At 56.1% G+C, this 127500-nt stretch overlaps 3 protein-coding genes across 7 annotated transcripts; 2 read left to right on the plus strand and 1 right to left on the minus strand.

Moving 5' to 3' along the window:
- Positions 1 to 20265: 20265 nt before the first annotated feature.
- Positions 20266 to 24492, plus strand: LOC144934986 (uncharacterized). The gene is made up of 3 exons (XM_078861252.1): positions 20266 to 20383; positions 20519 to 20654; positions 21532 to 24492. Exons 1-3 carry the CDS (start codon positions 20266 to 20268, stop codon positions 23531 to 23533), a joined length of 2256 nt encoding a protein of 751 aa, XP_078717378.1. The 3' UTR covers positions 23534 to 24492.
- Positions 24493 to 27549: 3057 nt separating this feature from the next.
- LOC144935005 (C-terminal-binding protein 1-like) lies at positions 27550 to 76189 on the minus strand. Of its 5 annotated transcripts, none has more exons than XM_078861289.1 (10): positions 75880 to 76189; positions 67277 to 67461; positions 47936 to 48090; positions 47464 to 47608; positions 35713 to 35919; positions 33435 to 33649; positions 32943 to 33073; positions 32627 to 32754; positions 30212 to 30332; positions 27550 to 29785 (listed from the first exon to the last, which is right to left on the minus strand). In XM_078861289.1, the coding sequence occupies exons 2-10, from the start codon at positions 67323 to 67325 to the stop codon at positions 29578 to 29580; spliced, it is 1359 nt and encodes a 452-aa protein (XP_078717415.1). In that variant the 5' UTR covers positions 67326 to 67461; positions 75880 to 76189; the 3' UTR covers positions 27550 to 29577. The 5 variants fall into 5 exon arrangements, with proteins under 5 accessions (XP_078717415.1, XP_078717419.1, XP_078717417.1 ...); XM_078861293.1 differs by lacking the exon at positions 75880 to 76189 and adding an exon at positions 71855 to 72042; XM_078861291.1 differs by lacking the exon at positions 75880 to 76189 and adding an exon at positions 71851 to 72042.
- Positions 76190 to 84632: 8443 nt separating this feature from the next.
- Positions 84633 to 99923, plus strand: UVSSA (UV stimulated scaffold protein A). Its single transcript, XM_078861281.1, has 14 exons — positions 84633 to 84838; positions 85426 to 85554; positions 86387 to 86717; positions 87837 to 87957; positions 88225 to 88363; positions 88487 to 88629; positions 88749 to 88925; positions 89249 to 89358; positions 89980 to 90114; positions 91004 to 91091; positions 92902 to 93053; positions 93453 to 93567; positions 94886 to 95069; positions 99208 to 99923. The coding sequence occupies exons 2-14, from the start codon at positions 85445 to 85447 to the stop codon at positions 99299 to 99301; spliced, it is 1899 nt and encodes a 632-aa protein (XP_078717407.1). The 5' UTR covers positions 84633 to 84838; positions 85426 to 85444; the 3' UTR covers positions 99302 to 99923.
- The last annotated feature ends 27577 nt before the right edge of the window (positions 99924 to 127500 follow it).

A 127500-nucleotide genomic window follows, 5' to 3' on the forward strand; every position in this document is an offset into this window, starting at 1 on the left:
TGAGGCACCGCAGCCTCGGCTGGGTCATCCCCACTTTTGTCCCACGTTGTTATCCAGGTTGAGGGATGTCCCCTCCCCCAGGACCTCACAGAAATGCTCAGCAAATCTGAAAACCTGTTCCTGGGGGTCGGAGATTGGATCACCGTTCTTTCCCCTAATGATGGTAATAGGTGTGGTGCTGCAGCTAACTTTTTAGATGGAATTAACGAACGATTTGTGATCGCAGTCCATTGAGGCAGACTCCATCTCCTCAGCAACCCGTGATCACCACCCATCCTTGCAGCGCCTCACGGCTCTCTGAACCTCCGAGCGTAGGCTGCAGTAAGCCTCCTCATTCTCTGACGTGCGATGCTGCAGCCGATTAGAGTGGGCCTGTCGCTTTTTCTCAGCCAGCTTGAACACCTCCTCTGTCAGCCAGGGTCTCTGGGGAGGTCTGGACCGTGTACCCAAAGCAGCCATTGCAGCTACATGAGCCACAGTCCTAAACCTCGCCCATATCCCCTCGACATCAGGAGGAGTGGGGGACGATGCCAACCCCAGCCGCAAAGCGATAATTAAATTCTCGCTTGCAACTTTCATCAGCTAGCTGAGACCATGTCACTAAGGGTTTGAATGGGGTCCTGGGTGTACATCCACCACTGGAGTGGAAGAATGGCAGGCGCATCTTACAGATGACAAGTCGATGGTCAGTGGGCAGATCAGCTCCACGGTAGGTCCTGTTGTCAAGGACATGGGCCCGCATCCGCTGTTCGTCACGATGTAGTCCAGCATATGCTCTTGCTTGGACCCGGCATGCATGTATAATGTTGTGTGGATGTGCCGATGCTGGAACAGCGTGTTGGTAATTGCAAGCCCATGGGCTGCACACAAATATAGCAGCCTCCTGCCGTTGTTATTGAGCTGATCTGGCCCATGCCTTCCAATCACTCCAGACCAGGTGCCAGCATCATGACCAAGTCGGGCATTGAAGTTACCCAACAAGATGACTCTATCCCTAGGGGCCACTTTAGCTAGAACCTGTGACAGGTTATAGAAGGCATCTGACTCATCAGACTTGCCTGCATCCCTCCACGGATGTTCGTCTTCAGTGGGGGCATAAGTAACCACGACCACCACTCTTCGCCTCTGGTTGATGGGAAGGCGAGCCCAAAGTAGCCTGGGGCTTACAGCTTCCCACACCTCACCGCCACGCTCCCACGCCCCCTTCATTATTTTGTTCAGAAGAGCCACTCCCTGTTGTCTGGCAGTCTCCTGCCCTGAGAAGAGGACTGTCCACCCCTTATGGTGGCAGGAGCCAGAGCCGGTCCACCGGACCTCCTGAATACCAGAGATCCAGGCGGTACCGGTCCAGTTCTCGACAGAGGAGTGGCAGCCTCTCCTCCGCTGTGAGCGTTCGTACATTCCACGTGGCCACATGTAGTGTTTTTTTGTTGTTTCTGGAGGAGCCCCGAGGGTAAGGATTCAGTTTCCTGGCTCCGCCAAATGGGGTTTGGCCAGAAGTTGTCATAGACGCCTGTCCCCCCGGGGCCTCCGGCACAAGCTTATAAATAAAAAAAATTCCATCGTGGTTTAACGGTAATCAATTGAAGGTGGAGGGATTGCCAGTCCCTCGCACCCATCCAGAGCCCCCTTTTGGCCGCTGTGGTGGTCACAATCGCCATAAGAGGAAAGGCCAATCGGAATTGCCTCTCCCCCCACAGCACTGCCCACGACAGCGTTACCCGTCCGGCACAACGAGGAGGTAGGGGGTTGTTTGCCGGACAATCAGAGACACGCACATATATACATACACATAGATATATACACACCACATAGAGATACATAGAGATAACATAACATAACCGTTGTTCACCACTAAATGGTGACGTTTCCACGGCGTTTGTGCTATGGTAGGTGCATTTTGAGGTTACGTGAAGTGTCGAAGGCCCGCTGGCAAGAGGTCACAGAACAGACCAAGGCGCCATGGGTTGACCGACTGAGATGACTGGCAGATGCACCAACTGTGCTCCCCACTGCGCCAACTCTGTGCGCTTTAGCCACCCGGCGCTCTGCTCGTTGTTGTGAGCATCGCTACTCTGCCCTCCGTTGTCACTGGAGGGCGACTGCCTCCAACTCTTCCGCAGCATCCTTCACGATCCTCCTCCACAGAGGCCGACTGCTGGTACCAGTCATCGGCAAGTCCAAACAGCTCCACATCCTTCTGTACCACATCACTCCATCTCTTTTCTAGCCTGTGCCGCGCCCGTTTAGCCCCCTCTATCCGGCCGAACAGAAGCTGCTTGGGCATGGGGTGGCTGGGTATGCGGGCTACACACTCACACAGAGAGCACACACAGAGATACTCACAGACATGCACACACACTTACACACCAATACACGCGCTGCGCCCACCCACCGGGACCCCCTCATCCGCTCCCCCTCCACCAGCCTAACAATGCCCCCTTGTGAGCGAACACTCGTACCGTGCCCCTCCGAGTGACCGTCTCCGGGGCCCAAATAAAGCAGCCACATCGCTCCCCCGCCCCCTTCAAATCCCTTCACTCACCACCCCCGCGCCTCCCACGCCGCCACTGAACTCAGCGCCGGCGTACAGGGCCCCTCTGCTTTAGGGACCCAGGGTCCCCTCCTCCGGGTGGGCGAGACACCCTTCTCTGGGCTTCCCCCCCCCGTCCATCCGTCACAGCTAAGGCTGGCAATACGCAGCGTTGTTGGCATTTCTGGGCAATAGACTTGCGTTAAAAAGTGCTCGTATATCTCCGCAAGGTCGCAGGGTCGTAATGAGGAGGGGAGACGCAACGCTCATTCATCTTGGCGACCGGAGCAGAGCTGCGGGAACGCACTGGAGGGGAATGAGAAGCGAGTAGCTCGTGGATTCCAGAGCCACGAAGCACATCACCATCATCACCATCAGCAGCATCATCACCATCATATTACCACCATCACCATCATCACCATCATCACCATCATTACCATCAGCATCATCACCATCAGCATCATCACCATCATCACCATCATCACCATCATTACCATCATCACCATCATTACCATCAGCATCATCACCATCATCACCATCAGCATCATCACCATCATTACCATCATCATCACCATCAGCATCATCACCATCATTACCATCAGCATCATTACCACCATCATCATCATCAGCGTCATTACCATCATCACCATCAGCATAATTATCATCAACATCATCATCACCATCAGGATTACCATTTTCACCAGCGGCATCATCACCATCAGCAGTATCATTACCATCTGAATCAGCTACATCACCATCATCAGCATCACCATCATCAGCAGCAAGCAGCAACTCCAGAATCACCAACAGCAGCGGCATTGTCACCATTGGCATCATAAGCAGCAGCAGCGCTCGCCGTTCTGTCTGCCCCTGTCAGGGAGGAGCTCAGAGGCTCCGAAATCTGCAAGTGGGTAGAAGGTAACGAATCCGGGGTGGGGGGGGCATTTACTCGCAAGAGTAGGAGCAGGGGCATTGTGTGCCCGTGTCATCTGGAACATATCAAACGCCAGCGTCCGAGCGGCGCGTGCGACACGAGCCGCCCTCCCCCCCCCGTCTCTGTTTCCCACGTCCGCTGTGCAGCACGCGGCGTGGGCTCTCAGCACCACGTGGTCTGTCAGGGGAGCCGCTCGAGTCTCGATGGCCTCTCACCCGTTGGACACGGAGCCCGTGTCCCCCTCGTGAGGTCTGGGCAGCGTGGTCTCGGCCGAGAGAGCACACGGAGAGAGATTACGAGTTACAGTGCCGACTGGTTATCATCAGCCTTGATTCATCCACTGCTGGATGAATGCCTCTCCACGCCGTCGCCATCTCTCACAATCCTGCGTGCGCCAATCCGCCTGGCGCCTGCACACGGAACTGATTTCATGGCTCCATCTCCTCGAGGGATATTCTCTCGCACGTGTGGTTGGAGTTTTTTTTTTATCTCGAGTTCGCGTCTCTGGTGCCGAGGACAACATTCTAACCGAGCAGAGATCGTGCAGAGGGAGGGGATGAGGACGGGGAGCCCGCGGCCGGGACTCCAGCGAGCGGTAACCCCAAGCCAAGTGGCCTCCACCCCGCATTGGCCTCCTCCTCTGCGAGCCATGCGCCCGAGTCGTCGCCTCTCGGTATCCGATCCACGGTTTGAGTCGCTTCGGCCGATCCTTTCCAAGCCACATCTACAACACTATCAGCCATCATCGCCATCATCCACATCGTCCACATCGTTCATCTCATCCGTATCATCATCCACATCATCGTTCGGAGCGCCGGCAGGGACTTCGCACGGGGAGGAATCACCGGGAACCGATCTGGATACAGCAATCGATCCGTGTGGTGACGACGCCGCGACGAATCGCGGCCACGGCGAATTCCCGCGGCGCCGCGACGCCCCCTGGCGGGCGGCGCTCCGTGCAGGGCGGCCCCTGGGCCCCGGGGCCCCGCGGTGAGGCCCCGGGCCCCGCGGTGAGGCCCCGGGCCCCGCGGTGAGGCCCCGGGCCCCGCGGTGAGGCCCCGGGCCCCGCCGGTGAGGCCCCGGGCACCCGCGATGAGGCCCGGGCCCCGCGTGTGAGGCCCCGGGGCCCGCGGTGAGGCCCGGGGACCCGCGGTGAGGCCCGGGGGCAGCGGCGTGAAGGCGGAGTCGGTGTTGGGTCTCGGAGACCGGACCCAGGCCTCGAGGACATTGTCTCAGCTCTGGGGCCTTCACCTGGCGCTCGGTCCCACGATTTGGCCTCGAGGCACCGGCCTTGACACCCCCCCCCCCCTAAGTGGGCCTCTGCCTTTCGACGTCGGCCTTGAATTCGTGGCCGCCAGGAGACTCGGGAGTCGCGCGCGAGCCGCAGCGACTTCCATCCTCCGGCACGCCACATCCAGTATGCATCTCGCCATGGCCACGACTTGCCGCCACCGACTCCAGACTACCAGCCACCCGTGGATTTGCCCCCAATGTTCAGCGCAGTGAGCCCGAGGCACCGCCGAATATTTGCAGTGGGGAGGACCAATTTGGCGGCGGGCAGCTCAGGGGAGCAGGGAGGTGTTTGATCTCGACACGCCTGGACCCCGCGGCATCAGGGGGGTGGGGAGAGGGACGGGGAGAGAGTAGCAGGGGGGGAGGCTGTGGGAGAGAGAGAATCAGAAGAGGATGCAGGGCAGCATGGATGGAGACAGGGGGGCAGGGGGAGAGGACTGCGGGGAGGGAAAGAGGGAGGTAGGGAGGACGAGAAGCAACGAGGAGAGAGAGAGAGGAGGGGGGCAATGAGGGAGACAGCCATGTAGGGAGGGAAATATTCAGGAGGAGAGAGGAAAAGAGAGAGAGCGCTGAGGATGGAGGCAGTGGAGTGGGGAGGGAGAGAGGCGGGAGTGTGTGGGGGGGGGGCTGCCCGCGTGTGCGGTCACCGTCCTCGCGCGCCCCCGCCCCCCGCCCCCCCGCCTCCCCCAGGACGCGGCGCTAATTGAATGGGGGATGATCGCGGCTCCTCCACGCGCCGGGCAGCGACTCCTCCTCGCCGCTCATCGTTATCGAGCCGCGCTCAGCTCCGCTCCACGTCAATGCCTCGCTCTCTCGCGGTGGGGTACATCGTGGGAACCCCCCTCCCTGCCCCTCCCTTCACCTCCCTCCCTCCCCCACACTCCCCCTCCCCACACTCCGCGCGGCGCGGGGCGGGGTGCGAGCGAGCGAGGGGGGTAAACGTCCCCGATAAGCGGCGACCCCGGCCGCGGGGGTTGACCTCCCGAGAGCCGCGGCGCTGATGACTCGAGATGAGTCGAGATGAGTCGATAATCCCCGAGCTGCCGCTGCCCCTCAGGGAGCTGCTCCCCCCCACCTCCACGATCCCCCACCGCCCCACCCCCTCCCGCTCTTGAACCCGGCCCTGTAATTGGCTTCAGCTCGGCGCGTCAAATCCGCGACGTCTGCGCGGGCATCATCGAGCTGCGCCGCCTCCTCCCCCGCCGCGTTAGTAGTAGTACTAGTAGTGTAGTAGTAGTACTAGTAGTGTAGTAGTAGTACTAGTAGTGTAGTAGTAGTACTAGTAGTGTAGTAGTAGTACTAGTAGTGTAGTAGTAGTATTAGTAGTGTAGTAGTAGTGTAGTAGTAGTACTAGTAGTGTAGTAGTAGTACTAGTAGTGTAGTAGTAGTACTAGTAGTGTAGTAGTAGTACTAGTAGTGTAGTAGTAGTACTAGTAGTGTAGTAGTAGTATTAGTAGTGTAGTAGTAGTAGTGTAGTAGTAGTACTAGTAGTGTAGTAGTAGTATTAGTAGTGTAGTAGTAGTGTAGTAGTAGTACTAGTAGTGTAGTAGTAGTATTAGTAGTGTAGTAGTAGTAGTAGTGTAGTAGTAGTACTAGTAGTGTAGTAGTAGTATTGTTAGTAGTGTTAGTTTTAGTAGTGTTAGTAGTAGTAGTGTTAGTAATAGTGGTAGTAGTAGTACTAGTAGTGTAGTAGTAGTACTAGTAGTGTAGTAGTAGTATTAGTAGTATTAGTAGTGTTAGTAGTAGTGGTAGTAGTGTTAGTAGTAGTGGTAGTAGTGTTAGTAGTAGTGTTAGTAGTAGTGTTAGTAGTAGTACTAGTAGTGTAGTAGTAGTACTAGTAGTGTAGTAGTAGTAGTATTGTTAGTAGTGTTAGTAGTAGTGTTAGTAGTAGTAGTGTAGTAGTAGTGTTAGTAGTAGTGGTAGTAGTAGTGGTAGTGTGTTAGTAGTAGTGGTAGTAGTAGTGTTAGTAGTAGTGGTAGTAGTGTTAGTAGTAGTGTTAGTAGTAGTACTAGTAGTGTAGTAGTAGTGTAGTAGTAGTACTAGTAGTGTAGTAGTAGTAGTGTTAGTAGTGTTAGTAGTAGTGTTAGTAGTAGTAGTGTAGTAGTAGTGTTAGTAGTAGTGGTAGTAGTGTTAGTAGTAGTGTTAGTAGTAGTGTTAGTAGTAGTGGTAGTAGTGTTAGTAGTAGTGTTAAGTAGTAGTGGTAGTAGTGTTAGTAGTAGTGTTAGTAGTAGTACTAGTAGTGTAGTAGTAGTACTAGTAGTGTAGTAGTAGTATTGTTAGTAGTGTTAGTAGTAGTAGTGTTAGTAGTAGTGTTAGTAGTAGTAGTGTTAGTAGTAGTAGTGTAGTAGTAGTGTTAGTAGTAGTGTTAGTAGTAGTGTTAGTAGTAGTAGTAGTGTTAGTAGTAGTAGTGTTAGTAGTAGTAGTGTTAGTAGTAGTAGTGTAGTAGTAGTAGTGTAGTAGTAGTGTTAGTAGTAGTAGTAGTGTTAGTAGTAGTAGTGTTAGTAGTAGTAGTGTAGTAGTAGTGTTAGTAGTAGTAGTGTTAGTAGTAGTAGTGTAGTAGTAGTGTTAGTAGTAGTGGTAGTAGTGTTAGTAGTAGTGTTAGTAGTAGTGTTAGTAGTAGTGGTAGTAGTGTTAGTAGTAGTGTTAGTAGTAGTGTTAGTAGTAGTGGTAGTAGTGTTAGTAGTAGTGTTAGTAGTAGTACTAGTAGTGTAGTAGTAGTACTAGTAGTGTAGTAGTAGTATTGTTAGTAGTGTTAGTAGTAGTGTTAGTAGTAGTAGTGTTAGTAGTAGTAGTGTAGTAGTAGTGTTAGTAGTAGTGTTAGTAGTAGTAGTAGTGTTAGTAGTAGTAGTGTTAGTAGTAGTAGTGTTAGTAGTAGTAGTGTAGTAGTAGTAGTGTAGTAGTAGTGTTAGTAGTAGTAGTAGTGTTAGTAGTAGTAGTGTTAGTAGTAGTAGTGTAGTAGTAGTGTTAGTAGTAGTAGTGTTAGTAGTAGTAGTGTAGTAGTAGTGTTAGTAGTAGTAGTGTTAGTAGTAGTAGTGTTAGTTGTAGTACTGGTATTGTTAGTAGTGTTAGTAGTAGTGGTAGTAGTGTTAGTAGTAGTGTTAGTAGTAGTAGTGTTAGTAGTAGTAGTGTTAGTAGTAGTATTAGTAGTGTAGTAGTAGTACTAGTGTAGTAGTAGTAGTATTGTTAGTAGTAGTGTTAGTAGTAGTAGTGTTAGTAGTAGTAGTAGTGTAGCAGTAGTAGTGTAGTAGTAGTGTTAGTAGTAGTAGTGTTAGTAGTGTTAGTAGTAGTGTTAGTAGTAGTAGTGTAGTAGTAGTGTAGTAGTAGTAGTGTTAGTAGTAGTAGTGTTAGTAGTGTTAGTAGTAGTGTTAGTAGTAGTAGTGTTAGTAGTGTTAGGAGTAGTAGTGTTAGTAGTAGTAGTGTAGTAGTAGTGTTAGTTGTAGTAGTGTTAGTAGTAGTAGTATTAGTAGTGTAGTAGTAGTGATAGTAGTAGTAGTGTTAGTAGTAGTAGTGTTAGTAGTGTTAGTAGTAGTAGTAGTGTTAGTAGTAGTAGTGTTAGTAGTAGTAGTGATAGTAGTAGTAGTGTTAGTAGTAGTAGTGTTAGTAGTAGTAGTGTTAGTAGTAGTAGTGTTAGTAGTAGTAGTAGTGTTAGTGTTAGTAGTAATAGTGTTAGTAGTAGTAGTGTTAGTAGTAGTAGTGTTAGTAGTAGTAGTGTTAGTAGTAGTAGTGTTAGTAGTAGTGATAGTAGTATTAGTGTTAGTGGTAGTAGTGTTAGTAGTGATAGTATTAGTAGTAGTGTTAGTAGTAGTAGTAGTGTTAGTAGTAGTGTTAGTAGTAGTAGTGTTAGTAGTAGTGTTAGTAGTAGTAGTGTCAGTAGTAGTAGTGTTAGTGGTAGTAGTGTTAGTAGTAGTGTTACTAGTAGTAGTAGTGTTAGTAGTAGTGTTAGTAGTAGTAGTGTCAGTAGTAGTAGTGTTAGTGGTAGTAGTGTTAGTAGTAGTAGTGTTAGTAGTAGTAGTGTTAGTAGTAGTGTTAGTAGTAGTATTAGTGGTAGTAGTGTTAGTAGTAGTGTTAGTAGTAGTAGTGTTAGTAGTAGTGTTAGTAGTAGTATTAGTGGTAGTAGTGTTAGTAGTAGTGTTAGTAGTAGTATTAGTGGTAGTAGTGTTAGTAGTAGTGTTAGTAGTAGTAGTGTTAGTAGTAGTAGTGTTAGTAGTAGTGATAGTAGTAGTAGTGTTAGTAGTAGTAGTGTTAGTAGTAGTAGTGTTAGTAGTAGTGATAGTAGTAGTGTTAGTAGTAGTAGTGTTAGTAGTAGTAGTGTTAGTAGTAGTGATAGTAGTAGTAGTGTTAGTAGTAGTGATAGTAGTAGTAGTGTTAGTAGTAGTGTTAGTAGTAGTGTTAGTAGTAGTAGTGTTAGTAGTAGTAGTGTTAGTAGTAGTAGTGTTAGTAGTGATAGTAGTGTTAGTAGTAGTAGTATTAGTGGTAGTAGTGTTAGTAGTAGTAGTGTTAGTAGTAGTGATAGTAGTAGTAGTGTTAGTGGTAGTAGTGTTAGTAGTAGTAGTGTTAGTAGTAGTAGTGTTAGTAGTAGTAGTGTAGTAGTAGTGTTAGTAGTAGTAGTGTTAGTAGTAGTAGTGTTAGTATCTACACCTTGCTTGCGAAGGAACAGCTTAGATGGACTGGCCACGTGACCAGAATGCCCTACGCGAGACTTCCAAAACAAGTCTTCTTTGGCGAGCTGAGGAATGGCAAGCGAGCACAAGGTGGCCCCAAAAAGCGCTACAAGGACACCCTGAAAGCTTCCTTGAAGAGCTTTGGATTCGACCTTAAAAGCTGGGAATCCCTAGCACAGGACCGACCTGCCTGGAGACGAAAAGTACAGGACGGTGTAGTCCTCTGTGAGAGTAGGAGACGCTCCTGTGCCATCTTGAAGAGGCAGCAGCGCAAATCTACCAAGGAAGGACGTGTGGCTGCACCTCAGAGCTCTGCATCCTCCCTGACCTGCTGTCCAGTGTGCCACAGGGAATTCCGGGCTCGGATTGGCCTCTTCAGCCATTTGCGCACTCATCAAAACCCAACATAATGACAAACGTGCCTTGGTCATCATCAACTTTGATGGACGAACAAGAAGAAGAAGTGTTAGTAGTAGTAGTGTTAGTAGTAGTAGTGTTAGTAGTAGTAGTGTTAGTAGTAGTGTTAGTAGTGATAGTAGTGTTAGTAGTAGTACTGGTGTTAGTAGTAGTAGTGTTAGTAGTGCTAGTAGTAGAATTGTTAGTAGTAGTAGTCTTAGTAGTGGTAGTGTTAGTAGTAGTAGTGTTAGTAGTGATAGTAGTAGTAGTGTTAGTAGTAGTAGTGTTAGTAGTAGTAGTGATAGTAGTAGTAGTGTTAGTAGTAGTAGTGGTGTTAGTAGTAGTGTTAGTAGTAGTAGTGTTAGTAGTAGTATTGTTAGTAGTGATAGTAGTAGTAGTGTTAGTAGTAGTAGTGGTATTAGTAGTAGTAGTGTTAGTAGTAGTAGTGTTAGTAGTGATAGTAGTAGTAGTAGTGTTAGTAGTAGTAGTGTTAGTAGTAGTGTTAGTAGTAGTACTAGTAGTGTAGTAGTAGTGTTAGTAGTAGTAGTGTTAGTAGTAGTAGTGTTAGTAGTGATAGTAGTAGTAGTGTTAGTAGTAGTGCTAGCAGTGATAGTAGTCGTAGTAATTTGGTCGCAGAGATCAGCTCAGCGCCGCCAACTCGGGTGGGAGGGGGGCTACGGGGGGGGGCGGTGGTTGCGGGGGGGGCTGCGGGGGCGGCTGATTGCTTCTATTCCTCACGAGCCCAGCGGCAGGGAGGCCCAGCCGCTTAATGTGTTAATGGAGCATCCGTGAAGCGATTAGAGCCGCGGCGAGCCCCGCTCACCCCCCCAGCCCCCCAGTCCCCCCTCCCCCGCCTTCCCCAGCCCCCCCCCCGTACGCACCGCCCCCCCGCGGAGCCCATCTCGGTTCATCAGCGCCACCACTCGACGCCGCCATCGCTCACCCGCGAGGGTTTCTCTCTGGTGGGTTTTTTTCTCCCCTCGCTCTCTCTGATTTTTTCCGCTTCGAGCACGCGGCCTCCCCTCCTCCTCCCTCCCTCCCCTGCCGTGTTATCCCAAACACCGCAGCCGACCGCAGCGCGCTCGGGCACGCATTCCCCTCCCTCCGTCTCTCCATCTCCACCGCCGCCAGCCACCCCCTCCATCTCCCCCCTCCTCCATCTCCCCCCTCCTCCATCTCCCCGCTGCTGCTGCCGCCGCCGCCGACTCCTAAATCTGTCGCTAATCACCGCGCCGCGCCACCCGCCCGCACGCGCCGCGTGGAGCGATCGCGCGCGTCAAGGCCCGGCGCGGACACGCGGACACGCACGCGGACACACACCCACCGACATACACACACACTCCATACACACTGGAATTCATACACACACACATACACACACTCTTATACACACACACATACACACACTCATATACACACACATACACACTGACACACACTCATATACACACACACAGACATACACCCTCACACACTCATACACACACTGACACACACTCATACACACACACACTGACACACACACTGATAAACACACACACACTCCATACACACACATACACACACTGACATACACACTCATATACACACACTCACACACACTCACACACTCACACACTGACACACACACTGACACACACACTCATACACACTGCGACACACTCATACACACACACTGACACACACACTCATACACACCGACATACACACACACACCGACATACACACACACTGACATACACACTCATACACACACACACTGACATACACACTCATACATACACACACACACTGACATATACACAGACATACACACACACAATCCATACACACATAATCCATACACACACACACTCCATACACACACACTCATACACACATACACTGACACACACTCATACACACACACTGACACACACACTGACACACACACTGACACACACACTCATACACACACACCAACATACACACACACATACACACACTGACATACACACTCATACACACACTGACATACACACTCATACACACACACACACTGACACACACACTAACACACACACTAACATACACACACACACTCCATACACACACACTTATACACACACACTGACATACACACACTGACACACACACTGACACACACACTGACACACACACACACTCATACACACACACTCATACACAATGACACACACCGACATACACACACACACCGACATACACACACACTGACATACACACACACTGACATACACACTCATACACACACACTGACATACACACTCATACACACACACACTGACATACACACTCATACACACACACTGACACACACTGACACACACACTCCATACACACACATACACTCATACACACACACTGACACACTCACACACTCATACACACACACTGACACACACACTGACACACACGGCGAGTGACACGCAGCGGCTGCAGACTGACCGAGCGACTTACAGACACAGCAACACACAGAGCGACATTATCGCGAAAATTCACAGTCACATATACACATATAGTCAAATTTACATATATAGTCAAATATACACATAGAATACAAACGTATCGTCTTCCAAAGATTGTTGGGGCAGGTGTTGTTTGCGAACACCTATGAAGGGCGGCATACGAGGGGGTGGGTGGGTGGCCAGCACAACGCCCGGCCGCCTTTGTCTCCCGAGAGGTGACGTTTACACACCGCACCAGGCACTCATTTGAGACTCACTCAAAATAGGGGGTGGTGGAGGGGCATAACCGGTTCAAATATTTCGCCACTGTGTTTTGTCGTGAGCAGGAATCGAATTCTGGTCTCAGTGAACTAAACCATACACAGGGCACGTATGCACACACCCTTCCCATAGACACCCACCATAGACACACACCCTTCACATATACACCCAACACACACACACCCTTTACATAGACGCCCAACATACACACACACCCTTCACTTAGACACCCAACATACACACACACACCCTTCACATATACACCCAACACACACACACCCTTCACATGTACACCCAACATACACACACACCCTTCACATAGACACCCAAACTACACACACACACCCTTCACATAGACACCCAACATACACACACCCTTCACATGTACACCCAGCACACACACCCTTCACATATACACCCAACACACACACCCCTTCACATAGACACCCAACATACACACACACACCCCTTCACATAGACACCCAACACACACACACACACCCTTCACATATACACCCAACACACACACACCCTTCACATAGACACCCAACATACACACACCCTTCACATAGACACCCAGCACACACACCCTTCACATATACACCCAACACACACACACCCTTCACATATACACCCAACACACACACACACTCTTCACATAGACACCCAACATACACACACACCCCTTCACATAGACACCCACCATACACACACACACCCTTCACATAGACACCCAACATACACACCCTTCACATAGACACCCAACATACACACACCGTCACATAGACACCCAACACACACACCCTTCACATAGACACCCAACATACACACACACACCCCTTCACATAGACACCCAACATACACACACACCCTTCACATAGACACCCAACATACACACACACACCCTTCACATAGACACCCAACATACACACACACCCTTCACATGTACATCCAACATACACACACACCCTTCACATAGACACCCAACATACACACCCTTCACATAGACACCCAACATACACACACCCGTCACATAGACACCCAACATACACACACACCCTTCACATATACACCCAACATACACACACCCTTCACATAGACACCCAACATACACACACACCCTTCACATATACACCCAACACACACACACACACCCTTCACATAGACACCCAACACACACACACCCTTCACATAGACACCCAACATACACACACACCCTTCACATAGACACCCAACATACACACACCCTTCACATGCACACCCAACATACACACACACCCTTCACATGTACACCCAATATACACACACACACACACCCTTCACATAGACACCCAACACACACACACCCTTCACATAGACACCCAACATACACACACACCCTTCACATAGACACCCAACATACACACACACACACACTCTTCACATAGACACCCAACATACACACACACCCTTCACATAGACACCCAACATACACACCCTTCACATAGACACCCAACATACACACCCTTCACATAGACACCCAACATACACACACACACCCTTCACATGTACACCCAGCACACACACACAGACCATTCACATAGACACCCAACATACACACACACACCCTACACATATATACCCACCATACACACACACACCCTTCACATATACACCCAGCATACACACACACACTCCCTTCACATAGACACCCAGCATACACACACACACACACCCTTCACATAGACACCCAACATACACACACACACCCTATACATATACACCCAACATACACACACACACCCTTCACATATACACCCAACATACACACACACACACCCTTCACATAGAAACCCAGCATACACACACACACCCTTCACATAGACACCCAACATACACACAAACCCTTCACATGTACACCCAACATACACACACACACACCCTTCACATAGACACCCAACATACACACACCCTTCACACAGACACCCAACATACACACACACCCTACACATATACACCCAACATACACACACACACCCTTCACATAGACACCCCACATACACACATACACACCCTTCACATAGACACCCAACATACACATACCCTTCACATAGACACCCAACATACACACACACCCTACACATATACACCCAACATACACACTCACACCCTTCACATATACACCCAACATACACACACCCTTCACATAGACACCCAACATACACACACACCCTTCACATAGACATCCAACAAACACACACCCTTCACATATACACCCAACATACACACCCTTCACATAGACACCCAACATACACACACCCTTCACATAGACACCCAACATACACACACACCCTTCACATGTACACCCAGCACACACACACACCCTTTACATGTACACCCAACATACACACACCCTTCACATAGACACCCAACATACACACACACACCCTTCACATAGACACCCAACAAACACACACCCTTCACATATACACCCAACATACACACCCTTCACATGTACACCCAACATACACACACACCCTTCACATGTACACCCAACATACACACACCCTTCACATAGACACCCAACATACACACACACCCTTCACATAGACACCCAACATTCACACACACCCTTCACATAGACACCCAACATACACACACCCTTCACATAGACACCCAACATACACACACACACCCCTTCACATAGACACCCAACATACACACACACACACACACCCTTCACATAGACACCCAACACACACACACACCCTTCACATAGACACCCAACATACACACACCCTTCACATAGACACCCAACATACACACACACACCCTACACATATACACCCAACATACACACACACCCTTCACATAGACACCCAACATACACACACCCTTCACATAGAAACCCAACATACACACACACACCCTTCACATAGACACCCAACACACACACACACCCTTCACATAGACACCCAACATACACACACCCTTCACATAGACACCCAACATACACACACACACACCCTACACATATACACCCAACATACACCCTTCACATATACACTCAACATACACACACCCTTCACATAGACACCCAACACACACACACACCCTTCACATAGACACCCAGCATACACAAGTGTGGTGGGGTGAGGTGCGGTGGGGTGAGATGAAGTGGGGTGAGGTGAGGTGTGGTGAGGTGTGGTGGGGTGAGGTGTGGTGGGGTGAGGTGTGGTGGGGTGAGGTGTGGTGGGGTGAGGTGTGGTGTGGTGGGGGGTGGTGGGGTGAGGTGGGGTGAGGTGTGGTGAGGTGTGGTGGGGTGATGTGTAGTGGGTTGATGTGTGGGGGGTGAAGTGCGGTGGGGTGAGGTGAGGTGGGGTGTGGTGGGGTGGGGTGTGGTGGGGAGTGGTGTGGTGGGTGGGGTGTGGTGTGGTGTTGTGGGGAGTGGTGAGGTGAGGTGGGGTGTGGTGAGGTGTGATGGGTCCGCTGATCTCTTCCACGACGTCTCGTGAGCTCTGCAGTGGAGGCCCTTCTGTTAGCAGTGGCGTGAAAGGAGCAGATGCAGGGCTGCGCCTTTTATCTTTAATACACACAGGCATGAACAAAGACAAAACGTCTCCCCTCCCATGTAACCTCTGTAGGCCGCTGGGGCAAGTGCTGTTGCATGCATCTATAAAGGCCGCAATGCCACGCGACGGGATGGTGTGGCCAGCACGATGCCCGGCCGCTTTTGAACGTCTTCTTCCCAATGCCACACATCGCTCGTTTTAGGCCGAGTTAACCTAGGGGAGGCACGGGGCATGCTCGTATCACTCGCTACCGATACCACGCACAGACACTCGTAAAACAAAGATCGTATGTCGAGACAATGTACACTTCCGGGTTAATTGCCGTTAGCAAGCGCCTATTAAGGTGGTAGGCAAAGAGCAGTGTGGCGAGTAAGAGTTCCCGCCCGCCTTTGTATCCATACATTCTTAAGGGTTCATTTCAGGCCGAGTCGACCTGGGGCACATTCAGACTCGACATGGCTCTGCTGTTACCCCCGTGTGGGAATCCAAACACGGGCGTCATCAGGATGGAGGCGTCCGCGCGTGTACATCCAACACAAACACGACACGCATACAACAACACTCACACTGCAGGCACATTCACCAGAACACGACACGCATACAACAACAACACTCACACACACTCACTCACACTGCAGGCACATTCACCATAACACGACACGCATACAACAACAACACTCACACACACTCACTCACACTGCAGGCACATTCACCATAACACGACACGCATACAACAACAACACTCACACACACTCACACTGCAGGCACATTCACCAGAACACGACGCGTTCACACTCACACACAAAGCGAGACACACGCCACGCACACGGAACAACACCACAAACGCACCCCCAGGGCGCGTACAGACAACGCACAGGCAGAACGCAGTCGCATCAACTACTGTACAGACAACACGCCTTGTTGTCCTGCTCGACACACACAACGCACAATGCCGTGAGCTCGAATACACGGAGTGCACACACACACAGTACACACACACGTAGTGCACACACACACGCAGTGCACACACACAGTACACACACACACGCAGTGCACACACACACGCAGTGCACACACACAGTACACACACACACGTAGTGCACACACACACGCAGTGCACACACACACGTAGTGCACACACACACGCAGTGCACACACACACGTAGTGCACACACACACAGTACACACACACACAGTACACACACACACACGCAGTGCACACACACGTAGTGCACACACACGCAGTGCACACACACACGCAGTGCACACACACAGTACACACACACACGCAGTGCACACACACACGCAGTGCACACACACAGTACACACACACACGTAGTGCACACACACACGCAGTGCACACACACACGTAGTGCACACACACACGCAGTGCACACACACACGTAGTGCACACACACACAGTACACACACACACAGTACACACACACACACGCAGTGCACACACACGTAGTGCACACACACGCAGTGCACACACACACGTAGTGCACACACACACAGTACACACACACACACGTAGTGCACACAAACGTAGTGCACACACACAGTACACACACACGTAGTGCACACACACACAGTACACACACACACGTAGTGCACACACACGTAGTGCACACACACACAGTACACACACACACGTAGTGCACACACACACAGTACACACACACAGTACACACACGTAGTGCACACACACGTAGTGCACACACACGTAGTGCACACACACACACGTAGTGCACACACACACAGTACACACACACAGTACACACACGTAGTGCACACACACAGTACACACACACGTAGTGCACACACACACAGTACACACACACACGTAGTGCACACACGTAGTGCACACACACAGTACACACACGCACAGTACACACACACGCACGTAGTGCACACACACGTAGTGCACACACGGACAACACACGACACGCACACACACGCAGATTACACGCACAGGCCACGCCACAACCTCAAACCACACACACAGACACACAGACAGCACGGGCTACACACACAGCACGGGCTACACACACACAGACAGCACGGGCTACGCACACACATACAGCACGGGCTACGCACACACAGACAGCATGGGCTACACACAGACAGCACGGGCTACACACACAGCACGGGCTACACACACACAGACAGCACGGGCTACACACACACATACAGCACGGGCTACGCACACACATACAGCATGGGCTACACACAGACAGCACGGGCTACACACACACAACACGGGCTACACACACAGACAGCACGGGCTACACACACACAGACAGCACGGGCTACGCACACACATACAGCACGGGCTACGCACACACAGACAGCATGGGCTACACACAGACAGCACGGGCTTCACACACACAACACGGGCTACACACACACACAGCACGGGCTACACACACACAGACAGCATGGGCTACACACAGACAGCACGGGCTTCACACACACAACACGGGCTACACACACACACAGCACGGGCTACACACACACAGACAGCACGGGCTACGCACACACACACAGCACGGGCTACGCACACACAGACAGCATGGGCTACACACAGACAGCACGGGCTTCACACACACAACACGGGCTACACACACACACAGCACGGGCTACACACACACAGACAGCACGGGCTACACACAGACAGCACGGGCTACACACAGACAGCACGGGCTACACACACACAACACGGGCTACACACACAGACAGCACGGGCTACACACACACACACACACAGCACGGGCTACACACACACACAGCACGGGCTACACACACAGACAGCACGGGCTACACACACAGCACGGGCTACACACACAGACAGCACGGGCTACACACACACACACACAGCACGGGCTACACACACACACAGCACGGGCTACACACACACAGCACGGGTTACACACACACAGCACGGGCTACACACACAGACAGCACGGGCTACACACACACAGCACGGGCTACACACACACAGCACGGACTACACACACACACAGCACGGGCTACACACACACAGCACGGGCTACACACACACAGCACGGGCTACACACACACAGCACGGGTTACACACACACAGCACGGGCTACACACACACATACAGCACGGGCTACACACACACACACACAGCACGGGCTACACACACAGCACGGGTTACACACACACACAGCACGGGTTACACACACACATACAGCACGGGCTACACACACACACAGCACGGGTTACACACACACAGCACGGGCTACACACACACATACAGCACGGGCTACACACACACACACAGCACGGGCTACACACACACAGCACGGGCTACACACACACACACAGCACGGGCTACACACACACACACAGCACGGGCTACACACACACATACAGCACGGGCTACACACACACACACAGCACGGGCTACACACACACATACAGCACGGGCTACACACACACACACAGCACGGGCTACACACACACACAGCACGGGTTACACACACACAGCACGGGTTACACACACACACAGCACGGGCTACACACACACACACAGCACGGGCTACACACACACAGCACGGGCTACACACACACAGACAGCACGGGCTACACACACACACACAGCACGGGTTACACACACACAGCACGGGCTACACACACACAGACAGCACGGGCTACACACACACACAGCACGGGCTACACACACACACAGCACGGGTTACACACACACAGCACGGGCTACACACACACAGACAGCACGGGCTACACACACACACACACAGCACGGGCTACACACATAGACAGCACGGGTTACACACACACAGCACGGGCTACACACACACAGACAGCACGGGCTACACACATCCACAACACACGGACGCGCTCACGTAACGCACACGACGCACGGGGAGGGAGCGGCAGGGGAGAGGGGGGGGCGTGAGTGAGTGGATGGGAGGAGTGGGGGAGGGAGAGGAGACAGAGGGAGGAGGGGGGGGAGGCGGTGTGGGTGGTGCGCTTGAGTGAGTGGATGGGAGGGAGGAAGAGAGAGGGGAGGGAGGGAGGGGAGGGAGCTCCGGGGAGGGTTCGCGGCGCACCGGAGGGGGTACGGGCGGGGACGGGCGATGGGGGTGGGGGGGGCGCGGCGATGGGGGTGGGGGCCCCCCGAGCAATCCGCGGGACAGGGGAGCGCGGCAGGGCCCGGCGGGGGGCCCCTCGTCGTGAAATGGCGCTGAGTGTGCGGCACGGGCTGGCGGCGCGGGGCGGCATCCATCAGCGCTAAACGAGTGTGTAAACAAAGCGATGTCCCCTCCGCTCATTAGGGCTGACAGGCGGCGCGCATGCGCGCTCCACATTAAGCTCGTCCCGAGGCGGATCATGTCTGCGGTGCGGGCACTCAGATCCTGAGGTTTGGCTCCATCTCCGCGGCGCGGCTCGGCGGCGGCGCGGGGACCCCGGGACACCCCGCGACCCTCCTCCTCCTCGCCGCGTCTCCTCCCGCGCCTCCCCGGGGCGGCGGCGGCGGCGGCGCGTCCGGTGCGGGAGCTCGGAGCTCGACTTCGGGTTTCGTGGCCAAGAAATAAAAAAATAAAATTTGTAAAAAAAAGAGAGGAGAGGTGGGGGGAGAGAGAGAGAAGGGAGCAGCAGCAGGAGAGAGGAGGAGGATGATGGGGAGGGAGAAGAGAGAGATGGTGGTGGTGGTGGGGGGGGGCGCGCGGGGGCTGTGGGGGGCCATGATTAATTGGCTGCGAACCCCCCTATTGACACGGCGAGCGGCGCGGTTGACGCGGCTCACGCGGCGGTGTAAATTAGCCCGGGGGGGGGAGGCGCCTCCACCTGCCCCGAGCCCCCCTCGGGCGACCCGGGACGCCGCGATTTTTTCTCTCTCCGCTTCCTCCTCTCGCCGTCGCCGCTGCTGCCCGCGCGCGCACGGGGCTCATCGTCCCATCGAGTTCCCCCGCGCCTCCTCCTCCTCTTCCCTGGGACCGGGGGGGAGGGAGGTGGTGGTGGGGGCGCATCCCGGGCGGGCGGGAGGGAGGCAGTAGGCCCAGGCCTCTCGCCATTAGCAGCAGACATGGGGTGCGCGCCCCGGGCCGCCGCCGCCGCCTCCTCCTCCTCCTCGCCCCCGCTTTGTTGTTGTTGTCGTTGTCGTCTCTGTCGCCGCGCGCTCCGCGCCGCCGCCGCGGGGACCGGCGCCCACCGCCCCTACTAAGCCGGGGGCCCCGCGCGGGGCCACACCTGTGGCGCGGAGATCGGGGCCGCGGGGCTTGATCAATAGACGGATCGGTAACGGGCCCCCCCCCCCCGCATCTCTCTCTCCCCGCTCTCAACTCTCTCCTCTCTCAATATCCTCACCGGCTCGCGCCGCCCCCGCTCTCCCCTCTCCCCCCCGCGCTCTCCTCCCTCCCTGCAGGCGGCGGCGGCGGGGTGTCTTGAATTTGGCAGGGGCCCGGGTGAGTGATATGGAAACACACTACTCGGAGCTCACCCCCTTCCTGCCCGACATGCTCCCGTGGGGCAGCCAGCTGTGGGAACAACGGGCCGCTCCGTGGGACCACCTGAGCGGCCACCACCACCACCATCACCACCACCACCCGGGGCTGGCGGCCGCGGGGACCCACGCCGTGTGGGAGCCCAGCCAGCGGGGGCCCTGGGACGTGAACGCGCGGCACGTGGCCGGCCTCCCGTGGGGCAGCCCCCTGTGGGACCACCCGAGACAGCCCTGGAAAATCAATAGCCAGGCGGACAGCTTCCCCGCCACGGTGGTGAGCGAGGGGGAGGGCGGCAGCGAGAAGACGTACACAATCCTGGAAATGGTGCGTGAAAACGCGAGCGGCGGGGCCAGGCGACCCCAGATTAGTAATGGCTCGACGCCTGGGGGAGTCGTGCAGGCGAGGCGGCCAGATCCCTCCTCCGCCTCCTCCTCCGCCGCCTCCTCCTCGCAGGCGACCAACGGGGGAGTCGCGGCCGCCGCCGCCGCGGGCATGAGCGGCCCCCACGGCCTGTGCCAGCTGTGCGGCGAGGCGCTGCCCGCAGACTTCGTGGCGCTGCGCAACCACGCCAAGCGCCACATGGACAAGCAGTCGCTCATGTGCATGAGCTGCAGCGCGCAGTGCAAGAGCTCCTCGTCCCTCACCGTGCACGTGCTGCGCCACATGGGCATCTACCTGTTCGCGTGCGACACGTGCGGGAAGCGCTACCCCACCAAGTGGCATCTGGACGAGCACAGGCGTGCGCACGAGCAGCAGCAGCAACAGCAGCAGCAACAGCAGCAGCAGCTGCACCAACAGCAGCTGCTGCACCACGCGGCCGTCAGCGCAAACAGCATCGGCATCAGCATCGGCGGAGGTGTCGGAAGCAGCAGCAACGGCGGTGGCCACAGCATGAAGCAGCAGCAGCAGCAGCAGCAGCTGGAAAGGAGCCAGGAGGAGAACAATCTGCTGTCGAGTTGGCTGGACGCGCAGTACGAGTACGGGGACTACTTCGGGCACCTGGCGGCGAGGGCGGCCGCGGCCGCGGCCCCGGGCCACGCGCTCTGCCACCACCACCACCAGCTCCCGCAGGCCGGGGTGCAGGTGCAGGTCGCGGCCGCCGCGGCGGCGGCCGCAGCCGCGGCGGCCGCAGCGGGTGGACACCCGGCCCCGCTGCACCATCACCTGCACCATCATCATCACCAACCTGTGCAGCAACTGCAGCAACTGCAGCAACAGCAGCAACATCAGCTTCAACAGCAGCAGCTTCAACAGCAGCAGCTTCAGCAGCAACAACAGCAACAACAGCAACAACAACAGCAGCAGCAGCCCACCCGGCTGTCCAGAGCGGCTGTTTGCGCTGACCTCTCGCCACGGCGGGAGAACGGAGCAGCCTCCGTCGCGGCGGCCCCGGGGGCCGTGCCCGCGCCCTTGCCCGCGGGGCCGCCCGTGCCGGCGTCGGCACCGCCACCCCCCGCCCCCCCACGCGAAGGCGGCGGCGGTGGTGGCGGCGGCGCGACCTCCTCCTCGACCTCGACGCCCTCCTCGTCCTCGTCGGGGGCGCGCGCCGCATGCCAGATCTGCGGCAAGGAGCTGCTGGCCGAGTTTGCGTGCGTGCGTGAGCACGCCAAGCGGCACCACGTGGACAAGAGCAGCCTCACGTGCACGTGCTGCGGCCTGCGCTGCAAGACCTCCTCGGCGCTCACCATCCACGTGCTCAAGCACGTGGGCGTGCTGCTGTTCGCGTGCGACGTCTGCGGGAAGCGCTACACCACCAAGTGGTATCTGCAGGACCACCGGCGCGCGCACGAACGCGCCGGGGAGGTGCACGGGGCCACGCCGCCCGTGCACCACCAGCAGCAGCAGCAGCACCATCACCCGCACCTCGTCGGCGCGCAGGAGGCGCGATGTGCGGCGGGCCAGAGGGGTCTCCCTTCCATCTAGACCCTAACACCCCCCACCACTCTCCCTGTCACCCTCACCCCTCCCCGCATCTCCCCCCCCCCGTCCCTCTGCCGTCTCACACCACTTCACCGTGCGCTGCATAAAGTTTACACGGCTACACACGCCACGACGCAGCCACACGGACCCTGATGGTGGTGATGGTGTTGATGGTGGTGGTGGTGATGGCGGTGATGATATCAGCTCAGCGACGCTGCTCGGGGGCCGTGTAGTGACTCCACTGCGGCCCGCCCGTGAACCCTTGGTCCAACATTTATACACGACGCTAGCGGTTACTTATATCCTGCAGTGTTTGACATGATTGTCACCAACACTTGTATACGATGTAACGTCTTATCATTATTCTTATATTATTATATCCTGTATCGTATCCGCGCTTGGCTTTAAGACGCGCGTGGGGAGGCAGTGGCTTAGCCCCTTATTCCGCTGACCCGAGGATTGACGGGGCCACGGTCAAGTTCCTTCACCTTAACATTTGACCCTGGAACCACGCAGGGTCATCACCAAGAAGCCTCCTCGAGTTCCGTCCGGTGCTGGTGGAGGGGAGGCTGCCGTAACCCCCCTCGTCGCGGGGTAATTGCCGGGGCGCGTGACTCCTCCTCGAGCTGTAATTACTCATTAAGTCATTAGCGAGGGGGGCGACCCCCCTCCTCCCCACGAGCGCCCGCGGCTCCACGCGCCGCCCCCCCCCCGCCTCGCGGGCGATGCCTGAACCCTCGACCCGCGCGCGGTACTCGGGGGGGGACACGCTCGGGGGATGCACGGAGATCGACGCATAGAGAAAGGCGCACGTGTCCCATGGAGACACAGGCACATAGACACATCGAGGACTAGGGATGAGCAAGACAACACGACGCATTGGCACGGGCGCACACGGCGAGAACACGGACACGCGGCAACCCACGGATACAGAACCACCAACACAGACGCAGACATACAAATACACAGGCGCAGCTACACGCACTACAGCTGCACGCACAAAGATACATACACAGATACACACACACAGATACACACACGAGCACTCGTACCCACCCAGATATACACGGGCACACACACAGTGAGGCCATCAAACAGCCGCACACAACCACATAGATGCTGTGTGCAGACACGCCACACAAAGACGCACACGACCGCAGAGACACACGTGCTGTACACACACTCCTGATAACCTTAGGCTATATCAGAGTTGCGCGTTCAGAAAGATACTTGCACAAAGACACGCAGACATACAGAGAACCACAGACGCACGCTGTTCACAGAGACATGTGATGTACACACAGAGACACACACGGACACTTACGCGCGTGTGAGGAGTTGAGGTCGGGGCAGCTGTGGTCGATGTTGGTTTCGAGGCCCCTTTTGTATCCCCGACTTGCAAAATAGCAATAATGCCGGCAGCACCTCCCACACAGCTGCAGCACTGCGCGAATCCCTCACCGGCTACCAAAGGCGTTCACGTGCCCCCCACCCCTTCTCCACCCCTCCACCGACGTACCGTGTCAAGTGGCGGCCGCACGCGCGTAGTTCAGGTGGCCCCACCACCTGCAGGGCGCAGGTGAGCGCGCACGCGTTGCGTGTCGTGCCGCGAGTGACCGCGCGCGCCTGCACGTTCGGGGCTGACCGCGCGTGGTCGATGCGGGTGACCGCGCGTGCGGTTTCAGTGACCGCGAGCCTCGGGTGCGATCACACGGCGTGTAGAGCGCGCACTCCCTCCCCCCCACTCTCCTCCCCCCCACTCTCCTCCCCCACTCTCCTCCCCTCACTCTCCTCCCCCCACTCCTCTCCCCACTCTCCTATCTCTCGCTCCCGGTGCGGTGCTAAGTAGAGCCGCGTCCCCTCCTCCCCCGCGCTCGCTCCCGCGTCCAGCTGCCTTCCCCGTGTCGCGTCGCGGGGGGTCTCAAAGTCGCGTTGCTCCCGAGGGCGCAGAGGGGGGTAAAGCGGCGTGCCCCGCGTGTCCCCCGGGGGCAGCGTGGACACGGCGTGGACACGGCGTGGACACGAGAGTGCAGAATAAGCTATAAGCGTGTAATGAGACACCACCGGTGTATAAACGGCACTCATAACTTTTGACACTCGCATTGCAAAGCTTTTGGAGTTGCGCATCCTCGTCACGCACCTTGACACAGACGGTCACTCAGCTGATTCTCGTTACGCCGGACCTGATGTTAGCTGTTAATTTAAGGAACAAGGGGCGCTTTTAAATGATTAGTTGAAGCGTAGCAGTACTTTCCGAGATCGTGTAACCATTTACATCTTCTGTTCATGTATCCATGTTATCAGCAAGCATAGCTAAATGATTTGGAATCCGACATCTTATATATTTATGGTACATATTCATGGCATTTCGAGACTGTTGGATAATTTGTGTTTAATAAAAAGAGTTCCATAATTATTAATTGGCGTCTCTTGTGAATGCGCCGCGTGAACTCTGGGAACATGGGCGTCAGAATTCTATGGGGACGGGGACCAAGGGGGGTGGGGACCAAAGGGGATACAGACCAAGGGGGATGGGAACCTATGGCGACGGGTACCAAGTGGGATGAGGAACATGGGGGATGGGGACCAAGGGAAACGGGGACCAAGGGACATTCCAATTGGGATCAGTGCAAGGGTGGACCTCACACTTGGCCCTCAAAGGCATCTCACGCACACAGGGACCTCATATGGTCTCACTCACTCACTCGGAGACCTAAGACCCCCGAATAGCCTTTTAGCAGACTGCTGGGGCAAGTGCTTGACATACAAGGGGGTGGGTGGCTAACAGTCGGCCTGGTCGCCTTTGTCTCCCCAGGGTTCATGTTTACACCCTGCGGCGGGTTTTCATTTAAGGCTGCATTGACCTACAGGAGTTGTGGGCCCGGTTCAAATACACGCCACCGTTATCGGTCGCGAGTGGGAATTAAAATCCGGGTCGCCGGGTCAAGCAGTGCAGTGCGCCTCGCCGCGACACCATCGCTGTCCACGGCACCGTGTGACCTGACACAGGGGATGTTGCTCTCGTTCATAAAGGGATCCCACCAGGGCCCCACACACGGTCCTCCTGCATTGGTGTCCGCTCACTGGACTTGCCGCTTGAGGAGATGCACTCCAATCTTGATTTGAAGCTTTCGTGCCAGCAGGAATCCATACTTTGGTTCTTTCGGTAAAGTCACGTAGTTAGAAAGAAAATAAATCACGACGTTTCGATTGCAACGCAAGCTCTCCCACTTCAGCAATTTTTTCTTGCTGTGGTTTTCCCACCCGATGACGATTGCTTGTGTTGCAATCGAAACGTCGTGATTTGTTTTACTTTATTTCTAACTACGTGACTTTACCGAAAAAAACAAAGAGTAGAGATGCACTCCGTCCTCCTCCCGGGCTCGTCATCCCCACCAGGCAGCATGGAGTGGGCTGCGGAGTCGGTCGCGGGGTGGGATGGAGCTGTGGCACGAGTTTCTCTGGAACCGTCGTATTATATGCTGGGATTGTCCGTGGTGGAGGTGTGTGGTGTGGGTGCGTGTGGGCGGCACCGCGAGCAGGCGACACACTGGACAGGCAACGCACTCCACATTGCGCGATTCACCTAAGGTCGACGGCGCCCCTGGACAGGTGACCCAGCCGGGATTGGGCGGCACAGCCAAGGACGGGCGACGCCACAGCGCAAGCCTCGCTTATAAAAACCAGCAACAATGCGGGGGGCTTTTTTAATAATTTTTTTTTTAATTTCCTTTAAAGGTAATATACAAGTCACAGTGATTTAGGGAACTTCCCTACAGCTATAAAGTCCACAAAATGCGTAAAACACATGACTAATAACCTTAATTGTTAAAACTAACACAACTAGTACAAAGTTCACAACCTCACGGCCCAATAATAATCATGATGATGATGGCGATGATGGTGGTGGTGGTGATGGTGATGAGACAGCTACGCAGGCGGCGCGAGGAGCTGCTGGGCTTTCCGGCCCCACGAGCGTTAAGTGGAGTCTGGGACCCCTCTAACCCCCCCCCCCCCCCCGAGGAGCCCCCCCACTCTTAGAAGCTAGAGGGCGTACAATCCCCTTCCCCCATCACCCTGAGGAGGGTGTGGGGGAAAGGGAACAGAGAAGATCTTGTTACGCACGGTCCGTGACACCGGCTCAGACTTAACCAAGGAATGAAAGGTGGGTGGGGTCATCCCACCCCAAGTACACTGGGGTTGGAGGGGGCCCCCCCCACACCAGTTTGATTTGTGAAAAGACAAGGTGACCTCCGTTGACCCCCACTGCTGCAAAGGAATGATCTCCGGGAGTCCCGCATGCACATGGGGGTTTGGTGCGCTGAACGTCCGTGCCTGTGCAGTGATTAGCATTCCCTGGAAGGACGAGCTTTGAAACTTTCCCCACACCGGGAGAAAACCCAGCCCAGGGGTTGTAGGGGGGAAAAGGTCGGGGGGTCCTAAACTCCTCACCCCTTTGTTTCGACACGGAGAACCCCGTAGACACCGTAGCCCGCTTGTGGAAGAAAACGAATAAAAAAAATACAAACAGCTATGCTAATGCGTTACATAATCAACGTTTAACATTGTACGCTTTAACCCATTGCGTCTAATAAATATCAGGAATAAATCCGCATTTTCTGCCCCGCGTGCTCACTCTTCCCACTCGCCGATCCCATCCGACGCGGAACCTGGTGGCCGATCAGGGTCAAGGTCAGGGCTCTGGGTCATGGCATGACTAAATGGGCATTTGAACGCTGCCCAAACTGAGAGGACGTCTGAGCACTCGCAGCTGTGGCCTCTCTCTCGGTGCCCTCGGGTGGCGCCCGCAACTCTCTGCCCTCGCCAAGTGTGGATGCCTCCCCCCCCAACTCCACTCACGGCCACCGTTCGAAGTTGTGCACCCTTGTCGCTCCGCGTTTAAAATGGGATTCGGCCTCGACCACCTTTTTTTTGTCACCACGGACTTGGCTTCACCGAGCAAAATGTGACCCCCACCCCCATGTCTCAATCCACCCTCCCACGTTCACCACAGTTGTGCGCTCATCGCTCTTTCCATCTCTACCGCAGGAGGGGAATTCTATTTGCGCCCAGAGGCGTGGCGTCATGCCCCTCCAGGGGGCATATGACCCGGAAGGGCACCCTGGCCAGACTTACCCCAAAACCCACCTGCCTACCACCCTCGACACAATGGGCATCACCGGCACCAGCAGCAGCCAAAGGCGGCAGAGCTTATGTTGTTTAAGAGTTCACGCCACGAGGCCAATTTTGGAAAATTACCATCGTTAGCGCCGCCCACTGCTCCCGGCGCAAGTTCAGGAGCCTCCCGCGTCCCACGGGGTCGCGGGAGAGGTCGGGCCTGATTATGGATCGTTTGACATCACGATGTCCACTTATCACCCACGGTATATAATTTGTAACTGGTTCCGAACCCTCGCCGGGCAATCACGATAACGTCTGTCAAAAAGAAGCACATTCAAACACGAGAAATGTATAAAGTGTTTTTTTTATAAACGTCCTCGTGTTGTTTGACTGGTTTACACATCAGCGCTGTTCTGTTGCCGGGGAAACCCAGAGCCGAGGGCCTCGCGCCTCAACAAGCGGCAGTAAACAACACGGCCTCTCTACTCCGGCACACGCGGGGATTCGGAGAGAGCGCGCCGCCGCCTCCGCCGTCTCCTCGATTGTTCTGTGATGAAACGAGGACAGGACGCGGTTCCATCTACGTTTAGCCAAACGTGGACATTCATCACGCCATGCCGGCTCTGCGTGGCCAGCGGAAGGGTTAAAACGGACGCACGGGACGTGACGTGCATTACTGCGCGCTCTCTCGACGGGCACGGATACGCACGCGCACACACACACACGCGCGCACACACACACGGACGCGCGCGCGCACGCCGGGACGCGTCCGGCTCTGCTCACGGCCCCCCCCTCACTCACACGCATGCACCCACTGCCCCCCCCCGGCCAGCCCTACACCCCCTTCCTCCCACCCGTGGCACCACCTTGTTGGGCAGCAGAGGGAGGGGACCCCCGGCCGACTAGGGGAGTGGAGGGCGGGGGGGCTATTTCCCCCGGCCGTCGTCTGCGCCGTCGCGGCCCATGGGGTTGTGGGCTCCGCCGCCGCCCCCCATCCCGTCTCTCTCCGCCTCAGTCTTCCCAAGGCCGGGCGAGGGGGTGTGCGGAGGGTGCGCCACCACGGGCGCCAGCCCGTGCGTGATGGGCATCATTCCATCCACACCGCCGGGCATGCCCACCATGCTACCCGGAAACCTGCGCGAGATGGGGGGGGGGGATACAGAGACACGCGCGCACACAGATGGGGAGACGGGTCAGCGCAGCACATTTTTGTGGAGCGAGCAGCTACCGTGCAGCAATGTCCTACAATAGGAGTCAAATAAAAACGCGGGGCAGCAAAGCGAGGCGCGCAAGGCGGCAATGGGGGCTCGAACGCTCGACGTCCTTAAAAGCCATGGCCGCCGTAGCATAGGTGCCTGCGTCTTTGCAGCTGCGTGCCACGAAGCTGGCAGAGACTGGGAGGCCCCCAACTCCCCCATGACCTTCGCACGAGTTTAACCCACGAGAGGGTTATCATCAACAATGCTCGCAGTGCCGCTTCGCAGTCCTCGCTTGAGACCGTCCCCGTGATCCTGGTGGTCCCCATGGGTGTACCCCGTGGTCCCCGCGGTCTCGGCGCACCTGTACGCGGCCCCGTTGAGTTCGGGGTGCACAGCGCCGGGGTCCATGGGGGCCCAGTGCGACGCCGCAGTCGGGAAAAACTCCTTGTTCACACAGTTCTTGAGGGCATCAGGGATGCGTCCTGAGTACACACACGCACGCAATTACAAAAGATCCTCTCCCCCGTATAGTCTTTCACAGGCCATCAAAGGAAAGTGCTGTTAGCGAGCACCTATGAAAGCCGGCACGGCACACGAAGAGGGGGTTGTGTGGCCAGCAACACCCCCAGCCACCTTGTCTCCTAGAAACTAAAGTTTACACACCGCTCCAAGTACTTATGTAAGGCTGAATCGACCTAGGGGAGGCCCAGGACCAGTCCAGACATTCGCTATTGTTATTATAGTGCAGTGCGCTAACCACTGCGCCAAGGTTCCCCACACAATTACACACAACTGTGGCCATTTAATCATCCGGAAAAATGCCTGATTTCATACAATCTCAGGCGCCAAATACTGAGTTCAGCCGAGGTAGTCATTGGATGGGCGCCCACCATAGATGTAACAGCTGCCGTAGACTGTTGGGGGCTACGTTGTGAGCAGAGGGCGGTGCAGGAAATCCATTGTTGTTACATCTCCACTTCCCGCCTTCACGAGCCCACACTGACCATTCACTACTAATAGACAGTGATGACACCACTGCACTTGTGCCAGGCTAGGTGCATTTGGAGGCTATCACGTCAAGTTTTGGAGGCTCAGTGCTGGCAGGAAGGAGGTCAGGGGACAGACCCAAGTGTTATGGATTGACTGACAGCACTGACAGAAGCACCGCCTGTGCTCCCCACAGTGCCAATTTACTGTGAATTAAGGGACTGTCATTTTTCTCAATGTTGTTAGTGTAGCATTTATAATGTTAAACAAAATCGCTAAACTAAACTAAAAACTATCAGTGGCTGGCAACCTCTTCACCAAAAGACCAAATTATAAAGTCTATGCTTACAAAGACAAACATATTCCCCGAATAGCCTACATACGGTGGTGGGGCGAGCGCTGTTAGCGAGCACCTATGAAGGCTGGGCCAGCGAACAAGAAGCACCACGACCTTGGGTCTCCCCAGTGCTGATATTGAACACACCGCAACGGTTATTCATTTTAGGCTAAGGCAACTTAGGGGAGACCTAGGACCGGTTCAGATATTCATCGCCGACATTAGGCATGAGTAGCAATCGAACGTGGGCCACCAGGTTCGGAGTCCAGCGTGCTAACCACTATGCTATGCAGACAAACATCCCCTGTAGCCTTAACAGACTGTTGGGGCAAGTGCTGTTAGCGAGCACCGAAAAAGGCTGGCACAGCACACGAGGGGGTGGGCGGCCAGCACCACGCTCAACCGCCTTTGTCTCCTAAGTGGTAATATTTACACACTGCACCAGGTACTCATTTGAGGCCGAGTCGACCTAGGGGAGGCCCAGGACTAGCTCAGATAAATGTCACTAGTGTTGGCTGTGAGCGGGAATAGAACTCAGGTTGCCAGGTTCGTAGCGTAGCGCGTGAACCACTAAGCCACTGCTCCCCAGACACACATACACGCACGGAGGAGCTGATGTGCAGCTCCGGGCACCAACTGTTGGCTTTGTTATCACGATGCTTGTTTACCCAAGAAAGCCTCACTGAATCTCAAGGCTATTTTGGAGCGTCTCACTGAATTTTCAGTGGAGGGCAATGTTGTTGATTTTTATTCCCAATTGAGTAATTCTCAGGCCATATTTTACAGCATGTTTGGCCACGACCCAATTACATCGTGTGTACATTTTTAGCTATGAAGGAAACCTGAAAAAACCCGGGAAAGGAACCGAGAGCACTTCTTGCTGCGAGGCACAGAGCTTTACCATCGCGCCGTCGCCCTGCCGCTCAACACTCATTTACAGCAGCAGCAGCGGCGGCAGGTGGAGCGAGAAGTGTCCCCGAGGCAGAGGGAGGAGTGCGCGGTGGCGGCGCGGGGGACTCGGGAGCCGGAATACAAATTACACGCCGCGTAATTGCTCTGTGGAAGCTCCACAGGAATCGTGACGCGAGCTCTCGTCCCCTCTCCGAGGACCCCCGTCGCGGCGCCGAGGACAACGAGCGTCCGAGGGGCGGGGGAGTGGAGCGCCAGGGTAGGGGAGGGGGGGTGGGAGGGCAGGGGATGCGCGTCTCTGGCAGGACTCTCCCCCACCCCCCGTAGCGTTCGCGCACGTGGACGCAGAGTCTCCCCTACGCCGGCGCACGGAACGTATGCGCCGTGGATTTGGGGCGCACGCAAGAGCAGGTGGGTTCACGCGTGGGGTTTACAAGGGTGCGGGTTGGGATCGGGATGGATTGAGGTACGTGTAAGTGCATCAGGGTTCAGGGTGGGTTTAGGATTTTCAGAGCGCAGGAGGATTGGGTGGTGGCTGCATACCGGTGATGGCCCGGCGGACCTCCTTTGCAGCTTCCTCACGCATCTCCAGGGAGGCCTGCTCGCTGTACCAGGCCGTGTGGGGCGTGCACAGCAGATTGGGGGCATCCTTCAGGGGACCCTGGTTCACGCTGCGCGGGGGACACGGGGTGACACGCAGGCAACGATCGGCATCTATTGACGATGGCAGCACGACAGAAGCGGTGATGGGTCGGTGCGTGGAGAGGGCGAAGAAGGGGGGGGGGGGGGGATTGAAAAGGGTGGCAGACGGTGCGACAGGTGGAGTGACAGATGGGGTCGCGGGCTGCGTGACGCCCACCTGTAGGGCTCCATCTCGTGCACGTCGAGTGCCGCTCCCCGGATGCGGCCCTCCTTGAGCGCGAGCGCCAACGCCTTCTCGTCCACCAGCCCCCCGCGCGCTGTGTTCACCAGGAACGCGCCCTGCCGCATCTGCACCGTCGCCACCGTCGCCATTAACACCGAGATGGAAACACAAACCCGTGGAGCTCGCAAAGGGGTTATGACGAGGCGAGATTAGAAACAGCGATGCTACTGGTGGCGGGTGTTGAAAATGTTGGGAATAATTAAGTTGGCGAGAGTGGTCATGATAGTGTTGGCGGTCAATGGTGTTCAGTGGTGACGGTGACGACGATGATTTGCGACGATGGCGTTGGCGGTGGTATTGGTTATGGCAGCGTTGGTGAAGGTGTCAATCGTGATGGGTGGTAACGGAGGTGATAGGTGGCAGCAGCGACGGTGGGGAGCGCCAGTGATTTGGCGGCGACGGGACCGTGACCTTGCGCCAGCTTACCTGCTTGATGGTGAAGTCGTTGATGAGGTGGTGGTTGTGCTCGTTGAGGCTGCAGTGGAGGCTCACGCAGTCGCTGTTGTACAAGAGGTCCTGTAGGGTGGCCACCCTCTGGATGCCCAGGGAGCGTTCGACCCCGTCGGCGAGGTACGGGTCGTAGAACATCACGCTGAAGCCAAAGGCGCGCGCGCGCAGCGCCACAGCCTGCCCCACGCGGCCTGAGTGCGCAGAGGACAGGCGGCTCAAAAAGGTGTCGCACAGCACAGCACACGTCACCGCCACGCCACCCACCCCGGTATTCAACACCGCTCGCCACGTTTAGCACAGATCAACAGACACTGCAGTACCCATCGCAAAGAAGCGGCACTACACAGCAGACGCAGCTCAATCTGTCACCACACGTTCACTCGCGGCACAACCGGTATCACACACCGGTCACCGCATCACTAGCAAACCAGCACTACCATATTGCGCAACACACAGCTCGCAGCACTACCATACTGCGCAACACACAGCTCGCAGCACAACCGCTGCCGCCGCGCACGCCACGCAGCGAGACACCCGCAGCAGATCCCGGCACTCGCGCGGTGTGCCGCCTGTGAGTTAACACCAACGCACGTCCCTCCAGCGTCGGCACAGCTCTCGTCCAGTGGTTGATTTCGCCCTCCAGTGGAATCAGCGGCTGCTGACAAGCCGCGTGTCGCGGTGACGAGTGCTACGATTGCCTCGGTGCGGGCTGGGGCTCCCCGGCAGAGCGCGCGGTCGATATCACAGACGCCGCATTAATTCCACGGAATCTCTCCCCCGCGCGTTTCCTTTAACCCCAGTGATGCCGGCAGTGGAGACGGAGTCAAGACACGAATGAGAGGAGAAGTAGCGAGTGGAGAATTGGTCAAGTGGTGAGTGAGTGAGTGGATAATAGGTGAGTGGTGAGTGAGAGTGGATAATAGGTGAGTGGTGAGTTAGAGTGGAGAATAGGTGAGTGGTGAGTTAGAGTGGAGAATAGGTGAGTGAGTGGTGAGTGAGTGAGAGGAGAACAGGTGAGTGGTGAGTGAGAGTGGATAATAGGTGAGTGGTGAGTTAGAGTGGAGAATAGGTGAGTGGTGAGTTAGAGTGGAGAATAGGTGAGTGAGTGGTGAGTGAGTGAGTGGATAATAGGTGAGTGGTGAGTGAGAGTGGATAATAGGTGAGTGGTGAGTGAGAGTGGATAATAGGTGAGTGGTGAGTTAGAGTGGAGAATAGGTGAGTGAGTGGTGAGTGAGTGAGAGGAGAACAGGTGAGTGGTGAGTGGAGAACAGGTGAGTGGTGAGTGAGATAGTGGAGAATAGGTGAGTGGTGAGTGAGTGGGGAACAGGTGAGTGGTGAGTGAGAGAACAGGTGAGTGGTGAGTGGAGAACAGGTGAGTGGTGAGTGAGAGGAGAACAGATGAGTGGTGAGTGAGTGGGGAACAGGTGAGTGGTGAGTGGGTGGGGAACAGGTGAGTGGTGAGTGAGTGGAGAACAGGTGAGTGGTGAGTGAGTGGAGAACAGGTGAGTGGTGAATGAGAGTGGGGAACAGGTGAGTGGTGAGAGAGTAGAAAATAGGTGAGTGAGAGAGTGGAGAATAGGTGAGTGGTGACAGCGTGGAGAATAGCTGAGCGGTGAGTAAGTGGAGTTAGTGAGATGGTTTAGGCAAGTGTGTGTGGGTGAGTGTGGAAGGGTCGACGTGAGTGGTAAGAGTGTGGTGGATTATTCTATTCATATTGGAACATTTCACCGAGAAAAAAACATTTGAATTGCAAGGGTGTCCAGTGTGTAGACTGACACGTAGCAAGCATGTAACGACGCATGGTGTGCACGCGTGTTAAGCGGGAGGAGTGCGCGTCAGTGTGCATGAGCGAAGCAGAACGTATTCGTGTTTCTCTTAGTATCGTTATCAGCATTAGTGATTATCAGCGTTACTGGTATCAGCTCTAACGTTATCAGTGGTAGGGTGAAGCAGTATCTGTGATTTCAGTGTATATGAGTGTCACCAGTGGCTATCAGCGCGAAGCAGTTATGTTGTATCAGTCAGGACAAGTGGCCACCAGTGTCAATCACTGTGCATAGGTGAGCAACGGTCTCGGTGTGTATCGGTGAGCTCCGGTCTTGGTGTGTCATGGTGAGCTCCGGTCTCCGGGTGTATCAGTGACCGCCGGTCTTGGTATCGGTGAGCACCGATCTTGACGAGTAGCGGTGAGCATTGGGCTCGGCGAGTAAAGTGGTGAGCATTGGGCTCGGCGAGTAAAGTGGTGTAAACTCACCAAAGCCGATGATGCCAAGCGTCTCCCCGCGGATGCGCGCGGCGCCAGATGCCATCTCGCGCACCTGCTCGACAGACGCGACGCGTGTGCCCTCGCGCAGGTTCTGGTGCAGCCAGGCAGTGCGCCGGTACAGGTTGAGGACGTGCGACAGTGTCGAGTCGGCAGTCTCCTCCACGCACGCTCCCGGCACGATGCTCACCGCGATTCCTGCACGGAGGGGCAAAAGGTCGGCTTGAGTAACGACATCTCCGGACGCCGCCACAAAACCCACCCACCGTGGAATCCTTCGGCTGCCTCGGGGATCTCCGCCCTGGGAAACTCGATCTGGCAAACGACGGCAGACGGCGAGGATAGGTGTCGGTGACGCTCGGTGGCTGCTCGTCACCAGGCGGTGGGGGAGGAAGCCCTCGGTCCTTCCTGCTGGTTCTCAACCGGTGGCCTGTCTTCCGAAACCGCGGTTCCGTTTCATGTAAAGAAATGTATTAGGTTTTTTCGCAGCGGTCCATAGACAAAACACTTCACGCCTCGGCATTCGTGCTGCGTGACAGCGTAAGCAGCTTGTAATAAATTTGCGCGGTGAAGGCGTGAATTCTGGGGGTGTTCTTTTTGCGCCGCGGCTTCTCTCCCTCTCACGGTTTTGTTTTAATAAGAGGGAGAGCGCGGGCGAGACTGCGCGCCCCGTCTACTGCGTGAGTATCCGTGACAGAGGTTGGGAGGGCGGCGTGCGGCGCGCGGAATTAATGACTGTGGCACCCGAGGCTGCGTCGACACCCGCACCCCCCCACTCCCCAACCCCTCCCCTTCTAAACGCTCGCCCACGCTCCACTAGCACAGCACACGAGCACCATTAACCGCTTGGCACAGCGAGCAGACACAGCGCTCCCCCACGAGACTGCTCCACGCAGTGCTGCTCCAAGCGGCACCCCCGCTCACGCAGTTACACAAACGCACTACCACGCACGCAGTTACACACACACACCCTGCACGCAGTTCCACACACACCACGCACGCAGTTCCACACACACACACCACGCAGTTCCACACACACCATGCACGCAGTTACATATGCACACAGTTACACACACATACACACACACACCACACAGTTACACACACACCACCTACGTAGTATCACACACCTCCACAATAAAGGTTTTTGGGTTAGATTGCGCAAGTATATATGTGTTGTAACCTCCACCACCCGACAGAGCCAGTAAGGTTTGTAACGTAAACCACGTGCCAATGAGTTACTACTTCAGCCCACCGATGCTGGTAATTACATCCAGCATCATCGGGCGATTTGCCCGATGATGCGAAAAGTCACTCAAATTCTAAATGTTGCAGATTAAAGTACGGTAGTGTGGATTGAAGTAGTAACTAGTTGGTGCGTTGTTTACATGAGAAACCTTACTGGCTGTGTCGGATGGTGGAGGGTTACGACACATTTATACTTACGCGATTTAACCCAAAAACAACTTGATTATGAATAATATTGGTCACGAAAGCCTATGTGTTGAACACACCTCCATGTAATAACTGCCACACACGCATGCACACTTACACACACCACCATGCACAACTACACGCTCCACCATGCACAACTACACACACCACCATGCACTAATACACACACCACCATGCACTAATACACACACCACCATGCACAACTACACACACCACCATGCACTAATACACACACCACCATGCACAACTACACACACCACCATGCACAACTACACACACCACCATGCACAACTACACACACCACCATGCACAACTACACACACCACCATGCACAACTACACACACCACCATGCACAACTACACACACCACCATGCACAACTACACACACCACCATGCACAACTACACACACCACCATGCACAACTACACACACCACCATGCACAACTACACACACCACCATGCACAACTACACACACCACCATGCACAACAACACACACCACCATGCACAACTACACACACCACCATGCACAACTACACACACCACCATGCACAACTACACACACCACCATGCACAACTACACACACCACCATGCACAACTACACACACCACCATGCACAACTACACACACCACCATGCACACTTACACACCACCATGCACACTTACACACCACCATGCACACTTACACACACCACCATGCACAACTACACACCCCACCATGCACAACTACACACACCACCATGCACAACTACACACACCACCATGCACAACTACACACACCACCATGCACAACTACACACACCACCATGCACAACTACACACACCACCATGCACAACTACACACACCACCATGCACAACTACACACACCACCATGCACAACTACACACACCACCATGCACACTTACACACACCACCATGCACAACTACACACACCACCATGCACAACTACACACACCACCATGCACAAATACACACACCACCATGCACACTTACACACACCACCATGCACAACTACACACACCACCATGCACAACTACACACACCACCATGCACAACTACACACACCACCATGCACAATTACACACACCACCATGCACACTTACACACACCACCATGCACAACTACACACCCCACCATGCACAACTACACACACCACCATGCACAACTACACACACCACCATGCACAACTACACACCCCACCATGCACAATTACACACACCACCATGCACAACTACACACACCACCATGCACAACTACACACACCACCATGCACAACTACACACACCACTATGCACAATTACACACACACCACCATGCACACTTACACGCACCACCATGCACACTTACACGCACCACCATGCACACTTACACGCACCACCATGCACAACTACACACACCACCATGCACAACTACACACACCACCATGCACAACTACACACACCACCATGCACAACTACACACACCACCATGCACAACTACACGCACCACCATGCACAATTACACGCACCACCATGCACACTTACACGCACCACCATGCACAACTACACGCACCACCATGCACAACTACACACACCACCATGAACAATTACACACACCACCATTCACAACTACACACACCACCATGCACAACTACACACACCACCATGCACAACTACACACACCACCATGCACAACTACACACACCACCATGCACAACTACACACTCCACCATGCACAACTACACACTCCACCATGCACTAATACACACACCACCATGCACAACTACACACACCACCATGCACAACTACACACACCACCATGCACAACTACACACACCACCATGCACAACTACACACACCACCATGCACAACTACACACACCACCATGCACACTTACACACACCACCATGCACACTTACACACCCCACCATGCACAACTACACACACCACCATGCACAACTACACACACCACCATGCACAACTACACACACCACCATGCACAACTACACACACCACCATGCACAACTACACACACCACCATGCACACTTACACACACCACCATGCACAACTACACACACCACCATGCACAACTACACACACCACCATGCACAACTACACACACCACCATGCACAACTACACACACCACCATGCACAAATACACACACCACCATGCACAACTACACACACCACCATGCACAACTACACACACCACCATGCACAACTACACACACCACCATGCACAACTACACACACCACCATGCACAATTACACACACCACCATGCACACTTACACACACCACCATGCACACTTACACACACCACCATGCACAACTACACACACCACCATGCACAACTACACACACCACCATGCACAACTACACACACCACCATGCACAACTACACACACCACCATGCACAACTACACACACCACCATGCACAACTACACACACCACCATGCACACTTACACACACCACCATGCACAACTACACACACCACCATGCACAACTACACACACCACCATGCACAATTACACGCACCACCATGCACACTTACACGCACCACCATGAACAACTACACACACCACCATGCACAACTACACACACCACCATTCACAACTACACACACCACCATGCACAACTACACACTCCACCATGCACAACTACACACTCCACCATGCACTAATACACACACCACCATGCACAACTACACACACCACCATGCACAACTACACACACCACCATGCACAATTACACACACCACCATGCACAACTACACACACCACCATGCACAACTACACACACCACCATGCACAACTACACACACCACCATGCACACTTACACACACCACCATGCACAATTACACACACCACCATGCACAACTACACACACCACCATGCACAACTACACACACCACCATGCACAATTACACACACCACCATGCACTAATACACACACCACCATGCACACTTACACACACCACCATGCACAACTACACACACCACCATGCACAACTACACACACCACCATGCACAAATACACACCACCATGCACACTTACACACACCACCATGCACACTTACACACACCACCATGCACAAATACACACACCACCATGCAAGCAATTACACAAGCACAGCACACGAGGGGGTGGGTGGCCAGCAACACGCCCGGCCACCTTTGTCTCCCTAATGTAAATGTTTACACTCTACACTAGGTACTCCTTTTAAAGCAGTCGACCTAGGGGTGGCCCAGGTCCGGTTCAGTTACCGTATTTTCCCTGCATATAACCCGCGGGGTAGACCACTTTTTACAAACAAAACAAGACCCTGCGGGGCATATGGAGGTGCGGGCTATCCCAAAAATATTTTACACGTGTGACATGTCATAACTCGTTTAATGTTTTCATGGGAGGACTATCCCCTATGCAACACTTACCTTTGACTAAAGCACTGCTGAATAAACCACTCACACTAAAATTGCACATGTTATCACGTTTTAAATGATTCGAATTGTTTGTACAATGAAACGACAATGTTTGAAGTGGGCGCAATTTGTTTAGCGTAATACTTTCAGTGGCTATAGGGGGGTGCGAAAGTTTCAGCTGAGGCTATAGATTGCACAATGGGAAGGGCCTTAACAAGCATTTACCAGACGCGGAATCATAATTGCTGAGTCCCTTCGGCCGCGACCATGAGCTTTGTTTCACACTTCCAATGGCTTTGTTGCCAGGAGGCAATGGCGTTACCGTAGTGCCGCTATTATCTGCGCAGCGCGCAATCTACCAGTGCTAAAACTGTACAGGGGTAACTACCGGTCCAGTAGCTGTAATATGATGAGGTCGCATGCTGGTAAGCCTAACAGTACGCTTACTTACTTATATACCAGTTGTGTGTTACTTATTTATCGGATATTTATTTTTGTTACTTATTTACTGTTTTAAGTTCACTCGTTTCCAGTTAGTTTGATTTCTTTGTGCACGTTATGATTTTAATCTTAACAATTGATAGTGGAATGTATTACAAATGTAAACTTTATATTAATATGATGAATTAAGCTGCGGTAACGACGTTAAAGTTTTGAATGCATGCGGGGTATATGGAGGTGCGGGCTATCTGAAATTTGTTTTACACAAAACGCTATTTTTGCGGGGTATATGCGTCTGCGGGTTATACAGTATCGTTACCGGTGTTGGCCGTGAGCTGGATTCGAATCTGGGTCACTGGGCTTGGAGCACATTGCGCTAACCCATATACTACCGTCTCCCACAGGCACACACGCAGTTAGGCACACACGCAGTTACACACACGCAGTTACACACACAACACATGCATTAACATCCATACATACCTTGACATAACACACACAACACCATGCACGCAGTTATACATCACCACCACGGCATATGCAACCACGGCACAAAGACAAAGATCCCCCATATAGCCCTAGAATGTTGGGGGCAAGTGCTGTTAGCGAGCACCTATGAAGACCGGCAAGGAACACGAGGGGGTGGGTGGCCAGCACCACGCACGACCGCCTTTATCTCCCCTGTGGCGATGTCTTTACACACCGCACCAGGTACTCGTTTGAGGCAGAGTCGACCTAGGCGAGGCCCAGGACTGGTTCAGATAATCGTCGCTGGTGTTGGCCGTAAGTGGGAATCGAACTCACACGGGTCGCCAGGTTCATAGCGCAGTGCGCCAACCGCTACTCTACCGCTCTGCATGTGTTACACACAGTAACACATACACAGCACCACCCCCCAGCACGATGCCGCACAAAACCAGTCACACACACCACAATAGTACAACACAGAACTAAGCCACTCCACCCTAACATAACAATGTACACACCACCACAGCAGCACAGCAACAACACAATGACGCAACGTACAGAAAAAGACCACAACAGCAACACGTTATACAGAACCAGTCAAACACAGCAGCAGCAAAAACCACACGCACAACAGCGACACGCTAGCCACACAAACCACCAAACACATCACAGAAAAGCAGACCAATACACACAAACACTGACACGCGAAACAAGACACACACTGGCCCCTTGGGTGTGGTGCACTCCTCCGCCTCCTTCATCGAGCGTCAACGAGACCCCAGTGGCCCGGCGGGGCGTGTGGCGGCGGTGGCGGCGGCGGCGCGGGTGATTAACCACACGCGCTCCGCCCCGATAAAAACCACGTCCGGAATCGTCCCTGCGGGTGAAGGGAGTGGGGGTCGTTGTGGGAGGGGGGTCTGGGGGAGGGGAAGCGGGGCGGGGTGAAGAGGCTCGCGGGCCCCGCGGGCTAGGGTCCCGCGCGGTGGAGGAGGCAGCGGTGGGGTTAAGAGCGAGCGGAGACTAATGAACCCAACAGAACGGGACGTGCGACGCGTGAACACCCACGGCACTGGACGACTGCCAACCCCGCTGTGCCGCCAGTTCCCCCTGTCTGCATTCACGCAGAAGCTGCGATTTTTAAAAGTGGTGTCCATCTCACTACTGCTGTGGTTCAGGGGCAAACAGCCACGCTGCGGAAGTTGGGGGGGTGTTCCACTTGTGTACGGTTCCCAGCGGCTGTTGGTTAGATAACAGATACCCGGGACTTGCTAATGCCATCATCAGAGTTGCCACGATGTATGCAGTACTGACAAACCCGATTTGACCCATGTTTAACTTGACCATGGCCCCAAAAATGTTGTGGGCATCTCTTAGCCACGTCTCAACATATTGCAGGTGTGGGTAGCAGGTGCGAAACTCAAAGTGGCCGTGCTCTTGGCGTCACGGACTAAATTCACCCCACCGTTGGTCCACTTCACAATCAACTATCAACATTTGGTGCGCCTAGTTCGATTTCCCGATCATGACTTCTGAACAGCGGCGAGGGATGTCTGAACCGGTCTTGTTTTAACCAAACAGCATTGACTAGCGTGAAGTATGGTCAATAAGGCGTGGGGAGGCCTTCATCTCTCAATGGATTGGCAAAGGGCCTTTGTTATTATTTTAATATACGGTAAAAAATAAACAAAGCATTAATTTTCTTTAGACGTGGAACAGAACAGAACCCTTCCGTAAAGCCTTCAGGACTTCTGAGGAAAATGTGGTTAGCAAGCAGCGATTAAGACCGACTCAACACAATCCCCGCACGCGTGCTGCACGGGTATACCCCAAGGGGAGGTGCGTGTGGGAAATTAGATGGGAATCCTCCCACAGGCCAAACTGTCAAAGGTCGCCAACATGCCACCGAATGAGTGGCTGCATCTGTGTCCACGTTGTGTAAACTGTGAGCTACGTGCACGAACGCCGACACGCACGGGGGTGCTTGTGAAGGACCAGATTTCCGGGGGCGAGGCCAGAGGACGGGCGGGCGAGGTGCGACGACCGATGGTGAGACGGGGCGCACGCTGGCACGCGGCACCACACACCCCGCTCTAGAGACCATTCCCCCACCACGCGATTATAACCAGCGAGCAGACAGGGGTCACCCCGGGGTCATGGCTACCCTTGCTCTGCTACCCGCAAGGCACGGCCTGCAACAGCCTTCACTCCTCCTCCACCCTGCCTGAACCATCCACCCCTTCTCATACCAATGGCTCATGACTTACCTCGTCGACATCTCACAAAAGACCGACAAAGCTTTACAACTCCATACAGACCACAAACGCCCTACGCACGTCACGAATCCCACACACACACCGCATATATACTTCACAACTCACACACTGAGTGCACTGCATCTGATGTGCAAATCTCGAATAAAAAATGACGCACCCCACTGACAACTCAAGTCCCCGAAACGCACTCCTCATACACCCACACACCCGTTACACACACCTCACGTAACCTCACCACACATCACACACATCACACACCCTATATATACACACATACAACACCCATTGATGCCTTGCATTGAGACAAACACCAATGATGTCTCCAAGGCAGCGGTTGGGGGGAGAGTGGGTGGGGGGAGCTGAGCCTCCATCCCGAGTTTCCACCGCCTGAACCAAAGAACACACTCAGCAGCCATGACCAAATAGCGATTACAATCTCAACGGTGAGAAAAAAAACAAAATCTCCAGCACAACAGCAGCACCGCCAACGTGGCGGTGGACGAGTTAAAAAAAGATGCAGCGGGAGGCCGGGTGTTTGCACGTGCGTCCGTTTGGTTAAAAAAAACTGCTCCCTGCCTCCCCCCCCACGTGCGCCGAGATTAATTTCCAACATCTTGTTAGCGCTCGCGCGTGCACCGGGACCCACTGGATTGCCGCCATTACTCAATTAGAGCAGCAGAAACAACGCGCGGGAGGGCGATCAATAAGCGGCGCTTCAACGGCCTCGCGCCGCAGGTGCTCCCGGGGGTCTCAGGGACCCGGGAATTCGGGGAGACCCGACTGCTCCGCTGGAGGCCCTGTGGGGGGGGTCAACCTGCGCCGTTTTGGAAAGCTGCGAGCAAGGTTTGAATGGCCGCTTTGAACGAGTGGCTGTGAAGTGGTGCGTTGTGCAATCCTTGTGTTGTGCCGACCAAAAACACAGGAAGTCGCTCTCCCTCCACGCGGAGACTGTGCTCTCAGTCGTCACACGTGGGAGCATTTAACTCTAGGCCAGGGCTCACGCATGAGTGTAATGACACGTGTGTGGTGTGTGCTTGCGTGTGGGCACGTATTGACAAGTACGTGTGTATAGCTATATAATCCAAATCCGAGAGCGCGACGGGTGGCTGCTTCGGAATTGAGTTTTCACGTCGACAGTGACAGGGTCGGGGGCCTGAGCCCCTTACGCCACAACCCTCCTGGGCCTCCAGTGGATCGGCTGCCAAGAGCCCAGATGCTCCAGCCCAGCTCGGTCCATCCCCCACCCCCACACCCACCACTAGGCTTCCCACGACCCCCCCTGCCCTTGCCTCCCTGCCGACACTCTCAAACCCCCCCTACGCCCCCATCCGCTGCCATGGACTTTCACTCACCCACCCTCCCTCTCGTCTAGCCGCCAGCTATTGCCCTCCTCCCACTCCTCCTCCCCCACCCCTCACGTGCCCCCACCCACTGCCGAGCGACTGCATAAGCTGCCTAATGGGCTCTGGGTTCTGCACAATCTCCGCCATCTGGCGGCACAGCCTCATTACCACCGGGCAGTGCCCTCTGAGTCCCCACAGTACGGAGCAACCACGCAACGACAAGGCACAACCACATGGCTTAGCCACGCAACCGCATGGTACAACCATGTGGCACAATCACGCAACCATATGGGACAAACAAGCGGCACAACCAGGCAACCACACGGAACAACCAAGCAACCACACGGAACAACCAGGCAACCACACAGCACAACCAGGCAACACAACCACGTGACAACATGGTACAACCACGCGACAACATGGCACATGGTACAACCAGGCGACACAACTGCACAACCAAACGGCCAATCACAAAAACACCATCACAAACCACACAACCACAATCACAACCATACAATGAAAAAAAGACAGCCAACAACACAACCAACCACGCAATCAACATGACCAACCACAAACTGCTCAACCACAAAATGTCCATTGCAACCAAGTACACACCAATCAAAAATCAACCACACAACAACGCACACAATCAAGCACTGGTGAAACGTACAACCAAACACATACCAACCATACAATCAACCAAACACTAACCACACACCAATCATATAACCAACTGCACACCAGGCACAAACACACCACACATTCACCAAAACCACCACCAAATCACACGCTCAACCAACCACGACACTCGCCTGCTGTTGAAAAACCTCTCCCCCCGTGTGCATTATGGAGACATTTTAAAACCCCTCCCCTAACCGAGGGCAGCGCGATGCCCGGTGGGCTCCCCTGAGTCGCGCGCGAGTGTTGTTTTGAAGTCATGAGCAGCTCCTGACTCGGGAGAACAATCCCGGCGAGGTCTTAAAACTCAGAAACGTGCACAGACACGAGACCGACGCCGCAGGCAGGGGACAACGACAACAGGAGGGGGGGTAAGGTAGCGCGCGCGACCGAGCGGTGCGGGTTCCGATTTGGCTTTCCCTCTGGGTGGATGGAAAAACAAAGTGCGGGAGGGGAAGGGGCCCGTGGGCACGCGGTTTAAGCGCGCGTGGCCACTGCGACGTGAGTGACATCCTAAGGGCTGCAAGGGGGAAAGTAAATAAATGAGGAAGCGCTGCAGTCACCGTCAAAAACTTAATACTGGACTGGGGAACACTGCTCAGGCACCATGGACCACAGCTCGTAAATGAAAGATTTCATCGGATATATCCTGCAACGGTGTGCACTGCGCGATTTGTGTGTTGTGTGATGTGCTCTGTGCGAGGCGACGTGTGCATTCAGGGATGTGCTGTGCGTGTTGTGTGTGATGTGATGCATGTGTTGTGTGACGGTGCTATGTGCTGTGCGTGTTGTGATGAGTTGTGTGTTGTATGCTGTGTGTGTTGTGTGATGTGTTCTGTGCGAGGCGACGTGTGCATTCGGTGATGTGCTGTGCGTGTTGTAATGCATGTGGTGTGACGGTGCTATGTGCTGTGCGTGTTGTGATGAGTTGTGTGTTGTATGCTGTGTGCATTGTGTGATGTGCGGTGTGATGTGTGTTGTGTGGTGCGTGCTGTGTTATGTGCTGTGTATCTTGTTTTGTGATATCCCACATGTGTTGTGCAGTGTTTGTTGTGCGTTGGTGGAGCAGTAGTGTAGTGGTTAGCGTACTGCGCTACGAACCCAGCGACTCGAGTTCGATTCCCACTCACAGCCAACACCAGTGGTGAAATATCTGAACTAGTTATGGGCCCCCCCTATGTTGAGACAGCCTCAAATGGGTGCCTAGTGCGGCATGTAAACATCACCACTGGGGAGACAAAGGCGGTCAGGCGTGGTGTTGGCCACCCACCCCTTCATGTGCCTTTCTGGCTTTCATAGGTGCTCGCTAACAGCACTTGCCCCAACAGTCTGTTAAGGTTACAGGGGGAATCTTTGCCTTTGTTGTGCGTTGTGTTGTTTGGCAACTGCACTGTGCGCTGTCATCGTTTGTGGCGTCGGACGCACAATGCATCCGCTGTCCCTGGGGCTCGTGTTAGATGCTGGGCCCCATTTGCTTCGTCCTGGATTGCGCAGCGGTACTGCCCCTCTCACTCTCCTCCCTTGTTGCCCTGCTTAACCTCAACAACCCCACCATTCTACACAAATCCTAGTTTTTCATTTTTGTAAAGCATCTAGAAATGCAATTGCCCTTCAGACGCTTTATGCATTTTAATTGTTCATGTTGTTGAATCGCTGTGCGAGGATGCGTTGCTGTTACCGAGCTCTGCGGCCGATTTAACGTCCACGTTGTCATAGCCGCTGCCGATCCTCACAATGATCCGCAGAGCCTTGAACTTCTCAAGGTCCTCGCGTGTCAGCGTGATGGTGTGATACATCAGCGCCGCCACCGCCTCGTTCAACACCTACACAGGGACCATAGTCGGGTCAGCACAAATGGAGGGACTCGCCCGCTTGCACCGCACCATCCATCACTGCCATCTCCCCCCCTCCCACCCCAGTTTCACAAACTCCTATACCTCTGACACTTTCACACATCAAGACCTCAGAGCAACCACTGCTGATAACGGCAAGCAAGAACACGGAACTCATAGTAGCAGCGTGTCAAGCGACAGAGAATTGGACTCCCACACTGACACATGCTGATATAAACGCGAGCGCGCGCACTTGAAGGGCCTTACGAGGCAGCCGGGGGCAGGCACATTAGCAGGCCTCGTTAGTGGGCACCGCACCTTCTCGTGGATCTCCTGCGTTGACTGGGCGTCACAGAACGCCACGGTGGCCACGTCCTTGAGGATGGGCATCTCCACCGTACAGTCACGGCCATCGAGCAGCGCCACCAGTGGCCGCGGATGCATCGGGCCGTTGATGATCGGAGGCCGGATACCTGCGACACGCGCAGATGTAGGTCACTCAGGTTAACGGCGGAGGTCAGTAAACATTACCACACACACGCACGGGGACTCAAGCACACACACGCGTGCGCACACACAAGCGCGCTCACACAAGCGCAAACACACATTCACACACACGCTCAAATACACATACAAAGACAAACATCCCCATGACAGACTACATCAGATGTCAAGGAAAGTGCTGCTAGCTGGCAATCTATTAAAGTTGGCACGGTGCTCCAAGGGATGGAGGGCTGTCAAGCCTGGCCACCTTTGTCTCTCCAGTGCTGTTTACACACTGCACAAGGCCAAATCAACACACAAACACTTGCTCACACGTATACACATATCACTCTCACACACACTTTAAAAAACCTATTTTTTATTTTACCAGGTAAGGCCAAATGAGCAATATAGCTCTTTTTCAGAAGCGACCTGGCCACAAATAATAGCCAAATGAAGTGGCTTATCACGTAGAAATTTCGAGCAGCCAAATGTTTCTAAACGTGGAGGGAAAAACCGGAGAACCGGGAGAAGATCCACGCGACCATAAATACAATCGTCAGGGTTAGGATCGAACCTACGACCTCCTGCATACCAGGCGAGGTAGTTAACACATCTCGACACCGCGATGCCCCTATACGCACACCCCTCCATAACCACAGCTTAAAACACTATAAAAATAATTCTATTTATGTAGTGTCAAAATAAAATCACACACACACAAGCAGAATCCGGGACTGACTGCAGACGAAGACGTGCTATGATATATACGGAGCCGATGAGAGAGTGAGTGAGGGGCTGTTCGATTCCACCGGGAGGGTGGGAGAGATGGGGGAATAGGAAGTAAAAAGCGTTCACACAGGCCAATCGTTTGATGTGCACATGTTACGCACTGGGTGCCACCGCCACCCTTCCTGCCCACGCCGATCACACACACACCACGCGCACCCCGTACCTACCACACACACATGAGCGCCGTACCTACCACAGACTCCGTACTTACTGCACACATGAGCCCCACACGCTGGCCACACATGTATCATGTCCTAACCCGCTAAGCAGATGTGCAAGCACCTATTCGGACACCCATAATGCCATGCACGCACGATGAGTGCCGAGGTGGCCAAATGCGTAAGGCGTTCGGGTATCGCTCGGTGCGCCTGCATGTTTCTCACAGTAACAAATTAACCGAGCGGGAATCAGAGCGTAGGCTGCAGTGCCAGCAGCTTCCACTCCAAAGGGGCAGCTATGCATGTCGGCCTTCCTCCCGCTTCTTGTCCGATTACCATGCGGTAAAACGAAGCTCACCTCACGCCAAGCACAACTTCCCTCACCCCACTGCCGACAGACGTTCTCTCTCAGCTCCCCCATCCCGCCCCCATTCCGTCTCCTGACCCTCACTCCCCCCCCCTTTTCTTTCCCTCCCTCCTCCACCCTTATCCCATCTCTCCCCACCTACTACTCTCCCTCCCACTCACTCCCCAGGCCTTCACAGCAGCTCTCTCCCCTGCCCTGCTTAGATGCTGCTTTGACAAGGCTTGAAGTCTCTCTCATTTTTACATCAATACGTTTTGCACAAAGAGCCACCTTGGCCTGGCTGTGCAAGGGAGCTGTGGGTGGGGAGGGGCAGGAGAGGAGAGAACCTATTGGGAAAACCTACCGCATGACTTAATGACCTCATCTCTGTTACACCAGGGAATTGTACATATCTCGGCATTACCTGAGACTATTCCGTGTGCTGGATGTAGGTGAGCAAGTGTTGTTCCTCCTGCCCTTCCTGACCCCCAAAATGCTCTTTTCTTTCATTTTTGCCAATGCTATCCCAGCCTCCGCCCTCGTCTGCAGACGAGGCGGCAGCTGCCCCTAAGAAACCCATTTAACAATATGATCGTGAGACGCTGACCGGTTTCCCCCCAGCCGCTGCGTCCCCACTCATGTGCCGGGGGAATTTTGCAGTTAGGGACTCGGGGCTCGTCCATTAGCATTGTGACAGGCAATGGTGCTAGCGCCCCCCCCTGCCCACGAATCATAGAGTGCTGGAGCCTCAACCACCACACGATGGAGACAAGTGCATGCGAGGATTCCAAGACAAGGGTGCTCTCTGACACGAGCGGGGCCCCCCCCCCCGTCACGGACACGCGCGGGCCCCCCCCCCCCGTCACGGACACGCGCGGGCCCCCCCCCCCGTCACGGACACGCGCGGGGCCCCCCCCCCGCCACGGACACGCGCGGGCCCCCCCCCCCCCGTCACGGACACGCGCGGGCCCCCCCCCCCCGTCACGGACACGCGCGGGCCCCCCCCCCCCGTCACGGACACGCGCGGGCCCCCCCCCCCCGTCACGGACACGCGCGGGCCCCCCCCCCCCCGTCACGGACACGCGCGGGCCCCCCCCCCCCGTCACGGACACGCGCGGGGCCCCCCCCCGTCACGGACACGCGCGGGCCCCCCCCCCCCCGCCACGGACACGCGCGGAGACTGTTACAGAGATAACCCTGACACACGGAGGAGTGTGCGTCTCGGCCAATCTCAGTTCACGACTGGATGAAAGACTGCCCAATGCCCCACATAACTGCAGCCTATTTGTGTAGGCCTCAATTCCATCTCCCCTTTCGTGGGCCTCACTCTAGCTCCCTGCTGCTTAATGATAACAATAAATACGAAGTAAAGTTTGAAGAGTATGAGAAAACTCAAAACGTGACGCTGATTTATTTTTGCAGAGCTCAATATTGACGGAGTAGTTCATTCTCGCACACGCAGCACGACAGTATGCTAATACTCCATTTTATGACGCACAAAGCAGGCTAGGAGGAGAAAAGTGGGGCAGAGCTTCCAGAGTAAAGCGAACATGGAGCCGCCGCCGCCGCCGCTCTAATAAGCGCGGCTCTGAGCCGATCCCTGGAGAGGGGCTCCGTTACAGAGCTGGCAGCAAAACCGCTTCCTGCACAGCCCCCCACTTCCCCGTTCCTCCCCCTCATCCCCCTTCACCTCCCCCCCCCCCAGCTTGCCCTGGGCCACGCAGTTCCACTGGCGCGCCACGATGCACGGCGAGGCACAAGGACCCGAGGTTCAAGTGGGAATGCAGCCACCCCCAGGGTGTCACGCGGCACACGGCAGGGACCACGAGTTGGATTTTGATCGGAGAACCATGTGAACGTGGTGTGTAAGCGGAAGAGGGGCTTGCAGGTGTAGAACGATAATTTGAATGAAGACGGATTGGAGAGATAATGAGCAGCGGTCACAAGAGCGGGATGTCGCGCTCTTAAATACAACGTGAACATGTTGAGTTAGAGATCGCGCCTGGAGAACGTCGAGATCTTCAATGGAGATGAGAGTGGCGGTACTGAGTAGGGGGGGGGGGCAGAGATCAAGGGTGGAGAAGCCGATGCGAGGTTCACTGTCAATGGGGGAGGACGCTGAGAGGTGTATAGCCAATAAGGGGGGGCCCAGCTCCTGGTCACACAAGCCCCCCCCCCCCACGTATTTATCACGAACATCCAAAGCTTGTGTAACGGGGCGCTTAAGGACGAGTGTGTAAATCAAGATTCACAGCAACAAAAAGGCACAACGCCACTGTACACTTGCACTGTACAGAACAAGAGGAACCTCAGACCGCATTCGCCTCTATTATTGGCGCCAAAGCCTCCACCCACTTAGGACGACACAAAAACAAAACACTCAGCTCGCGTTTTGTTGACGACACAGAGGTCGCGTGTCCACCAACACGAGTCCGAAGCTTCGCAAACACAAAGTGCGACATTAGCGGCACTGCCCATGGAGCCACGAGACTGCGGAGGAGGAGCACCGGTGATTTTAAAGTACAGTGCATCTCTACACTAATTACACGGCTCCATACGAGTGTGGGAGTCTGGGACACGGCCCTGGTGTGCATATCCGACAGAAGAGGGGTGAGGAGACACGGGTCGCATATTCCTTCAGGGATCTCACAGCATCCGACAGTATTTCACAGGAATGTCACTACATCTCTCAGTAGCCTGCCATGAATCTCTCTCAGCATCTCACGGAGGAATCTCTCCGCACCCAACATGAATCTCAGCACCTCGCAGAAACATTTGAGAATCTCACAGCAGCAGCAGCACCTCCTCGTGTGTGCGTGACCTCCCCACGGTCCCTTTGCGGCGAGGCGGGGGGGGGTCGTGACCGGTAACCACGGTGACCCCCGCTCTGCGTGGAGTCCCCATCCCGGTCCCCCGCTCCTCCTGCACCCATAGCGACCGCGCGTTCACGTCCCCCCCCCTCGTCCTCCTCATCCCCACACACAACAACACCCCCCACCACCGTCTGGTCTGCTACGGCCGTTAACGGTGCCGTGGCACGATTCGCAAGAGGCAGGTCACTGTGTGCCGACAGTGCCGCCGCCGCCGCCGCAGTGTCGGATGAGAATTTAAATAAACGCGCAATCCACGTCGGAGCATGGCTGCCTTGCGGCGCGGGCGGAACGCAACTCGCATCAGTGCCTCCGCGCCTTCGTGGCTAAATAAAGGAATAGGGGAGCACGGGCGAACGAGGCGAGGAGCCGAGATTGGAGTGGGAGACGGCAGGGAGACAGCAGGAAGGCGGGAAGGAGACGGGACAAGGGAGCCGTGGAGGAACGAGATAAGAGAGCGCGGGAGAGCAGGAGCCATGGGGGGAGGGGGGGGATAGCGGCCGAGAGGCGGCGGCGATGTCGTGCAGGAGCCCCGGGGGGTGCGGAGATCGCCTACCTGCCGAGAAGGCGCCTCGGCCCGGAATGTGCGGGCTGCCCATGTCCCGTGGCGGCGCTCCCGCTATCTCCCTTCCCCGCGAACCCCGCGCCGCCCGAGCCCGGCGGCGCTGCCGCAATAATCAATCTCCCGCGTCTCCTCCTCGCGCCTCCCTCCGACGGGGGAGACGGCGGCGGCGGCCGGGGCTACGAAGGCTGCGGCGCTCGCTCGAGGTTGTCTTGCGGCGTGGCGCTACTCCCTCGCCGCGCGGCGAAGAAGAGAAGACATCGCCCACGGCTCCCTCCGAAGAAAACGAATCCCGAGTGCGCGCACGGCGCTGTCGGGGACGCGGAGCGGCGCAGACAAAGGCGACGAGCGGCGGCGGCAGCGACGGCCTAGGCCAACCCAGCCCAGAGCATGGAGGAAAGGCAGGCGGGGGGAGGGGCGGGCCAGGCGGGGGGAGGGGCGGGGCTAGGCGGGGTATGGGCGGGGCCAGGCGGGGGAGGGAGGGCGGGGCCAGACGTCGCTGCCCGTAACCAATCCGGACGCGTTACGAGGCGGGGCGAGGCGAACTCGGGGGCGTGGTCACGTGAGGAGGCGGGCGGGGGGCAGAGTCACGTGTGCCCAGTCCGGTGGTGCGGGTTAAGGGGGGTGGGGCCACCAGAGATGAAAACGCATGCGGAACGGGGCGGAGCCTAAAGGAGGCGAGCGGCGATTGGTTGAGACGCGCGGATGGGGCGGAACGATATTATTTGACGTCAGCGGCTCCGCTCAAGGGGGAGGAGGGAGGGAAGGAAGGCGGCGGTGGCACTGGGAAGAGGAGGAGCTGCGTCATGGAAACCAGGTCACTTGATGAAGATAGGAAACTCAAGGGGGCCTTCTCTGTGAAATGACCAAATCCATCCACACGCCAGGGGGCTACGCGCCGGTGCACTTGCTAGCCCTCGAATTCCTCCGAGACGCACCAGACGCGTCAACCGACCCCAGTGTCGGGTAAGCTGCTGCTACGAACATCTCTGTGGCCCACAAGGACCAATACAAATGGGGACACCACCAGGATGCAGAGGGGCACCATTTGGTACCATGGTGGGGCGATGGCGCACCACGTGCAGGCAGTGGGGTGGCAGAGGCTGTAAAACAAAGGGGTTTATGTTGAGACCCAGGGAGAACCGTGGCCTGAAACCACACCGAACGCCAGTGCCAACTCAAACCTGAGCCCGTTTCTCTCAGCTGCCTGCGGCGATTTCCAAGAAGTTTATATTCCGAGGACCTGGCCAAAAAGGCGTGGAAATTACAATAAATAGAAAAAAATGCAGGGAATAGAGAAGTGGCGCACAGGACGACTGGGGAGAGTACAGGATGGCCCATAATGTAGCCATCAATTCCATCTCGGAGGCTCTGAGCACCTTTACAGGGCCATGGCACTATTGGGCCTTGCATACATGAATACATGGAATCTTGGGGCCATGAAGCCATGGCTTTAGGTTCACGGCGCCTATGAATCGGGGGACAATGGTCTCGCGGAGCCATGGCATGAAGCCGCTGGACCAATGTAGTAATGGGAGTCATGGGACCGTGGGGCCATAGGGGGGCTGTGCAACAACACCTGCTCCAAACCCGCGCCGGCGAGTGAAGGCACGCAGCACCGCCCGCCCCAGGCGCCCGCGAGCATAATGCACGGATTGTCATGACTTAAACCAGCGGCACGTCCGAACGCGCCCTACCGCCTGGCCCACACTGCCACCGCTTGTTTCACTGCCGGCACAAGGAGGTTTTTTGGTTCAAATTGTTATTTTTCATTTCTATATTTTAATTATTTAAACAGAGCCGGCTGCTAGCGTGGCAAGATGGCAAATGACAGTTATTTCTGCGTCTGTCGTGAAGAGGTCATGTGCAGCGCAACACCGTACTGTGGAGGAATCCAATGTTGTCCGGGTGCTGCTTGGGGAGGAATCCTGGGGAACAGGTTCTGGGAGTGGGGTGAGTTTTCTTGCCCCCAAGACTCCCTCTGCTACCACCAGCATTATTACATCCACCACCTCTACCACTTATCTCATCTACCCCCACCACATTAACGCCTACCATCACCTTCACTGCCTCCATGGGGAGCACAGACTCATGGGGAGATACGCATCGATAATGCCCAGGTGTTTAAGCCTCTCCACCCAGAACCTAACCCTCATCATCTCCCAAGTTCCCCCGTTGGCCGGTTAAATAAATACGAAACGTCCCAGTGTTGCGCTAAAATAAACAACACGTGTAATGCCAATAACAAGAGAAAAAAAAACATGCTTCACGAATGAACACGTGAAAGTGTGGGTGAAAACGCAAGAAGGGCGGATCATAAACAGGTTTCATGGCCCTAGGTGTCACACTGACACTCGGCTGGCTCCATTGCCCCGGGGCAACAGCAGTAGCTCTGAGGCCATTAATGTTTAATTCCGCTGCGCCCCAAACCCCTTCGCCCCCACCACCTCCACGAACACCAACCCTACACACCAGCGTCAACAACTGGTGCTCCCCTGCCCACGGCAACGTGCGACGCGGGTAACATAAACAACAGTAGCATCAGCCTCACACTCCACTAATAACACCGACAACACCGAATTGAGATAAATAACGCCAGCGACAAGATCAGTAACAACAGCACATACCAGAGAAACCACCAACACCCGCTGAAACTGGTGCCAGCAGCAACAGTAATATCAGCCGCATAAACCACATTAGTAGCAATAACAAAAACACTCGCAACATAAATAAAAGCAACAACAGCACCACTCTGCCCGTGAATACAGCCAGCCCCTTGCACACGACTGCGAGATTGTTAAAGTTTCCTGCCACCTTTGCCTCCGTGTGCCGGTGCTGTGAGGAAACGAAATCCACCACCAACACCACAGTTGGGATCCCGTAACGAGGTCACCCAGACAGACCCCCTGGGCAAATCACTCTAAACCCTGATGCATGACCCCTGCAATAATCCATTTGATAAATATTGTACCAAGACTCTTTCGGTAAAGTCACGCAGATAGAAAATTAATAGATCACGACGTTTCGACCGCAACACAAGCAACCGTCATCAGTGATCTATTAATTTTCTACCTACGTGACTTTACCGAAAGAACCAAAGAGTATGGATTCCTGCAGTCACGAAAGCTTCAAATCAAGATTGTACCGACACATCTATAGCCCCACCCTAGAGCCGGCCCAAAGACAGAATTAGGGGTTGCAGACTGCGAAAGACTCAGTAACAATCCGCTGGCTTAGGCCCAAAATAAATACCCAGAAATTCCGCCTCCTTCCCATATCTATCCCTCTACATAAACAAGTACTGTACTACACATCCCATCAACTGCACGGCCTTCGTGGGTGCATTTGTCTGCAGCATTGGTTCAACACAAGCTGTGGACCGGTTGTGCCAACGTCTCATCGGCAGTCAACATTGCTTGAACAAATGCTGCAGGCGACCCGCCTGGTGTTTATAGGCAAGGACCCTAGGGCTCTTGAGATTATGGGTCCTGGTTCAACGCAAAACTCCGATACACAACAATCATTGGCGTCATTGGGGGGAAATGTGAGTCACAACATGAATCAACAGCTGCTCTACAGCTGCTGTGGCACTCACGATTTTGAGTCAATTCCGCCAAAAAAACCTGGGGGTTGATGGGGCTCCCTGCCGTTTATAGAGGGGACACCGCTTGTGTCCTTAAACACGAAGCAATGTTAAACCTTGCACGCTGCTGCGGGGACCCAAACGCTACACGCACGTGTACACACGGATCCACGTGTGTGTAGGTTGGGGAAGCTGGGAGAGAGAGACACCACGGCCTGTACTCTACCCCCCGCCCTTCTGTTAGACAGCGGCCGCCTCTGGGCAGCAGCAATTTCAGAAATGTTCGGCGCGGGCGGAGTGAAGCCCCGGAGCAGCCTCACGACGGCGGGCACGGGCCGCCCTTGTGCGCGAACCCGGCGATTACAGAGCAGCTGGGCCGACATCCCCCCCCCTGCTCATCCTCCTCCTCCATTATCCGCGCTACTGAGCGGGTGGAGGGGAGACGAGGAGGGGAGAGGAGGCGGCGCGGGGACCCCCCCCACCTCCACCCCGCTCCGCCATTTTGTCATTACTGCACAATGGCTGCGGAGAGCGCGAGGTGCACGCGCAGGGGGAGAGAATCGTGCAGGCGGGGGGGGGGTGCCGAGGGGGGGGGTGCCGAGGGGGGGGGGGGTGCCGAGGGGGGGGGGGTGCCGAGGGGGGGGGGGTGCCGAGGGGGGGGGGGGTGCCGAGGGGGGGGGGTGCCGAGGGGGGGGGGTGCCGAGGGGGGGGGGGTGCCGAGGGGGGGGGGTGCCGAGGGGGGGGTGCCGAGGGGGGGGGGTGCCGAGGGGGGGGGGTGCCGAGGGGGGGGGGGGAGCCGAGGGGGGGGGGGGAGCCGAGGGGGGGGGGGGAGCCGAGGGGGGGGGGCCGAGGGGGGGGAGCCGAGGGGGGGGAGCCGAGGGGGGGGGTGCCGAGGGGGGGGGGGGGGAGCCGAGGGGGGGGGAGCCGAGGGGGGGGCCGAGGGGGGGGAGCCGAGGGGGGGGGAGCCGAGGGGGGGGGGCCGAGGGGGGGGGGGTGCCGAGGGGGGGGGGTGCCGAGGGGGGGGGGTGCCGAGGGGGGGGGGGAGCCGAGGGGGGGGCCGAGGGGGGGGGGGCCGAGGGGGGGGGGCCGAGGGGGGGGAGCCGAGGGGGGGGGAGCCGAGGGGGGAGCCGGGGGGGGGGAGCCGAGGGGGGAGCCGGGGGGGGAGCCGAGGGGGGGGGGAGCCGAGGGGGGGGGGTGCCGAGGGGGGGGGGAGCCGAGGGGGGGCGGAGCCGAGGGGGGGGGAGCCGAGGGGGGGGGGGGCGAGGGGGGGGAGCCGAGGGGGGGGGGGAGCCGAGGGGGGGGGCGCCGATGGGGGGGGGGGCGCCGATGGGGGGGGGGGAGCCGAGGGGGGGCGCCGATGGGGAGGGGGACGAGGGGGGGGGACGAGGGGGGGGAGCCGAGGGGGGGGAGCCGATGGGGGGGGGCGCCGATGGGGGGGGGGGAAGCCGAGGGGGGAGGGCCGAGGGGGGAGCCGGGGGGGGGGGAGCCGAGGGGGGGGGGAGCCGAGGGGGGGGGGAGCCGAGGGGGGGGGGAGCCGAGGGGGGGGGGGGAGCCGAGGGGGGGGGGAGATGGGGGGGGGAGATGGGGGAGCCGAGGGGGGGGGAAGCCGAGGGGGGGGGAGATGGGGGAGCTAAGGGGGGGGGGGAGCCGAGGGGGGAGGGATGCTGAAGGGGGGGGGGGGAGCAGTGGGAACTGGAGAGAGGCCCAGCGTAGCGGAGGATTCGAGGACAAGTGAAGGGAACCCAAGGGTGCTGCGAGGAATGTGAGTGAGGGAGTTACAATTGAGTCATTTTTTGCTGTTGTCAAATTTGCTCTATGCCAGGGGAACACAATGGCCAACGTCTTACGAATGACGTCAGCGGATTTTAACAGCCAGAATGCACCCGCAGTCTTAACCAGGGCGTCCTGCTGGGTTGGAACTACAAGAAGTTTGCAGCAAGCGAACGCGTCACCGCCCCCCATTGACATGTACCGGCAGTGACGGGGCTGCCTCATAGGTGTAAACAAGGGATGTTAACATTTTCCACCGACAGTGCGATGGACTTATTTGAATAATAATATGAAATTACGTGGACGGGTGCTTAAAATATATTTTGGGGGAATTCCCTTTAACACAGAGTTTGATGAGAAACTAATGGAACATTTCCTTAATGACTATAGTTACCCGACCACTGGACTTGCGTGGGACATTCAAATAAGGAATCAAAGTGACCTCTCATATCCTCTAACAAGTAGCACTCAACTAATTTGAGCAAAGGCAGAAATACAGTTTGTTGAAAAAAGAAAAGCACAAAGAAGAATACAGCTGCTATCCCATACACAAACGCGCAAGAGCTCAGCGATACTGTGTTTAATCACCACACTGCAGGTCACAACAAAACACCCAGTCACTTATTCACCCACTCAACCACCATAACTTGCAGGTCAAAATAGCACTCACCCACCCACCTACTAACTCACCTATTCACTCACGCACACTGTTTCACCACCACCGCAGGTCACAACACTTATCTTTCTGCTTCATCCCTCACACTGCTCCACTTTGGAAATCCCTCCAATGATAATTTTCACCAAACTTGATTCAATACACGTATCAATGCTCACCTATTCTAAATTTCAGAGTGCTGTTTGTGGCAGGCCGCTTCACGTTTTTGGGCCTGCGCCTCAGCAACCACGTTAAAAAGATTACCGAAAGGAATTGTGCTACGGTAGACCGTAACCACAGACAAGTGACGGACGCTTTAGGTTCTCAACGCGAGCATGGGCGGCACGAGATGGCAGGAGCTTGGCGAAGCCTCGATCTCAGTTGCTGCCTCGGGAGCTGAAGCCTCCCACGGCCACCTCATGAATTATGTAAGGGGCCGTGGTGTGTGCGTGAGACAATGAGGCTACAAAATTATATTGTCATTCACAATAACATTAACAATTTAGCTGAATTTTCTTTACTTTTATAAAAAAAAATATTACATCCAGTTCATCAGGATGCAAGCCGCTTTTCTCTCATTTGAGTCGTAATTGACGGCAGAAAGCTCCAGCATGGAAGTTGGCCCTAAAGATCCCTTTCATCAAGCTCGTTAAATACCTCCTCATATAATTACAGGCATCAGCGGAACAAGGTCCGGTTTCATAATGCGTGCTCATTTTTCCCCAAATTTTTTTTGTATTTCGTTCTAAAAATGTAAATGCCTGTTCAGCTGTCCACACAGGAAATCAACAACTGGTCTTGTGAGTCAGAGCCTTCACGGCAAAATCCAAGAAAAACCCACCACGCTTGACCCTATGGGTCCAAGGCAATGCAGCTTTCTGGCCCAACAAACCCTCAGGACCTCCAAGCTCACCACTCTCGATGATCTTGTGGGCTTCGTTAACCTCGATTAACACATGCACGCACCTCACTCGCAATATAGGTGTTTTAGGTGACAGCCAATTAGTAAGGTTTGTCACGTAAACAGAACATGCCAATTCATTACAAGTACAGCAGCACACCGGTGTGTTGGAGACCAAATCCAGGTCGGGTGGTGGCGGGTTTAACGACAATTATATTTAGGCGATCTAAGACAAAAAAACTGTATTATGGATATTGGTCGTGAAAGCCGACATGTTAAACTCACCCACCTCACTGCTTTCATCGGGACACCATAGGCATCAGCTTCTCGAAGGACTCGATAAAGCTCAGCACACTCTAATGGGCTCCAAAAGCCTCACCGCTCTTAAATACTTCAAAGGTGTCGCTCCTCCAATGTGCCACGCAGGCCTCACGCTTGACATGTAACAACTTTGCGACATGAAACCACTGTCACCCTTAAGAAAAAAAAACATAAGCTGTAATTCAGATAATCGAACATGAAAAAAGCAAATCTAATCAATCACACTGCCCGGAGCAGACCGCTCAAATAATACACACAAGGACCTGTAGGAAATCCAGGTGCTTGACGGGGCACAAGAGGGTGACACCAAGGAGGCCTCATCACTTGGGAGATAGCAACACACAACTCGGGGTGACGGTGGGGGGGGGAGACGCGGGGCGTTTACTTGTCTCAGGAGTGAGCGTGCGGACGATTATAGGGGGCCCAGTCCTGCGGCTGAGCCGTGGAGACATGGAGACGCCCATGCCCTGGCCTTGACCCCCTCCGGACCCTGCCAGGTCCCCGGCAGCTCCCCCATCCCTCCGTTGGTGCCACACAGTTGAGTATCCTTCGTGGGCGCTGGGGTTGCTGATGGGAACAGCACCACTGGAGGGGGAGCCGCCCTGCACACCCTGTTGCACCGGGGCACCACGCTCGCGCTTCATCAGCTCCATGGGCAGCGTGTAGGTGGTGGTGTAGGCCGAGCGGCGCTGGCCCGGCACCACCGTACGCAGCGACGTGAGAGAGGCAGGCGTCGTTGGGTGAGGCGGGGCCTGCTCTGCCGGCCACGTGTACGTGGGAGTCTCGAGCAGCTGCTGCGACGGGGCGCTGGAGGGGCGGCGGGCCAAGCCTTGCGGCAGCCCTGCCGCAAGAATAAGCTGCTGCTGGTACTGCTGTTGCTGGTAGTGGTGCTGCATCTGATTGTACTGCGCTTGCTGAGTGTTCATGGTGTTCAACAACGACGCGGTTGGCGTTGCCGCTGCCATGCCCGGGTTGACGAGGCCCGCGTTGGGATTCCCAGGCGGCTGGTTCAGGACCTGCGATGGTGCACCGCCCATCTGCGTGTTTACGTTCAGCTGGGCCCCGGCGAACCCCGGCCCCCCGAGGCCGCTCCTCTCGAAGTCGGCGCGGGATGGGAAACTCGCAGACCTCGCCCGGGGGCGCATCGACTCCTGCTCCACGCGCAGGCGGCGCACGAGGCGAGACAGGGCTCGGGCCTGGCCCAGGTTGGGTGCCACATCACGGAGGTCGAGTTCCTCCATGGTGGAGAGGAGTGGCACCGACACGAACCCGCGTCGCACAAGCGCCTCCACCGTCTCCTCTGACACACCCTCCGAACGCAGCGTCAGCACCAGCTCCCGCGCCGCATCCGCAGAATACTTTGGGGAGACGCGGTAGTCCGGCTCCACGTGACCTCGGGGAGTAGCAGGGACCGCGTCGGCCACCATGCCGGTGTTCAACACAGAGGACAGCATCGCCCGCTCGCCCGGGAAGGCGGACGCCAGCTCCTGCTCGTACGCAGCATTGTGAAGCGCTGTTGCGGCCCTGGCCTCCAGGTTTTGTTGGTGGAGAGCCATGGCTCTCATGTCCATCCTCGAGGGGTTTCCCGCAGCCGTGGGGTTGAGCCCCATGTTGGGCTGGCCGGAGGTCGTGCCTGGCTGGCGAGCGTGCAGAGCGGCCGGCTCGGCGGTGCGGTGCTGCTCCACAGCGTAATCACCGTAGCCACGTTGCGCAGCCGCCGCCATCGTCGGGTCCGCACGCCCGTGGTGGTTGGACGAGAGCAGCACTGGCTCGGCCTGCTCCCCTCCCAGACTCCGATGGGGGTGACGCAGGGGATGGTCAGAGGGGCCGAGCATTGCCCCATGAGACGGGTGGTCTGTAGCATAGCGGGATGGCGAGAGGTCCCTTGCACGCGATGCCATCTTCTCGGCCTCCGACGGAGTCAGGTCCGCATAGCGGGGGCTTCTCGGGCCCATCGTGGCCGTGAGGGCCAGATTGCCCGGCGTGCCCTCCTGGGGCCTCCGACCCTGTGCTGCGTCCCTCCTTGACACGTGGCCCGCCATCTCTCTCGCTGCGTCGTCCGATCCAGACTGGAAGTATGCGTCCTGTGGCCCCACACTCCTGCGCATGGCCTCGGGGTACTGCGGGCCCTGCATGCCGTCACGATAGCCATTTCCCGGGTACTGCCGAACATCTGCCGGTGCCGGGGCACTAACCCTGGTATTGCCATGGTAGGCATTGTTGCCATCGCCCGGGTAAGAGTGTGCGCCTGGCCGATTGGACTGGTACTGACCGACGTCGCCGGCGAAGCGGGGGTCTGGCTGACCGCTGCTCGCGTACTGTCGATCACCGTGGTAAACGGCCTCTCCCGGGATGTTCTGTCGCCCGTCCACGTATGCACTGTCGGCGACGTAACGCGGGTCAATGAAGGGCCCTCCCCTCGGCCTCACCGAGCTCTGGTGGCCGGGTGGCTGATGCTGAAGTTGGGTGGAGTATGCGGCGATCGCCTGCTGCTGATGCTGCTGCTGCTGTTGCTGCTGCTGCATTGGCGGCCGAGCCACTTCCCTTGGCGGCTCGCCCTGGTAGCGTAGTGCCTCATAGCCGTAGGTGATGGAGTTACGGCGGCCCCTCCGCCGGGGGTCGTCGAACATGGGCTCCGCGTCCCAGCGCTCCTCCGCCAGGCCCAGCGCGTCCCAGCTCTGGGACCGGCCGAGGTATTGCCGCTGAGCCACGGGAATCGACATCTCCTGACTTCGACTTGATACTCAACCAAACAGTGCAGGAAGTAGTGCTGTGGTGCCACCCCAGACCTGGAGGTTGCCGAAGCTCACCTGTGGCAGCTGTAGTTCACCTGTGCCGGCTGTCTTCGTGATCAAGAGTGGCTGCACGGATGCCGGCTCGCTCTGCGTCTTGCAGTGTTGTTTATATTTAAAGGACACCGGTTTCCACTTAAAGATTACTGCAACCACAGCCTCGAAGGGTTATATTAAATGGCTTTCAATGACAATGCTTTCACTAGTAACAGACTGAAATTAACAGCAAACGTTTATAACATTGGCACACTAGCAGTAGCGGTGCTGGGCTTGCAGTCGCTGGTGGCGGTGGCGAAGAGGGAGAAGCTTGTCACTTGGGAGCAGCGCCGGCTCCACTCTGCGTCGTTGCTCGGCAAATCGCTCACGCGGGTGAGCAGTCGAACGCTCGCTCTGTGTCTCCGTTGCCTTTAAGGGCCACACTGCTCGCACGGTGCCTGGCGTGTAATCACACCCGATTATCTCATGCGTCCTCCCTTTGGCGGTGAAAAAAACGAGCGCACACAACACCACTTGCGTCGCCCCACGCTCGTAGGATGAACCGTTAAATTATTAAAGCGCCTTCTCAGATGACGGTCTCATCGGAGGAGCAGAGTTTAGCGACTTTCCACGCCACGGCCGCCGGGGACCACCGGGACAGAACCGACGCTCACGTCGGGGGACGGCAGAGATTACCGACGATGGGAAGCGGAAAAAAATCCACAGTTGCACTCTCTGCAGCAGGTGGTTTCCAATTAAATACGATCGGCGACAGCCCGACACCAAAACACAGCAGCGCCGGTGCAGTGCACGAACAAGATAAAGGACGCGAACGCCGCAGCCAAGATCGGCAGGAAACCACACAGCCAGGATCAGCAGCCGGGCAGACCGCTAGGCAGAAGCAGCACACGAGAGGATCACTCGTACTTCCGTTTAGCAAAGCAGAGCGGCCCAGCGACAGCAGGTCACCTGACAGGCTTAGGTCCATCAGCATCAGCGAAATCCAAATCCCGTTCAACGTCACTCTAATCCAGCAATGAAAAATTAAAGCCCAGCGCAGCAAGACCTCCCCCTTCGCGACCCTCCCCCCTCCCCCGTGCGAGCACGCGGCTTCAGGTAACGTGCGGCGCGCATCTCGTTACTGGGGGGCCGGCCGCACCTGGGGGGCGTCGCTCGCTCCGGCGAACTCCAAAAGAGCTCGTCACCACCGACGCAACGTTTAGCGGCGGCGCCGTTTACGACGCAATGCCGATTACTGGCGCTCGACGCGGGCGACCGCGTGCGTCCAATCTGCTTACCCAGCTGCGGCGCAGGCAAATCCTTGGCGAGCGAGACGGTTTAATCCGAATCCCACTGTACCATGGCTTCACATGCTGAGCATAGTGGTGACACAGAGAATTTCAAATTTCAAATGAACGACTTGAAAGCAATTTTTAGGGGAATAGCGATGATTGCCTCTTGTGAAATGAAATGTGATAACCGCGGCCTTCCTTTCATGTCGCCTCTCCAAGCGCACTTACTACTACTTGCTCGACGGTAACGAGACCCTTTTTAATAACAATAATTCATTATTAACGAGGTGCACATAAAACTCCCGTGTGGCATCGGCAGGTCGTATGAGAGCCACCTCTCAGTGTGGATTGGTCATCCGAGCCGATCCACACTGCGCACCGCACCCTATCCACATAAAGTTACAATTGTCATCGAATCCCAAAAGTTACAATTGTCATCGAATCCCAAAAGTCACCAACACAACAATCCACACCGGGTCTTTATGCCACACCACCTGATTGAGAAACCTTCCTCCCGATCCCTGCACAATCCTAAATCAACAGTGAAATCCGATCCGCATTAAATATGGAGCTCTAATTTACACGTTCTACTCATCCGGATCCACACGAAATGCCAACAATAACCGAATCCAGATCCATAACGCTTGCCGTTTTGATTCCCAAATGACTCGTGGAAAGAGTCTGGATTTGTGCCGCTTGCCATTTTACAAGTAAAAAAAAGTTCCTTCCGAATTAATGTGTTGAAACGGCGCTTCAGTTAATGAGGCAGCATGGGTAAAATACAGCTGCTGCATCTCGTTAGGCCTTAAACACTATTTCACCAGTGGCAGCTTCATTTTCACCAAGCGCTGCGACGCCCACGCATGTTAACTAGCAGGGAATTCACGCTCTCTCTTTTAGGTATTGAAATGTTAAATTTTGGCGTCTGATAGAAAGTCTTAGGAGCCCTGGGACGCAGGGGAATCGCCCCGGGAGAGGCTCTAAGACTTTGCAAGGCCGCTAAGCGCAGCGGCAGGACCCCAAGCGGTCTCGGGAAATGAGAGCAGAGCCGGACAAATGGATGGGCCACTCACACACAGCATGCCCGAGGAGAAGTCTCAGGGGTCCCAGTTTTAAGGGTAACCCTCGTATTACCCGGTTGGGACAGACACAGCAACATCGCCCCTCAGAAACAGTGCTTAACAGATCCACATGGAGGAGTGTTGAGACAGTGAGACTTTCCTGAGTTAACAAACACTGCATATGCATGAATGTTGAACTTCTTTCGCACAGTACGTAGCCAACCGTGCTAATCGGAAGTGTGCATTCAGGATCGGCTCCTTCACGGGGAAAAGCAACAGATCCCAATCACCGCAGCCGTTGCATTTGATCTGGAAAGTGCATCCAGAGTAACCCCCCCTTCCCCAACTAGCCCCCCCACCCCCGGCACCCCCCACCCTCTCACCGCGGGTACGCAAAAGCTTGGTGCAGTGGTTAGCAGCAATCCACTGTCCCCGCGATCCGGATTAGAGCTCTGCTATTTATTGCACAGGGATTACGGCGCCAAAAAACACGTTTGCTCGTTCCACGGGTTCCATCCTGTGCACGCATGTGTGCAACGCGCGTGTGTGTTGCACGCACACGGTCCTTGGAGGATACTTTGTCAGCTCCCAGGACCCTTCCACCACCTCTCGGCTACCCCCTTTTACCCGCTCTCCCTCGAGACGGCCCACTCACCGCGTGCGCCGAATCGTCGGCAACCCTCGCCAACCAAGCGCGTCTCGGCGAGGATGGCGGCGCGGAGGGGTGACCACACAGGAGGACGTTACGCAAGCGCCGAGTCTAAACCTCTCACGCCGCGAGGTCCAAGTGCAACCCCAATCCGGCCGTGCGACGCCACACCTGGGGCGGTTGAGGATTACTGGCCAGCTCGCGGGACCGCGGCTAAATCTAAACGCAAATTAGTGTAGTTATCGAAATGCCCCCCCCCATCGCCGCCTCACAAGGGAAAAACACGAGTCCCACGGGCATTCATCTGCCTGGGGTACATTACCCTCGCTCCGCAAATTAAGGGGGGCTGCCCTGTCAAGGAGAAAGCCACCAAACACGCGATGGGGCACTGGACAGCCAAATGTGTTAACCACCAAAACAGGAAAACATTACACGTCCTCCACATAATGAAAATTAACAGGACATGTTTTACACATACCATCAGCCAAACGTTCTTCTGAGAGTACATAATTTCAGCAATAATGGTCCAATACAAACAAACTCTCAACATTCCGCATCTCATCAGGATAGACAGGTGCGGTCAACCAGGCAGGTGGAACATTTTATCGAACAGATGGGGTTTCATTTCAGCCGGGTCCGAGTCAGAAATCTAGAAAATATTTTTGTACCCGGCTACTTCAGCCTACCAGCAACCCAACATTTCTTGAGAAATTAAGTCCTGGGTGTGAGACCACATGAGCTGCCTGTGTCCATCACGAACGCAACTGTGGAACACGGGTGAATCTGCCGTGTCCCATGTCTGCGCCGCACGGCTCCAGCAGCTGTCCCGCATCAGGATGAACACAGTGCTACGTGCTGGCGAGTGCGGTTTCAACGTGGTCTCGCAGCGCCTCCGAGACCCCATTCCACACACGCGGTCCCCTTGCCCAAGTCATGCACAAAGTCAGAAAATTTAAAAGCTAAATATTTTCAAACTGGAACTAAATCCTGAATTTTACAAAAGCTCTGAGAAACCAGGACCTTTCTGAAATTGTAATTGTTCCGGCCTTACACAGACCCCATCAAACCCCGCATTTCCCATCCTACACACACCCCATCATCACCCCGCATGTCCCATCCTATACATTACACACACACCACCACCCCGCACGTCCCATCCTAGATGCCACACAAACCCCATCACCACCCTGCACATCCCATCCTACACGCTATACACTCCCCATCACCGCCCCATACATCGCATTCTACACACCACACACCCCCATCACCAACCCGTACATCACAACCTACACACCTCACACACCCCATCACCACCCCGCACGTCCCATCCTAGACGCTACAGACATCCCCACCATCTCACACGCAACACATCCCGTGCCACAGATTTAATGTAACATTTCACACGTGGGACGGACACACGGACGCGCGTGTGGAGGGAGTGCGGTCACCTTCACAGATTCTGTCGAGACGCTGGCGCTTCACTTTATGTTTGTCCATGAAGGCCGGGTGAGGCCAGGCACGGGGGTCACCAGGGGTCACCAGGTATCACTAGGGGTCAGCAGGGGTCGCCGAATCCGTGCTCCTCACAGTGATGGCGGGCCGAGACAACCCACGTCCAAAGCGTCGCAAAATCCTGCACAGAGAACACGAGAATGACTCACCAGCTAGGCCAGCGCCACCTAGCCTCACACAGCCAGCCTGGCACCAGCCCATATTCAACACAACACGCACACGTTCAACCACTAAGGTGGCTCTCATACGGACAGACTGGCCCCTGTCATGGAAATGTGGAATTTCACCACTGCAGGTGTTGGGCTTTAGTGTCACCGGAGATGGGGCGTGAACGGCATTGGTGCGCACCGCACGAGGCGGGCGCTAACCGTTTTGTAAATGCAGTCTATAAGTATTGTTAGTGTATGTATACAGTCTGTTCTCACGTAACGCAGTAGTTGTGTTTCTGAAGAACACCGCATTATGAGAAAGTTGCGTTATAATATGTAAAGCACAGTCTGCGATAACGCGTGAGTTGCGTATGCAGGCTGAACAAAGACCGATGCGCATGGGTAGCATCTAGAAGGATCCAGCAGCATCCCGCCTTGCGTGATGCAATGCCAAGGCAGCCGCATAACCGCTAATTCCTCCTCACGCGACGTAGTTCCGTTCTCTCAGTCGCGTTATATCCAGTTCGCATCCACGTTATAAAAAATGCGTTCCCTGATACATTCATTGCGTTATATCCAATTCGTGTTACAAAAACACGCAGCATTATAGAACACTGTACTGTATACAGAAGGTAGTGAAGTGCAGCTCAGGCACACCACCTCGCAGGTGCAGCAGGGGGCAGCACGGGGAGGCAGGGGGAGCAGCGAGGTCTCACGGCAGCCCCAGCTGCAGCAGCACCATCTGCTGTTTGACATACAGCATCAATACCCAAACACCAGGCCACCAGCTTTACCACACGCACTACCAAGCCACCAGCTTTACCACACGCACTACCACACGCACCACCAAGTCACCAGCACTACCACACGCACTACCACACGCACTACCAAGCCACCAGCACTACCACACGCACTACCAAGCCACCAGCACTACCACACGCACTACCACACGCACTACCAGGCCACCAGCACTACCACACGCACTACCACACGCACCACCAAGCCACCAGCACTACCACACGCACTACCAAGCCATCAGCACTATCAAGCCACCAGCACTACCACCAGCACTACCACACGCACCACCAAGCCACCAGCACTACCACACGCACTACCAAGCCACCAGCACTACCACACGCACTACCACACGCACTACCAAGCCACCAGCACTACCACACGCACTACCACACGCACTACCAGGCCACCAGCACTACCACACGCACCACCAAGCCACCAGCACTACCACACGCACTACCACACGCACCACCAAGCCACCAGCACTACCACCAGCACTACCACACGCACTACCACACGCACCACCAAGCCACCAGCACTACCACACGCACTACCACACGCACTACCACACGCACCACCAAGCCACCAGCACTACCACACGCACTACCACACGCACCACCAGCACTACCACACGCACTACCACACGCACCACCAAGCCACCAGCACTACCACACGCACTACCACATGCACCACCACACGCACCACCAAGCCACTACCACTACCACACGCACTACCAAGCCACCAGCACTACCCCACGCACTACCACACGCACTACCAAGCCACCAGTACTACCACACGCACTACCACACGCACCACCAAGCCACTACCACTACCACACGCACTACCACACGCACCACCAAGCCACCAGTACTACCACACGCACTACCATACGCACCACCAAGCCACTACCACTACCACACGCACTACCACACGCACTACCAGGCCACCTGCACTACCACACGTACTACCAGGCCACCAGCAAGCCACCAGCACTACCACACGCACCACCACACGCACTACCACACGCACTACCACACGCACTACCACACGCACCACCAAGCCACTACCACTACCACAAGTACTACCACACGCACTACCACACGCACTACCACACGCACCACCAAGCCACTACCACACGCACCACCACACGCACTACCACACGCACTACCAAGCCACCAGTACTACCACACGCACTACCAAGCCACTACCACCACCCCACGCACTACCACACGCACCACCCCACGCACTACCACACGCACCACCAAGCCACCAGCACTGCCACACGCACTACCAAGCCACCAGCACTACCACACGCACTACCACACGCACCACCAGCACCACCAAGCCACTACCACTACCACATGCACTAGCACTACCACACGCACTACCAAACCAGTCGCATTACCAAGCCACTAGCACTACCACACGCACTACCACACGCACTACCAAGCCACCAGCACTACCACACGCACTACCAAGCCACTACCACTACCACACTAACTACCACACGCACTACCACACGCACTACCAAGCCACCAGCACTACCACACGCACTACCACACGCACTACCAAGCCACTACCACTACCACACGCACTACCACACGCACTACCACACGCACTACCAAGCCACCAGCACTACCACACGCACTACCACACGCACTACCCAATTACCAGCACTACCACGAGCACTATCTCACACGCACTGCCAAGCCACTGACTATTACGACCACACGCACCACCAGAAGTTACTCGCAGATTTCCCTTTCGCAAAAACAACAAAAACCCACTCGCATGACCCCGCACCCCCCTCCTACAAGGATTCCCCGTGTAGCCTTAACAAACTGTTGGGGCAAGTGCTGTTAGCGAGCACATAAGGCCGGCCGGCACGGGACGCGCCCGGCCGCCTTTGTCTCCCTAATGGCAATATTTACACACCGAACCAGGTAATGTTTTGAGGCTGAGTCGACCTAGGGAGGCCCAGGAATGGTTCAGCTAATCGTCACTGGTGTTGGCTGTGATCGGGAATCGAACTCGGGTTGCCGGGTTCATAGGCAGTGCACTAAGCGCTACTCACACCTGAACACACAACCACACTCAGAATCCACACACACCGCTCAATACAACAACCACTAAGTAGCGGTGACGTCACAACGGCCCTCGTGCCAGGCCAGGTGCACTCGGAGGCCACGTGAAGTGTTGAAGGTTCGCTGACAGGAGGTCAAAGGACAGACCCAGGTGCCATCCGTTGACTGGGCTGACTGGCAGATGTATACCACAACACCAACTCATGAACTCACACACAGAAGACAAACTTCCCCCGTATAGCCTTACTAGACACATGGGGCAAGTGCTGTTAGGGAGTAGCACCTACGAAGGCCGGCGCGGTTCACGAGGGGGTGGGTGGTCAGCACCACGCCCGACCGCCTTTGTCTCCCCAGTAACAATGTTTACACACCGCACTAGGTACTCATGAGGCCGATTCGACCTAGGGGAGGCCCACGACCGGTTCAGATAATCGTCACTGGTATTGGCCGTGCACCGGAAACGAACTTGGGTTGCCTCTAACAATTGTATTGCACATCACATAGCAAAATCACAATTTGCGTACACATTGCCAAATACAAAACACATCAATACACAGTATCACATAATGACAATAATTACAGGGACACACATAGATGTGCAATCTCACACAGCCAGACACGCGTTCACACAATGACACACACCCCACGAACCGTTATTTGCCCCCCTTTTCACCTTTGCAGACTATTGGAAAGTTGCTGTTAGCGAGCACCTATTAAAGCTGCCTTTGTCTCCCCGGTTCTGATATTTAACCACCTTACCAGCAGGTACAGTACTACTCATTTAAGGCTGAGTCGGGCCAGGAGAGGCCCAGTACCGGCTCAGGTATCAACCGTCACTGATGTTAGCCGCGACCCTGATCGAACTCGTGGCCACGATTCGCAGGAGCGCAGCCGCGCGAACCGCTGCGCCACCGCTCCCCTCGGTACACGCGGATACAAAGATGATGCCCCCCCCCGTCGTGTAACCTGTCAACACTGTTGGGGGTAAGTGCTGTGGGCGAGCAGCGTCTAGTAAGGCCGGTACAGCTACACACACGGTGGTGGCGGTGGGGTGGCCAGAACCACGCCCGGCCGCCTTTGTCTCCCAAGCGGCGATGTACTACTGCATTACAACCATCGCATCGGGTCCTCGTAACGAGGCCGAGTCGGTCGAGAAAGGAGACGCTATTCGTCTCCGGTGTTGGTGGCCGTGAGCGGGAATCAAACTCGGGTCGCCGGGTTCGTAGCTCAGCGCGCTCACCGCGCTCACCGCTGCGCCATCGCTCAGCCCCCCCAGCACCACCACCCCCACACCCGGCCCCCCACACGATCACTCGCACGCATCTCCTACCTAGAGAGAGATCCGCGTGCCAGCAGCAGCGGCAGCAGCAGCAATTACAGCGCGGATCACAACAACAAGACGACGACGGCGGCGGCTGCTGCTGCATTGTTTAAACGGAGCGGGCCCCGATTACAAAACCCACGCCGCCCGGCCGTGTTTACCTACACGGAGGAGGAGCAGCAGGGAGCGCGGGGCGGAGAGCGGGGGCAGGGGGGGTGGTTGGTGGTGGTGTTGGTGGTGGTGGGCCGCGCGCGAGCGAGAGAGGAGGGGAGAAGATAGATGGTGGCAGAGCGCGGTGAGAGAGGAGGAAGAGCGGCTGCGTCGTGCACGGCGCCGCGGCCGCCGCTGCTGCTTTCTGCCGCTTCTTTGTGAGCGCGGCGGAGCGCGAGGGAGGGAGGGGAGGGAGGGGGGGCGGGGGGGAGGTGCACGAGGGGGAGATCGGCGGGCGAAGGGGGGAATCCGAGAGAAATCTGGGGGAGGGTCCCCTCGCTAGAAGTGGGGTGGTGTTGGGGTGGTGTTGGGGGTACCCCCCCACCCAGGGCCCTGCGGGCGCGGGCCCCTGGGTGTCGCGGCGAGACACAAAGACGGCACTTGTCGTTGACCCCCGCTCGCTCAATCTCTTCTCTCCATCTCCTCCGCTCCGCTCCCGCTCGCCAGCTCTGATAATCAGCTTTGTCATTCTGCTTTCCGGCCCATTAAACAAACAATACAGCCGGAGAAAGTAAACAGCACGGACCTGGCCTCCAAAGCTCCCACCAACACCTACATGACCACAGGAGCTCGCGGGTGTCACCGTGACATTTCTGGAAGGGGGCTCCACCCTGGCACCGTGGTGGCACCGTGGTGGCACCGTGGTGTAACGGCCCCCACTGGGCCCCATGCCTCTGCTACTGCCCCCTCCCCGCCTTCAGCTAAAGCGCTTTCTTCGAGTGCCGCGCCGTGGCCTCTCGTTTCTGCAGGTGGTAGGGCCCCCCCCACCGACGTCCGTGACAGCCGGAGGGACACAGCCCCACAGCTGTCAGAGCGGGTGAGGGATGGGACACCCGATGGCGAGGTGCGAGCCAAGTCCGGGCTGCTTCTCGTCCCGTGTTTCTCTCAATGCTCGGCCAATCTCACAAGGGCTCACGTGCAGCGAGGGCAGGCGCGGGGCCGCACTTTTCGGCTATAAATACGTGCGGGTCCATTGTCTGCACGCTGAAGATAATTGGACGGGGTCTTAATTCGCCACCCAACGTCTCCGCCATGAGCGCCGCGGTCCCCGCTCTCCCTGCTGCAGGCACGCGGGCAGGAGACGCAACAGCTCGGCACGACGGAAATGTGGAAGCGGAGAGAGACCTCGACGCCCCGGATACCGCAGCAAGCAGCTGCAGTTTGGCAGATACCATCTGCCGTGGCAGGAGCTGAGAGGGAAGAGATTGGGAGTGGAGGGATGAGGAGAAGAGTAGAGGGAGAGTAAAACGGTAGCATGAGCTCTAAGGGAGAGCCAGGAGGAAGGAGAGGTTGAGGCCTCGGGAGAGTTGAGGCCTCAGGAGGGACTCGCTGAGCATAGATTGTGGCCGGGGGGGGGGCAGTGGTGAAAGGCGCCCCCTACGACCCACGTCTTCCACAGCACTGGAGGCGTGGGTCTTATCTCGCCATGGCACCCGTGCCTCCATCCCCACCACAATCGCCACCACCACCATCGCGGCCTCCAACGTGGGCGCCATTGAGACCGCATCTGCAGGCGCGCATCCCGCAGCCGGGATTTCCTCCTCGCCGCTCGTTCAGACTAGCACAACACGGGTCAACGACCGGAGAGGGCGTTGTCAATCCACTGCTGGAAGAAGGCCCTCCTCACGCCGTATTGATCATGGGAGTTGCTTGACCATACTTCACCATCAGTGCAGGTATACAGGGTGAACCGGGTCATATTATTGTTTCCACCATCAAGTGAGATGCTGATTGATTGATTGCGTCAATCGCTCATCTCCCAGCCAGCGCCCATCCACACATGAGACGCCGCGCCACACCGCCACTGTACGCGTCAACTTCTCAGGTCACGCCATGCCATCGCTTCCTTTCGTAGAGGTCGCTTTGGCAACGCCCCCCCCCCCCCCCGGGTCAGCGGGGTCAGACGGAAGGGCCACCCACCCCGACGTGGACAGCCACGTCCAGCCCCACCATGGCACCACCACGCAGGCCGCCCCACCGCCGCCTCCATTGCAGCGGCCGCGCGTCAGGGTTCTGGCTGCGACACGGACGCTGGCACCTGGCGCCATCACGCACACTCGCCGCACTCCTATGTCTCGCTCCTTGTACAAATTCCAAAAGCCTCGCGCTCACTGCCATTTTTACCTCAGACCGGGGTCTCCCCGCCCCCATCCTTCCAACCCAGCCCTGCCTCCCGGCGACACGGAGCAAGGCCGGGAGGGGCCTCCGGGGCGGCCAAGGCAGCTGCGTTTCCATGGAGAGCTGGCGCTGAGCTAAGAGCAACATCCGGTGAAGTATGGTCGGGCTGAGCCGGGTCGGCCAGAGGCATTATGCCAGGGACGCGAGTGGCGGAGGTGGAATCCGTCGAGCTGCCTCAACTTGGGCCCCCGGCGTGCAGCCGTCAGGCCCAGGTCTCCCTCGCGAGAGATTTGATGCGTAAATGGAAACTCCACCTGGTTACACATACAGTAAACGTATCTACGCACAACAATAATGAGGAGCCCTTTGTCAATCCACTGCTGGATGAAGGCCTCCATTATACCGTGTCGGAACATGGTGGGTTGTTTGACCGTATTTCATCACGCTGGTCAGTGCGGGTTCGTGAAGGGGAAGAGTGGTTCAAATTGCACTCGTTACGAATAGTTGCGGCCGAGAATCAAACTCAGGTCTCCGGGGTCAGAGCCCAGCGCTCTAACCATTGTGCCACCCTTCCACCTATATACCTACCTGCCAACAGTACGTACGCTTCTACCAGTTTATCCAAGCTGCCTGCCTAAATAGCTACCTACCTACCGACCTGCATACCAACTATGTGCTTTTAGATCTGCCGAGGTATAATGGTTAGCATAACTGGACTTATAATCCAGAGGTCGCCGGTTCAACTCACGTGGCATGCCAGTTGAAACAATGGGGCAAGTGTCTTGAACCACCGACCCCCACCACGCAGTCTGTACAAGCAGCAACGTAAATGGATTCATCATCAGTTAGTCGATCAGCAAGTCGCGTTGTGGTGGGGTAAAGTATGGGTGCTTTCATCACTTCCAAGCCGTCTGGCCAGCATGGGAAAGAGTTCAGATGGACAGGCCTCTAGGGCGCCCTCTAGTGGAGGCCAATCCGCCAGCAGGCGAGTGAGCAAGCACTTGCAGGGCTGAACCTTGGCATAGTTCTCGAGTGACCTACATTTATACCCCCTTACCCGAGTGACCCACTTATCTATCTCGCTGCCTGCTTGCCCAGTAGCTACCATCTCTCCCCTCTCTCCGGTTGTCCCCAGCTGCTGGACACGTCGGCGACGTACAGCACGGTTTGTTGGCTGTGCCGGGCGGACCGTGGGGGGGGGGCGGACCGTGGGGAGGGGGGGGGGCACCACCCGCGGCCACGTGGCTCCCCCGCGGGTGGTGAGCACACGGGGGGGGGGGGCACGAGGAGCACAGAGCGGCAGGGGCGGGGGGCACGGGGGTCACATTAGGGGGGGGGGGGGTTAGGCGGGGGGAGGGTTAGGCGGGGGGGGGGGCACGAGGGAGACGGACATGTGGTGGGGAACATGGACAGAAGACGCGGGGGTCTCTATCTTGCTGCTGCTCTTCTCAGCTTTGTTGTTGCGGTGGCCTGTGTCCCCGTGGCCTGTGTGACGGTGCGCGCCCCGGCCCCCGTCCCGTGACCCAAGTCCCCGTGTCTCTTTGCCCCTCTCACCCTATGTCCCGCTGTCCGCGTTCCTCCGTGTCCCCAAGTCTCACGTATCCGTGTCTCGGCTGTACCCGTGTCTCCCTACTAACCCGCGTCTCCTTGTCCCTCCGACCCGCACGCCCCCCTGTCCCCGTCGTCCTGTTATTCCCGCGTCCCCGTGTACAGTAGCTGGCGCCTCACCGCCTCCATTCAAAGACGGCCGCGCACAATGGGACCGAGCTCGCTCCGCCCCCCCCACAGCGACCACGGGCAACTCCTCACCACTCACCACGTCCTCACCACCACCACGTCCTCACCACCACCACTCCACTCACCCTCACGCAATGGCTGAGACGCGAGGCCAAATCCTCTCCCCCATGCGCCGCGTCCGGGCCGATTGGGCGACGAAGGTGACGACGACGACGGCGGCGGTGATTTAGACGCGGTGAGTGATGAGGTGATGAGGGAGGCAGAAGCAGAAGACGTCGACGAGGAGGAGATGATGGAGGATGATGAGGAGGATGGAGGAGGAGGAGATGAGGAGGAGGAGATGGAGGAAGAGGAATCGGCTGTGCCGCCGGGAGCGAATCCGGGCCGCGCGTGGGAGCGGCGCCTGGTGAGGGGGGTACAGTGCGGGCGGAGGGGCGCGCGCACACACACACACTGGCACCCTGATACACACAGACACACACTGGCACCCTGACACACACACACTGGCACCCTGACACACACACACTGGCACCCTGACACACACACACACACTGGCACCCTGATACACACACACTGGCACCCTGACACACACACTGGCACCCTGATACACACACACACACTGGCACCCTGACACACACACACTGGCACCCTGACACACACACACTGGCACCCTGATACACACACACACACACTGGCACCCTGACACACACACACACTGGCACCCTGACACACACACACACTGGCACCCTGACACACACATACACACTGGCACCCTGACACACACAGACACACACTGGCACCCTGACACACACACACACTGGCACCCTGACACACACACACACTGGCACCCTGACACACACACACACACTGGCACCCTGACACACACATACACACTGGCACCCTGACACACACACACACACACGGGCACCCTGACACACACACACACACACACTGGCACCCTGACACACACACACACACTGGCACCCTGACACACACACACACTGGCACCCTGATACACACACACACACTGGTACCCTGACACACACACACACACACTGGCACCCTGATACACACACACTGGCACCCTGATACACACATACTGGCACCCTGACACACACACACACTGGCACCGTGACACACACACTGGCACCCTGACACACACACACACACTGGCACCCTGATACACACACACACACTGGCACCCTGATACACACACACACACTGGCACCCAGATACACACACACTGGCATCCTGACACACACATACACTGGCACCCAGATACACACACACACACTGGCACCCTGACACACACACACACACACTGGCACCCTGACACACACACACACTGGCACCCTGACACACACACACACACTGGCACCCTGACACACACACACTGGCACCCTGACACACACACACACTGGCACCCTGACACACACACACACACTGGCACCCTGATACACACACACACACTGGTACCCTGACACACACACACACACACTGGCACCCTGATACACACACACTGGCACCCTGATACACACACACTGGCACCCTGATACACACCTACTGGCACCCTGACACACACACACACACTGGCACCCTGACACACACACTGGCACCCTGACACACACACTGGCACCCTGACACACACACTGGCACCCTGATACACACACACACACTGGCACCCTGATACACACACACACTGGCACCCAGATACACACACACTGGCACCCTGACACACACACACACTGGCACCCTGATACACACACACACTGGCACCCAGATACACACACACACACTGGCATCCTGAAACACGCACTGGCACCCAGATACACACACACTTGCACACGGGTACACACACGCACTGGCACCCGGATACACAAACGGACTGGCACCTGGGAACACACAACAACCGACATTCGACACGAAGTGGAGATGCCAACACCCCGGCGCTTGTGCCAGGCTAGGTGGACGTGAAGTATCAAAGGCTCGCTGACAGGTCACGGAACAGACCCAGGTGCCATGGGTTGATTCACTGAAATGACTGTCAGATGCACCACCTGTGCTCCCCACTGTGCCAACTTGCTTAGATTTATCTGCCCGGCGCTCCGCTCGTTGTTGTGAGCGTCGCTCTTCTGCCCTCCGTTGTTGCTGGAGGGCGACTGCCTCCAATTGTCCAGTAGCAGCAGCAGCGTCCTTCACAAGCCTCCTCCACAGAGGCCAATCTTGACTCCACGGGTACCAAAGTCTACTTAGCTCCCATTTAGCCCCCTCTATCCGGCCAAACAGAAGCTGCTTGGGCATGCGGTGGCTGGGCATGCGGGCTGCATGACTCAGCCATGTAGCATGCGGGCTACATGACTCAAACAATGCAGCTTCGCCGGCTGGAGGGGCTCGCTGATGGGATTGGTGTCCAGATCTGTCAGGACCTGGTTAAACCCAGGATGGATCGTAGACGGGTAAGCCGGAATGCTTCAAATCGGTGCAGATGTTCTATGAGAGGGGTTAACGACGTTTCGCAAGCTTAGAGAAATGAAGGGCATAACTGTGGACGAAAAGACCCACTGACACACAAAGATCCCAAGCATCGCCTTAACAGTGCTGTTAGTGAGTAGCGATGAAACCTGGAACGGCACACGACGGGGTGGGTGGCCAGCACCACGCCCGGCCGCCTTTGTCTCCCCACTGACGATATTTTTACACACCAGGCACTAATTTGAGACTGGGTCGATCTAGGGGGAGGCCCAAGACCGGTTCAGACAATAGTCACTGGTGTTGGACCGTGAGCGGGAATCGAACTTTAGGGTTCGGAGCGCAGCGCGCTAACCGCCGCGCCACCGTATAGCCTTAGACTGTTGGGGCAATTGCTGTTAGCGAGCACCTATGAAGGCTGACACGGCACACAAGGGGGTGGGGTGGCCAGCAACCACGCGGCGTGCGCTCAACACAGTGGCGATGTTGACGCACCTCGTTTGAGGCTGGAGTCGACAGACAGACACACACAGACACACAGCCAGACACGCAGACAGACACACACAGAGAGCCACACACCACGAGCACGCTGCTTCCTCCGTGCCCGCACGAGGCCCGAGGAGGAACAAAGTAACTTTCTCCCCCCCCGCTACCCCCTCCCCCCCCGCTACCCCCTCCCCCCCCGCTACCCCCTCCCCCCCCCGCTACCCACTCCCCCCCCCGCTACCCCCTCCCCCCCCCGCTACCCACTCCCCCCCCGCTACCCACTCCCCCCCCGCTACCCACTCCCCCCCCGCTACCCACTCCCCCCCCGCTACCCCCTCCCCCCCCCGCTACCCCCTCCCCCCCCCGCTACCCACTCCCCCCCCGCTACCCCCCCCCCCCGCTACCCCCTCCCCCCCCGCTACCCCCCCCCGCTACCCCCCCCCGCTACCCCCTCCCCCCCCCGCTACCCCCTCCCCCCCCCGCTACCCACTCCCCCCCCCGCTACCCACTCCCCCCCGTTACCCCCCCCCGCTACCCCCCCCCCGCTACCCCCTCCCCCCCCCGCTACCCCCTCCCCCCCCCGCTACCCACTCCCCCCCGTTACCCTCTCCCCGCTACCCCCTCCCCGCCCTCTCCCCCCTCTTTCCCCTTCCCCCCACTTTTCCATTCCCCCCCCACCTCCCCGCCCCCATCCCCCGGCGCCCCTCCCCCGCCTGTATCCATCTTGTTGCGCGCGTCCGCCGCCACCGCCATTGCCGCCGCGGAACGGAAACTAAAAAGTTGCCGCGGCTGGCGACGGCGGCGGTGGTGGGGCGTGTGGGTGGGGAGCCGGGGAGTTGGGACGGGGAGATGCGGGACGCGGCCGTCGGACCCGCGGCGAGCACCACGACGATGTCGTCGTGGATGCTGCTGCTGATGTTGTCGAGGTGGTTGTTAGCAGGAGACGAGCGCTGAGCGGAACATGGCGGGGCAGGGAAGCACGACATCCAACCTGAGGGCGGCGGCATTCGTAGGGGATTGTGAACGCTCAGCAGCCCTTCTCCCCACGGCACTCGCCACTCCGTGCGGGCCGCAGGGCCCATCCTGGCCCTCCCGCGAGGGAAGGAGGCGCCGTCATGGGCCCGGACCCCTTAAAATGGCTCCAACGCCCTCGGGCGTTCACATCACGGGTGGCGCCACGAAATGGTCGGCGGCCCCTGGCCGTGGATGGGCGCAGGTCGGGCTCCGGGGTCCTTGCACGGGCCGCGAGGCCTCCCAACCTCGCCGCGGGGCTGCGGCCGTCTCCGTGGTGGCGTCCCCGCGGTGGTGGTGGTGGTGTCCCCGCGGTGGTGGTGGTGGTGTCCCCGCGGTGGTGGTGGTGTCCCCGCGGTGGTGGTGGTGTCCCCGCGGTGGTGGTGGTGTCCCCGCGGTGGTGGTGGTGTCCCCGCGGTGGTGGTGGTGTCCCCGCGGTGGTGGTGGTGTCCCCGCGGTGGTGGTGGTGTCCCCGCGGTGGTGGTGGTGGCGTCCCCGCGGTGGTGGTGGTGTCCCCGCGGTGGCGTCCACGTCTGAACGCGAGGCCGCGGGGGTAACCAACTCTGAATCAAGTCGTGATTTGGTCCGACCGAAACCAGGGCTCGAGTTACGCTTGAGGTCGAGGGTTCATTGCTCCCGTGGGCACGATGCACACACCGACTTGGCGTGTACTATATGGTGTGTGCACACTAATCAGCCATCGTCAATCAACTTCTGGATGAAGGTTTCCCCAATTCGCCACCACTCAACAGATGCACCACTCAACACACCGATGCGCTGTACAGTTTACAAAAGTACTGTCAATATCTTGTTACGCTTGTGGTTTTAATAAAATTCAAACTGCAAACAGTTTAAATGCATTGGTTGGTGTTGTGGAGCTGAGAATTACCTCTCTGATTGCAAAGTCACAGGTCACTGCACGTGAGTTATTCCCCGGACTTGAGGCTGCCCCAGGCTCTGCCGCCGCGGAACCCCAACGCAGCAAGCTCCCTGATTGTACCCCACTTGGCCCGAGGCCGGGTGCCCTCACCACCTGGTCCCCTGGGTGCTGCCCTTGTGGTTTCCCGATGCCGGATCGAGTTGGGATGGAATTCGATGCCTTCCGCGCTGTGTGGGCAGCGGCGCTGATTCATGGCGGCGGTGCAATCAGTCACCAATCACGCACCCATCACGCACCCATGGCAGAGAACATTTGAAAAATCTAGAATCTACCATGCCGGTAATGACAATCACGTATCTGTAAAACTGCTCACTGCTGTTTGTGAAGGGCCCTGATGTCTGATGGCATTTGGCTCTTACAAAGGACCCCAGAGGGTAGAATGGGGCACCGAGGAATTTTGGAGTAACGCCCCGGGGCCCTGTTTCTTGGGCCCATTGTGGCCCTCAAGGGCCCTTCGTGGCTCAAAAGGAAAAAAGTCGAAAGCCAACACGTACAGTATGAACCTTGATGGGGTGTTCCTTCACACCAACATGTAAAAAAAATGTGGCTAAAAGTTAAAGCTGATAAAATTAGGATTCATTTTACGAATTATCACTAATTATGACCACGATTATATCACTTTGTCAGGGAGTTGTGGCCGAATGCATACAACTTGAAATTGGCGACGACTCTCTCCTTTTATAAAACAACGTCAGGGAATAATTAATTACTAACAGGCATTGTACTTTTAAAAAAATGTATGCGGCGTTCTGACAACGATATTAAACGAGCGCTGTGCCAGGGACGGCCTGGCACAGCGCTGTGAGCTCGGACCCTCCTGCATCCCCCTTGCCCATTACCTTCCTCTGGTGCTGCAGGGACGCAAATTGTATTTGTTGATATCTATGGGAACTTTTTCTTAGGATCAAGAATGGTGAAAAATAGTAGGTTTTATTATGTCTAGCAATAAAACAGGTGTTAAGATCTAGATTTGAAGTTTTCGTGACAGCAGGGATCCATACTCTTTGGTTCTTTCGGTAAAGTCACGTCGGTATAAAATAAATCACAATTTGTGATTTATTTTTAAAATAAATCACAATTTGTGATTTATTTTATTTTATACCTACGTGACTTTACCGAAAGAACCAAAGAGTATAGGTGTTAAGATGTTCAAACACCAAATAGATACCTTTCTCAAGGCATCCAATCTGCATTAACCACATGCGGCTTGGGTTACCTTGCACTCTCCGAGGGGTCGGCAACCTGTGGCTCTGGAGCCGCATGCGGTAGCTCTTTAACGACTCATTCGTGACGTTATCTATCAAGGACCACCATCTCGTATTCACATGCATTGCGGCTGTCAAATATAGATTATTTTTACCGAAATCGAAAAAGAGGTCTCTTGTTATTTTGATTGCCGACTCGTGCACTATCCCAAGTCAATGTTTATATATTTTATATATATTAAACCCACTTGTATAAAATCATAGTGTGGAATTGACCTACGCTAGGGATGAAGGCTTTATGCAGATGTAGGAGCGATTCCAGGTGTGTATTTCGGATCCTCTATCAGTTCCAAGTCGTAGGGTCTTTTTTTTTTACCAGCATCGAGACGATATTCACGTCCTGTTTCTCCTCCAGAACAAGTGGTGAAAATTACACATTCGTATGGCGAGGTTCATATGGCGAGGTCCATATGAGGTAACTATTGAACCCAGATGCATGATGGTCTAAGTCAGGGGTCAGCAAACTACAGCTTCGGACCAGCATGCGGCTCTTTAAGAATTGCGCCACGACGTTATTTATTAAGGAACCCGTCTTGTATTCACATGCATCGCGGCTCTATGAAGTATTGAGTTTTTTTTACCGAATTAAAAAAAAATGGTTCTTGTTATTTTGGACCCCTGGTCCAAGTCCACCCTAAACTATGATTTGAACTGGCAACCTGAAGTGCAGGGGTGTTGTGTTGGGGACCTTGAATCGGTTGACTGTGGGCAATACTTGGGGAGCTGCCTCTGGTGCAGGGCTTCTGAGCCTTGTTCACTCCACAGCGTTCACACTGTCAGGCTGGCTCGATCTTCGCGGCCACACTTCTGACGACCCAACAGCGGCGTGCACGACCGAGGGCGTTGAGAGGGCCCTGGGTTGACGGCCGTCTGCCATCCTGCGCATCCGCGACCGATGGAGAGGGGAGTAGGTGGGAGGTGGAGGCTGGATTGGCCACTGAACAGCACGGAGAGTTCGTGTGCCCGAGCTTGCCAACAGCGAGGTTCTCTCCTGCCCTATAATTCCCACAATACCGCCGCTCACCTAGGACGTTGACACACTGGTTTTGAAGCAATATTTTTGCGTATGGTAATATTTTAAGTAGCTAAATGCCAGTGTCGAGGTCTGCTAGCCACGTCGAAAGCGCTTCAGGCGAGAGTTCGTGTAGTTTTTCTATCCCTTCGTTGAAGGAGCGCATCCTATCATGCAGTGTTCCGCACTCATTTTCAGAGGGGGGCCACTTTCGCCGATAACACTGGTCAACACACTTTTTCTGGCATAAGGTATTCCAACGGTTGTAATGTAATTTTGGGGTTCTGATTCCAAATCTGGCATCAGTTTTTATCTATCACATCAGGTTTTTGAGATATCAAATATTACATTTTCAATAAAAACTGCAGAAGAAAAAAATAAATAAATGTGGATATCTACATAAAATGATATTATAAACACTATCCTAAAAATACAGCACCATATTTTAACACTAAAGCAGTCACTGACTCGCAACAACTTGCAATCATAAGTGACAGAGTTAATTTCGGGTAAAATCAATGAAAAGGGGGTATGCCGATAGCATACAAAAATTAACCCGTAAAAACAAAGTTTTTCACTATAAATCCTTTATATGCGTGGCGGCTAGAGTCCTCTCGTCCTCTGGCTTGAGATGGCTGCCACCTATCGGTCAGATGATTGCCTGCCACCATTAAGCAATTGGTAATTAAATATAATTTCTTTTTTCCTAAAAAGTGTAAAATTTAGGAATTTTTTTTTTACGAAAATAAATTGTCACGCACAACGAGTCTGTGTGCAAAATGTCAGCTCGATTGGATCACGGGAAGTGGGTTAAAAAACGACCGAAAGATTTGCACGGTCGTAAGCGCGCAAGCAAGCAAGCAAGTGAACTTAATATAAAGGATTTAAAAATGAGATGTGATAGAGCAGATTTGGAATCAGCACCCTGAAATTAGTCTGAAACAGCTGCAAAAGTCCAGGCCAGAAAAAAATGTTTTTTTTTGTTGACCAGTGTAAGACATCAGCGTGAGGGCCGACACACATTTGCAACCATTGGGGTTTGACAGCACGATGGAGTGTTTTCACATTGTGTATTGTCGGGGGCCGCACTAAAGGCCACAAGAGGCAGCCAGTGACCCGCGGGCCACTGACTGCTATCGTGGCTTGCAATGGCAATAGTCGCACTGTGGCTGGGGTAGATTTGAAGCTTTCGTGACTGCAAAGATTCATACTCTTAGGTTTTTTCGGTAAAGTCACGTAGGGGAAAATAAATAAATATTAAAAGCTACATAATAGAATAAATAATTACTTTATTTCTATTATTTCTTCTATTATTTTATTTATATTATTTATTCTATTATTTTTAGTTTATTATTTATTTTCCCCTACGCGACTTTACCGAAAAAACCTAAGAGTACTTGGCTGGGATCTTTAATTTTCCATTTATGAAGGAGATGTGCGCATCGGCCTGTTGATGTTCTGATGCTGTTGATGGTTAAACCACCAGTGTCCTAAAGGAGGAGGACTGGCCAAGCTAGGAGGGCTGGCTGGATCTCCGCCACACGTTTGACTACAGAGGCTCTGGCGACATCTGGCGACTCCTGAGATTCGCATCTCGATTTTCACGGCCTCGCGAGTTGGCCAGCGCCGCGCTCTCGTGCCCTCTAGGGGCCCGAGCCTCGTCCTGCAGGCGGAGCGAAACTGCTTCCAGGTCACCGTGACGGAGTCGTGACAGCGGCAGGAGGATGGGCACCCGGCGGGGCCGTGGGGGGGGGTAGCAGGACGCGTCCCGCGGACGGAAGACGGACCCGGAGACGGCCACGGGCACCGCGGGCAGGGAGCGCGGCTCTTACCGGGCCGCATCTCCAAGCGGTCGCCGTCTGCATCCCTTAAGGGGCCCTCTCTGCGAGAAACATCACCGGGTGAGCCGAGGTCCTGGCGCGCTGCGCTTTTATACTGGAGAGGAGTGGGGGGGGTCTTCTCGCCTATCGCACAGATACCACGGGCTGGTGACCACCGTAGGCTCAGGGGGTACCCAGTGGGGATACGTTCGTGCTGGTAGGTGGGGAGCGGGGGGCGATGGAATAGCCCCCCCCCCTGGTCTCACCAATCGGAGAGTGACCGGGCTGTCATGTTTGACGTTTTCCACAGCTGGCTTTGTTGATGACCGCACACGGATTGGTGATCATGCCGGTCATTTGAGTCATCGTTCATGGCCAAATCGCTCGGACATCGCCCGATTTCGTCAGATCCCAGGAGCCCAGCAGACTAAGGCTTGGTGCTCACTCGCCATACACGGCCAGGTGCTATAGGCTGCGCGGGTAGGTTGTGGCCAGCAGAGGGCAGTGCCGTGGAATCAGTTGCACTGCACTTCTATGCCCCCCGCCTTGAGAAATGTACACCGATCAGCGTAACGTCAGCAGTTCCTCATGCCGTGCGGATCGTGGGGAGGCCCTCATCCAGCAGTGGCTTTGTACCATCATGCTCGCATTGTGGTGATTCTGAGCAGGCGAGGACGCGGGACAGACATGGAGCTGGCCGCGTGTGAGCGCCTCTCTCAGCTGCTGGAGGAGCTCACCACGGCCGGAGGAGAGCGCCTCGATCCAGCCGGGATGAAGGAGCTCAAGAAGATCTGCAAGTGGGGCCTTCCAGGCACACCGGCACGCCGACACGCCAGATCGCGTCTCAACTCCCCACAGCACACCGACAAACGACAGACATTGCTGTGACAACACCCTAGTCATCAAGACACCGTCACACTTTACACCAGCCGGGCAGCAGCTCACCAGCAAGCAACTCGCAACCAGAGTAAAACAACAGAATAGACGCAGAGGGTGATTTCTAGATAGAATGGTGCGTTTGTAACAATAGGAACAGGATACCCATCGTGCCTTGCGAGTCACGTGACACCGCCACACTGCATGTGTAAGCACACGGCCTTGTTTTCGGCTGCCAACTCAACATAGCAGGAGGACAATGATAAAACTGCATACATTGGTGTTCACCTCGTTAGGAATCGTCAGTTTAGTAGAGCCATCAACGTTTTCTACTGCCGCCTTGTGCTTCAGGTGCTTCATGTTGAGATTGCCAGTCCTGATTGCTGTGGGAACACTTTGAGACAGCCTTGTGTCCGCAGCAACACCTGTTTTCCACTGTGCGACCGAGCCGCGCCAGGGGCCATACCGAGCCAGCCCAGCGTAGCTCAGGAGGCACTAAGTTGTTTTTCCACTGTAGAAGTCGAGCTGCCGATGTCACACACGCTGAGTGCATCTTTAGCCCCGAGTCAGATTTAAATGTCTCGGAAAGCCAGCGTGGCGAGGTTCAATTCCGGCTCAGCACAACAAAATAGCCGGTGGAAAACCACCCATACCGCGAGGTTTCACCAGCGCAGCCTCATCTCAGCTCGGATGTGCCGGTGGAAAATGGGTACAGTATAACCGAACCTCCCGTGCCGTGCCCGTGGCCTGCAGGCAGTCGGATGCGTACGTCCAGCACGCCTACCAGCTGCTGCTCACGCAGCTGAGGCAGGAGCACTCGGAGGTGCGTCTGGCGGCGCTGCTCGTGGCAGACGAGCTCTTCTCGCGTTCGCACGCCTTTCGCCTGGCGCTGCTCTCCGACTTGCAGCTGGTGCTCGAGCTCACGGCCGAGACGGACCCCGAGCGGCCGCTGCCGCCGCCGTCGGCCGCGGCGCACCGCCTGCGCGGCCTGGCGCTGCGCACGGTGCATGCCTGGCACGAGCGCTACGGGCAGGACTACCGCAAGCTGGCGCTGGGATACCACTTCCTGAAGCACGCCCGGAAGGTGGGGAGTTGGGGGCACGGCTGGATGATGGGCGTGGCAAATGGGGCAATAGCATGGATGCAAGAATGATAACAATAATGCAATCACGTTTGTTGTGCTGAGCATCCCTGGGCATTTTACACTGAACCCCCCCTTTCCCCCTATCAAAGAAATGTGCAACAATTAACCCAGCTCAAAAATAAGCAACTCAAACATGTTATTGGATTTTACTGCGTTTGATTGGCAGCGGCACCGGCACCTGCCATCACGAGTATGGAGTTGTAGAGGCAAGGAGTTATAGCGACTCAAGACCCTTACCGTCCTGATTTAGAAAACTTCTCGGAACCACCACTGGTTTGTCCCACACCACTTCTTCTTTGGTATAGCTGCTGATGTAGACGCAGGGCAACTCCAGTTTCACATTCAGGTGGTCAAGCCAGATAACCGCGTCAGGAGCAGCAGAGTGTATCGCTGCAATGTCTCCTTTGTATTCGTGGATCAGGAATTGTGTCGTACGTTGTACACTGGAGAGTTTCCCATTTGTGCATCAGGTATCCGCTTCTACTGCCATGGTTTTTGCAGTGGATTTGGTTTAGGGTGGACCATGAGCTCCGTGGAAGATCATACACCACTGACACATACACACACATGCACAACCGCTTGCCATGACACAGGCACAAATGCATATTAGTCGTACACACATGTACGCACGCACATGTGTGCACGTTTGGGTTAACATTGCGCACGTTGGCAGCGATTCTATATTTTATTGAAGCGCTTCGCTTTTGAATGATTTTACTCCCACATTTCACATTAATTACTGTTCATAGTTCACGACACCTTCAACAAAAGTATTCTGGTTTCATTCTATGTACAGTGTGGACAATGAGATGGGGCCACCCATGGTCACAGAGGGGTTGATGGGGGGGTGGAATTTGGGACGGTTTTTTCCGGACCTTGGATCCCAGGAGGCCTCAGAAAAGGCAGAGGGGGGCCTCATCAGGCATTTTGCACCAGGGCCTCCAAAATCTTCGTGGCGACCACTATGTTACCGGCCTGCTCGTGGCGTGGTCGTGGTGACGGCCGCCGTCTGGCCCCGCCGACGCAAATTCTCCTTGCCTTCACGCTCCCCCCCCACAGGTCGACTTCCAGGACGTGCAGGCGCGCTCGCTGGCCCAGAGGCAGAGGGAGGCCGAGCAGCAGAGGCGGCAGGATACCCTGAACAAGGAGAAGGCGCGCAAGGCGGCCGCCGAGATGGAGGGTGAGGCATCTGTAATCTGGGGGTTTACGTCGGAGTGGGTGACGGGGACTATGGTGTGTGGGTGGTTGATGTGGTTCCTTGCGGGTAGTTTGGCCGATGCTGTGCCAGTGTTTGAGGCCATATCACGATGGCGGTGATGCCGCAGTGGGCCGGTAGTTGAGGACATGGCGGTGTGTGGTGAGTCGTGGCTGTGATGTACATGTGCTTGAGCTGGTGCTGGGCTTGCGATTAACGCGAGTCTGCGGCCTGCCCGTGTTGCGTGTGCAGAGACGGTCGGCGAGCTGCAGGACTGCCTCACGCAGGCCGAGTCCTGTTTCCAGCTGCTGCTACCCTCCCTGGGGGAGTTTGACGTCTTTACCAGCGACGCCGGCTCGGCGGGGGGCGGTGGATCCCCAGCTGCCCTCAAGTGAGATTCACACACGGCCTCGCGGGCAGAGTTGGGGGGGGGATACTCGGCCACACGCGGGAGCGACGCGTGGAGTCGCCCTCTTGAAACGAGTGCCGTAAAAATTTGCCCTTTTCGTTTCAGCAACGGAGATCATCTCCAATGGAACCCGAGCCTCGGCGGTGCCAGCGCGGCAGCCCGCGACGAAGAGGGCTCCTCGGGCACTCCACGGAGTCACCAGCAACCAGGCTGCGGCACGGATGATGCTTCCGCTCCTCCTCCCTTGTGTGAGTGGGGCTCTGGGGTCGTGGTCACCCAGGGAGGTGAGCTGGCTGTCGGAGGCTCCCAGGGAAAGGGTGGTCAGGGGTGGCGTTGGTGTTAAGAGCTCCGTGTGCTTTGTGGTCAGTGAGTGATCCAGACGAGGACGATGAGGATGAGGACGACGATGATGACGATGAAGACAGCGGTGAGGGAGGAGAGGCCGCAGGAGGAGGTTCGGGCAAGGAGGAGCAGGGGCACACGTTCATGAGGGACCACGGTCTGATCTCCCACAGCTACAGCCTCACGCTCGAGATCCCTCCAGGTGCTCAGCTCAGGCATGGGCACCGACCTGCTGCTGCCGCTGGTTGGGTGGTTGTGATGGTGGTGGTGATGGTGCTTGTCGGGGTAGACGTGGAGGTGGTGGTGCTGGTGATGTTGCTAGTGGAGGTGGTTGTGGAGGTGATGGTGGGGGTGATGGTGCTGGCGCAGGCAGTTGTGGAGGTGATGGTGGAGGTGGGGGCGCTGGTGGGGGTGGTTGTGCAGCTGCTGACGTTGTTGATTGTCGTGGTGATGCTGGCGTTGATGCTGGTTGTGATTGGCGGTGGTGGTGGTGTTGGTGACACGAGGCTTGCTTTGTCCTCCCAGTGGTGGTCGTGCAGGAGGATGAGGACAACAGTGCGGTGCTCACGACTCTGCGCGACCAGCTTGGCCTCATCCAGACGCGGCACCTGCCCCGCGTGCAGGCCTGGCTGCAGGTTCACATTTTTTTCTTTCTTCAACAAAGTGGCTCGTCATGTGGAAATTTATAGCGTTCAAATACTCTTTAAACGTGTGATGTAGATTCTAAATGCTCCTACATACGAGGCGAGGTAGTTAACATCTCACCATCGTGGTGCCCACAGACAAAATAAAGTCCCCCATCTAGCCTAAACAAGCTGTTGTGGCAAAGGCTGCTAGCAAACACCTATGCCACCGTGACCAGTACAACGCCTGGCTGCCTTTGTCTCCCGAGTGGTGATGCTTACACGCTATAGCAGGTACTCATTTAAGGCTGAATTGACCTCGAGCAGGTCCAGGACCAATTAAGATATTCGGAATTGATGTTGAGTGGGTTGAGAGTGAGCGGGCTAACCACTACATGACCACTCGCACACGCTTATCCATCCCACCACGCACGCACGTGCACAACAACAACCACCATTCGCCACTAAGTGGCGGTGATGTCACCATGGCGCTTGTGTCAGGCTGTGTGCACTTTAAGGCCACAGGCATGATGCACACGCATGCACGTAGGTCGACACGCATACTATTGGCACAGTGTACCACGGTGCAAGGGCCGAGCGTCATGGTGACCACGGTGGCGCGGTGTACCTAAGGCCTTCACCCGGGCCGGCATGAACGACGCTTCCCTCAAGCGGGCCATAGACATCAAGATGGCACTGGAGGCCACCGTGAAGAAACACGAGGAGATGAACATCCACTACCGAGCGAGCCGGGCACAGCATTCGCCGGTACGACCGCACGGCCCCCACGACCTCGCAGCCCCCACGGCCTCGCGGCCCTAACAGCCCCCACGGCCTTGTGGCCCTTGCGGCCCTCGCGGCCCTCGCGGCCCTCGCGGCCCTCGCGGCCCTCGCGGCCCTCGCGGCCCTCGCGGCCCTCGCGGCCCTCGCGGCCCTCGCGGCCCTCGCGGCCCTCGCGGCCCTCGCGGCCCTCGCGGCCCTCGCGGCCCTCGCGGCCCTCGCGGCCCTCGCGGCCCCGCTATCGCGCAGCCGCCACGTCCGGCCACTGGGAACCAGCAGGTGGCAGTGCCGCACCTGGTGGTGTCCGTAGAATGGACGTGGCTTTAGGGTTGGGATCAGGGGTGAAGAACATTTCTCCTTTTCCAAGGCAAATTGGCCTCTAAAATCCGAGTCCATGGGCCCAGGCCCAATATTTGAATTGTTGGTACCAACTGATGATGCAAACAACCTCATTAATAAGCATGTAGTCACATCGTCCACTTTTATTGGCCATACACAGAACTACTAAACTAAATATTTTTTATATTACTAGGTAAGGCCCACTGAGCTATATAGCTATTTTACAGAAGCGGCCGGGCTAACACAAATGTTAACTCAAGGAAGTGGCTTATCACGTGGCAATTTAGAGGAGCAAAATACGTGTAGGGAAAACCGGAGTTGACACTCGGTATTTCCCACCTCTAAGTCTTCTTTTGCCCATGGACGATAACCTTTGGTAGGCCACACATGAAGATCCGCACACCGTCGTCGACTGACCACGCGAAATATAACGAGACGCCTGCCGGCTGATTTGGTAGTGATGAAGAGAGAGGGAGGAAGGGCAACATTGGGTTCATCACCGCTGACCTCCACACTCTCGTTTGTCGGGATTTGACAGATAGAGGAGTCTGACTCAGAGTTTGAGGAGGTTCCGGAGAAGGATGGCTATGAACCACACATCCCAGAGCACCGGCGCGCAGAGTACGGTGAGTGCGGAGACCCATACAACCACACCACCTCGTGACTCCACCACCACTACGTGACTCCACCACCACCACCACGTTACTCCACCACGACCACCACGTGACTTCACCACCATCACCACCACGTAACTTCACCACCACCACGTGACGCCACCCCCACCATCACGTGACTCCACCCCCATTATTACGTGACTCCACCTCCACCAACACATGACAACACCACCACCACCACTCTCATGTGACTCCACCACCTCCACCACCACGTGACTCAACCATCACCACCATGTGACTCCAGCACCAATGCCATATGACACCACCATGTGATATCACCACTATGTGGCAGTGGTGGCTACGCTGCACGTGGCAGCTCTGATCCAGCACTGTGGAGGCAGCGAGGGTTGGTGGATTGCACAGATGTTGTGAAACTCCCTGTGGATGTCGAGGAGGTGCTATACCCTGGCTCGCCAGGAGAAGCCAGGACAGCAAGTGGACTAACATCTGTTTCCATAGAGCGTTGCCTCCTTATGTGTGTTGTTTTCTTCGAGTGCTCCGGTTTCCTCCCACGTATATATTCAACACATCTCACCATTAATTGGCTCAAAACATCTTAAAATAAAAACCCAATGTAGCAGTAGTAGGACCCTCCTGAAAAAGAGTCCTGTTCCTCAGTGTGGCTCTGCAGGATAATTAATTATTATTACTACGACCACCACGTAACACCATCAGCTGACGCTACCATGACCTGGAGACAGTGCTGACTCCAAAGTTTGGTGAAATCACCACTTGGCTACGTCAACCACCACCACTGCACAACAACACCTCCACCCACCAAGTAGCACCGCTACCACCACCACCACGTGCCACACACACACACCAGCACATGACACCACCACAACAAGATATCCACCCAAGTAACACTACCGCCACCACCACCAAGTCGGGTCTTGGCAGAGCCCCGATTGCTGCTGGAGCAACACGGGGGTCTGGGTTTCGCTGGCACTCGGCACAGTCGCTGTCACCGCCATCGTTTCTTGGGCACTGTACTTTTCAAGCGGCTGCATTTCCATAGCAAATAAAACGGACGGTTAAGCTTTACGGATCCCGCTCTTCGTCAAATGCCCGCAGATTGCGCAGCGCCCAGATCGGTGCTTATCGACGGGCATTAGTGCGCCGCATTGATCGGGCGGCGGCCGTTAGGCGCCTCGCGTCAACGGGCGGTGACGAGCGAGCGAGGCGGAGGCAGCTCCACGCACGGCACCGTAACGAGGCAGTGGGGCGGTGGTGGAGCTGCACGGCCGCCGTTTCCACGGCCGGGCTGGTGTTGGGGGGGTGTGAGAACGGCACGGGCTGTGCGATCTGCTCAGTGCATTTTATAGAAAAGTCGTGTCGTGCCCGGCTGTGCTCTGCTGCATGGAGCCGGGGTCATTGGAAGGGATCTCGGAGGTAGCTCTGCGATATCAGCTTCCGCGAGCCGCTCTCTAATAGGAAGAATCGCTAATAGGAAGAATCTCTAATAGGAAGAATCGCTAATAGGAAGAATCTCTAATAGGAAGAATCGCTAATAGGAAGAATCTCTAATAGGAAGAATCGCTAATAGGAAGAATCTCTAATAGGAAGAATCGCTAATAGGAAGAATCTCTAATAGGAAGAATCGCACGGCTGTGAGAGATCCGAATGGTAAGTTCGTCTCATGATGCCGAAGGCACAAATTGTGATGAAATAACAGAAGATAACAAAATTGAGTGGCATTGTGGTGACGGAGAGTGGCGTGTGGCTCTGCTAATGCTTCTCCCGTGCTGGGCACGATCACCAGGCCTGGAGCCCGAGTCTCCCCAGGAAGCAAGGCCTGGGCCGTCCCGTGGGCTGGCGCCTGGAGGCCCTGGCACCAGCAGAGCAGCTGCCCCCCGCACGTGCCGCGCTCCGCTACCTGACGGGCGGCTGTGCGAGCGGGCTGACCGACATAAGGTGCCCCCCTCGACCCCCCCGCCCCAACCGTGATGAAGCATGCAGCGTGCACGCTCCGTGATGGCCGTACGCTGCATTCATTCAAATGCGACGTCGTTGCCAGCACCCTTGCGCCAGCCTGGGTGCCAGGTCACTGTGGTCAGATGGACTTCTTATTCACAGTCCGTGTCAAATAGCAGTCTGGGTGTGTATTGACAAAAGAAGTGACGTTTGTGTGTCGTGTTCGGAGTCCTCCCCGCGGGCGCGGGCCCCCCACCCCCACCATGACTCTTCACATGCCTCCCCCCATCCTGTCAGTATCCTGTATTTGACCAGGAGATGCACAAAACATAATTTGCCCCTTACGCAAGGGTGACTTGGCTACAAATAAATACTCGTATCCCCCCCCCGCCTCCCCAGTGCCCGTTCCACGGGAAGATCGTTCCGCGCGACGAGCAGGGTGTCCCGGCGAGTGCTGAGGACGCGGCGCGGCTGGAGCGGGAACGGAGGCAGCGGGAAGAGGCCGAGCGGCCAGGTACGTGCCGGGCCGAGATGCTTTCCAGGTCACCGACGCAGACAGAATGAAGCCCCGGACGCTCACTCGCGGAGCGCGCCTCACGGCATCCGAGCGCTCGACGCCGCGACCGCCCGATCGTTCCATTTGCCGTCGGCGTCTGGGGGCGGCACCAGGGGGCAGCACCGCCGCGTTGCGGGCGGCTGAGCGGCGCGAGGGGTGGGGGTGGCTGGCGTCCCATCCCCGTTTGGACGCGCTAACTGCCCACTCGGTTGTGAAATGAATCCGGGCGGGTGGGTATTGATTTCCTGGCGGTGTGAAAGCCGGGGCTTTGCGCGGCCGGTAATGAGAAGGGGGATTGCTCCTTCGCCCAATCCTCTTTAACTGTCTCACGGCCGGCGCTGCCGTCCCGCGCCCGCGTGTCCCCTCGGCCCTCATCGCCCCCAGGAGCGCCGTCTGGGCCGCAGGACGGCGCTGCGCCGGGTCGCCCACCGAAACGTTTCGTTCCCCCGCCCGCGCGTTCTTTTTTACATTTCTCATTTTGCACGTTTTGCTGTTTGGCGCAAGACTTCGCCGATTTCGCTACTGCCAGGCGTCGGTCGCAGCGCTCCGTGGGACCCCACTGAGGGCGCGCAAAGGGGTTAAGTCGTGTCGGCTTTTGTGGAGATCGATCAGCACAAAAATCCCCGGGCCTGTTAGCGGCGGCGGCGGCAACGACGGAGTCCCCAGTCCAGGCTCGCGTAATTACGGTTCGGGAGGGGGAGGGACGGGGAGGGGCGGCGGGCAGGCGGGCGAGGGGGCGGGCGTGCCGTGTTCACGGATCTCCGCGCGTTTAGAGAGGCGTTAGTGAGAAATCGTGCGATCGTTAGAACTCTGGCTCCCGTAACTCCCAATGTGTTTTCAGCAAAACCGCTCCTAATGCCCCCCGCTTTACGGGCAATTTAAAGCGGGACGTGGGGGTCGCCGCCCCGCGCGGCCCCCGCGCCTCCGTTCGCCCACAGGAAATTTCATTTCGGGTTCTCTCTTATTATTTTATTTCTGTTTTGTTATCAATTTGGCCGAGCCGTACGCCCGCTGTGTCGGGTGTGGGTGCGTGTGAAGTGGTGGGGGGGTGCGTGTGAAGTGGTGGGGGGGTGGTGGGGGGGGGTGGTGGGGGGGGGGGCGTGGGGTTGAGAGGAGGGTGGATGGGGGGGTGCCGTGGTGCTGTCGACGCTAGGGCGGTGCTAATAAGTGAAAATGTGCACTTGGAGGCGCCCGTTTGCACGCAATCACGCAGCCCCCGCCTCTCTTCCCTCCCCCCAACCCACCCCCTGCACCCCTGGGTGTGAACGTGGCGCAGGGTGGAGGGACGCGGAGCTGATGAGAGACATCGAGGCGGCCACGGGACTGGAACTGGGCTCGTCGCGACCCGAGAGGGGCAAGGGCAAGGGAAAGGGCAAGGGCAAGAAATATCCAAACCTGACGGACGTCAAGCAGCTCAACAACACGGCGCGCAGTCGCCTGGAGAGGAAGGTGTTCAACAGGTCCGTGTCTCCACATTACACACACACCACCACTAACACCATTGCGTCACCACCACACTCACCCCACCACCACGTCACCACATACACCACCAAACACACACCACCACAACACCACCACGTCACCACACACACCACCACGTCACCACACACACCACCACGTCACCACACACACCACCACGTCATCAACACACCCACCACCACCACATCACCAAAGACAAAGTTCCCCGTTTAGCCTAACAGAATGTTGGGGCAAGTGTTGTTAGCGAGCACCTACGAAGGCCGGCACGGCGCTCAAGGGGGTGGGTGGCCAGCACCACGTCTGGCCTCCTTTACCTCCCTAGTGGCGATGCTCACACACCGCACCAGGAGGCTCAGGACCGGTTCAGATAATCATCACAGATGTTGGCCATGAACAGGAATCAAACTCGGGTCACTGGGTTCGTAGCGCATTGAGAACACAAAGACACTACCATGTCCCACGCTCCCCATGTCCGTACACGGACACTCGATCCGTCCGACACCGCGCAGGCACCTAGGTATGTCGTCATGACGGACGCATCGATGCATCCCCCTGGGAGGGAGGGCGTCCTCATGGGCATGGTCACCCAATAACACACAGTGACATATGATAACATATAACACAAATAAACAAACACATACAATAATGTACAAATGCCACCGGTGTATACGACTCAACCAAGCAGACACAGCACTCGCGACATCTTTACATCGGCTGTACAGCACCACCTGTATACACCACCCTTGTACAAAGAGAAAGACCCCCTGGGTAGCTGTTAACAGGCTATCGGGGCAAGTGGTGTTCGTTAGCAAGTATCACCTACTAAGGCCGCTGCGCGAGGGGGTGGGTGGCCAAAACTACGCCAGGCCGGCTTTCGCCTCCCCAGTGCTGATGTTTGCACACCGCACCAAGTCCTCATTTGGGGCTGAGTCAACCTATGCGAGGCGCACGACCGTTTCAAATATTCGCCACTCTTTTTGGTCGTGAGCAGGAATCGAACTCGGATCACACCGGGTTGGTGGCGGAACGAACTAACCACTGTGTTACCGCTCCCCACCACGCACCACCACCATGAAACCACCACCACGCACCACCACCACCACGCCTCACCATGAAACCACCATGCAACACCACCATGCACCACCACCATGCACCACCACGCACCACCACCATGCACCACCACCATGCACCACCACCATGCACCACCACGCACCACCATGTACCACCACCATGCACCACCACCATGCACCACCACGCACCACCACCACCACGCACCAGCACCAGTACCACGCACCACCACCACCACTCACCACCACCATGCACCACCAGCACCGCCACCCACGGGGGCGCTTGCTGTCCGCGTGGTGGCACCGACGGCATGCTCCTCTTGTCCGCGTTGTTCCCGCGCGTTCCCGCTCGCTTACGGCATCCTGCCCCCTGCCCCCTGCCGTGGCCAACGATTTCTAAACAAACCCCCGGTGGGGGGGAGCAGGGAGAGCGCGAGCTCAACACCCCCCCCCCCCTACTCCCCACCGTCAATCACCGCGGCGCACACCACCGAATCTGCTACGGGAGGGGGAGCGCGGTCGTGGTGCTGTGCCAGCGAGGCGCAAAGGGGATTCGGTCAAGGGGATCCTTGTAGGTAGGGGGCCATAGCTGAGAGGGGGGGGGGGTGCAGGCGACTCCAATCAGGGAGACCCACCCAACGGGAGCCGGAACGTCCCAACTGACATTGGAGCCAAAGAGCTGGGCGATGTCTGCGAACCTGCGGTCTGCGTCTCCCTGCCGACGGCGGCGGTGAGGGCAGCGACGTTCTCGCATCGCCGGTCACCGGGGGGACGAAGCTGCCGAGTGCGCAGGCTGTGCAACTGCACCGGTGCCTCCGGGGCCGGTGGGGCCCCAGTGCCGGGCTAGAAGGAGGGAGGGAAATTTAAAAGGGGGTGGGCCCCCCTCAATTCACTTCTTGCACAGGGATCATGCCAACCTTGCTACGTTATTGATGGCGTCGCTTAAGGTCAAGTCCAGGGGTCATCGTGGTCAATGACATTGGTGCCACCAGAACCTCGTCGTCGCAGCCAGCACCCGGCCGGATGACGCGACACGAATCTAAATCCTCTCTTGGACGGACACCCGGGCCACTGTGTCCTGCGAATTTCGGTGGTTCCTGGAACAGCCTTTAGAATCGCGGTCAGGCTCTCCGCGTATCAACGTGTAAACGTGCGATGACGGCGTCACAGCGGCGACACGAGCGCCACGATGGGACGTTTCGTTTGTTTGCGTTCCTCACGACCGAAGCGTCACGCTCGCGGTCTGACAGCGCGGACACAGATCCCGAGCGGGAACCGCCGGACGAGCGCCGCACATTTCCCACGTCACGTGGTCCGTCGCTGCCGCGAGTCGCTCGCCGCGAACTCGACGGCCCCGGCGGACGCGGGGCCTCGGCCCCTTCCACGAGGCCCCCGCGTCACGGAGGGGCCGCTTGCCGGCAGCAGGCTCCGCACGCTCGAGCTGCGTTGCTCTCAATGCTGGGCCACTCTGGCCGGGGTCCACTTCCGCAGGTAGGGAGGGATTGGGGGCGGGGCGCAGCGTTTTGTGGTGAGGCGGGCGGGGGGGTGTCTGCGGATGCCCGCGACGCGCGGACGCGCGGGGACGGAGCCAAGGGCGGCCCGCGGCGACGGGGCCCCGCGTCCCGGCGAGGGCCCGAGGCCGAGGGCAGCGGCGGCGGCGGCAGCGGGGCCAATCTCGTATGCCCCGCGCGGGGCCAACATTGATCGGCGAGGCAGTGGCCCTTGGCGCGTATTGAACCGGCCGCGGCTGTCATTACCCTTATCAGATGGAGGCGGCGGCGAGCGGGGGGAGCGGCCTCGTGGAGCCGCGGCGCGGGGAAGGAAGGGCGAGCGTGGGGGGATTGGGGTGGGATAGGGAGGTGGAGCGGGGGGGGGGGGGGTGTCCAGACCCCCTCCACGGAATTTTACTGTGGGGGCCACCCCATCCACGCCGTCGTCGCCATCCTCGTCGTCCGCTCGGGAAGCCTGCGCTCGGCGCAACGACGGAGGAGCTAGCGGTGGACGAGGAACGGCGGGGAGGTGGGGAGGAGCGGCGGGAGGGGGGCACGGAGGGAATCGTCTGGGAAGGCGGAGGAAGGGAGAGAAGGGGAGGGAGAGTTGGAGGAGAGAGACGTGAAGGGAAAAACCGGAGGGGGAATTGAGGGAGCTGGAAAGAGGGACGCGAGGAAGAGTGGGAAGGGGCGGGACGTGCGGGAAATGGGGAGCTGGGTCTGGACTGTGCGGAGTCTCGACTGCCAACACGGAGATGGGTTGCTCCGAATCTCCCGCTCACCCTGCCTACTCTCCCAGCTCTTCGCTTGGGAAAGACAAAGACGAGCGGGGGGGGGGGGGTGAATCGTGAATCGATGCGGCGCGCAGGGGAGCGGAGACCTCGCCGCTCGACTCTGCGAGGCCCCGGGTGGAGCCTCCGCAGGTTTTTATCAGCGGCGCCGTGAGCTGTGCGGATTCGGACTATCGATCCCTTTTTGGCTTTTTTTTGCTTGCGCGCCTCTCAATGTGACCATTTCTGTCCTTGAAAAAAAATCACATCTTACGTCTTCCCTATCTGTTGCCCGCAGTTCTGTTCAATTGTCTCTGCCCCGGGCTATTGTAATTTCGCACGACCTTGACGCTCGGCGGGGAATAATTACCGCGCGACACGCCGCGCCTCTCTCGCGCCGTGACCACTGCAACAACCGCACGCACTACCACGTGAACTACCATCACCACTACCAGTACCGCCGGCACCGCCAGCACCAACTGCCCATACTACCACGTGAACTACCATCGCCCCGACCAATACCACCCACACTACCATCACCACCATCAGCACATAAGCATGACCACGCAAACTGCCAGCATCATCCCCCGCACACTTGGAGCAACACGATTAACCGAACCAGCGCCACCACCGCCAGCGGCATCAGCTCTACCGACACGGGCAGCAGCGCTGGCATCAGCACTACCAACCAGCGGAACCACCACCAGATCCCCCCCCCTCTGCGCCGTCTCACGCCGCCCCCCCCGCGTCCCCTCCCCTGCCTACCCCGCCCCTTATCCCGTGTCTCCCCAGAGCCTCGGTGAAGCGAGTCTCAGCTGCGATGTCGAAGCTGGACCGGGGAAAGCACGAGAGGTTCACCAACCAGTTCACCTACGCGCTCACCTGAGTGGCGGTGAACGAGGTGGGGGGGGGGTGGCGTTGTCTGGCTGGGTGCGGGTGCTGAGCACGTGGCTCCTTCAGCTGCGACCATCATAATCCCCACCACCACCAAAGACAAAGATCTCACGTATAGCGTCAACAGACTGTTGGGGCAAGTGCTGTTAGCGAGCACCTATGAAGGCCGGCACGGCACACGAGGGGGTGGATGGCCAGCACCACGCCCGACCGCCGTTGTCTCCCTCGTGGCAATGTTTTTACACACCGCACCAGGTACTCATTTGAAGCTGAGTCGAGCTAGGCGAGCCCCAGAACCGGTTCAGATAATGGTCACTGGTGTTGGCCGTGAGCAGAAATCGAAATCGGGTCGCCGGGTTTGTAGCGCAGCGTGCTAATCACCGAGCCACCGCTCCCCTACCACCAACACTATCACCACGATTGCCGCAGCCACGAGCACCACCACCGCAGAGCCAAAACCACCACTGCAACCACCTCCATCAGTGCCACAGCAACCAAGACATCCGCCACCACCACCACCACGACCACTCACGCCGTTGGAAGCAGCGCCAGCATGACCCAGAGTGCACCCGTTGCTGTCCCGCATCAATGCAATGTTTGTAATAAATATTTATACCGGACTCTGTCAACGTGTGCGTGGCTCGGTGTGCGGTCGCACTCCCCTGTGGACTCTCAAGTCGAGCGCTGCACGAGTCGCATGACACCGTAGACCCCCCCCCCCCCCAGACGAGGTGTTGCATGTCTCGGGATCAGACCAGCTATGTATGTTGAACTTCTTTCGCACCATATATAGCCAACCGTGCTCATCGGAGGTGCGGGGAAGGACAACAAATGAAACACAAAGCAGTTCTAAAGAATTGGGTTTTCAATCTAGACGATTTAAAAGTGCATAGCTCCAGTGGCTTCCTAATATCGGAATAAAGAGCGTTCCAGGCCGCCGCTGAAGCGCATCCGAATGTGCGCGATGCAGTAACCGTATTTGTTCAATGGCGAGGCAAAAGCCGCTGCTGTGAAGAGACGGGAGTTTGCGTGATGGTTTATGCCCCTTGAGGTCAGCAAGGTATTGTGGTTCATCTGTGGCAAGCACTTTGTGCGTAATGAGTCCGACCTTATAGTGTACAGTATTCGTTCGGCAACCGGAAGCCGATGCAGCTCAGCGAGCACTGGACGGACATGATCGGATCTTGGGGTACCCGTCACGACACGTGCCAAAGAATGTTGCTTACCCTGCAACTTGGTCATGTTTTTGCCAGACCTCCTGTAGAGGAGTGAGTTGCAATAATCGAGCCTTGTCGATATTATGCAACACACCGCCGTGTTAGCTACAGTATACAGTGATACCTCGGTTCACGAACGCTTCGGTTCACGAACAACTCGGTTCACGAACAGAAAAGTTCATAACAATCTGCTCCGGTTCACGAACTCCGCTTCGGTTCACGAACAGGAGCCGCGGCCATTTTTATGCTAATTCCAGGCTGTCACGTGGTCGTGACTTCCTGTAGGAAGATCGTGGAGAGAAGCAGAGACACAGAAAGAAGTACTGTGAGTACTGTGAAGACACTTTCAGTGACTTTTTGCTTTTTGGTGTGCTTTTTAGCACATACAGTACTGTACGGTACTACTGTACTGTACAATACTGTACTTACTGTATTGTACAGTTCACCCGTTTGAGTGCTTACTGTCTCCCACCCGCCTCCCACCTGCCTTCCTCCATGCCAGAAGTCATCTCAAGCAAGGTTAGTGTTCTCTCTTTATACATTACTATACTGTACAGTACTACAGTAATGTGTATTGTCATTTGTTTCATATTTTTGTGCTTCAAAAACCAAAAAAAACAGGTCAGAACGGATTAACCGGATTTACATTGAACCCTATGGGAAAATGTGCCTCGGTTCACGACCAATTCGGTTCACGACCAGAGTCAGTTCACGAATTAAGTTCGTGAACCGAGATATCACTGTATCACGACACAAATAGTGGTCGAATGTATCGTAGAGCCCTGATATGAAAGTCGCAAGACTTGACTACATTGTGCACGTGGTGACCGAACGACGTTCTGGCCGACCATGGTGCCGAGGCTCTTCAGACGAGTAGAAAACAATCCTGGAGTCTGCGACCGCCACATCTGATCATCTCACGGGATCAGACGAGGTGTTCCACGTCTCGAGATCAGATGAGGTGTTCCACGCCTCGGAGATGCAGTGGGGGTGATGGAGACCTCTGCTCGCGCTGTCCGCGTTGGTGGATGGAAGATGCGCGCTCACACAGCCCCGCCCCCCACCGCCTTCACGCGTGTGCATACCGGGACTCTGGAAGTATATACAGGAGGAGCCTGTCCGATTCTTCACCTGTGTATCGAGTAATATTAAACTATTTGTGATAATCGGCGGGTGGGGGCGGGGATTAGGAGCGGGAGGTGAAGGGGGCAGGGAGGCTCGTGCGTCGCGAAGGGGGAGACGCGGCGCAGAAGACCCCGCGAGGGACCAGTGGCGACAAGGGGAGGATTCGTAGCACTCGCATGGTACCAAGACTCACCAACTAGTCATCGGCACGAGCTCCACCCGTAACCAAATAGAAACCAGAACAGTGTCTGCTGGTACCCAAACTTAACCGTAAAGAGATGCGGAGACGCTCCGCAGTTACCCGCGCGTAGCCTTCGCAGCCATGACGCACACTTCGGTGGCTACGTGAGGGGCAGGTGAGGGGCAGGTGGGTTTCAGGTGAGGGGCAGGTGAGGGGCAGGTGAAGGGCAGGTGAGGGGCAGGTGAGGGGCAGGTGAGGGGCAGGTGAGGGGCAGGTGAGGGGCAGGTGGGTTTCAGGTGCGGGTGACGAGGGAGTGCAACGCGGAATGGCAGGCGAGGCCCCGGTCGTCCGGGCAGATCCAGAAACTCCACGCGGTCACAAGGGGACCAGAGAGACCCACGGTGGGCCCGTGGTTGCGTTACTGCGTGGTGGAGTGGATGAATCGGTGGCGGAGTGATTGAGTGGTTGAGTCAGTAAGTGGTGGAGTCAGTAAGTGGTGGAGTCAGTAAGTGGTGGAGTCAGTAAGTGGTGGAGTCAGTAAGTGGTTGAGTCAGTAAGTGGTGGAGTCAGTAAGTGGTGGAGTCAGTAAGTGGTGGAGTCAGTAAGTGGTGGAGTCAGTAAGTGGTGGAGTCAGTAAGTGGTGGAGTGGTTGGGTAGCTGTCAGTGCTCATCAGGCTTCACAAAAGTTCGTCATCGCCGACTTGACGCCAATGAGGTGGCGAGATTTCCACAAATTCGGCCGTAAACGAAGCGCGTGTGCTGTGTTTCTCCCTGTGTGTGTGTGTACTGTCTCTCCCTGTGTGTGTGTACTGTGTCTCTCCCTGTGTGTGTGTACTGTGTCTCTCCCTGTGTGTGTTTACTGTGTCTCTCCCTGTGTGTGTGTACTGTGTCTCTCCCTGTGTGTGTATGTACTGTGTCTCTCCCTGTGTGTGTGTGTGCTGTGTTTCTCCCTGTGTGTGTGTGTGTGTGTACTGTGTCTCTCCCTGTGTGTGTGTGTACTGTCTCTCCCTGTGTGTGTGTGTGCTGTGTTTCTCCCTGTGTGTGTGTGTGTACTGTGTCTCTCCCTGTGTGTGTGTGTACTGTGTCTCTCCCTGTGTGTGTGTGTACTGTGTCTCTCCCTGTGTGTGTGTACTGTGTCTCTCCCTGTGTGTGTGTACTGTGTCTCTCCCTGTGTGTGTGTGCTGTGTTTCTCCCTGTGTGTGTGTGTACTGTGTCTCTCCCTGTGTGTGTACTGTGTCTCTCCCTGTGTGTGGGTACTGTGTCTCTCCCTGTGTGTGTACTGTGTCTCTCCCTGTGTGTGTATGTACTGTGCCTCTCCCTGTGTGTGTGTACTGTCTCTCCCTGTGTGTGTGTACTGTGTCTCTCCCTGTGTGTGTGTACTGTGTCTCTCCCTGTGTGTGTGTGTACTGTGTCTCTCCCTGTGTGTGTGTGTATTGTGTCTCTCCCTTTGTGTGTGTGTGTACTGTGTCTCTCCCTGTGTGTGTGTACTGTGTATATCCCTGCGTGTGTGTGCGTGCTGTCTGTCTCGGGGGCACGGGTGATGCATCTGCCGGTCATCTCAGTCAACCCATGGCACCTGGATCTGTCCCGTGATTTCCTGCCAGCAGCGGGCCTATCACACTTTACGCGGCCTCAAAGTGGACCTAGTCTGGCACAAGCGCCGTGGTGACGTCACCGCCACTGAGTGGCGACTGTTGTTGTTGTTGTTTCCGTCCGTGTGCGTGCGCGTCTCGCTCTCTGGTGCAGTGTGTAAATATCAGCACTGGGGAGACAAAGGCGGCCGGGCGTGGTGCTGGCCACTCGCCCCCTCGTGTGCCTTCATTGGTGATGCTCGTTAACAGCGCTTGCTCCGACAGGAGGGGGGTGGGTTTTTGTCTTTGCACCGCTCTATCGCTCTCACCTGGCGCTCATTACCTGCCTCATGGGCCATTTAACCAAGCCAGCCAATTAAACCCAAGTCAATTAACCAATTACAGGGCCCGGGGCAAACGGCGAGAGTCAGGTCAAAGATAAAAAAAATAGATATTAATAATAATATTAATAATTCCCTTGCGGTAAATTAATAAGGCGGGTAAATGATGAGCGACGACGAGGATCGAGGAGGAGGAGGAAATCGACATCCCGCGCCACGCAGAGTCCAGCGAGGCTCGATGGCAGCGCCGCAGAGGCGGTCGTTGCACTGCGGTCGTTGTACTGTACTCCGCTCAAGCGGCTATGCTCCCCCCGCCTTCAACCAAACCAACCCGAACCGACCGTCGTGGTGATATCACGTCGATCAACCCCCGCATGACCCGCGCGGAGTGGGGTGACTCCTCATCCATCCAGCAGTGGAGTGACGGGGTGGGGGCCGTGGGGGTCGTGGGGGCTGTGGGCGCGCGACTTCGCTGCGCTTCGGACGCAGAGGGAAGCCCCCGCGCGGAGCGGGGCGCGTGTGGCTCTTCTCTCGTAGCCACACACAGAGAGAGAGAGAGAGGCACAGGGTCAGTCTGCGACAGAGTCTCTTGCGATTGGGTTGCGTCTCTTGTCATGATGTCGGATCTGTTGTGATGGTGTGGTGATGGGTTCTGTTTGTCGTGATGGTGTCGTCTCTGCCGTGTTGGGGTAATCTCTGTCGTGATGGGGTCGTCTCTGTCGTTGTTGTTCGCGGTTTGCACTTCGTGTTGACATCTCATCCCGTTCGTGGAAGGCGCGAATCGTGAGCGTCGACCTTGCTCGACTAACCTTGGCCCCATAGGCGGCTACCCATTTACCCCTGCTCAAGGGTCCGAGCCCGAAACGTCCCCGTGCCGCGTGCGCGATTTCCCCGCGAAGCGGTGTTCGTTCGTGGCGAATCCGTGGAAGCCGCCGTCACGCCGAGTTGACTGGAGGAGAGGGGAAGTCGTTTGACGCGGGAAGTCCAAATGGGCCACACGGAGTCCAAATTCGACTCGCGATTGACACAGCCACAGATGATGAAGATTACACCGCGCGCACGGGCGCGTGTGCGTCCGCGTGTGTGCGTCCGCGTGTGTGGGTCCGTGTGCGTGTGTGTGTCCGCGTGTGTGTGTCCGCGCGGGTGCGTGTGTGTCCGCGTGTGTGTCCGCGTGTGGGTCCGTGTGTGTCCGCGTGTGTGTCCGCGTGCGTGTCCGCGTGCGTGTCCGCAGGTATTATTCCTATGTGGGTTTAAATTAAGGTCAATTGTCCATCTGTGTGTATGTGGGATAATCAGTGTGCGTGTGCGTCAGGATCTGTGTACGTGGGGAGCGGTAGTGTAGCGGTTAGCGCCTTGTGCTGCGAACCCGGCGATTCCCGCTCACGGCCAACACCAGTGACGGATTATCTGTACCGGTCCTGGGCCTCCCCTAGGTAGACTCAGCTTTAAATTAATACCTGGCGCGATGTGTGAACGTGAACGTTGGGGAGACAAAGGCCGCTGGGCGTGGTGTTGGCCACCCACTCCTTCGTGTGCCGTGCCACCTTTCATAGGTGCTTGCTCACAACACTTGCCCCAGAAATCTGTTCAGGCTATACGGGGATCTTTGTCTTTGATGCCAATGTGCATACAATCCCTTCTGTCAGTCGTATTTCCCTTGCTGGAGATAAGAATGATTAAGACATCATTCCCTGATGTTGTTTTTCCCCCATTTCTTATTCAGCAAGATCCTTCATGAACGGAACAGCGGAACACGCAGAGAACAACCAATCACGGGTCACGAGCTTGGTTTGGTAAAGGTTTCTCTACCACAAATCTTGTTACGCAATAGACCAATGAATACTCATTACCAATGTACATCGAGCTTCTTTCGTACCGTACGTAGCCAGTCGTGCCGAAATCGGAGGTGCGGGGAAGATAACAAACTAAACACCAACAACAACAACACCAACACGCACGCAGTTCTCTAACCTTGGGAGCAGACTCGGTGGAAATGGACACAGCCATCAACAACATCTCACAAACATCAATAACAAAGTTATCGATAAACATTTTGGAAACAATTTTCCAACAATGGAACGCACACGGGAAAGGGGTGGGGGGGTCAGTCACAGGCCACGAGGCCTCGGAGAGACAGAAGGCAGAGGGCGGCACGCGCCGAGAGAATCGCGGCGCGAGGGGACACGGCGGAGGTGCGAGGGGACACGGCGCTTCTTACAAAGCGGTGGGAATGAACTGCGGGGAAATTGTTGAAGAAACTTCACGAATGCGGCTGGCGAGGTTGGGCTCAAGGTAACGACGATTGCAGACACCTGTCCAAGGGGAGACGCGACTCGGGGAGACGCGACTCGGGGAGACGCGACTCGGGGAGACGCGACTCGGGGAGACGCGACTCGGGGAGACGCGACTCGGGGAGACGCGACTCGGGGAGACGCGACTCGGGGAGACGCGACTCGGGGAGTTGTTGAAGGCGAACCGGGACCAAAGCACCGACAGAGACGAGAGCAGCGAGAGCGCTTTGGGGGGCGGGGGGAGTGGGGGGGGGCAACTTGAGGTTGATCGCGGTAAGGCAACAACGTGAGATCGGTGCACACAACCGGCAACCGGTACATGGACCGTGGGAGCTCTGGAATCCAACGGCATGAAATCTAGAGAGAGAGAGAGTGCTCGAGGCAGCGTGGAGAGGCGCGTGCCGCACTCACGCCGAGGCAGAGGAGCGCGCGCAAGTCGAGATGAACATCTCATTCGCGGTACGAGAGGGGAGCGAGGCTTGGGCAGGATGCGTGACGGCCAGAAGAAAGGGTTCCCGGTGGTCGAGGCTAACGCCGGAGTGGCAGCCAACGGAGGGGAAGGCGCTCGTCCACTGCGGAGACGTGGAGCCATGACATCGTCTCCTGCTCGGGTGTCAGTGGATCGGTACATTGCAGGACGTTCGAGATTTCGGCGACTTGGGGAGGCCTTCATCCAGCAGTGGATAAGCAGTCGCTGCTGATAAAATACGCACGTGTATGTGTGTCTGTGTGTATGCACGAGTATGTGTGTCTGTGTGTATGCACGAGTATGTGTGTCTGTGTGTATGCACGAGTATGTGTGTCTGTGTGTATGCACGAGTATGTGTGTCTGTGTGTATGCACGAGTATGTGTGTCTGTGTGTATGCACGAGTATGTGTGTCTGTGTGTATGCACGAGTATGTGTGTCTGTGTGTATGCACGAGTATGTGTGTCTGTGTGTATGCACGAGTATGTGTGTCTGTGTGTATGCACGAGTATGTGTGTCTGTGTGTATGCACGAGTATGTGTGTCTGTGTGTATGCACGAGTATGTGTGTCTGTGTGTATGCATGAGTATGTGTGTCTGTGTGTATGCATGAGTATGTGTGTCTGTGTGTATGCATGAGTATGTGTGTCTGTGTGTATGCTTGAGTATGTGTGTCTGTGTGTGTATGCATGAGTATGTGTGTCTGTGTGTATGCATGAGTATGTGTGTCTGTGTGTCTGCTTGAGTATGTGTGTCTGTGTGTATGCATGAGTATGTGTGTCTGTGTGTCTGTGTGTATGCATGAGTATGTGTGTCTGTGTGTATGTGGGGTGCAGTAGCGGAGCGGGTAGCGCGATGCGCTTCGAACCTGGCGACCCGAGTTTGATTCCTAATAACGGCCAAAACCAGCGACGATGATGTGAACCGGTCCTGTACTTCTCGAGGTTGACTCACTCTCAAATGAGTACATGTTGCGATGTGTACACATTGCCACTGGGGAGACAAAGGCGGCCGAGAGTGGTGCTGACCACCCCACCCCCTCGTGTGCCGTGCCGGTCTTCATAGGTGCTCGCAAACAGCACTGCCTCTAATAGTTTACTAAAGCCTACACGGGGGATCTTTGTGTGTGTGTGGGGAGCGGAGGTCGTGGCAGGCGCGCTGCACCACGAAAACGGTTTCGCGAGTTCTATTCCCTCTCACTGCCAACAACATCTGAACCAGGCATGGGTTTCTCATAGGTCGACTCAGCCTTAAAATAAGTACATGGTGCGGCGGGTAATTGTGAGAACTGGGAAGACAAATGTGGTCGTGTGTTGTTCTTGGCTACACCACACACGAATAGCCCTTGCCCTGCGCCCAAGTTACTGGCTACGCGGCTGATCCGAGTCAGTATGTAAGTATATATGTACACGCTACGAGCGTCAGACGATGGGCGACAGCGAGGTACGTGGAACGTATCCCACATTCACTGCCGCGTAATACGAAGGGGACCCAGGACCCCCGAGTGAAGGGGTCTAAACGAGGGGGTTTCCGGTAGCTTCGTCCTCTGTGCGTGCGCTGCTCTGATTACCAAAATCGAATCTGATCGATCTGATCAATTCATTTGGCCGAAACGCCGATGCAAGATCGTAGTCGCTGCTTGCAGTTTTTTTACAAACAGTATATCCATACAGTATATATACAGTATAAACATACAGTATATACAAGCGCCGCAACAGCATCATCATCACCAATATCGTCATTCTTCTCATCACCACCACCATCATTGTAATAATTAAAATCACCATCATGATCACTATCAGCACCATCATCTTCATTAACATCACCATCATTATCGCCATCACGACCATCAGCACCATCATCATCAATATCACCATCATCACCACAACCACCAACATCACCATTATCACCATCACCATTACAACCATTATCACCATCAACATCACCATTACAACCATTATCACCATCAACATCACCATTACAACCATTATCACCATCAACATCACCATTACAACCATTATCACCATCAACATCACCATTACAACCATTATCACCTGCACATACCTGGGTCTACCTGGGTCTACCTGGGTCTACCTGGGTCTACCTGGGTCTACCTGGGTCTACCTGGGTCTACCTGGGTCTACCTGGGTCTACCTGGGTCTACCTGGGTCTACCTGGGTCTACGAGAAACACCATCTCGTTGCAGCAGCCGTCCGGCACCAACCAGCAGCCTTCAACACTCGCCAGGACTCGAAGCAGTGCGGATGGCGCTGGGGGCGGTGAAGGCGGAACCGGTTCGCAGCCCCCCTCTTCGTTCTTCGCCGAGGGGAAACAGCGCCTCGGCTGTTTATGCGCAATTAGGTGACGTCGCTAATTGATTGTTTCCGCTCGCCCTGGGGCGCTGCTCTCACCCCATCAACCCCCACCCCCTCCCCCCACGGAGTTAATCGGCACCCCACTCCGCCACGCGTCAAATACAAACGAGGGACGAGCGCAAGGAGTTAAAAATTTAATGTGGGGTGATTATCTTACAGCGTGCATCGCGACGCGTTTATTTATACTCACGCATTCACTCACTCACGCACTCACTCACAGACTCACTCACACACACGCTCACACAGTCACTCACGCACTCACAGACTCACTCACACACTTGCACACTCACTCACGCACTCACTCACTCACGCACTCACTCACGCACTCACACAGTTACTCACGCACTCTCAGACTCACTCACACACACACTCACACACACACTCACTCACGGACTCACTCATATACTCACACAGTCCCTCACGCACTCACTCACGCACTCACTTACACAGTCACTCACTCACGAACTCACTCACGCACTCACTCACACAGTCACTCACGCACGCACTTACGCACTGACTCGCTTACACACTGACTTTCTCAAGCACTGACTCACTCACGTACTCGCTCACGTACTCGCTCGCTCACGGATCTGTACACGGAGAGCAGAGAATCGCACACGGACAGCAGCAACAGCAGAGAGGGCGCCTCGCTCCCGACTCAAACTCGCTGAGATTCAACTCGCGGGCGACGGAGACGAAGCTGTTCCTTCTCATCATCGCGGCGGCGGCGCGGTCATGCACGCGAGTGTGATATGTACAGAGTGTGTACTCGTGGGTACACGTGTGTGTGTGTACATGGCGTGAACTCTGTGCGTGCGTGTGTGCACATGTAGACGGCAAGTTGCACGTGTTTACGCACAGAGCAAGTACACTTGTGTACACGTGTGTAGAGTACATGTGCACCTGGGTGTGTAGATAATGTACAAGTGTGTGGACACAGCGCGTGCACACGGGTGTGGGTACACGGCGGGTACACGGCGGGTACGCGCGGAGTACGCGGAGCGTGCGCACGTGTGTGCGTGAGTTCACAGAAGCCACGTGCGTCCCTCTTCATCGCTCGATCGAGAAGAAGCGCGGACTCCTCCAACTCCTGAGCGCCGATTGAACCTCCTCGGCCCATTCCCTCGATGTCTGCGGCGGCGCCCGCGTGCGGCCGAGGCTCCGCGCGACTCCCGCGGTTCTTCCTCCTCCTCCACCTCCTCCTCTTCGTCCTCTTCTTCCCTGAGTCTGCGCGGCTCCACCGCCCGCGCCGCGTTCAAGTAATCGTAGAGGGGGCCTCGCGTCCAAGGGGGCCGGGGGGGGGCAGGGAGGGGGGAGGGAGGTAAGGGGGTCAAGGTGGGAGGTCACAGGAGCCACCCGGGTCCGGAACCCCGATATGGGGGACGTGGAGAATGGAGGAGTGCAACGATGAGGGAGTCTCCTTAGGGGGGGGGGGGGGGGTCTCCTCGGGGTGTACGGAAGGCGTGGGGGGGGGGTCTCCTCGGGGTGTACGGAAGGCGTGGGGGGGGGGGTCTCCTCGGGGTGTACGGAAGGCGTGGGGGGGGTCTCCTCGGGGTGTACGGAAGGCGTGGGGGGGGGGGGGGGTCCCTCACATGTGCGGGTAGAAGGAGTGCGCCCCGCCGTACGCGGGCGAGTTGAGGAGGAACGGCGGCAGCACCGAGTGCGAGGGCATGAAGGGCAGCTGCGCCGCGGCGCACACGAGGCCCGCGGGGCCGGAGTAGTGCGGGGGCCCCATGGAGAGGTGGTGCGGCATCGGCGGGGAGATCGACCCCGAGCCGAGCCCCCCTCCCGCGGGGCAGCTCGTGTCGGCTCCGGGGTTCTGCTTCTTCCACTTGGTTCGCCGGTTCTGGAACCAGATCTTCACCTGCGTCTCCGTGAGGCTGAGCGACAGCGCCAGGTTGAGGCGCTCGCACACGGAGAGGTATCGCGTCGACTTGAACTTGTTCTCCAGCGCCACCAGCTGCTCGTAGGTGAACGCCGTGCGCGCCCTCCGCGGCTTCCCCGACTTGGCTTCGGACGAGCACCGTTTGCGCTTCTGCTTCTGCGAGCCGCCCCCGGTGCCGTCCCCACTCCCCTTGCTTCCACCACCGCCACCGCCGCCTCCTCCATCCTCGGAGCCATCGCCGCCGCCGCCTCGCTCCTCCCCGTCCGCCCCGGCGCCGTCTCTGTCGCCCGCTTTGTCCCGCGCCACCGCCACCGCCGCCGCCTCGGCGCCGCGATCCTCCTTGGGAGCGCAGTCCCGGCCGGGCCCCGCGCAGAGCCCGCGTCCCTCGGGCTCCGAGTCGTCGTGGAGCTGAAACCCTGAGAAGCGGGGGGCACGGGGGCCCAACGGAGGAGCGGAGGGGGGGGGGGGCAAAGAAGGGCAGCGATTCTCGTGAGCGCGAAGCGGATTCACTTCGTGACGACAAGAAGCTCCGCGAGTTGAGTGGCCCCGGGTCGAGTCGCACCACGGGGCTGCGGGTGAACACCGCAGGGCGCTCTCTCTGCAGGGCGCGTGTGTGTGTGTAGACGTGGGGTGGCGTGTGTGTGTGTAGACGTGGGGTGGCGTGTGTGTGTGTGTGGACGTGGGGTGGCGTGTGTGTGTGTGGACGTGGGGTGGCGTGTGTGTGTGTAGACGTGGGGTGGCGTGTGTGTGTGTGGACGTGGGGTGGCGTGTGTGTGTGTGTAGACGTGGGGTGGCGTGTGTGTGTGTGTGGACGTGGGGTGGCGTGTGTGTGTGTGGACGTGGGGTGGCGTGTGTGTGTGTAGACGTGGGGTGGCGTGTGTGTGTGTGGACGTGGGGTGGCGTGTGTGTGTGTAGACGTGGGGTGGCGTGTGTGTGTGTGTAGACGTGGGGTGGCGTGTGTGTGTGTGTAGACGTGGGGTGGCGTGTGTGTGTGTGTAGACGTGGGGTGGCGTGTGTGTGTGTGGACGTGGGGTGGCGTGTGTGTGTGTGGACGTGGGGTGGCGTGTGTGTGTGTAGACGTGGGGTGGCGTGTGTGTGTGTGTAGACGTGGGGTGGCGTGTGTGTGTGTGTAGACGTGGGGTGGCGTGTGTGTGTGTGTGGACGTGGGGTGGCGTGTGTGTGTGTGGACGTGGGGTGGCGTGTGTGTGTGTAGACGTGGGGTGGCGTGTGTGTGTGTGGACGTGGGGTGGCGTGTGTGTGTGTAGACGTGGGGTGGCGTGTGTGTGGACGTGGGGTGGCGTGTGTGTGTGTGGACGTGGGGTGGCGTGTGTGTGTGTGGACGTGGGGTGGCGTGTGTGTGTGTAGACGTGGGGTGGCGTGTGTGTGGACGTGGGGTGGCGTGTGTGTGTGTAGACGTGGGGTGGCGTGTGTGTGTGTAGACGTGAGGTGGCGTGTGTGTGTGTAGACGTGGGGTGGCGTGTGTGTGTGTGTAGACGTGGGGTGGCGTGTGTGTGTGTGTGGACGTGGGGTGGCGTGTGTGTGTGTGGACGTGGGGTGGCGTGTGTGTGTGTAGACGTGGGGTGGCGTGTGTGTGTGTGGACGTGGGGTGGCGTGTGTGTGTGTGGACGTGGGGTGGCGTGTGTGTGTGTAGACGTGGGGTGGCGTGTGTGTGTGTGGACGTGGGGTGGCGTGTGTGTGTGTGGACGTGGGGTGGCGTGTGTGTGTGTGGACGTGGGGTGGCGTGTGTGTGTGTGGACGTGAGGTGGCGTGTGTGTGTGTAGACGTGGGGTGGCGTGTGTGTGTGTGGACGTGGGGTGGCGTGTGTGTGTGTGGACGTGGGGTGGCGTGTGTGTGTGTGGACGTGGGGTGGCGTGTGTGTGTGTGGACGTGGGGTGGCGTGTGTGTGTGTGGACGTGGGGTGGCGTGTGTGTGTGTAGACGTGGGGTGGCGTGTGTGTAGACGTGGGGTGGCGTGTGTGTGTGTGGACGTGGGGTGGCGTGTGTGTGTGTGGACGTGGGGTGGCGTGTGTGTGTGTAGACGTGGGGTGGCGTGTGTGTGTGTGGACGTGGGGTGGCGTGTGTGTGTGTAGACGTGGGGTGGCGTGTGTGTGTGTGGACGTGGGGTGGCGTGTGTGTGTGTAGACGTGGGGTGGCGTGTGTGTGTGTGGACGTGAGGTGGCGTGTGTGTGTGTGGACGTGGGGTGGCGTGTGTGTGTGTAGACGTGGGGTGGCGTGTGTGTGTGTAGACGTGGGGTGGCGTGTGTGTGTGTGGACGTGGGGTGGCGTGTGTGTGTGTGGACGTGGGGTGGCGTGTGTGTGTGTAGACGTGGGGTGGCGTGTGTGTGTGTGGACGTGGGGTGGCGTGTGTGTGTGTGGACGTGGGGTGGCGTGTGTGTGTGTAGACGTGGGGTGGCGTGTGTGTGTGTGGACGTGGGGTGGCGTGTGTGTGTGTAGACGTGGGGTGGCGTGTGTGTGTAGACGTGGGGTGGCGTGTGTGTGTGTAGACGTGGGGTGGCGTGTGTGTGTGGAGACGTGGGGTGGCGTGTGTGCGTGTAGACGTGGGGTGGCGTGTGTGAGACGTGGGGTCGTGCTGTTGGTGTGTGTGTGTAGACGTGGGTTCGTGCTGGTGGTGTGTGTGTGTAGACATGGGGTGGCGTGTGTGTGTGTAGACGTGGTTTCGTGCTGACGGTGTGTGTGTGTAGAGATGGGGTCGTGCTGGTGGTGTGTGTAGACATGGTTTCGTGCTGGCGGTGTGTGTGTGTGTCTAGACGTGGGGTCGTGCTGGTGGTGTGTGTGTAGAGATGGGGTGGCGTGTGTGTGTGTAGACGTGGTGTCGTGCTGGTGGTGTGTGTAGACATGGTTTCGTGCTGGCGGTGTGTGTGTGTGTCTAGACGTGGGGTCGTGCTGGTGGTGTGTATGTGTAAGTTTTGGCGCGAGGCGTTGGACATCGGAGAACCGATGCCATAGCCCGTGTCCGTGTGTCACCTTGCGAGTCAGTCCGTGTGTCACCCTGCGAGTCAGTCCGTGTGTCACCCTGCGAGTCAGTCCGTGTGCCACCCTGCGTGTCAGTCCGTGTGCCATCCTGCGAGTCAGTCCGTGTGTCACTCTGCGTGTCAGTCCGTGTGCCACCCTGCGTGTCAGTCCGTGTGCCATCCTGCGAGTCAGTCCGTGTGTCACCCTGCGTGTCAGTCCGTGTGCCATCCTGCGAGTCAGTCCGTGTGTCACTCTGCGTGTCAGTCCGTGTGCCACCCTGCGTGTCAGTCCGTGTGTCACTCTGCGTGTCAGTCCGTGTGCCACCCTGCGAGTCAGTCCGTGTGTCACCCTGCGAGTCAGTCCGTGTGCCACCCTGCGTGTCAGTCCGTGTGCCATCCTGCGAGTCAGTCCGTGTGTCACCCTGCGTGTCAGTCCGTGTGTCACCCTGCGTGTCAGTCCGTGTGCCATCCTGCGAGTCAGTCCGTGTGTCACTCTGCGTGTCAGTCCGTGTGCCACCCTGCGTGTCAGTCCGTGTGCCATCCTGCGAGTCAGTCCGTGTGTCACCCTGCGTGTCAGTCCGTGTGCCATCCTGCGAGTCAGTCCGTGTGTCACTCTGCGTGTCAGTCCGTGTGCCACCCTGCGTGTCAGTCCGTGTGTCACTCTGCGTGTCAGTCCGTGTGCCACCCTGCGAGTCAGTCCGTGTGTCACCCTGCGAGTCAGTCCGTGTGTCACCCTGCGAGTCAGTCCGTGTATCACCCTGCGAGTCAGTCCGTGTGTCACCCTGCGAGTCAGTCCGTGTGTCACCCTGCCTGTTAGTTAATGTGTCACCCTGCGTGTCAGTCCGTGTGTCATCCTGCCTGTTAGTTAATGTGTCACTCTGCGTGTCAGTCCGTGTGCCACCCTGCGTGTCAGTCCGTGTGTCACCCTGCGTGTCAGTCCGTGTGCCACCCTGCCTGTTAGTTAATGTGTCACTCTGCGAGTCAGTCCGTATGCCACCCTGCGTGTCAGTCCGTGTGCCACCCTGCGTGTCAGTCCGTGTGCCACCCTGCGAGTCAGTCCGTGTGTCACCCTGCGAGTCAGTCCGTGTGTCACCCTGCGTGTCAGTCCGTGTGTCACCCTGCCTGTTAGTTAATGTGTCACTCTGCGTGTCAGCTCGAACGTGAGCCCCTGAGGTCAACTGATTTTGCTCTAAGGTCATTGATGTCGGAGGTGACGAAACTGAAAAATAAATAATGGTGCGTAATCACAATCCTTGCGTCCGTGTGCCTGTGCGCATCTCCGTGAGTGCTCGGTGTGTGTCTGTATGTGTAGCGGTGAGCTGCGCGATACGAATCCGGCGACCAGAGTTCTCGTTCCTGTCACGGCCAAGACCAGTGACCATTATTTGAACCGGTCGTGGACCTCCCCTAAGTCGACTCAGCCTCAAATGAGTATTTGATGCGGCGTGTAAACATCGCCACTAGGGAGACAAAGGCGGCCGGGCGTGGTGCTGTCCACCTTTTCCCCTCGTGTGCCGTTCCGGCCTTCATAGGTGCTCGCTCACTGCACTTGCCCCAACAGTCTGTAAATGCTACACGGGGGATCTTTGTCTGTGTAAAGGATTCGCATCTCAACTCTGGGCCAGTCGTCCGCGGCTCTAAACCGCGACGTCTCCGCTCCGCACTTAGAGATCGCGATTCTCACCAAAGACAAAAGATCCCCCGTTGCAGTCCTAACAAACTGTTGGGACGAGTGCTGGCACGGCGCACGAAGGGTGGGTGGCCAGCACCACGCGCAGCCGCCTTTATCTCCCCACTGCCGATGTTTTATACACATCGCACCAGGTACTCGTTTATGGCCCAGTCGACCTAGGGGAGGCTCTAGGGTGGACTCGTAGCGCAGTGCGATCACTACCGACAAAGATCCCCTCTGCAGTCTGCACAGACTGTTGGGGAAAGCGCCTTCCCGCTTCCGACACACAGACACACGCATTTCCATGCACATACATACACACTGATGTTCACATTGCACGCACATGCACACACATACAGACATTCACCCAAACACAAAGTTGCCCCGTATAGTTTATAACAGGCTGTTGGGGCAAGTGCTGTTAGCGAGCACCTATTAATGCTGGATGGCACTGTGCATTGGGGTGGTGTTGGTAACACCACGCACGACCGTATTCGTCCCCCAGTGATGTTACATACACACGGCACATGCACCTACAGTCCTGCACCCAAACTCACCCAAACTCACACCTAACATCACGTACACTCGGGTGGTGGTGGTGGAATTTTGGAGGCGAGGGTTGGTGGATTACATGAAGATGGGGAGACTCGCTTGCCGCGGGCCGTCGAGGAGGAGGCGTTCTCTGTCTCGCCACGAGTTTATGAACTCCACCTGCTCCGTCTGTACGGGATAGAGCGTTGCACCCTCGCACGCACGCGCGGGTTTTCTCCAGGCGCTGCGGTTTCCCTCCCATATATAAAAAAAAACCTCTCTCGTTAATTGGCCGATAACGCCTCGATATATATAGGACAGCAGAGCTTGGCAAGGGATGATTTTTTGCGCCGACTTCCTCACAAGGCCAATTCACAAGCACTAACATCCAAACGCTCACGCACACTCATGAGTTCACACACAAAGACAAAGACCCCCAGAATCGCCTTGAACAGACTGTTGAGGCAAGTGCAGTTAGAGAGCGGCTATGAAGGCCGACACGGCACACGAAGGGGTGGGTGGCCAGCACCACGCCCGGCCACCTTTGTCTCCCCAGGGCGATGTTTACACACCGCACCAGGTACTCATTGTTAAGGCTGAGTCGACTTAGGGGAGGTCAAGGTCCACTCGCCCACTCACACGCACTATCGTACACACGCATTCACTCTCACACACACTCACCATTCACTCTATCACACGCTCATCCACTCACACTCATTCACTCATGCACTCTCACTCACATATACACTCATTCACTCACACACACGGACCATTCACTCTCTCACACACTCATTCACTCTCTCATACACTCATTCACTCATAGACTCGTTCACTCACATACTAATCCACTCTCCCACTCACATATACACTCATTCACTCTCACTCACACACTGATTCACTCTCTCACACACTCATGCACTTTTTCACACACTCATTCACTCTCTCACACACTCATGCACTCCCTCACACACGCATTCACTCTTGCATACACTCATTCACTCATGCACTCGTTCACTCACATACTCATCCACTCTCTCACTCACATATACACTCATTCACTCTCACTCACACACTCACCATCCACTCACACTCATTCATTCACTCTCCCACACGCTCATCCACTCACACGCTCACGTATCCCCTCATTCTCGCCCGCGTAATGGCACTCAAACACCCGGACACAACAAAAAAAACCTTCCCATCTGATCGTCATTTAATTGCCCGCCCCCCCTCCACAATTACAATTCCCTGTGAGGGGGGGGGCAGCGTCTCCCAGCTTGGCTGTGGTTATCGCGAGTGGGGAGAGCGTTGTGGGGGGCCGGGGGGGGGTCCATTAGCGGAGCGCGGCGCTTTTCTGCTGATGTTTGTTTAGATGGATTAACCTTCATTTCTCATTAAAGTCCCTTTTTAATTTACAGTGGCCGTGGGAGAGGCGTGATTAGGAGCGCGGGTCGAAAGGTAGCCCAGATCAATACCCCCGCTAATAACTCTAATAAGTTTTAATCGGGCAATTATCTGATTCCTGATCTTATAATTTAGACGTTGGAGGAGTGTTTGCAAGCTGCAGGAAGGAGATACGGGGAAGTCGATAATGGGATATCGATCCGAGAATCTGCGCCTGCCACTCGGAGGCGGTGTCACCGCCACGGCTCCGAAGCGCCGCCGCCGCCGCTCTAAACGCACCGGGGAGGCTGTTAATTTTTCCGAGATAACCCACTTTTGTACAATTAGTCCGATTCGCTTTGAATAACGGGGAGATAAGGAGAAAATTGGATGTGTCACGGCGAGTAATGAGGCTCTCCGGGCAGTCCCCCGCTGCTGCTGCCGCTGCTGCCGCTGCCGAGGCCTCGCGGAGTGGAGAGCTCGCGCGACCCCCCCCCCCCCAGCCGTCCCCTGCACCACGAACGAATCTGGAATTGAACCGTGGCTCAGGAACTCTTGAACTCGAGGCCACGGAGTTGCGGGCGGGCGGGCGGGACGTCTCCCCGGCGCCCGAGACTTGTGGATGTCGTCTCTCTGTCGCTCTGTCTCCGCCTTCCTCTGTCTCTCTCTGAGTCTCTGTGTCTTTCTGTGAGTTTCTGTGTCTCTCTGTGAGTCTCTGTGTGTCTCTATGTCTCTCTCTGTGAGTCTCTATGTCTCTCTGTGAGTCTCTCTGTATGAGTCTCTATGTCTCTCTATGTATGAGTCTCTCTGTATGAGTCTATGTGTGAGTCTCTGTGTGAGTTTCTGTGTATGAGTCTCTGTATGAGTCTCTGTATGAGTCTCTGTGTGTCTCTCTGTGTATGAGTCTCTGTGTGTGTCTCTGTGTGAGCCTTTGTGTGTCTCTGTGTACGAGTCTCTCTGTATGAGTCTCTATGTCTCTCTGTGTACGAGGCTCTGTGTGAGTCTCTATGTGAGCCTCTGTGCGTGAGTCTCTGTATATGAGTATCTGTGTCTCTCTGCATGTGAGTCTGTATATGAATCTCTGTGCCTCCCTGGATTAGAGTCTCTGTGTATGAGTGTATATGTATGGGTCTCTCTGTGTATGAGTATCGCTGTGCACGAGGCTTAATGTGTATGAGTCTCTCTGTGGGTTGTCCCTCTCTTTGGTTCGCTGTCTCTTCCTCTGTTTCCTCTGCATGTCTCTCTGTCTCTAGCGATGTATAGGCCCGTCTCGCGTTGCTCTCTCTGTACGTTTTTGTTTTCATGTCTGATTAATTCTTCGTCTCGCTGTCTGTGTCTATGTCTCCTCCGTCTTCCCCTGTAGCGTCTCCGTCTCTAGATCATCCGATGTTTATCGTTGACCTCTGAGCCCCTGTTCATATGTCTCTCTCTCTCTCTGTGTCTCTTCTGCGTCGTCTCTGTCTCGGGCTCTGTGCGCGTCTCTCGCTCGGCCCCGTGGAGTCGCGAGGGGGGCCGCGCGGAGCCCGCCGGGCCCAGACTGGGGCCACGCGAACGGTTCCATGGCGTGACGAGTGCGATGACGACTCTTGTCATGGGCAGATTCCATCGTCGTCGTCGATTCTTTGGAATTGGAATCACACCTGTGTAGCGAAATCACGGGCGTGATGTCCACGTTGAAGTTCGCACAAAACCCTCACTGCCTCTATGCGACGATCGACCCCACTACCTCTACCACTACCTCTATCACCACCTCTACCACTACCAGCAGTGCCACCACCACCACCACCTCTACCACCACTACCACCACTACCTGCAGTGCCACCACCACCACCTCTACCACCACTACCACCACTACCTGCAGTGCCACTACCACCACCACTATCTGCAGTGCCACCACCACCACCAACACCACCTCTACCACCACCACCAACACCACCACCACCACCACCACCTGTACCACTACCAGCAGTGCCACCACCACCACCTCTACCACCACTACCACCACTACCTGCAGTGCCACTACCACCACCACTATCTGCAGTGCCACCACCACCAACACCACCTCTACCACCACCACCACCACCACCAACACCACCACCACCACCTCTACCACCACCTGCAGTGCCACCACCACCACCACCACCAACACCACCTCTACCACCACCACCACCACCACCACCACCTCTACCACCACCTGCAGTGCCACCACCACGACCGTTACCACCAACACCACGTCCCCTGTCACGAGTACCACCACTCAGCGGAGTCGTCACTGCCACACACAAATACCATCGCCACCAAACTTAAAGCGAAACGATGTTTTACTCATGTCACTCCTCATGTCACTCCTCATGTTACCAGGTAAGGCACACGGAGCTGTGTAGCTCTTTTTCGGAAGCGACCTCGTCACAAGTGACAGCTCAACGAAGTGGGTTACAACATGAACCACGCTCACCACCGTACACATCGGCGCCATCACCTCCACCACGAACACCATCACTCGGTCCACTCTTGTTCCATCCCCGCTGCGGTGAATGACACCTTTACCACCACCACCACTACCAACACCACATCTTATGTCACCAACCACGTTCACGACTGTTCACACCGTCACCACCTCTACCACTTACGCCATGTAAACAATCTCCAAATTCCCTATTTCCACAGCCCCCACGACAACGAACATCAGCACCACCAATGTCACCACCACCAGCACCACTATCGGAATGTCACCGCCACCACCGTCACCACCACCACCACCACCGCCACCACCACCGTCATCGCCACCACCACCGCCACCGCTGGTACCTGTCTCTGCGGGCCCCGACCTCTCGCGGAGCGGCGGAGTCCCCGAATCGGCGCCGTCCGCGTCTCGCTCCGCGCCGCGCGGGCTCCGCGCCTCGGGCTCTCCGTGCAGCAGGGGCTCCAGCAGGGACGCCTGCTGCTGCTGCTGCATCTGCTGCTGCAGGGCGCGGACGCGGCCCGTGAATTTGTTGGGGTCCAGGATGTCGAGCACGGAGAAGGAGGTGGTGCGGTGCGCGTTCGCGGCGAGTTGCGCGTCCGGACGGGCCGCGGCCGGCGGCGGGGAGCGGCCCGGGCTGCCCCCGCTGCAGGCCGTGGGCTCGGGCTCGGCGGGCAGCAGGGGGGGCAGCAGGGGGGGCAGCCCGTCGCCGCGGGCCCCGGCCTGGAGCAGCGGCAACACCTGCAGCGGGGGCGGCGGCTTCCCCGGCACCGCGGCGGGCAGCGTGGCCTCGCAGGCGAGCGGCAGCGCGTCCTCGCGGTGCGAGCTCATTCCGCCGCGCCGCGCCGAGACTGCTGCTCCTCCTCCTCCGCCGCCTGTCCCGACAATTCCTCCACCTCCTCCTCCCCCTCCTTGTGCTACTGCTCCGCCCTCCTCTTCCTTCTCCCGCTCTTCGTCTCCACCTCCTCTGGCTGCTGCTGCTGCTCTCCCACCTCCTCCTCTCACGGTTCTTCTCCCGTTACTCCTTCGCGTTCCGCCTCTCCCTCCTGTTCCTTCTGCGCCGCGAGCTGCTCCTCCTTGGGCCCGGAGACCCCCCTCGCGACGCCGCGTGCTCCACCGAACGACCACCCCCTCCCCAAATATTTATATTTATTTTGTAACTTCTAAATAAACAAATAAAGTCGCACGACGGAGTTGTTCCGTGCCGGGGCCACGAGGCGCCTCGTCCGAGTCCCCCGGTGACGATTCTGAACTTTGCCGTTCGAAAAGGAGGCGGGCGGCAGCGGCCGAGCGGCGCTCACCACCACGGGGGATCGCTCAGCTCAGCTGATCCGGCGCGCCTCCTGTCCCCTACTCCTCCTCCTCCCGTTCGTCGCCGCGTCTCCCCGCGGGGCCCGCGCGCCGATTATTTATGAATTCGCGATTGGTCCCGCGTCTCGGTAATTGGCCCGGAGCCGCCCATCCCTGCGCGCCGCGGCGCTGAGCGCTCCGCGGGGGACTCTGCCGAGGAGGCGGTCGGTGGTTGCGCGCCGCCGCTCGTGTCCGCGGGGAGGCGGCGGGCGCCGCTCGATCCACCTGGCCCGCGCCGTTATTTATTTATTATTGACTCGCTTCCTTGCTGGAGAGGCGAGCGAGAGAGGGAGGCGAGGAAGAATCGCCGGAGAGAGAGGAAGAGAGGGAGAGAGAGAGCGCGCTAGAGAGGGGGACGGAGGGAGCGAGCGAGCGGTTCGGCTCGCCAAGGTGACGACTGATCTGCTGCTGCTCCCCGTGTCGCTCCTTATCGTCCCGGCGACGCGCGACTCCCCGCGCGGCGCGCAGCGGCCCGGGTATCAGCAGCAACTTTAGCCGCGCGCGCGTGTCCGTGTGTGTCCGTGTGCGTGTCTGCGCGTCTTCGTGTGCGCGCGCGTGTGATTGTGTATGCGCGTGTGTGTGTTTGTGCGTCTGTGTGTGTGTTCAAGCATGTGCGTGTGCGTGTTCAAGCATGTGCGTGTGTGCTCGTCCATGTGCGTGTGTGTAGATGGATGGGGGTGTGGATGTATTCGTGTGCGCGTGCGTGTATGAATCGGCGTCTGGATGGGTGTCTGAACGGGTGTGTGTGTGAATGAATGGTTGTTTATGTATGCGCATACGTGTTTGTGTGAATGCGTACGCGTGTTGATGGGGAGCGGTGGCGCGGTTGTTCGCTCCCTGCGCTACGAACCCGGCGACCTTGGTTGGATTCCGGGTCACCACCAATAACAGTGACGAAATTATCCGCCGGTTCTGGGTCTCCCCTAGGCCAAGTACCGGGTGCGTTTTATAAAACGTGATCACTGGGGAGACAAAGGCGGCCGGGGGTAGCGTTGGCCACCCACCCCCTCGTGTGCCGTGTCGGCCTTCAGAGGGTACCCCAACAGTCTGCTAAAGGCTATACGGGGGATCTTTGTCTATGGATGGGTGTTCACTTATGCGTTTGTGTGAATGGGTGTGTGTTTGTGTTCGTGTGTTTGCGTAAGCGTACATATACACACATCGCACACCTAATATATGTACAACTCACAATACACACCTTACATATACACATATATTTACAAGTTACGCAACATGAATTGCATAAATACCCACGTGTGTATATGTACACAATTATGCACATGTGTCCACACTGCACACACACAAAGACGAATACACACTGCACACTGACACACTTACACACTCACACATACACGCTACACACAGACTTGCACACTAACACACTCATTCACACACTCACTCAGACACTCACCCACTCAATCACACACTCACTCAGACACTCACTCAGACACTCACCCACTCAATTACACACTCACGCACACACTCACTCAGACACTCAGCCACTCAATCACTCACTCACTCGGACAGACACTCGCCCATTCAATCACACACTCACTCAGACACTCACCCACTCAATCACTCACTCACACACTCAGATACTCACCCACTCAATCACACACTCACACACTCACTCAGACACTCACCCACTCACTCACTCAGACACTCAGCCACTCAATCACTCACTCACTCGGACAGAGGGTGATTTCACACCAAGCCAGGCATCAGCACAACCTCTTGCGCCTCCCGTTATCAACTTCTTCCCGGGGGATGCATCGTTTAACATCGATTATGACGATGATGACTGCTGTGCTGGATGACAGCTGATGTGGCTGACTCACTGCTGTTGGCTGCATCACTGCTGTGGCTGGTTAACAGCTGTGGCTAGATCAATGTTGTGGCTGGATCCCGTGTGCGTACTTCCTGGATTATTTTAAACGATACTACGACTCTGTGTTTTTGTCCTTCTCGCTGAGCCAAAAACACCCAGCTAGCACATCATAGGTGGTGTTTCTTATTCAGTTCTGCGGCGAAGTCTTCACGATCCAAGACAGCGACTTCACCACCCTAGAGAGACGAAGACTATTCGTTCGTGTGTGTGTCTATGTGAGTGTGTCTGTGTGAGTGTGTCTGTGTGTGTCTGTGTGAGTGCCTGTGTGAGTGTGTTTGTGTGTGTGTCTATGTGAGTGTGTCTGTGTGAGTGTGTCTGTGTGTGTCTGTGTGAGTGCCTGTGTGAGTGTGTTTGTGTGTGTGTCTGTGTGAGTGTGTCTGTGTGAGTGTGTCTGTGTGTGTCTGTGTGAGTGCCTGTGTGAGTGTGTTTGTGTGTGTGTCTATGTGAGTGTGTCTGTGTGAGTGTGTCTGTGTGTGTCTGTGTGAGTGCCTGTGTGAGTGTGTTTGTGTGTGTGTCTGTGTGAGTGTGTCTGTGTGTGTGTCTGTGTGAGTGTGGCTGTGTGTGTCTGTGTGTGTGTGTGAGTGTGTCTGTGTGTGTGTCTGTGTGAGTGTGTCTGTATCTGTGTGTGTCTGTGTGAGTGTGGCTGTGTGTGTCTGTGTGCGTGTCTGTGTCTGTCTGTGTAAGTGCGACTGTGGGGAGTCGTAGGGGAGCAGTTAGCGCGCCGCGTTATAAACCCGGCGACCCGGGTTCGATTCCTGCTCACGGCCAACACCAGTGACGATTATCTGACTCGGTCCTGGGCCTCCCCTAGGTCGACTCAGCCTCAAATGAGTACCTGGTGCGGTGTGTAAACATCGCCACTGGGGAGACAAAGGCGTTCGGGCGTGGTGCTGGCCACCCACCCTCCTCGTGTACCGTTCCGGTCTTCATAGGTGCTCGCTAACAGCACTTGCCCCTACAGTCTGTTAAGGCTACACGGTGGATCTTTTATGTACGTGCTCACAGAACTCGCCCCAACAGTGTGGTTAAGGCTAGACGGGGTGGGGATCTGTGTGTGTGTGTCTGTGTGAGCGTGTCTGTGTGAGTGTGTCTGTGTGAGTGTGTCTGTGTGAGTGTGGCTGTGTGTGTGTGTGAGTGTGTCTGTGTGTGTGTGTGGGGAGCGGTAGTGGTGTAGTGGTTCGCGCGCTGCGCTTCAAACCCGGCGAGCCGAGTTCAATTTCTGCTCACGACCAACACCAGTTGGCCATTATCTTAACCGGTTCTGGGGCTCCTCTAGGTCGACTCAGCTTCAAATGAGTACCTAGTGCGATGTGTAAAAACATTGCCACTAGGGAGACAAAGGCGGCCGGGCATGTGCTGGCCATCCACCCCCTCGTGTGCCGTGCCGGCCTTCAAAGATGCTCGCTAACAGCACTTGCCCGAACAGTCTGTTAAGGCTATATGGGGGATCTTTGTCTTTTGTATCTGTGTGTGTCCGCGTGTGTCTGCGTTTCTTTGCGCGTGTCTGTGTATGTGTGTGTCTGTATATCTATATGTGTGTCTGCAGCTCACTATTTGCGTAAGTATGTGTGCTAAATGTCTCCGTGTATGACTCATGTGTCTGTACGCGCCTCTGCGTGTTTCCTTGTGTCTGTCTGTATGTCTATCTGTCTGTATGTCTCAGTGTGTCCATGTGTGTCTCACTGTGCGCACGGATGTGTGTACCTATGTATTTGTCTAGGCAGGATTTGTATCTATTTCAGTGTGTACGCGTATCCGTATGTCTGTATCTGCTGTCTGTGTATATATATGTGTGTGTGGGGAGCGGTAGTGTAGTCGTTAGCGCGCTGCGCTATGAAGCCGGAGACCCGAGTTCGATTCTCGCTCACGGTCAAGACGAGTGATGATTATTTGAACCAATCCTGGACCTCCCCTAGGTAGACTCAGCCTCAAATGAGCACCTGGTGCGGTGTAGAGTAAACGTCGCCACTAGGGAGAAAAAGGCGGTCGGGCGTGGTGCTGGTCACCCACCCCCTCGTGTACCCTTCTGGCCTTCATAGGTGCTCGCTAACAACACTTGCCCCAACAGTCTGTTAAGGCTCTACGAGGCAAATTTGTCTTTGTGTATATATGTGTGTAAGTTAATAGGACGACGTATCCTCAAACGAGTACAGTATATGCTAAGGTGCGTTAAATATCACCACTGGGGAGACAAAGGCGGCCGGGCATGGTGGTGGCTACCCACTCCCTCGTGTCCATGCGGGCCTTGGGGGATCTTTGTCTTGTTTGTGTTGTGTCGCTATGTGTATGTCGTCAGTGTGTATGTGTGTCTATATATGTCATTGTGTATGTGTGTGTATATCTCCATGTGTGTGTGTCAGTGTGTATGCGTCTCTTTATGTATGTGTGCTCGCAAACAGCACTTGCCCCAAAAGTCTGTCAAGGCTATTCGGGGAATCTTTGTGTTTGTCTCCATGTGTACGTGTGTTTCTCCGTGTATGAGAGTGTGTGTGTGTGTATGTTGTTGAACTTCTTTCGCACCGTACGCAGCCAACCGGGCTAATCGGAGGTGCTGAGGAGGAAGGACAACCAACTGAACACAACGAGCGGGGTGTGTGTAATCAGTGTGTGTGTGTAATCAGTGTGTGTGTGTAATCAGTGTGTGTGTGTAATCAGTGTGTGTGTGTGTGTGTGTAATCAGTGTGTGTGTGTAATCAGTGTGTGTGTGTAATCAGTGTGTGTGTGTAATCAGTGTGTGTGTGTAATCAGTGTGTGTGTGTAATCAGTGTGTGTGTGTAATCAGTGTGTGTGTGTAATCAGTGTGTGTGTGTGTGTAATCAGTGTGTGTGTGTAATCAGTGTGTGTGTGTAATCAGTGTGTGTGTGTAATCAGTGTGTGTGTGTAATCAGTGTGTGTGTGTGTGTAATCAGTGTGTGTGTGTAATCAGTGTGTGTGTGTAATCAGTGTGTGTGTGTAATCAGTGTGTGTGTGTAATCAGTGTGTGTGTGTAATCAGTGTGTGTGTAATCAGTGTGTGTGTGTAATCAGTGTGTGTGTGTAATCAGTGTGTGTGTGTAATCAGTGTGTGTGTGTAATCAGTGTGTGTGTGTAATCAGTGTGTGTGTGTAATCAGTGTGTGTGTGTAATCAGTGTGTGTGTGTAATCAGTGTGTGTGTGTAATCAGTGTGTGTGTGTAATCAGTGTGTGTGTGTAATCAGTGTGTGTGTGTAATCAGTGTGTGTGTGTAATCAGTGTGTGTGTGTAATCAGTGTGTGTGTGTAATCAGTGTGTGTGTGTAATCAGTGTGTGTGTGTAATCAGTGTGTGTGTGTAATCAGTGTGTGTGTGTAATCAGTGTGTGTGTGTAATCAGTGTGTGTGTGTAATCAATCAGTGTGTGTGTGTAATCAGTGTGTGTGTGTAATCAGTGTGTGTGTGTAATCAGTGTGTGTGTGTAATCAGTGTGTGTGTGTAATCAGTGTGTGTGTGTAATCAGTGTGTGTGTGTAATCAGTGTGTGTGTGTAATCAGTGTGTGTGTGTGTGTAATCAGTGTGTGTGTGTGTAATCAGTGTGTGTGTGTGTAATCAGTGTGTGTGTGTGTAATCAGTGTGTGTGTGTGTAATCAGTGTGTGTGTGTAATCAGTGTGTGTGTGTAATCAGTGTGTGTGTGTAATCAGTGTGTGTGTGTAATCAGTGTGTGTGTGTAATCAGTGTGTGTGTGTAATCAGTGTGTGTGTGTAATCAGTGTGTGTGTGTAATCAGTGTGTGTGTGTAATCAGTGTGTGTGTGTAATCAGTGTGTGTGTGTAATCAGTGTGTGTGTGTGTGTAATCAGTGTGTGTGTGTAATCAGTGTGTGTGTGTAATCAGTGTGTGTGTGTAATCAGTGTGTGTGTGTGTAATCAGTGTGTGTGTGTAATCAGTGTGTGTGTGTAATCAGTGTGTGTCAGTGTGTCGGTGTGTCTCAGTATGGATGTGTCTGGCCACCCACGCCCTCGTGTGCCGTGCCGGCCTTCATAGGCGCTCGCTAACAGCACTTGCCCTAACAGTCTGTTAAAGGCTACACGGGGGTTCTTTGTCAATATATGTCGCGTGGCATGGAACTGGGGACAAATTGTCGAGTTGTATTTTGTGTTAAATTTCTCTCCCTCTCCTCCGCCCTAATCCCGCGCCGGCTGATTATGACTTAATAATTTAAGTGAATTTAGGTGCACACAAAATGGGCACAACACGAGCACAGGGTTCAGACAAAATGAGGACAAAAGGCGCGACACCAAAGCGTCACAGATGCACGCACGCCGCGGAAGAGACGGGGGAGGATGTCGCAGGGGCGTGTGGAGTCGCTGCAGCATGCGCACGTGGGGTGACATAACGCAGCACATACAATCGTACACATATACATACACATATACATACACATATACATACATACATACACAAAGGCCCCCCCCACCGCAAGACCTTAACAGACTGTTGGGGCAAGTGGTTACACACCGCGCCAGGTACTC

Source organism: Lampetra fluviatilis, chromosome 12 (genome assembly GCF_964198595.1).
Source record: "Lampetra fluviatilis chromosome 12, kcLamFluv1.1, whole genome shotgun sequence".
Classification (NCBI taxonomy): domain Eukaryota; kingdom Metazoa; phylum Chordata; class Hyperoartia; order Petromyzontiformes; family Petromyzontidae; genus Lampetra; species Lampetra fluviatilis.

Coding starts and splice junctions, on each gene's coding strand:
- LOC144934986 (XM_078861252.1), top strand. CDS start 20,266: ATGGGGGTGGGGGCCCCCCGAGCAATCCGCGGGACAGGGGAGCGCGGC. Junction 20,384..20,518: donor CGGGCTGGCGGCGCGGGGCG/GCATCCATCAGC, acceptor GCGGGCACTCAG/ATCCTGAGGTTTGGCTCCAT. Junction 20,655..21,531: donor CGGCGGCGGCGGCGCGTCCG/GTGCGGGAGCTC, acceptor CCCTCCCTGCAG/GCGGCGGCGGCGGGGTGTCT.
- LOC144935005 (XM_078861289.1), bottom strand. CDS start 67,325: ATGGACAAACATAAAGTGAAGCGCCAGCGTCTCGACAGAATCTGTGAA. Junction 48,091..67,276: donor TCTCGACAGAATCTGTGAAG/GTGACCGCACTC, acceptor CGCGTGTCGCAG/GTATCCGGCCTCCGATCATC. Junction 33,650..35,712: donor GCTTGGCATCATCGGCTTTG/GTGAGTTTACAC, acceptor CTGCGCACTCAG/GCCGCGTGGGGCAGGCTGTG.
- UVSSA (XM_078861281.1), top strand. CDS start 85,445: ATGGAGCTGGCCGCGTGTGAGCGCCTCTCTCAGCTGCTGGAGGAGCTC. Junction 87,958..88,224: donor GGCGGCCGCCGAGATGGAGG/GTGAGGCATCTG, acceptor TTGCGTGTGCAG/AGACGGTCGGCGAGCTGCAG. Junction 89,359..89,979: donor GCGTGCAGGCCTGGCTGCAG/GTTCACATTTTT, acceptor GGTGTACCTAAG/GCCTTCACCCGGGCCGGCAT.